We start from the raw sequence: 144,179 nt of genomic DNA, 5'->3' as shown, positions 1-144,179 counted from the left end.
GACAGAGGGTCATATTCAGGGGGTGGGATTGGACCACGTGTCTGCCTGGAGGTTGCCAACTGAGATCCCAAGCTGTTTCATCCTGTGGTGGGTGCAGCAACGCTGTATATCAGTGCATGCTACCCAACCATGACACTCTTTAACAACCACACACCATTTCAAGACCATTTAAGGAAATAACATTCTTCATCTGTCAGAATGGTGTTGCTTGGAAGTGACATCAGATGGAAGAAGATCATGAAATGTCAGGATCTAAACTACATTGTTGCTGTATCGTTGGACCCCTCATTCTATAACTCAATGGGAAGTAGACATTTTGAAAAATCTAAATCTAGAAAAATATCTAAGTTTCTTGTCAAGAATGTTGAAAAGCTTTTTTAGTATTTGGCAACAATTTTTAATGTTTTAATGTACATGAGGTCATATCTTATAATGGGCTTTTTGTTCATACGGCTCTCCGAATGGGTAGTAGTGGAGGCTTCACTTTTGAGTTTGATTTAATGCATCTTTCTTTATTGGATGAATTTAAATACTTGGGATAAACAATTCAGAGTAACGTGGATTGTGGAGGAGAGGTGAAAAAGAGAGTGTAGGCAGGGTGGGGTGGGTGGAGAAGAGTGTCAGGAGTGATTTGTGACAGACGGGTATCAGCAAGAGGGAAAGGGAAGGTCTACAGGACGGTAGTGAGACCAGTTATGTTAATGCAGTTGGATACAGTGGCACTGGCCAGAAAGCAGGAGACAGAGCTGGAGGTGGAAGAGTTAAAGATGTTAAGATTTTCATTGGGTGTGACAAGGATGGACAGAATTAGAAATGAGTACATTAGAGGGTCAGCTCAAGTTGAACAGTTGGGAGACAAAGTCAGAGAGGCAAGATTGCGTTGGTTTGGACAAGTGCGGAGGAGAGATGCTGGATATATTGGGAAAACGATACTAAGGATGGAGCTGCCAGGCAAGAGAAAAAGGGGAAGGCGTAGGAGGAGGTTTATGGATGTGGTGAGAGAGGACATGCAGGTGATGAGTGTAACAGAACAAGATGCAGAAGACAGGAGGATATGGAACAAGATGATCTGCTGTGGCAACCCCTAACAGGAGCAATCGAAAGAAGAAGAAGAAGAAATATTGATTGTGTTTTTATTCATTTGATTTTAATTACTGCAATGTGGTTTTTAAGCCCAATAAAACTGAAAAATATACAAAAATGCTGCTTACTAGTAATTAAGCTCAATTCCATTGAATTTATCCTTATTAGGTTAACTTCCCCTTTGGCTGCTGTCCCACATTAGACAGCCCGTCACACTTAATGACTGCTGTTGTTGGGTCTTGTTGCTTTGAGGATGTCAGATTACAAAGCTAAGCTTTGCAGGGGATAACAAATCAAATGACCCCCTCACAATCTATCAGCACAATTTCATATTGCCTACTATGGTACAGAGGTATCACAAGGTAGACATATTTTGACAGCTAATCAATGTCTAGTGCTTTTTACTTTCTCAGTTCTGTCATGCTACAACAAAGATGAAAGGCTAAGTTGACATTTATGTTGGCTCCAGAGTTCCACAAACCTCTCCACTGTTTGTTCTTCTTTTTCTGGTAGCTTTGATTGGGTTCTTTTCTATTTGCGGGGACCATAGGTCTGGCTGAGTGCTGACTGGTTGTCCACTCTCGCTCACAAAAGGCCACCACTACAACCTGCAACAACCTGCTTGATTTGTTTGTGGCTAATCACAGACTGATATGACTGAGATGCTGGGAAGGTCACATTATATGACTGCTGATCACAGGTATGCACCCTAACTTCGCTTGACACACTAAGATTATGTAAATGAAGGCTATGACTGAAATTCACTGGACAAGTCAGGTAGTGTAATGGAGCTTTAATCATAGATAAACAGTATGAAAAAAAACACAACTCTGCATAATTAAATAATTTTAAAAAAATGACAAAATGTATAATGGAAGTGTAAACACCTGAGATATACCCTGAACCAGAGACAAGTACTGATAATAAATATAAAAACTTGCAAATCCTTGTAAGTAAATAAGATAGGGATAGGGACTTTGTATCTGCATTATTTTTTTCTGAGGGTGTTCTGGTAAGCCAAAGACGAATATTTTAGATGAAATGACTTCTGTAATTCTTACCTGTATGTGTTTCCTCTTCCAGGGGTATCTCCTGCTTTGCACCAATGTTTCCAGAATAGGCTTCATCCTCCTTAGTATCCTGGGGCTCTAAACCAGATGAAGTATGTTCAGTAATGGATGAAACCTTGATGTGTGGTAACAAACCACAGTATTGTTCATGTCCTTAAAGCAGGGGTCTTGATTGTTGCATGACCTTACAGTCATATCCTGTGAAAAACAAAAATTACTTTCTACAGTTAGGTCCATGAATATTTGAGCAGAGACAACTTTTTTCTAATTTTGGTTCTGTACATTACCACAATGAATTTTAAATGAAACAACTCAGATGCAGTTGAAGTGCAGACTTTCAGCTTTAATTCAGTGGTTTGAACAAAAAGCTTGCATAAAAACGTGAGTCAACTAAAGCATTTTGTAACACAATCCCTTCATTACAGGGCTCAAAAGTAATTGGACAAATTAAATAACTGGAAATAAAATGTTCATTTCTAATACTTGGTTGAAAACCCTTTGCTGGCAATGACAGCCTGAAGTCTTGAACTCATGGACATCACCAGATGCTGGGTTTCCTCCTTTTTAATGCTCTGCCAGGCCTTTACTGCAGCGGCTTTTAGTTGCTGTTTCTTTGTGGGCCTTTCTGTTCTAAGTTTAGTCTTCAACAAGTGAAATGCATGCTCAGTTGGGTTAAGATCAGGTGACTGACTTGGCCATTCAAGAATTTTCCACTTCTTTGCTTTAATAAACTCCTGGGTTGCTTTGGCTGTATGTTTTGGGTCATTGTCCATCTGTATCATGAAACGCCGCCCAATCAATTTGACTGCATTTAGCTGGATTTGAGCAGACAGTATGTCTCTGAACACCTCAGAATTCATTTGGCTGCTTCTGTCCTGTGTCACATCATCAATAAACACTAGTGTCCCAGTGCCACTGGCAGCCATGCATGCCCAAGCCATCACACTGCCTCCACCGTGTTTTACAGATGATGTGGTATGCTTTGGATAATGAGCTGTTCCATGCCTTCTCCATACTTTTTTCTTGCCATCATTCTGGTAGAGGTTGATCTTGGTTTCATCTGTCCAAAGAATGTTTTTCCAGAACTGTGCTGGCTTTTTAGATGTTCTTTAGCAAAGTCCAATCTAGCCTTTCTATTCTTGAGGCTTATGAGTGGCTTGCACCTTGCAGTGCACCCTCTGTATTTACTTTCATGCAGTCTTCTTTATGGTAGACTTTGATATCGATACGCCTACCTCCTGGAGAGTGTTGTTCACTTGGTTGGCTGTTGTGAAGGGGTTTTACTTCACCATGGAAATGATTCTGCAATCATCCACCACTGTTGTCTCCCGTGGACGTCCAGGTCTTTTTGCGTTGCTGAGTTCACCAGTGCTTGCTTTCTTTCTCAGGATGTACCAAACTGTAGATTTTGCCACTCGTAATATTGTAGCAATTTCTCAGATGGGTTTTTCTGTTTTTGCGGCTTAAGGATGGCTTCTTTCACATGCATGGAGAGCTCCTTTGACCGCATGTTGTCTGTTCACAGCAAAATCTTCCACATGCAAGCACCACACCTCAAATCAACTCCAGGCCTTTTATCTACTTAATTGATAATGACATAACGACAGACTTGGATACACCTGCCCATGAAATAGCCTTTAAGTCAATTGTCCAATTACTTTTAAGCCCCTGAAATGAAGGGATTGTGTTAAAAAAATGCTTTAATTGCCTCACATTTTTATGCAATTGTTTTGTTCACCCCACTGAATTAAAGCTGAAAGCCTGCACTTCAACTGCATCTAAGTTCTTTCATTTAAAATTCATTGTGGTAATGTACAGAACCAAAATTAGAAAAAAGTTGTCTCTGTCCAAATATTTATGAACCTAACTGTACGTTATCAACACTGATTTATGGCATATGTTTTACACTCTGCATCTATAAGAGTACAGCATGATGTCATTCTGGGTAAAAACTGTGTATTGCACACTTTCTTGACTAAGACTATCCAAAATATATCTGAAATAAAACTCAAATTGTGAGTAATGTTGCCAAGCACCAGCCTCACTAGGACATATGTTTTGGGACTATCCTACATTTGTATCATATTGACATTTTTTTCTTTTTTTGGTTTACTTATTTCTCAGTTTTAGATTCACAAGTAATCCAACTCCCCCGACAGTTTTACTTACACTAACTGCTGATGAGTCAACATTCTGTCATGAGAACTCTGTTTTGGTGTCTTAACTGCGTTAGTTTGGACATGTGCAGAGGAGATATGCTGAGTATATTGGGAGAAGGATGTTATTTTATTTATTTTACTTAAAAAAAATAAGTCCAAAAGCTTTTTCAGATGTTGGCAAAAATGTATTAATATTGTTCTCAAAAACAAGCTGGGTCTCTCCTAACATTTTTGATCCCTCAATTTGTGCATATTGGGCCTTCTGATGGCATAACTCTCCAAACTGTGTGGGGGATAAAAGGAGAGTTTAATGTAAACGCATCAGTTATTTGTGGAAACATCTGTATTTTAATACCAAAAACCTTCCTTGTTCATCATTTTCATTACATTTTTCAACAGTCACGAAGAGTCAACAAGTGTGTGTGCCACACTTTCCTGTCCTTATGGTGCAGCCAATTCTTTTAGCTGTAATGTGACTCCTGTGTTCTTGTGAAGTACTGCAGGTCCACAAGAAGAAATGCTGGGGCATCAACCCAGTCGTCCCTGTTTATTCAACAAAAACAATAAACAAACCTCATGCTTGATGGCACTAGAAACGATCAGAAAAAAAGGTTTCCTCAACTTTCTTTGGCTTGTAATGCTTCCTTAGTCACTGCGATGCACTCTTTTATCAAATGATGCCTCATTCTGTGACAAGGGGATATATAGTTGGGGAACTGGAAGGGGCAGAGTCAAATGCCCTCACTGGACATCTTTTCAGCACTGTGGAGGGAATAGACGAGGGTATGGTTAGCACTAGTGCCCTCTCTCAACCTGGGCTTGTAGTACATACTTCAGACGAGCCCAGAGGGTGATCCACTGATGGCACGTGTGATACTCTTTAGTAGGACTGTCCCATTCGCAAATGAAAGAACAGGACTTGGCGTATCCGAGTTGCAGTGCAACTACTTTTAGATCACCACAGATGTTCCTGTTGTAGTTGTTGTACTGTATATATGAAAACAAATCATGAAAATAGGTGATTGCAATAAAACGGTACGTGACAAGAGGCCAAAATCTATAAGATGCAGGCAAAAGTGTTCATTGTCCAGTTTAATCCAAAGCAGCAAATAGCTACTGACCCATGATTCTGCAAGTGAGTGTCAAGTTGTTAAATAACCTCTGAATAATATGTTTCTGTGTGTAACATCTCCTAATGGTAATCTGAAATGTGTCAGGGAAGGAAAACAGATGTTTTGAGGTAAAGCTGTTATGCTTGTGCACAAGTACTCTGAGTCTGCACTCAGTGAAACATCCATACATCCATTTTCCAGCCTGCTGAATCCAAACACTGGGTCAGGGGGGGTCTGCTGGAGCCAATCCCAGCCAACACAGGGCAGGAACCAATCCTGGGCAGGGTGCCAACCCACCGCAGGACACACACAAAGACACCCACACGGGCCAATTTAGAATCGCCAATCTAGATAACCTGCTTGTCTTTGGACTGTGGGAGGAAACCCATGCAGACACGGAGAGAACATGCAAACTCCACGCAGGGAGGACCCAGGAAGCGAACCCAGGTCTCCTAACTGCGAGGCAGCAGCGCTACCACTGCACCATCGTGCCACCCTCAGTGAAAGATGAAATACAAAAATAATAATTTAATTAAGTTTTGTAGAAGGAAAATTTTTTATATTAGCATAGAGAATAGCAAATTAACATAACGAGCCATAAAAAGTAATTAAAAGCTTCTAAGATATTAAAAAAAGCATAAATTAAAATGTTAAGCAAATAAGATAGGTCAAGCAAATAGTTAACTAAAAAATCAGTTATATTGCATTATTTTTAAGCTTACAGGAAAATTTCCAGAGTAAGAACAGAACAGAAAATTGACGCACAGAAACCAGCTTAGAACACGATAAGAGGTTGAGAACACCTGTGTTCAAGGCTAGGAAGCTAGGAAGCGATAACACAGAGAAGATGGCTCTGGAAGGCATGTAGCGAAACCAGCTCAGGAATCAGGAGAAAGGCAACAAAATGTTTCCCCTTGGGATTAATAAAGTATCTATCTATCTATCTATCTATCTATCTATCTATCTATCTATCTATCTATCTATCTATCTATCTATCTGTCTATCTAAAAAAGGCTATTGCTGTAAGCAAGATCACACTGTAATGCAGGAAGAGAAAATCTTAGTAAATTCAGGCTTTAGAAAAAATATTAGAAGAATGTATTAGAAATTAGCTTTAGTGTAGAAATTAAGACAAATCAAGTATGCCAAGCAATGATTAAATGAAAGCATATGCAATATTTCTTTTTAATAAAAGTTTAGCTTTAGGCCAATATTATAGTATAGCTTGAAAGGCTAGAGGAGGAAGTGACATCATGAAAGACCAAATATGGAATAGAGGACATCTTCCCAGTTGAAGAACCAATCAAGAATAAGAAAAACAGAAACTGGAATAAACAACAGACAGTATGGCCAGGTGCAGAATGAGCTCATTGAACAAGGTTAAAATGATAAGAAATTGTTACAAAAACTTTGATTATGGCAATGTTCAGGGCTCAGCTCAATTTGGCCGTATTGGGTTAAGTCCTTGTTGTTTTTTGTGTTGTTTTATTGCAATAAAGCTTTAAAACTCTGTCTGTCTATCTCAAGTCCTAATAGCCTTTATTTTTAGGTAAAAAGCCTTCTGATGATGAATTTTTCCCCACGACAGTTTGAGTACTCACTACTCATGCTTGGTGTTTTACTGGTATACTGGTAACAGAATAATTTTGAAAATGTTTGATATCTCTTGCTTTACAGTACCCTCATGTTTGCCGTAGTTCTTTCTTCGGTATTCTAATGTGTCTTAACTGCTCTTGCCTGGCATTTCCTCTGTCAGTTGTCTTCCCATATAGCATACTTCTCAGACTCTCTCATTTCAAGACGTGTTGCTGACCTCCAGTCCACTTTTTGACTACCACCAGTGCCTACTGTGAAAACATCATTCGCAATCTTGCATTCATCATGGCATTGCTTCAATGACTTTCCTTGTTATTCTCATGTGTGTCAACTGCCCATAAATTGGAGCCTCCATGATTGTAAAAAGGGTGTGAGACCTTCAAAAGGCTTTGCAGGCCAAGACAGACCAGAACTCCCCACTCCAATGTCCTACATGAGGCTTTGAGGCTGTCCATCTCATTGTGAACCATTCCTAGCTATCCACATATTGAATTTCTCAATTTTATTAAAAAAAAGCTTCCTGTCGTGTCCGTGTTATTCTGCCTTGACCACTCCCCTCCACACCAGTCACCCAATCATTACTCCTACTGTGCACATCCTCTCTCTGTACCACCCCGTGACACTCTCAGTCCTGTTAACTCGCCCTTCAATGCAGTCAGTTATAATGGCAAGGCAGAAAAGCAAATTATCTATTCAAGAACGTTGAATTTTAGATCGCAATAGAAAAATAGAAAAAAGAGCTGATAATGAATGTTGAAAAAAAGAAAAATGAACAAAAAAGATATTTAAATAATAAAAATCAAGAACAAAGAGAATTGTCCAATGAACGAGAAAGAGAAAAATATCCCGAACAATATGCGAACAGTAATGCAAGAAAGCAATGTTTGTAGAATGAAAGTTAGAGGAGAAAGTAATTCATAATATTGTTTAATGTAAATTAATTTTTCATTTACTATTTTCCTTTTTTACTTTTACTTTTTACTATAATTAGTCATTGGTATTTAAAATAGACAGTTTTAGTGAAATACTCAAGTAACTGATTTTCTATCTGTAATAACTAAGGACCAAACCATCATACTCCTGCACCCCGCATACTGTTCTATATACCAAATCATTAAATACAATCGCTTTCTCTAATGGAGGGGCACCCCGACACTCTCAGTGAGATAGTGGGTGCCCAGTGCCCACCCTTGGGGGCTGGCGAGCAAAGTCAGCAGGTGGTGGGGCCCAGTAGTAATAATTGTAATAATAATATTTCTTTACATTTACAGTACATAGCGCTTTTCTCTCTACTCAGGGCGCTTTACATAGTGAGTATGGATCGACTTCAACCTCCACTTATGTGCAGCATCCACCTGTATGATTTTTGCACCAGTACGCTCACCAGACATTAGCTTTTAGGTGGTAAAGGGGTGAGAGATAGTTGGCCAATTAGATAGAGGGGATCATTAGTGGGCCAGAATGATGAGGCCATGATGGGCCATGATATCAGGATACACCCTACTCTTTATGAAGGATGCCCAGAGATCTTTTACGACCACAGAGAGTCAGGACCTCTGTTTTACATTTCATCCGAAGGACAGGGACGTTTTTACAGCACAGTGTCCACGTTATTACACTGGGGCATTGGGATCGACATTCAGACCACAGGGTAAAGTGCCCCCTACTGGCCTCGTCAACACCTCTTCCACCAGCAACCCAACTTTTTCTTGGTTGGTCTCCCATCCAAGTACTGGCTGGGCCCGAACGTGCTTAACTTCAGGAGGATGACCTGTTCTGAAGTGCATGTGGTATGGCTGCTATCTGAAGCCCACGGAAAACAGCAACTTAACACAAATCCTGAATTTGGTCTGTGAAACGTTTTATTATTTCAAGCTATCTGAGAGAATACGGTGACTGGCTGAAGTTCAGTGCAAGAGTCCATTTTATTGGAGCAGTAGAGTTGAAGGCGTATGATCTCTACACTCAGGTAATTGTGAATGTGATGATGATTTTTCAACATCAAGATTAAATTAATGGAATTTTTACATCCATCAATTTATTTGCCTATAGCCAGCATCTGCAGCACACTAGTTATTCCAAGCACATTTATAATACTTTCACAGCAATTAGCCATCATTTGTCATAATGTCAGAGAAACACGCAATCACAGGCCAGGTTTTCCTCTACATTTATGTTTAGCCCTGTAATTGCCCACCCTGGACTGCATCTTTTAGAAGGACTGCACTGTTTTTTTCCCTTTTTTATACATGCAAAAACTGGCACAGAGCTGAAATAAAACTCAAATGTTAGAGACGTCTAAATATCCATATACCAAGAGAGTTATTGACACTGCAGTCCCTAAATGAGTGTAACCAAAAAAAAAAAAAAAGACTCTGTAAAACCAAACTCCTGCTAAAATGTTACTCTTACATTTGTAGAGCTGCTTATTTGGAACATTAAAACAAATTGCTTGGCCTTCTTTAAAAATGTTACCCAGCGCTGATTTATAGTTAGATGTCTCTAGGCCTAATTTGCACTGACAAAAACAAGGCACTTTTGGTTGTTTCTAAGCAAAATGAGTTGTTGCACATTATTCGTATTTTTCTCCAGATCTTATAAAAAAAAAAGAGCCTTCACATTTCAATATCATGATAAAGCAACACAATGCAGCTCACTGTTGACAATAATGATTTTTTCAACCATTTCAACAACACAAGTTACTTGTAAGAGGATAATAATGGCTATTTCAGACGGCAGCCGTTTTAAATGTGGTAAACATTCGCTTTTTAAATGTAACATGAAGCTAACTGCTGAAGGAATCTAAAAGTGAGTGACAGAATCAATTTGCAGCATATTACATGCACAGCAACAGCTGACCTTAAACCAGTCTCCTTTTTGGTAAAAGTTACAAGAATCCCATTAACTGGCACAAAAAATGAGAGTTTAAGGTGATTCCTGACATTCAGCAATTGATTTTGTTGACATGAAATAAATACTAATTTATCGTTAAATACTTGCACATAAACAAAAAAAATAACTTGGAAGGACTAAATACATGCTTGAATGTATAATTTATAACAAGAAATGGAAGTTAGTTACATGATTGACTTCAAGTTTTAACACCAGTATTCTGGTTTTCCTCTCAGATTCCAAAGATGTGTACTGTCACACACGGGCAAATCAGCGACTCAAATAAAGGTAATTGCTCGCCAGACCAGGGGTTGGCGCTGTACTTTAACTCTCTCTCCTCTCTTAAACACAGAACAACTGAAGAATCACCACAACAATAATCACTTCCGTCTTATGACGTCACTTCCAATTCCAACCCTCCAAGTCCCACCTCCATTTCCCAGAATGCCACCTGCTTACATCATTTCCTACTGTTTCACCATATAAATGTCCGCCATTATTATTCTGATCTGTTCTGTTTGGACTCAAATCTGTAAAGAACAATCCAATATTTCGGCAACCTTCACTAAGCAAGGACGATAAACCAAAACTTTAACTTTGTTTTTTCTCTTTTGTTACAGTACATTACGTTAACTGGTGAATCTAAAAATTCCCGGTGTGAATGAGCATGGGCTACGTGATACTTTGTAACCTGCCATGGACTGCTGGTCAGCGGGGTTGGGAATGTCTCTGCCATCCATGGCTCTAACCTGGACTTTGTTAAGAGTGTTCTCTACCTTCAGAGTCAAGAAGAAAATTGTTAAGCTGAGTTACCACTGGATGCAGCCATTCACCACAGATGCATTTCCACTTGTAAAAGGTGAGTATGGTGCAGTAGTGAAGCTTTGTGAGGTCAATTTGTAGCGAATGCCACATACTGTATGTACTATTGGCCTTTTGTTAGTTTGCTTTCTCTATAAATGTATACCTGGGAAAATGGGTTGATGTGGGGATCTGCACCTTTATGGTGGAGACACTGTGCGGACAGGACAGTTTACCTAAAGAGGATATAACCCAGAAAATGATGGGGTGGGGTAGAGAGATAGAGGGAGACATCTGGAGTTGAAGCAAGGAGCAACAGCAAGCTAGCACACAAAATTCACAGCTGGATCAACTTACTGGAAGTTGGATTTTTGTCAAGAGTTAAAAGTGAGACGCATCACAGAACACAAATCTTTTTGCTTGTACTTTTTCCGGAGCACCCAACTACCTTTCTGATAGGACAGAACATTAATATTTTGGCTTGAGTCAGCTTAATGGGGATTCCTTCCTGCTTCCTGCTTCCATCAGCTTCTGACTGAACAGTAAGGACAGTAAAAGCAGACTTATTTTTTGGTGAAAAGGTTAATAATAGCAATTGCATCACCCACCTTAATTTGTTAATTTCTAGCTTTGTTCTTGCAATGTATCTGTTGCTTGGGGGGTTAATGTTGAAAAGTGTTTGTCTTGTCTTTAAAGTTTAAACGCTCATTTACTTTTCTTTACTGCTGTTTACTGAGGGCTGGTTTGGGATTTGTGGTGAGAGGACTAATTAAACAAGGATGAGTTTTGGTCACTGAACTCCGGAAAGAGTTTTCTTAAGTATTGCTGTTGGTATGATAGCGGTATTCTGATTGTGTGGATGCACCGGGACACCCGGGGTAACGGTACAAATTAAATCTCATAAAGCGCTAGTATTTTTTTCCCCCTTCATTCTGTATGCTATTCTAAATGTCTCTCAGTCGAATGGCTTAGCTTGGTGTTGGCTTTAAACCGCTAATTAAATGTCTTCTAACAAAAGAGAGAGAACAGCAACAAATCAACACTAACCCAAATAAATGTAATTTTATTGTATAGACGAGTTTGCATTATTTCAAAACTGTGTTTTTTGAATTTTAGAACAATTTTTACAAGGAAAGCTCATTTAGCCCCAAATGACTCATCAATCCTATTCACCTCATTTCTCCCAAATAACACTGAGTGAAGGTCCCCAGAGTACTACAGCCTACCACACTACTTGGTACCCTTATTCCATGTGCCTGTGGTTCTCTGTGAGAAGAGAAAATTGTGTGGAAATAATCCTTAATGAGTTTCCATTTGTGTCCCTTTGTTCTTGTTTAAAATAACTACTGGGGTTCGCTGTACTGGTTTCCTTCATAATCCTGAACAATTCAATCATGTCCTCTCCTAATCTCTGCTGAAACTGAAAAGGCACATATGTCTCAGTCCTGGAATTATGGTGCATTCCATTTACTTCAGAAGCTGAAGCTAGGAATGACCTCACACACGTCACAGTAAAACATTAAGAAAATCAATATGGATACCTACAAGAAAACCTTTGCTGTACTTGCTTTTTCAAAAGAAGATCCAGTTGATAACAACACATTCCACAGTATTTTGCACATCCAAATACTGTAGCAACATGTCGAGAAATAGAAATTGGACAGTACTGTACATACGACTGATTTAACACTAGAATCCCTGCAGCCTAAGAAAAAAGTCATAATCCCGGGTCACCTTAAATTCCTTCACACCTCTTCCTCAGAGTCTTTTGTTTTGTAAATATGTTGATCAGCACAAGCAGCAAGCAGCCTGCTATTCCACTTGAAAAAAAATGACACAGCTGAAGTCGGTGGCAAAATTCTCTGAGCTTAAATGTGTTTATCTAGGTGTGCTTTCTTTTGATTGATATTTGAGCTTGACTTATTGTCAAGCAACATGTCTTCTTCTTCTTTTGGATGCTCCCATTAGGGGTTGCCACAGCGGATCATCTTTTTCCATATCGTCCTGTCTTCTGCATCTTGCTCTGCTACACCCATCACCTGCATGTCCTCTCTCACCCCATTCATAAATCTTTTCTTAGGTCTTCCTCTTTTCCCTTTTCCTGGCAGCTCTATCTTTATCATCTTTTTCCCAATATACCTGGCATCTCTCCTGTGCACATATGCACATGTCCAAATTAAACTAGATTATTGACAACAACATGTAAATTGAATACATTTTTTTTTCTTTGGTTATATTCTTGAATAAAAGCACACATTTATTTGATATTTGGACTAAAGTCTTTACACATTATACACTTCACGTCATTATTACTATAACATGGAAAAAGTTTCTGTTTTAGGCATGTGTTCAGCATTTCATACCTCACATTTCCTGTCATCCTACATTTACCCAGATTGTTGTAGAAACAGAACACACATGAAATGCATGTGTTCCAAATAACAATATATTATTTAACCTATACAACTCCTAGCACCTCACACCCAGATAAAGAGACTTGAGCTGGGAGAACTTCAGCAGTGTCGAGTTGGGATAGCAGGCTGTTTGCTGTTTGTGCTGATCGACACATTTACAACACAAAAGACGCTGATGGAGAGGTGCGACAGAATTTAAGGTGGGTCGGGATTACAACTTTTTTTGTAGGTTTCAAAGATTCTAGTGTTAATGAAGCAGTTAATGAATAGATGAAATAAATAGTATAATACTACAGCTTTCACTAAAGTTTGCAGTGTACATCACCATTTTCCATTAATGTCATAATCTGATGTTGAACAAATTTGGACTTGACAGACCAGGGCATAGTTTCCGAGTAGGAATCTGACTTATGGGTTAGGGTCAGTAGAAAATTCCAACTAGGAACTCAAAAATTCTGTCTTCCCAGTTCAAATGGAATGCAGTATAAATCTAGTCCAGTTCCTGTCCCAGAGCACTACGGTAGCTGCAGGTTTTCATTCTAAACCTTTTTTTAATTATTGATGCTGATTAACTTCTCCTTCATTTTACATGACTTGCTTTGTAAGATTCAGCCCTCTGAATTGCTTCATCTTAAATTGCCCCCAAACAGAAATGAGATGTGAAGTGACATCACCAACTAAGTCAGGGCACCAAACTCCAACCAATTTTTTAATTAGAAGGCAAATCTTGTTGTTAATTAAACCTGTTTTTTTAACTCCATTGGTTGTTGCTGCTTCCATTCTGCCACAGCAGATACAGTATTTCCAAAATGGTTGATTTTCTTTTTTCTAAGGACACTGTCAAAATGTTTTGATTAGATTAGATTAGATGATTAGATCAACATTAAAGAGACCTTCACCTTTCATTATGTTCAGATACTGTATGATGGACACAGGTTGCTGGTCATGTGTTAGCCTGTTTTGTACCTCATTTTTGTTTGCCTGCTTATCAAGAAAAAAAGAAACAATTAAGGGATCTGTGTCTTAAATAGCAAGTCAATTGAAGCTGAGGCAAAAGAGTTAATTAGCAGCAAAAACTGGTCACTAAATAAAAAAAGTATTAGAATGAAAACCTGCAGAAACAGAAGCACTCAAGGACCGGAGTTGGAGTCTAATCTTTCTCCTCTGGACTTACTTCAGTGCTGCTATGTCTTTTAATATGTCCTTGATATGGAGACCATAATAGTAAACAGTACTCCTGATGAGCCCTCAGTAGTGTGTTAACCTCCATTGACTTGTGCTACACACATCATAATATTAACCTAATATTCTTTTAGCTTTTTTGATGCTTCCCTAAACTTTCTGGATGACAATAGTGACGAGTTCACAGCAATTCCTAATTCCTTCTCATAATGTGTACTTTCAAGTTTCAGACCTTCCATTGTGTATTTAAATCTTAGCATTTTTGCTTTCTATGTATAATACTCACACAAATTTGTTCAAGTCTGAGTTCTGTCCATGTCCTCTTTAACGATTTGGCTAATTTTACATTATCTGCTGCAATTTTCTAGCCTTCTGTTAAAAAGAGTTGCGAACCCCAGCCCTGATCACTGAAGGACACTGTTGTACTGCTAACAGAGGTCACACAGTGAGGGCAAGAGAAAGAAGACTGAGAGATAAGCGGGAGTTGGAAATGAAAGGAAAAGGTTGTTACCTATAAATCAATTACACCTAATGCCCAAGTCATAATGTGTTCATAACTCAAAGTTGAAAAAACAAAAACATGCTTGATGAACTCTTAACACACACGACTTGTTATCCTTTCGAGAATCTACAAACCCGGACAACCTGAAAGTCCAAGGGGTTGACTTTTATACCCCTTGACCTGCAATGTCACGTAGCACACCACCCCAGACATCATCCCATTGCAGCCACATGCCTGCACAAAATGGAGACGCGTATGCAGAGGAATAAATATTTGAAAAACAATAACTTTTATTCTACAGAAAATGTCAATCATAAAAGGACCTCTACTTCTATCACCACTTCTAATTCAGAAAAAGTTCCTTGTACCATAACCTTTTGCTTCCTGTGTTTAGACCAATTTTGCATTCGTCTACAAACTGCTCCATGAATCCCCACTTCATTTAGTTTGATCACAAGCATATGATGTCGAACCCTTATTAAAGGCTTTCTGAAAATCAGATAAACAATATCATATGAACCCCTCTAGCCATATATTTTGTTCGCTTCTTCATAGAATTCTAGCAAACGCAGAGAAACATGATATCTGAACTCATGCTTCCTGTTTACTAATTCTTCTATTCCAGACAATGTGCTGGTTAAGCTTTTCCCTAATAAATCCTTCCACTAATTTACTTATGATGCATATTAAACTTTTTATCCTACACTTAGCTGTGTCAACCTGATCATCTGATTGATATAATGGAATAACACTTACCATCTTCTAGTCTGTTTTTGTATATACTCACTAATATTAAGGATAAATCTTTCAGCCTATTTAATTCAAGTATTACTTCTCCCTCTAGAATTTCCAAATCACTCAGTACCACCTTAGCAGTCCCTGTCACTTCTTTACACGTCAAAACTTCAGGAAACATTCAAGTGTAGACTGTTTGCTATTTCCTTATCTGCATATGTTAGTGTGTCCTTGACATTTTCTGCACACTTCACCTTCTCCTTGACTGTTCTTTTACTATTAGACTTGGAGAGAATCAGTTTGGGTCATCCTTCACATTTTCTCCAATACGGTATGTCTCTCTTTCTCTAACTTTTAGCTTTCTGAATGTCTCTTTTTAAACATTATTCTCATGCACTCATAAACCCTATGGTTATTTGACTTCTTCCATATGTCCAATACAGCTCTTGTTTTTTTTTTTCTTTCCAACTTTTTTATTTCCAAGTCCTAATCTACGCACTGTGGAGTTCATTTCTAGTGTCTCTAAATTTCAGGCTGGACTGGTTCTGCATTGCTTGCAAAATGCTTTTAAGCTTGATCCACTGCTCCTTCACGGTTTGTCCAAGGTCACTTTTTTTAGACTTTGTCGCATGTGGCCTACTAAAAATAAATGTAACATATTTTTAGTTTTTTTTTTTTCCTATGCACTCTGTCAAAACATTGAAATGAATTATATTTTGGTTGCTAGATCCTAATGGCTTGGTCACCTCTACCCCTTGAATTCTGTCCTGATTATAACAGCCTCTCTTTGCTGCTGTACCATACATACTGCGTTAAAGAACAGTCACTGATTGCTTCTCTTTTCTGGGACTTATGGAGATTATTCCTGATTTACACTTTGTATAGTTCCTCACATTACTAATATGAACATTAATATTTATAGCACTGCTAAAACAGTGGCACATTTTTGTCTGCCAACCCTTTTCAAATATGTCCATTATAAAAGAGCATGGTATAACCTGACATGAACTGCATGTTAACCAATCACGTTACATAATATTGTGCTGTTTTCAGATTTTAGTCCAGAATGGTGCTGATTCTGTTCCTCTTTTAACTCTGGGATTTGGTCGCAGTTTCTTCATCCCAAGAGCCAGCACCCCTGTAGCATACAGTGCCATCTTGTGGCAACTGGTTTTAGTGCAGTCTTGAACACTTCATAGGACCAACATTCATGACTTACCCCAGATCTACCTGTAGCTGCCAGGAGGTTTCTCCTGGGTGAATGAATGGGATATGGCTACTATTATATATTTTATTAGGTACAACAGCTTATTAACGCAAACTGCTCCTCCAAACAGCTAGACATGTGGCTGCAATTCAAAATTATATAACATTTCTTGGGTTTTTTCCTCAGGATTTTTCTTCAAGGTTTCATGCAATGAGATCACAGAAACAGGAATAAGGAGTACATTGGGTAATTAAACTTTTGTTTTATATTAATTAAAATGAAGTTATGGATTTTAATATATTCTTCTCTTTATCCATGTGGGTGCGCATACTCTCCCAATAACTGCATGGATGTTTCTCTGAGAGTCTCACTACCCTCTCCCATCTCAAAGATGTGCATGTTATGCTAGAGGGAAGCTCTATATTGACCTGTTATGAATGTGCGGTTGTCTGGATAATACCCTGAGATAGACTGGCATGCTGTCCAGGGTTAGTTCTTAACTTGAGGTTAGTGTGTTAAAAATGGCGGATGTTTTGAGGCTTTTCTTGGTATTGCACCTATTTAATCCATGCCTCTAATTGGCACTTCTCCCATGAAACTCCCAAGGGTCCATATTTGTGAGGGGTATTGACTATACCAATGGATACTGTAGCTGCCAAGGTAAGTCAGGTATTAAATGGAAGTTCCTATGAATATTGCTTGAAGCTTTACAGAAAACACACCGACTCTGACACTTGTTAACTTAAATATGTACTATGAGAATGTGTAAGAAATGCAGCAACAGAGCTAATCACCACGTCACCATGACATTCATTCATTAAATAAGAATAATGCAGAAAGAGTCCATGACATTTGTGAGAGATGGAGAGATGCTATCTAAGGCAAGGCTGTTTGAGAGCATATCTGTCTATCAAGACAATAAATCCCTGACAGAAAAGCCTTTCAAAGTGTAACAAATACACACATTAGGGGAAAGGTGCTGTTCAGAAAGAGTGATGATATGATATGAAATATTTGTCTATCCTGTACATATTACATCGTAACAACTTCATTAACCTTAATCCATCTCAGGGCCCTTGAACTGGATCCTATCCCAGCAGCAGTAGGTTCAAGTTGGGACTGTCTAAATAAATTCAAATCAATTGATGTTTATTTCATATTGTAACGTTAATAGCATGTATCATCACAATGCTCCAGATAGTCAGGATCACCTCCAATCAGCATACCATCCCAACTGTTCCATAGAGGATGGATAACAAAAGACTATGCGCCTGAGCTCAGCATTTAACACTGTTGTATTGGCAAAGCTAACCACCACACTCCTCAATATGGGACTTAGTCCCACCTTCTGCAACTGGACTTTGGACTTAACCAACAAACTTCAGAAGGTGTATTTTAACAGAATCACATCTTCCATGTTGACCCTCAGCACAAACCCTCAGGGTAGTGTCCGTGCCCTCATTTATACTCCTTGTTCACCTATGACTTTATGACCAAACACATCTCCAGCTCCATCATTAAATTTGCTCATTTCACCACCATCATAGCCCTGCTTGATCATCATTAATGATGGAACGGCATTTAGAGAATGGGCCTACTTGCTGACTCAGTGGTACCAGTACAACAGTCTCACTCTTAATGCCAGCTGGTCATAGATTCCAGATAGAAGAAGGCAGACACTAACACTGACATCTACATTGAAGGGGATGCTGATGAGATGATGAGCAGCTTTAAATTGCTTTGAGTGACCAGATGTGGTGAACAGAAGTGGGAAAAACACATTTCCTTATTTGTCAAAAAGGTTCACCAGCGCTTCAACTTCATCAAATGTCTGAGGGCAGCTTGCATTTCTCTATATGTTCTGCACAGTGTAATCCATCCTCACCGGCTCCGCAATATCTAGGTATGGCACCTATAAAGAGGGTGGTGAAGGCAGCACGGAATATTACTGGCATTGAGTTGCCTTCTATTCTTCTCTTTATCCATGGTTTTGCATACTCTCCCAATAACTGCATGGGTTTTTCTCACTATCCAACTGTCTCACTGTACAACACTTGCTGCCATAGAAAGGCAAGCAGGATTATTAAAGACCTCAGCCATGCTGCACAGTCACTTTTTCTCACTTCTCCTTCTGGCCAGTTGGACAGTTTCTACACACAAGTCATAAGGCTGCTGAACAGTCAATCATTAGAGCAAGTATTGTATATGGATATGTCACATGCTATGTACACCTTTGATTGGCTTATTATATTGAACTCTGCCATCTGTTCTGAGCAGGCATGCAAGTAAGTATTTCTTCAAACTGTATACACATGACAACAGGCTTGACCCAATGCAGGTCTAACAGTCTGCTGACTGAACGGGATAGTATTAGGATTCTTCTTTTTCTTTTTCCTCCTCATTTCCTACTTCTATGTGGGTTTTGACGTGCCTGATCAACCTTCTCCAAACAGCTCTGTCCTGCACCCTCTTAACAATCAAGCCCTTTTCCGTTAAAACTTCTTTTACTTTATCCATCCACCTCTGCTTTAGCCTCTTTTGCTTTCTTTTCCTGTGTATTTCCATTTCCATCACTCTTCATTGTCTCTTCTCATCACATGTTCATACCACTTCAGTCTATGTTTCTGTACTCTCATAGATAACTCATCCACTTTTGTTGTACCTCCGATGGTCTAATTTCTTATTCTGTCCTTTTTTGTAACTCCACTCCTCCATCTCACCACTCCTCCATCTCAACATTCTCATTTCTGCCAGATCTAACTTCTCCTGAGCTCCCTTTACTGCCTATGTCTCAGCTCCATGTGTTATTGTTGGTCTTACCACTGTCTTAAAAAACTTACCTTTAACCTTCACCTTAATTCTTCAATTGCACAACCTTCCTGACACCTTCTTCAATGTGTTTCAAGTACACTGCACTCTATGAGTTATCTCTGCATCTAGTTGTCCTTCTTCGGCTATCACTGATACTAGATATTTAACTTTATCCTCTCCTTTCAATAGTTCTCCCTGAAGGCTAACCTCTGAATCCTGATTATCATTGAACCTCATATCACCCTATTTATATTCAACCCTCTATCTTCCAAAGCCCTTCTCCATTCTTCCAATTTCCTCTCCACCTCTTCTTTCCAGGTGCTACACAACATAATATCATGCACCAGGGAGATTGCTCTTTTATCCCATGACTCAGTAACATCCATAAACAAATCAAAGAGGTAAGGACTTTAAAGAAAATCTCCGGTGCAGACCTACTCAAACTGGGGTCTTGCCTATTACACCAACACTGCTTCTAACCCAAGGCCTCACTCAATCATACATACCCTGAACATACTTCTCTGGTCCTCCTTTCTCTCTCATGCACCTCCAGACCTCTTGACGTTGTACTCTATATCATAAGCCTTCTCCAAATTAATAAACACCATATGCAGACCTTTCTGTTTTTCTCAATGCTGTTCTATGAGCTGTCTCAATGCAAAGACTGTATCAGTTGTTCCTCTCCCAGGCATAAAACCACACAGCTCCTTACCTATGGTGGACTCTTCTCAAAGCCTTCTTTCTATAACCCTTTCCCAAATTTTCATTGTGTGACATCAGCTTTATCCATCTACTGTATATTTATCATAATCCTGACTATCACCCACCTACATATATTTACAATCACACTGTTCCTCCACTCCTCTGGTATTCTCTTTTGTTCATCAATCTTCTGCTTTAGATACCACAACATATCTACACCCTCTTCTCTTTAACTCCTCCACACTTCTGCTGGTATTTCATCTAGTCCTGTTGCCTTTACATTTTTTATTGTTTTCAGTCCCTCTTTCACTACCTTCCTCCTTATTTTTCGTAATAGCTGTTTATTTGGGACTCCATCCCCAAATGCTACCTATGGATTGTTTTACCTCTTCCATCTATTCTTGATTATATCACCCTTACTCAGGACCACACCTCTCTATTCCTTCATCTGCTTTATCTGACTAAAATCCTTTCTAGCATTGTTCCTATCTTTCACTATTCAAAAATCATTCACTCTCCCTCTTTTGTCTCCAGTTTTCATACACTTCCTACCTTGGCTATTCCCACTGTCTTCTTTGCCTCCTTGTTTGTCTTGTCACACACGTGCGCATGGGAGACAGCTAAAGGGCTTGAGTAAGGGCAGTTCCGAGTCATACCGGGATGTGGTAGAGTGTACTGATTCTTTTTCTCCCTTTCCTGTAGACCATTCACGGGAGATTCCACCTGGCCCTCTTGATGTCACTTCCGGGACCAAGCCTATGAAAGGAGACCCTGCAGGCTCTGGCCCCTGTCATGTCACGTTCGGGCTTGAACCAATGGCTGAAGACCTTCATGAGCCCGACCCCTTTGATCTCACTTACTGTCTTCCCCTTTAAAAGCCTCCACCTTTTCCCTATTCCCTCAGTTCTGTTTTGGACTCGGTTTTGTGCACAGCAGTGCTATCACTTAAACTACAATTTGCAGCCAGCTAAACCAAATATACAGGTGGCTGCCCCAAACCTTGCTATGGCTCTTTGTGGCTTTTGTGACAGTCTGCATATACATTTCTCTGTCTTCATCACTCCCTGATTGGTACCATGTCTTCTTTTTCTTCTTTTTAGCCTTCTTGCCCCTCTCTGTTCTACCTCCATGTCTCTTTGTCCTCAATTGGGCTACTATCTGTCATCCTACCCAAAACCTCTTTATTTACTCTTAATATAACTTTGTTATTCTTCTCCCACCATTCCTCCACAATCTTAAATGACTGAACTTCATTTAAAACTTTCACCCTAAACCTGGTCTTAAGCCCTTCCTCTTTTAATCTCTACCACTTTACCCTTGGTGGACAATATTAAGAATAAACACACATTTTCAAGAAGTGCCTCGTTGACAGACACCAGGGTGACTTGGGAAAATGAAAGATTTTACACAGCAAGTGTCAAGCGGAGATCTAAATATCCAAGATAACTATATATACTAAATGTGAACATATATATCTATGGTATGTAGAATATGTCAAAACCTTCAGCTATTAGTGAGGTCTAAAGATCTGTATTGTAGGTATGTCTTTCATCGTTGCCCAAGTACTCATGACATGATCCAAGGGTGCCACCCTGTGGACACAATCAGTCATTGTGGACTTTGTTTTTATCTACAATACCACCATTTAGCACAAGCAGCTCATAAAACCAACCACTCTTCAAACTAAAAAACAAAATGTTTACCTGAGATCAAGATGTTACTCCTTAGCAATAATAAGGTTGAATATTGGGATGTCAGGCCTGTTTAGGGCGCGGTCATAGACATGCTTAGACTCGATAAATAACCTAACAGCTAAGTCTTTCTGAGTATGACATTAATCTGCATCCAGCTCTGCAAGCAGGTCCTCCAATTTACAGGGAAAACACAGGGGCTGGTGGCAGGATTGGTACTCCACCAACTGAAAAAAAAACTCACACTGTGCAGTGTGGTGCTCAGGTGTCACCCTCAATTCGGGTGGTTCGCCGTGTGGTGGGTGCAGCAACGTGCTGCAATCGGCACATGCTTCCAACCTCTAAGTTTTTAGGGTATGGGAAAGAAATAAAATGACCCAAGGAAATCCATGCAAATGTGGGGAAATCAGACATCCTAAGTACAAACAGTGAATAGGGCTGGGGATGGGAATAAGGCAGCAGTGCCTACTGTTACACCACCATGGCATCTTCTAAAGGTTCTTGTAGCCCACGTATGGCTGAATAAAGTGTCAACATCTCTCATGTAATAAAAGCTCACCTCCAGTATCAACAAGGATGTGGTCAGAAGGTTCTCCGCCAGAATCAAGCCATAAAGTCTCAGACATGAAATTACAAGTTTCTCTTATAGTAAGAATTTCATTGTACTACATACACATGACAAATAAATGTGACTTGACAGAAGGTCACAATAACATACTGTATATTTTAATTTAACAGACATTATAGCCCTACATCTTCAGCTGAAATACACAAATACAAAGCAGCCTTCATCATACAGTATATGGCATAATAAAGAACACCATATCTGGCAATGATACTCAACACACATCAGACGAGTCTGAGACTTTGCTAATGAATTTGTATTAGATGACATCAAGTCAATATTAACCCAAAGTAACTGTCATCTTGTTTGCCAAATATAATCAAAATATTAATCATTTAATTAAGAACTTACTAATGTATAATTTCATAAATTGCTTTGTTGAATGTAACTTTATGTTTCTGATTTTAAAATATCGTTCTACATGCTGGTTTATCATTTGCTATTTTAAAACTGGAAAGAGACCTTCACAATGAACTTCATCTTCTATGACATGTTGCCTTTTGAATGAATTAAGTTTTTTTTTTTTTAGTTTTTGTCACTGAGGAAAGAAGAGTGATATTTATATATATATATATATATATATATATATATATATATATATATATATATATATATATATATATATATATATATATATATATATATATATATATATATATATATTAAAATTAAAGGAACACTTTTAATCAGAGTATAGCATAAAGTCAATGAAACTTATGGGATATTAATCTGGTCAGTTAAGTAGCAGAGGGGTTGTTAATCAGTTTCAGCTGCTGTGGTGTTAATGAAATTAACAACAGATGCACTAGAGGGGCAACAATGAGATGACCCCCAAAACAGGAATGGTTTAACAGGTGGAGGCCACTGACATTTTTCCCTCCTCATCTTTTCTGACTGTTTCTTCACTAGTTTTGCATTTGGCTACAGTCAGTGTCACTACTGGTAGCATGAGGCGATACCTGGACCCTACAGAGGTTGCACAGGTAGTCCAACTTCTCCAGGATGGCACATCAATACGTGTCATTGCCAGAAGGTTTGCTGTGTCTCCCTGCACAGTCTCAAGGGCATGGAGGAGATTCTAGGAGACAAGCAGTTACTCTAGGAGAGCTGGAGAGGCCATAGAAGGTCCATAACCCATCAGCAGGACCAGTATCTGCTCCTTTGGGCAAGGAGGAACAGGATGAGCACTGCCAGAGCCCTACAAAATGACCTCCAGCAGGCCACTGGTGTGAATGTCTCTGACCAAACAACCAGAAAGACTTCATGAGGGTGACCCAAGGGCCCCATGTCCTCTAATGGGCCCTGAGCTCACTGCCCAGCAGCATGCAGCTCATTGGCATTCGCCATAGAATACCAGAATTGGCAGATGCACCACTGGTGCCCTGTGCTTTTACAGATGAGAGCAGGTTCACCCTGAGCACGTGACAGAAGTGAAAGGGTCTGGAGAAGCCATGGAGAACATTATGCTGCCTGTAACATCATTCAGCATGAGCAGTTTGGTGGTGGGTTAATGATTGTCTGGGGAGGCATATCCATGGAGGGTCACACAGACCGCTACAGGCTTGACAAAGGCACCTTGGCTGCCATTAGGTATCAGGATGAAATCCTTGGACCCATTGTCAGACCCTATGCTGGTACAGTGGCTCCTGGTGCACGACAATTCCTGGCCTCATGTGGTGAGAGTATGCAGGCAGTTCCTGGAGGATGAAGGAATTGATACCATTGACTGGCCACCACACTTTCCTGACCTAAATCCAATAGAACACCTCTGGGACATTATGTTTTGGTCCATCCAATGCCACCAGGTTGCACCTCAGACTGTCCAGGAGCTCAGTGATGCCCTGGTCCAGATCTGGGAGGAGATCCCCACAACACCATCTGTCATCTCATTAGAAGCATGCACCGATGTTGTCAGGCATGTATACAAGAACACAGGGGCCATACAAAGTGCTGCGTAAATTTTGAGTTGCTGGCAAAATGGACTAGCCTGCCACATAATTTTTTCACTCTGATTTTGGGCGTCTTTGAATTCAGGGCTCTGTAGGTTGATCATTTTCATTTCCATCAAACGATGTGGCATCCTTTCATTCCTAACACATTACCCAGTCTATATCAGTATAGATATCCAGGAGGATTTCTTTTTCCCATTGAGATCTGATGTGTTTTCAAAGTGTTCCTTTAATTTTTTGAGCAGTTTATATATATATATATATATATATATATATATATATATATATATATATATATATATATATATATATATATATAAAGAGTTATGACAGCCACACATGGAGGTCATGGGCACATCAAAAGGTGGTTAGGAATGCAAGGTCTTTTTTTTTGCACTGAAAACGTTTCAATCACAGTACACGGAAGATATAACAAGTCTTAAAAATATACCATGAATTAGAAGGAATAAAGAAAGTCTTCCTCCAAACATGCAGTCCATCCTAAAAACTCACTGACAAATGTTCAATGTAGGGTGGTCCAGATCTAATTATGCAATTTTCATTACGCTATAACTTATTAAGTTTATTACATAGAAAATCACCTGAAAAATCCCAGACCATTGAGAAGTGTGCGAACTGACAACATGAAAAATTGTCTTTGCGCCGAACTAGAATTGTCCCCGCATAAATCAAAGTCATCCAGACGATCTGGATCTGCATAATTAGATCTGGACCACCCTGTTGAGAGAACGTGCATGGACTAAGTCAGAATTAAGACTCCTAGGAAGCTTGTTCCAGCAAGACTTTGTATGCTTTCCTAGAATTTGTTGCTGTAGGTCTACTTATGTGTGAACCAAATTGTAAAAAAAAAAAATTAAAAATCGTGAGTCAAACAAGTAAAAAGACATGACAGCTTCACAAAAGATGTGTCAAAGTTATAGCAAGTGAACCAATAGTAAGAAGCTAGATGATGGTGTCTAGAAGCCTTACACATTTACAGGTTACCCTGCAAATGTACAGATAACTAGTCAGATCATTTTACACAATCTTATTTCTTGGATCTTTAAGGTTACTGCTTTGAGGAGTGCTTTGACTCTGAAAGAAGCAAGGCATTTTGGCTTTGCTAAATTATAGAATATGCACTTTGTGCTGATGTTTTTTGTTTGCTGTGGTGTGTTTTGTTATTTCTTTGTAAACATTTTTATTTTATCATAGTATTTGTGTTTAACATTGATGCCATTAAGGGATTTTGTAATGCAGCTTATAATATTTTTTATGAATTTATTTTTTATATTCAAAGTGTGTGCATGGGATTTATATCGAATACAGAAGTAACAAAACTTTTAGAATAACAAAATACTTTTTATTGGCCATACATCATGTTTAAAAGATTTTGTTTTAACAAAATGTACATTTCTGTATAACTAATGTTTTTTCAACCAAAAATGGCCACCACGAAGAATAAAGCGATGAAAAAAATACTTAATGCCATGCCTATATTTTCGCTGAGCCTTGGGAAACTTGTAACAGGCTGTCTCGTTCTTGTTAGCCCAAAAGAAAGTGACAGTCTGTTGTGAAATTTCCAGGCTCGGGCAGTCACAGTGAGAGTAAAGGCATGACATCATACACAGAGCAGAAGACTGAGTCAGTGCTCCACTGAGCATCCACGTGGCTACTTCTGTCGTGTGTGGATACTGTACTGTTCAAATTTCACAGCACTTTTCAAAGTCTTCTTTGTGATGAACAAAAAAGTGATAAACAGAATCGGTTTATGCTGAGAAAAAAAGTTACATCTAATGTCTCATTTTCAAACAAAATATTTTTGCAGTTTAAAAAGTGCTGTTTTTTTATACATGTATTGAGAAGCTTGGATCACAGACTTTCATGAAAGACAGGAAGGTGAGTCCAGGTTTCCAAGGAAAATAGAGGTATGTTATAACTTTATAGAGAAGGCAGGCACAGTCTCAAGATTTCATTCAGAATAGAGGTATTGTTACTTCAGCACTCAAGCACAAGAGATAGAAGCTGCGACACGGGACCAATTAGCCTGCTTTAGCTTCCATCTTCAGATTAGAAGAAGACCAGTGGCTTGGAATCACCACTGTGGCAGACTATGCGAGTGCAAAGAAGAGCAGGTCAAAGCCCAGCATTAAATGATCTAAACATCACGCAACAAGCACGTCACACAGTAACCCAATCCTGCAGAGGACAACCAATTACTTTGTGCTTGGTTTATTGTTTACCAGATGCAGCAGAACAGTTGCGCCGCTGCTGTTAGAGATGGTGAATCACCGGTACAGTATACTTTACATATTTTCTCCATATTCATTATAATAAAATTTCTGTTACAACAAAATATTTTTATGGTCCCATAAATTTCAATGGACGGCACTGTGGCTCAGTGGTAGCGCTGCTGCCTCGCAGTTAGGAGACCCGGGTTCGCTTCCTGGGTCCTCCCTGTGTGGAGTTTGCATGTTGTCTGCTTGGGTTTCCTCAGGGTGCTCTGGTTTCCTCCAATAGTCCAAAGACATGCAGGTTAGGTGGATTGGCAATCCTAAATTGTCCCTAGTGTGTGCCTTGCAGTGGGTGTCATTGAGAATATTGTCGGTGCAAAGACGCACCAAAGGTTTTCACCCAGAATGAAGGCTCTCAGGATTCAAGAGGATGGGCAAACAGAGTTCACTGTAATAAAAAAACAACATGTACTCAATCCAATTTGGCTAAATCAGTCTGTGCCCCAAACAGATCAAAAATCACAGTTTATATCTCATTTCTTATCATTCTCACCTCGCTCAAACCAGCTCATTCGCTGCTTATTCTGACTCCCCTTTCCTGTAGCTGGCCTGTCAAACTCTTTTATGATGACCACAGTATTTTTATTTTCTGTCAATTATCTTTATTTTTCTGCTTCACTCATTTTTAGGTTGGCTAAGAGGCAACAGGTGTTTTCCCTTCTTCCATCCTTTGGCTGTCATTACCTCATTTTCCTCCCTTCCTGGGTCCTCTCGCTAGATTATATTGGCAGCTAAAGCCAAGCTGCAATTAAAAAAGAAATATCGCATGGGCCTTTATTTAACCATTCGCAGGCCTAGCTTGCATTAATATTTGCACTAAGGTTAATGCTTATATATTTTCCTAGATTTATTTACGCTAATACATGAATATACTAATTTTATTTTCCATATGGGCTGGCGCCCTGCCCGGGGTTTGTTTCCTGCCTTGCGCCCTGTGTTGGCTGGGATTGGCCCCAGCAGACCCCTGTGACCCTGTAGTTAGGATGTAGTGGGTTGGATAATGGATGGATGGATTAATTTCAATACAATGGGGATTCCACCTGTACAATGCAACAAAAATACTGTATAACATAATAAATAAGATATTAATTGTAGAAATAAAGAGAGAGGGAGTGAGAAAAAAAATACCTACGTTAGGGTTATACTAGTTCAAGTTCATTAACTGCCATTTTTCTTGATGGAAGTCCTCATGAAAGGCAATAAAGAATGTTTTAACTTTCATAAACCTAGCCTTATGTAAAAAGTATTTTTCTGAAAAAAATGATTGCATTCATAACTAATTCAAGTGTATTGCCCTACCAAAAAATATATTCTCTGTACTGAATTCTTTTAGTTCAAATATTTTTGGAAATAGCTACTAATGTAGGCAGATAGATAGAGGGCGGCACGGTGGCACAGTGGTAGCGCTGCTGCCATGCAGTTAGGAGACCCGGGTTCGCCTCACAGGTCCACCCTGCGTGGAGTTTGCATGTTCGCCCCGTGTCTGCATGGGTTTCCTCCGGGCGCTCCAGTTTCCTCCCACAGTCCAAAGACATGTGGATTGGTGATTCTAAATTGGCCCTAGTGTGTGCTTGGTGTGTTTGTGTGGGTTGGACCCTGCCCGGGATTGGATTCCTGCCTTGGGCCCTGTGTTGGCTGGGATTGGCTCCAACAGACCCCCATGACCCTGTGTTCGGATTCAGTGGGTTGGAAAATGGATAGATAGATAGATACATTACTAATCTTAAAGGAAACAGTTGACAAAAAAGACACAAATACTCGTATAAACAAACCAAGAATTATCATAATCTCAGGTATGCTGACAAGACACAAAGACTGATAGCAAGAATTTCCTATAAGTAAATTAAAAAAGTGTTGATGCTTTTTAAGTGTAAAGTGATTAGAACGGTACATACTTATTAGTTATTGTCTCACAGTTGAGGATGTCACTCATTGACACAGTGTATTAGCATAGTATATACTGTAGTTATTATCATTATGTTATAGTAATGTTTATCATTTTAGAAGATTGTAGCAAATTCACATACAAAAAATGTATAATCTTGTTTCAACATTTTTATAGCAGACAGTGAAATCAACAACAAAGTTCATTCAAAATTGCCAACTGTTTTCAATGTAAAGTTGCCAATGCATGCTCAAAAACTCGTCAGAAGTCACAAGCTGACATCATTTGCAAATCCACATTAAAAGGGAACTAAAAACATTTTATTGAAATATCAATAAATCGTAGTGCAAACATAATTCCATGAAATTAACTAAATAGAGAAATAAAAAAAATAAAATCCAAAATTAAAGTTATAATATATATCTAAAATGATACATTCTAAAGTAGACACAAGAAAAATAAACAGCAGACATACAACACATAAGTTAATCGTTCCTATAATTATATCTGGCAAATAGTTACATTTACCATGTATATTACAAACTACAGGTACTAATTTAATAAAAAACAGATAAAACACATGCACATTGTTTTTTTGTCGAATGTTAAAAAAGTCAGTTTCACAGAGTCAGTCAGTCATTTTCTAACCTACTTAGTACTAAATATGGGTCGTGAGGGTCTACAGGAGCTTTTCACCTGCCAGCATAGGGTGAAAGGCAGGAATAAACCCTGGACAGGGTGCAAGTTCATTGCAGGACACACACAAACATACTCGGGTCTTGTTCAGAATGAGGACACCATCTCCTTCTTGTTTGTTTTGGGCTGGCTTACCCCTACTACAAATCCTGAATTTAAGGTTTGTGGGGGTAAGGCCAGATACACCAGGGTCCCTAATCTTAAAAATTTAGAGTAGGTGCCTAATCTTAAAATAGTGTAAGAGTATACCTAATCTTAAAAAAAAAAAGTGCTGTTTTTGGCATCCGCTTTCTGAACAAGCGCCACAGACTCACACACAGGCCAATTTAGGATCACTAATTCACCTGACAAAATTCACAACTGGACAAAACCCACACACATGGGAGAACATGCAGACTTCACACAGGGAAAAATCAGGATCCGAACCATGGGCTCCTTGATGAAAGTCAGCGATACTACCACTGCTCCACCCGCAACTGGAAGGTATATTTTGTTAGAAATCAATTAAACAACTTATAACTTATATGATGTGTAAAAACAGCACACGTTACTCAAACTGGGCTAAACCAACTGCAGTCTATTCTGTGTAAATGGCATGCAGTGTCAATATGCACAATACTGCTGTGTAGAGTACAACTATGTATGTTGTCTACAATATGACCATGAATTACATTGTATGAATTGTTTAAATCGGACTATCACGTTGCATCAAGAGACACAACCCACTGCTTTGTTTCCCGTTCTTTCCAATAATTTTGCAAATGTAACACGGCCCCAGTGACCAACATTGACCTTTCCTTAAATGGGTCGGTTTTGTGTACTGTACTGTGTAAGAACATGTCGTCTGTATTTAAAAACGCACGTTATTGACTTGACGCAGAATAAGCATGTTTGGCCGAAACGGAAAACAAGTAAATCGCACTCTTTTTAACTACATGGAAAATACATAGCCCAGCTATCCGATAAATCGTTTCAAGTTTCAAACAAATAAAGCGCACGTTCTCGGGCGGAGCAACAGTAGCGCTTAATGATTCCTTGTTAGCCACTCTCTGTCTCGCGCAAGCGCATCTCATTTTTGTGATTGAGAATAAACACTGCGGGTAGTACGCTCTATTGAATTACAGAGTAATCCGTTGCTTCACGAATTGTTATCAGCGAGCTGAAAAAAGGACTGATGTCAACCAAAAATATCGCTAGGCACTTTTTTAAAAATAAAGTCACCAAAGGAGTCTAAAAACACTACGGGTACGCGGAAGTTGAACGGTCTTGGTTAGTCACGTGATTCCGTCGGTGCTCTCCCATAGTGCTTTACGTGTCCTAAATCCTGTTGGTCGAGTTATGCCTGCTTATTCATAGATATATACACAGCTTCTTTACCTGTTATAGTTAGGTGGGCTGAAGTCTTTACATTGCGTGGAACTACAAATTCGTCTAGAATGTTAGCGTGAACATACTTATTGCCATCTTATTACATCATCGTTTTGTGTAAATGATCCTTTATTAGGAGTTGCGTATTTCACTTATCACCTATTCCGAAGCGGCCAGCAGTCCCTGATTTAATGGGTAACAGTGACCTCTAGTGTTCAGTTTTTGATGCGCACGTTGAACGTTTCTGACTTGTTTTGCTTGCCGTACGCACAAGCGGCACACGCCAGTTCGGTTATTTCAAAGAATCCCCTGACTCGGTGACGCAGCAAACAAGTGGTCTGATGTGACTGGCGCAAAGTGCAGTAGCTGCCCTGACAGCTTTGAGAAACAAGTCATATGAGGATCGCCTCTAAAATCCTGCCGTGTGAGTGCAGTGTGGCTCAGTAGGTGTGTTTGTTTCTCCAGTGCTGATGAGGTTTAGCGGCTGGATAAGTTAAGTCAGCATTTTAATTTTTTTTACTTACTCATGGTAAAAAGACAGGCGTATTCAACAGAGGGGAGATAACGTAAACAGGTAAGAAATACACTTTTGTTTTTGTTGTGTGCATTTTTGGAATTTGATCTTTACAGGCCAGTCAACCCTCACCGCCCTGGAACTTTCTGTGGGCTGCGTTGCGGCATTAAGATAGTACGTGCACTTTCTAAAAATTGCCTGTAGTCGACACTTGTCCTCTGATGCCCGTAAACAGTTTTTTCACCTAATACATCTACACTTTTATTCGTCTATACAATTAAATAAGAAGGGGAATAGTCAGTTCTACGAAAGGTGGCGACACCTAGGGCGCACTAAGCGAGATAGTGACAGTGAGCCACGTTTGAATAGTTGTCAGCGTGACCAGCACGCTTTTATCTTCGCAGTCCAGCGAGCTGTCAACGATCTGGTAGTCTGAGGTTTGATTCTCGGCTATTTAACTACATGGAGCTCATCAGCCCGCCATTCGAGTAGGCAGGGCTCTTCCTTCATATCGTGTGAGTGAGTGTGACCCTAGGTTATGTCTGAAGTGGCTTTGGCTCCCATTAAAATAATTGGGTTGAGAAAGTATGTGGATATGTGAAAGGGACTTAAGGATGGTATGCTTTTAACATTGCAGTGTCCTCTGGTTTTCATTGCAATATAGTTACGTAGTATTCAAAGCTAAGTGACCTGCTGTTTAAAAGAAAATTTGAAAGGAAAAAAAAAACCAGTTTTTGGCCTCACTCACCCATCTCTGTCAGTTACTAAAATCACGGAAATGTTAGAGAACAGTGAAATCAAGAACTACTAGGCACTCGATGGGTTTCTTTCCTATTGCAGACACAATAACTAAATGTATAACTTAAACACAATATCTGATTCTTGTCCATTTTTCTCATAAAATCATTTTAATATATAAGGGTTTACATGATCAATTACTGTGCACGAGTGCAGTTCTCAATTATTGGTGTTTTTGTGGAATAAAATATTCTGTACTACTGTATAAAATGTTGGGGTTGTGGTGTCCAATATTACATATTGTGTTGTTAATTGTATTTATTTTGGTTATGCGTATGGATGTATAACCAAAAAGTATTCCTAGAAAATTTTTTCTGACATTTAAGTTCAATTCAGTCGTTACCCATTACCACTATTACAGACCCACAAACTTTTGAAATTAAGTTATAATGTAATTTCCCTTGTGTCAGTTAAGGGGTTTTCCATTTTTCATTTTGTAATTTTTTTTGTTCCCTGTTTGTAGAGCACTTTGAGCTGCACTCCTTGTATGAAATAAATGTGTTTGTTGTGCCCTGGAGTCAAAGCCTATGCCTGTTAAATGCTTGTTTGGACTTTCGTGACTTGTCTTTATTTGTTATTCTGTAAAAGCTCTGGCTTTCACTCCCCAAAACATGCATTTTAGGCCAGCACACAACTCCAAATTGGCCCTGTGTGTGTGATGTGATTTACTGTCTATAGTTGGTTCCTGCCTTGAACCCACTCCTGCTAGGAAAGGCTGTAGCCATCCAAGACACTGAACTAGATTAAAGGATAATTTCATTATAGAAAAAGTAACTTGAAAACTTGTGATGTACATTCATTTCTCATTGGATATTGTGTTCTAAAAAGTATTTTTTAAATTTAAAAATGGCAGTGCTTGTATTTTCACTTTAAAGTGGGGTTAGAGTGATTGGGGAAAAAATAAAATAACTTGGAAAATACTGAGCTTAACTTTCAAGTGGGCTATTAAGCACACACATCTTTAACCAAAAGAGAAGACAATAATGTGCATGTTGCTATTTTTTAGTTGGTTCCTCGTCTACCCATTAAATAAAAATTCAGGACCACAGGTAGTCTAAACACAGAATTCAATGAAAAACCAAAACTAACGTTTAAATTAACAAACTTTTAGTGGCACTGACAGGGCTGGCTATGAGGATTGTCTCAGTCCCCATGGGTCTGGTGACCGTGGTGAAAGTGGCTCTATGTTCCTTGTCTTTGCAAAAGGTCAGGGGCTGTGAATCGCTGGATTCTGGTTCCAGCGCCCAGAACCGCATCGTTGGACTTGGTACTCCAATACTGGTGGTGTGGTGAAGATTGATCAATCACATCCTCGTGGGCAGACGCTGGAGGCTCTTGCAAAAGTGCAGGGTCTACAGAAGTGCCCAGTTTGTGAATTCTGACCACAGACTTGTTGTTGTTACTCTTAGGATCCAGCTTAGGTCCAGTAGGTTACCACCTACTGCAAACTGCATGCAGTTTGTGTGAGGAACTTGCAGATTTGGGTGCAACTGCTGATCCTAATGTGATGTGAGAAACCTTCTGTGACAAGACCCTGAAGGTTGCTGAGGGTTGTGTTGGTGTTACCTGTGTTCCCAGAAGGAGATGTTTCATCTCGCATGGCACCCTGGATATCGAGAGGAGTCACAGCACACAGCTCAATGGCAATTCTGCTCTATACCGGGAACTGAGAAGGATGGCTGCGAGGGCTCTGATGGCAGATAAGGATGCTTTTGTTAGAGGAATCTGTGAGCAAGTGACACACCATCTCTGGTCTAGCAACCCACGTCCTGCTTACAGAGGAATCGAAGCATTACGCACATCCGAATCTGTTCCTCGGATAGTCGCAGTCAGGGCGGATGATGGAACAGTCCTTACGGATGACACTGAAGTTGTGACCCGCTGGGCTAGCTACTTTGAGCAATTGTTCAAAGCTGATCCTATGGCTAGGACGTTGGATATCTCTGGGTCCATGGTTCTTGTGGCTTATCTTTCAATTAGCTGTGAACCACCCAATCTCGCTGAGATTACACAGGTGGTGAACCAGCTGAGGGGAGGAAAGGCTGCAGGGATCTGTGGTATCCAGGGTGAACTTCCCCAGGCTGGTGGTAAGACTGTCCCTGGCATTGCAAGCAATTTTTGCTTCCATTTGGGAGACTGGCATCATCCCAACTGACTGGAAAACGGGACTTGTCATCCATATCTGGAAAGGAAAGGGTGATCGCCTGGTTTGCGGCAACTACAGGGGGATAACACTGCTCTTGGTTCCGGGTAAGGTCCATGCTAGGGCCGTCCTCAATAGGATCTGTGCTCACTTGCTCACCTAACAGCGACCGGAACAGTCTGGTTTTATGTCTAAGAAGTCTACCATCAACTGCATCCTAGCATTGAGGGTTCTCATGGAGCGCAAACATAAATATCGGCAGAGTTTCTTTGCAGCCTTTGTCGATTTACGTAAAGCGTTCGACTCAGTTGATCGAGCTGCCCTGTGGAACATCCTGAGGGTTCGTGGGATCCGCTCAAGGTAGCTGGATATCATGGCTGGCCTGTACACTGGTACTGTGAGTACTGTGCAGAGTGGAGGCAGAACGTCTGTATTTTTCCCATTTGATTCTGGGGTTCGTCAGGGGTGTGTTCTTGCTTCTACTCTGTTCAATGCTTGTATGGACTGGGTGTTGGGCAAGGTCGTGGGGTCCAGCGGCTGTGGGGCATCTGTTGGTGAAATAAGATTCACCGATTTTGACTTTGCTGACAATGCTGTGATGTTCGCAGAGTCAATGGAGGCTCTGATCAGAGCGCTTGAGACTAAGAAAGGAGTCTGAGTGTCTGGGCTTGCAAGTGTCCTGAATGAAAAAAAAGATACAGGCCTTTAATGACCTCTTGGGCACAGCCATCAGCAGTTTGTCTATCTGCAGAGAGAGCGTCGACCTTATTGAGAGGTTTACTTAACTTGGCAGTGACATTCATGTCTCTGGTGACTTTTCCTATGAAGTCAGTAGATGGATTGGGAGAGCATGGGGGATCATAAAGTCACTGGAAAGGGGTGTGTGGCACTCCTGATATCTATGCAAAAGGACAAAGGTCCAAGACTTTAGAGTCCTGGTGCTGCCTGTCTTGCTATATGGTTGCGAGGCATGGTCGCTATCCAGTGACCTGAGATGAAGACTGGACTCCTTTGGTACTGTGTATCTCCGGAAAATCCTTGGGTATCGTTGGTTTAACTTTGTGTTGAATGAGCGATTGCTCATGGAGTCCCGAATGAGGCACATTACCTTCATTATGAAGGAGCGTCAGTTACAGCACTATGGCCATGTGGCACGTTTCCCTGAGGGTGATCCAACTTGTAGGATCCTCATTGTTGGGGACCCAAGTGGCTGGACCAGGCCAAGAGGTCGCCCATGTAACACCTGGCTGCGGCAGATAGAAGGTCACTTGTTGTTTCGTTATGTGGTGGGTGGGGCAACGCACTGTAGCAGTGCATGCTCCCCAACTTGACTTCATCATTATAGAAATAAATATATGCAGCTATCTATGGCCCTCCTGGGCTGAGATTGAGTGGCTGACCAGGTTTGGCTCTGTGACTAACTAGTGTGTGTATTTCTTGTGTATTTCTTGAACTAGCTCTTAATTTAACAGAACAGCCAAACTATTCTTTTAAATACATTTTCTAGATTTAGTTTGTTTTATAAATATTTCCAAATACATATTATATTCGGTCATTGTGTTTTGGAAAGTCTTTCTTGGCATTATAACATGATTCAACTTTAATCACAAAACTTTTGTCAAATTTTCACAGTTTTTAATTGATAGTAAAAATGAAAATATTTATTTTTGCTTTACTTTTCTTGCCTTTGTAATTCAAGGAGCAGACTTTTGATGCAGTTATTGAAGCAACTGTTGCTTTTTTCTTCTTTTTTTATAGTTGCAAACTTGAGATGAGAAATTTGAAAGTCTAGGTGTTTCTTTATATAAAGTCTTAAAAAATATTTAAAGTTCCCAAAGAACAATTATCCACCACACAACTTGATAACTTTTTTATTTATGGTTCTCTGTGTGAAGGAAAAACTTTGCATTTATGCTTCTGTAAAGTTTCAGTTCTCTTTAAAGGTGCATAAGAAAATTAAAGAAATGTTTGATTAAGTTGTGATTTTTCACATACATTTGGTCAAATAGAAAATTATAGTTTTTTTTTTTTTTTACTTTTAGGAGTACAGATATTCAGAAATGAATATTTTTAAGTATAAGAGAGATGTCTTGTCCTGAAACCCATAGTCCTGTATATTCATATTCCACGTATAGTCTGTAATTGACCCCATTCTGTAGCCTAGTGTTTGTTACACTGTGAGGACAATCTTGAATTATTTGCTTGGCAAGATTGTTTTATAACTTAGAGTTGACAGGCAGTATTTGCATTTAAATATTTCATAAAAGTCCGAATAAAATTAAGTTCCTTCCATGATATCATTTTACAATGTTAACTGACAAGAAAAACTGTCAGCTTTTTTGGACTACTGGTTAGATGTGCTCCAGTTCTCATTAGGTCTGTATAAGCCTGTGCTCGGCACTTGGATCATCCCTGGTAGTAAAGTCTGCACTGAGGGACTACTGAATAACTTCAGTGTTACTAAATACTGTTTTTTGTGTAAAATGCTTATTATGAAACTTGCTATACGCATTGTGTTTGTTTACTAAGGGCAAGTGCTAAAAAAAGTATTTGTGATATTTGATAATAAAGCAACTAACAACAAATTGAAAAATATGTGCCTAATTATGGTCGGCTCCAGCAATAAACAAAAGATAATCCTGACCCATGCTTTTGTTTTCTGTCTGATAGGACATATCATAAAGGTTACAATTGAATTTTTAAATTACAAATATTTTAACACCTATATACTAGTACAAAAATTTAAATTAACCTGTACCCATATTTTTATATGTGTATTTTTGTTTTGCTAGAGTAACCCAAAAAGATTAAGAAAAACAGTGACTTGAGAATCTTGTGACTTACCATAGCTACTTATCATGTGAATGGAGGTTTAATTTGATTAGTAAAGGAAGTTCCTGAAAACATGATTTCTTAACAAAAATCCATTCTTTTAAGGATTAAATTAATTAGATAAGCATTCATCTAATCTGAAATGTTTGTTTTGACAGTTACTATATGAGAAAGGCACATAAGGTGAAGTTGATGAAAAAATATTTGGGAGTTCAAGAAAAAGGTTTAAAAAAAAAACTCATTTTAGTTTTTTTGTTTGTGGTGCTGTAGGGATGGAGGAAGGAAGTGAACCTTTCCCAGAAGTAAATCTCCAAGCCATCCAAAATGAGTACAAGAAAGCATTTGCATTAATCAGTAAAGGGCTAACAGAAGATGAAGCTGGACGGAAAATGGAGGCAATAGAGATATATAGGGAGGGAAGACAGCACTTACTCAGGGGAATCGGCATTGCAACTCAAAGACCTGAATGCATAGGACCTGCCTGGGAGTCTGCTGTGCAGATGCAACAGAAGATGAAGGAGACTTTAAACAATATTTCCACAAGGCTTAATATACTGGAACAAGAGACATCTGTGGCTGGTCCTATACCTACAAATGGAGTTTCAGATTCCCCTTCAGGTGGAGGATTATATCCTACTCTGCCTTCAAATGAACAAAAACCCAGCAGACCACCTCCTCCAAAAGTTCTACCAAATACAGAAAATCGACCCATTGGTACCACCAACTCTCCTTTCTGCTCCCTCAGTCCAAGTCACCAGGCGATGCCTACTGAACTGCCTCCTGCTTACTCGCCTCAGGCTGCTGATGGTCACTTTACATTGTCTTATGGGACAGACTCAGGTGAGCTATCTGTAGTGGGAGATGAATTTTACAACCAGAGCCGTAGTGTTCCACCTGCTGAAAGTCTTGGAGCAGATGGTGAAGAGCTTTTGGTTATCCCACATGGGGTTCAGATCTTCTATGTAACTCCAGAAGGGCAAGTGAGTGCTCCATCGTATCCTGGATACCTTCGCATTATCAAGTTTACCAACACAGACTTGAACAGAATGCCCCATCAGCCACCAGCGTTTCTGCAGGTAAGAAAACTGAACGTAACTGCTACAGTTTTAACCTTTTTAACCATCTAATCTGTTAACTTCTGTTTTCTCACCTCCCTGCTCTATGCTTAATGTTAGAAGCATTGCTTTGCAAATTGTCGTATAAACATCCCTTTCTGCAAAAGTGCTGGGCATTTTTTTTTTGTTTCTAGAAAGTCTATAGACGTGTCATCAAGTGAAACCTATCATCAAATGTTTTCTGGAAATTTAAACAAGGACTTCCACTACCCATTAGTAAATTAAAGAAACCATTGCTTTACCTAGCTGCCTCCCCTCGGAGACTTATTGGCCTCTGTCTTACAGTAATTGTATATTTTAGATTTTGTCAAAGGCAACAGAGAAAGCTCATCTTGCTGAAAATAAGTCTTTACAAGGGAACACCTTAAAACAGTTGAATGTACTTATTCATCAGTTCAGTCCTTACACTCATGCATATAACCATATACATGAACATTTTTTAGAGAAGTTAGTCCTAGCTCAAATGGACAATCCAACTCCTATTAATTTTGCTTTAAAGTTACAATATGCATCTACTGATGGTCCGCAGTGTTTCAGTGATTCCTCAATGTCTCAAAATGGTCCCGCTTTTGAGACTGCTTATGATATGCTGACTCCCTCTAACAATGGATTATCATTTTCTTTTAAAAGACTGCAGTTCCCTGTTAAACCTGCCATTTGTGTGACTATAAATAAAGCCCAAGGCCAAACTTTGCAAAATGTTGGCCTCTATTTGCAAGAGCCTGTTTTTAGCCAAGGATAGCTTTAGTTTGGTATGTCACAGGTTGTTTCTACTGTGTATGATTAATCATGGCCTACAACAGAATGACCCTGAATCTAAGGTTGTTCCTGCCAGCCCTGTGCAGATTTGAATATGCAACTTCAGAAGAAGAATCAATGTAAAAATGTAAACTCTGCAATAAATTTTAATTTTTAGCATATTGGTAAATTAATGGAGTCTCCATAAAATTTAAAATGTAGAACTGAAGGACCTGCTGCATACTTTTTTTTTTAACTGCAATGATTTTGCAATTAATGACAAGCATTTATTGCCTTTTGAAAAGTGCCTGCTATGCTCCTTTTTAAATGCCGCCAAATGATCTGCTTTGTGTTACATTAGACTTTAAATTATGAACTTGCTGGTTGTGGACACTATCAGTGTATTGATTGCTAATGTTCATCTTATCTTTAATATATGTACACAATAGTGAAACAGTCCCTTGATCATTTAACTAGAAAATTCTTAAAATGAATAACAGTTTTTTATTCTTTCGTTTTAACTGTAAAACTGGTACCAGTAAATTCAATTTAATGAATGGTGACGTCAATTTTGTTGTTACTTTTAATCAGTTTTGAATTTCACTATGGTAATAATAACATTTTGTTCTATCAAACAGGTCTGTGACTGGCTTTTTCCATTGATGTCTGCAGATTCTCCAGTTCTGTTGTGTCGCACAGGAGTATACATGTTCCCTGACATGATGAGTCAAGTTTCAGGGTCTTACGTAGGAGTGGTCCTCTCTTCTGAGCTCCCAGAAGTGGAAAGAGAACTCTTTCAGGATTTAATGTCACAGCTGACAGACCTTAGAATTCAGGTCTGTTCTGTTTTTTGATGTAAAACTTGTCATTGAGTGAGTGTGGCAGTTGTAGTTCAGCTACTAGCTTAATTTCTACTGAAAGTCCACTACTTCTGAAATTTACTCTGTTGTCACTTTGCATTATGTTCTGTATAGGTATTATCGGGGCTGGTGCATGCAGTTCCGTTTCTCTAGGCAAAATACAACTGTGCCTCTGCTTTGGATTAGTAGCATCACAACCAATAGGCAACAGTATATAAAGAGTATATTGTATTTTAGAGCTGTGGCATTTCTGGACATCTTGAACTGTGAAAGAGTTCTCTAGCTTTAATAATAGTTCTATACACACACTGTCTCTCTCTCATGCATGTCAAGAGGCACAAGCTGGTAAAATATGGGGAAAATATTCCATATAAACAGGACTTTTAGTGTACTTACTGTAACTGAAAAAGGATTATTACCTTTTTACATTCCCTATAAAAAGTGTGCCCCACCTTTTCACATTTTACTGTTATACAACTTAGAAGCACAGTGAATGTAATTTAGCTCTTTAACATTAAAGCGAAACCATATATATGCAAAGTGGTCTAAATTAATTACAAATATAAAACAAAATAATTGATAGGCAATTGATTTTATAAGTCATATAATTAGTTACACCTGTCTGCAGTCAGCAGGTTTCAATTGATTGTAGTCTAAATGCCCCTGTATGTGAAAGGTATGACTTGGGGTGACTGCTTAACCTACAAAATTGAAGACCAAATAACTACGTCAACTCTGTGAAAAGGAGACTGAAAGGCACAAGTCAGGGGATGGAGACAAGAAAATAACCAAGTCACTGAATATCCCTTGGAGTCCTGTTATATCAGTCATTAAGAAAAGGGATGGAATTGCACAGCTGTAAATGTGGCTAGAACAAGCTATTCACAGAAAGTAGGTGATCATGCAAAAAGAAGACTTGTGTGTGGGAGACCTCCAAGAACTTTGACCGTGAGAACTTTGAAAGAATTACAAACTACAATATATAAAACTGGAGAGACTTTGCAAAAAACAACTGCTGTCCAGATGCTCCATCAGTCACAGCTTTATGGGAGAGTGGCAAATATAAAGTAACTGTTAAAAAAAAAAAATGTCTATGACATCTCAGCTAGGGAGGCAGAAGGAAGACTTTGAAGGTTTCATGGTCTTATGAGATACTGCACCTCGTCAAAAACACACAATCTACACCTTGAAACATGGTGGTGGTGGCATCATGCAGTGGCCATGCTTCTTTGCAGTAGGGCCTGAAAGGCTTGTGAGGGTGGAGGATAAAATTAATGCAACAAAGTACATGGAAATCTAAAGGAAAACATGATACAATTTGTAAGAAACCTGTGCCTTGGGAGATTTGTTTTCCAGCCAGACAACGACCACAAGCATAAATCCAAAGCTACAAAGGTATGGCTTAAAACAATAGTGTTTAATATCCTGGAATGGCCGGGTCTAATCCAGATCTTGGTCCAACTGAAAATTTGGGGCTGGACTTCAAGAAGGCTGTTAAGTCAAAATCACAATGTAATCTGACATAGTTTAAACAGTTTTATAAAGAATGGGGAAAAATGGAACTGTCCAGATGTTCAAAACTAATAGAAAGAGACATGCACACCGACTCCAGGCTGCCATGGCTGACAAAGGTACATCTAGTAAGTACTGACTTGTGGGTGAAGACCTATGAGATCCATTATTTTGTGTTTTATATTTGTTTTTATAAATAATTAAGTCCACTTGATGGAGATCTGTTTTCAGTTTGAGACTTTTTTAGTTAATAAGCATTAAAAAATACAAATTAAATTCACTGACATTCAGTGTGGCATAACAATAAAGTGTGAACATTTTCAAGTAAATACTTTATAGGCACTGTAAGAGTGATTTTTTCAGAAATATATGGGCTGTGTTTTCATGACTACAAATATCTTAACTGCATCCTCTATTAAAGTTTTCTCCTCCAGTTCTTGATTCATGGAAATTGCTGCCAGTCCATTAATACTGTCTAGTGCCACAATGTACTGTAGAGTCAGGATTTTGATTTATTTTATTATAATAATCATTTATGGCTGCTCTTTTAACAAAAGTGACCTTTTTGTATTCCTAGCAAGACAGTTTATTCATTTCAACATGCTGCACTTCTCTGTTGATCAGCAATCTTTAATAGTGCTGAACAGTACCATAAATTTAGAGGTTGTGAGCCCAAACTGAGAAGGACATTCTTCTCACTCACTCAGTATAATTACAGAGAAAGCTTAGTAGGATTTTATGCTTTACCATTAAATTTCCAATACATCATATAATAGTTTAGAGTACATCTGGGCGTTGCCAGCCTTGCCCAAATACTGGTGCAGTGGGCAGTTACTTACTTCACCTATATTGATGAATTAGCCCTGTGTAGTATCGGCTGATCTCCTTCTTAATTAATATTTAGGGATACGGAAGGCAAGTATGGCCTACAGGAGAAAGGAAAGTTAACTGATTCAGGTTGTTATTGTTATTGAAGAAAGTATATTAATTTAATTCATACATACATTTTTTTTTAAACTTGTCTGTTTAAAAACAGAAAGTTACCCTAAAACATTAAAGCACATGTTGAAAAAAGCAGGAATAAAAACTTGATACTCCAGTAACCTACTCCTTATGAGTCTGAATTGCTTTTATATAAACAAAAATAGCCAAATTGACTTTTCACGACTCTGTAGTAGATCGAGTTGTGTGATCGTGGTTGAATGGATACATGAAGCTTTTTTTTTAAATATGATATACTATGTTCATTAGAAATTGAGTGAAATCAATTCATGGTAAGAGAAATTAGAGGTCTGTGTATTCATTAAAAAAATAACATACCAGATGTTTTCCTCTTTTACTCTGATTTAAAAATTTAAGGCCCCAGAAGATCCTGAAGACACTGTTAACCTAAGCCAGAGTGTACATATAGACAGGACTGAAGGGGAGGTTGAAGAATCTAAAAACTTGCCAGAGTGGAGTGAAAAAGTAGCTCACGGTATTTTGACAGGTAAAAGGCAAATCTCTTTCTGAGCAGCTTCTTGCAGAAGATTATGTTAACTTTTCATTGCAGCACTTCTCAAACTCTTATTATGGAGTACAAACCATGCCTGTTATTTTTTGTTGCAACCAAATTATTAATTAAGAGTTAATTCCTTGCTGAGTTTGGAATCTCTGTTTATTTGAATGTGTTATTTTATTACTAGTGCCAGACAAAAATTCCACATTTGAATGTTTTGGTTTTTATCAGAATAAAGCAAAGATGTTTGTGTTGTATTTAAAATTGATCTCACTTTTTTTCCACAAGATTGCTTTCTGTTACATTTGTGATTTGATACTCATAGGTGGGCCCTGTTACTTTGCACTTTAGCCTTTTGTCTGTTAAGTCTCATTTGTTATTTAAATGTAATTCTATGAGTGAGTTTAGAAAACACTGCCACAACATACAGACTTTATGCCCTTTTGCCTCTTTCCCAGCTTCACTGATTATTTCACCATGATGATAAAGCAATGTAACATTCCGAGCATGCCTCAAACTTGGCCCTTACCCTGTGTAGTCATCTAAGCATTGAAAATGCCATCAGTAGTGATTTGTAGGGTCCCTTTTAGTGGGTCTTATGTCAGATTGATCAATGAGTATATCCTGGTACTTTCCAAGCAGGTACTGAATGACACCGAACCTAAACATTTCTTAAGACTTAAATACTTCTTCTACTTACTTTTTTTGTCACAGAGATCTGAAGTTCAGTTTTTTTAACTAGTGGTTTGGAATTTTTAAAACATAATAAGTATGTCTGATTGATATTTACATACTGAGTGAAATTGTAATAATGTAAATGCAATGAACTGTTTTAATTATTCACAGTTGGTACTGATTGGTAAGGATAGTGAGGATTTGGGCTTTTTGTACCATTAGAGATATTTTCTGTTATGAGTTATGCTTAAATAAAATACTATTTTTCATTGATACTTTTTTGTAGGTGCTTCATGGTTGAGCTGGGGTCTTGTGAAAGGAGCAGAATACACTGGAAAAGCAATCCACATGGGAGCCTCAAAATTGAGACAACATATAAACCCTGAAGAGAAGCCCATTCAAGTCAACCCGACTGTGGCCAAAGGGTTGCATGTTGCAAAGCAGGCCAGTGGAGGGGCTGTAAAAGTCAGCCATTTTCTAGGTAAGACATTTCTTTGGAGAATACAAAAAATTTAGAACTAAGACCTTATCGAGTCTTTTTATTTAGTTTGTTTTAATATGTTTTATAAGGTCTCTCACACTGGTTAACTGACTCATGTAGTGTAGGAGGAAAAACAGTTGGTTGCCAAATGAGTTACAGTTTGCTTTTCATTTTCAGAATGAAAAATTAAAGTGTAGGCAACCTCTAGTTAAATCGAACCCCTGCTTTTTTTTTTTCTAAAATGAATTTGCATTTTATAGCAGATTCTACTATTTATTTTTTTTTTTGATGCATGCTTAACCAACTCTTCATATTTGGAAGCATTCTTTACTGTCCAGGGCAATAACGTGTGTGTATGAAGAAAATTTAAGGAAATAAACACAAAGTCATTATCTGTTACAAATTTTACAATACAGATACTTTTGTAATTTACTTTTTATTTATTTATTTATTTTTTTTTTAAATTTTTATTAATTTTATTACAATCCATACAAAGCAATCAAGATTTTACAAAAAGAAAAATTGAGTTACGAACAGATCGATCCCCACCCCTGAGAGAGAGAAGCCAAATAGCGTTAAATTTAAGGCTTGTAAACATACCTAATTTAAAAAAAAATTCTCTGTGCTTTATGAACTTATTTTAAAATATTACTGATTAGATCCTGCCATGTTTTGAAAAAAGTCTGTACAGATCCTCTAACTGAGTATTTGATTTTTTCCAATTTCAAATGATATAACACATCGGTTTCCCACTGACTTAAAAGAGGAGAGTTTGGGTTCTTCCAGTTTATCAGAATCAGTCTGCGTGCCAACAGTGTAGTGAATGCAATCACAATTTGTTTGTCCTTCTCCACTTTAAGACCCTCTGGAAGAACCCCAAACACAGCTGTTAATGGGTTAGGAGGGATTGTGAGTCCAAGGCTGTTTGAAAGGTAATTAAAAATGTTTGTCCAGAATAATGTTAATTTGGTGCAGGCCCAGAACATGTGACCTAGTGAGGCTGGGGCTTGGTTGCAACGTTCGCAGGTTGGATCATGCCCTGGAAACATTTTGGAGAGTTTTAGTCGATACGTTTTATTTTAATCAAACTGCAGTCTTGTTTTCAAATGTTAATCCTCTTGCTTCGTTCATGTAAGTGCACATTTTACATTAAATTGATTCACCTTTGTCTTTCAGCACTGAGTTGTTGAAATTAAACATGACACCCAGTAAATCAAGGGGGAGCAAACTATGTCCCCTGGGCAGCATGTGGCCCACAATGTCATTTTGTGTGGCCCGCACATAAATGTAAAACCTTTGTGATTTTGTTAACAAAAGTGACAGTGACGTCAGTTCGAGGATCCCACAAACAAGTTTAAAACTTTCATGATTTTATTAACAGATTAAATGCATAATCAAGCTGATTTATGTGTTCGAGCAGAAGCTTGTGTTTATTGAAGTGCACCCTGTACTGTGTGTAACCGTATGCATACACCAACGTAGTTGGAAGACCGGTTGCTGTATAAGTACATGCAGACTCGCACGTTTATTCAGATCGCAGATTAATTCGGCCATCGTTATCTCGGCACTGTATTATATTTCAAATTTTGTTATCCTGAATAATGAGTGCTATAGTAAAAACATCATATAATTGAAGATGAATGCCATGTAAAGCAGTGTGCCTAATATGCCATGACAGCCTTGCTGTTTTTAGGGGATTCAGTTTGAAGAGACAATTTTCAAACTAAGAACAGTAAGCACAGTCATTTATCAGAAAGTGAATTACAGCAAAAAGCTAATTTTGTTGGCTGCTTTCTTTGTGTACCAGTTCTATAGTTATATGCAGAAGTGGGTAGTAACGAGTTACATTTACTCTGTTACATTTACTTGAGTAACTTTTTAAAAAAAATTACTTCTAAGTGTAGTTTTACTGCACCATACTTTTTACTTTTACTTGAGTACATTTGTGAAGAAGAAACACTACTCTTACTCCGCTACATTGGGCAACACTCGACTCATTACTTTTTTCCATTTATACATTAAACTATATTTAGACTGGGCAGTCTAATGGTCTGGAATCCCTACAGATTTTATTTTTTTCTCCAGCCGTCTGGAGTTTTTTTGTTTTTTCTGTCCACCCTGGCCATTGGACCTTACTCTTATTCTATGTTAATTAATGTTGACTTATTTTATTTTCTTACTGTGTCTTTTATTTTTCTATTCTTCATTATGTAAAGCATTTTGAGCTACTTTTTGTATGAAAATGTGCTATATAAATAAATGTTTTTGCAAGAGAGAAGTTGCCAGTGGATCTCGTGCATGACTGTTTCACCAATCAGACGTAGCCATGCAGTCACATGACCACACACAAACTTCCTGCGTCTTGCAGCCTGTGAGAGAATTTTTAGTCATGGGGAGCTCCTGCTCACTGCAAGAACCAGATCGTTGTTCCCAAGCCTGCCTTTCATGTCTTTTAACCTCATGTCTTTTCTCCTTTTCTTTGATTCCCCCTTCTTTTTTTGTGCTGACCCATATATATACACTCCTGTCTCCACGGGCCTTAATCACACGCCGCAGGAAGCCAATAAATCAATTGAGAACGATCTGACCCGCATTTGCAGGTGCGACTTGCTCCAACTACCTCATTAACTCCCCGCGGTCGTGCAGTTGCGCCCACAGAAAGTGACACGGCTTTATGAATTTAAAACTGGCCTTTTTTTTTGCTGCCAAACTGAGATTTGGAGCTTTGTGTTATTTGTGCATCATTATTTTGAGTACTTTGAGTTGCCTCCTGTTATTCATTTGCCTTTGTTCACATAACCTTGACACAGTTGTGCAGTGGCAGCATTTATCACTAAATATATGAGCAGTTTTAAAAACTAACTCCAAAAAAGGTGGAAGCTATTGAAAGGTACATTTTGTTGTAACAAGAGTCCACTGTGCTAACTGGTGTTAGAGGCAAGTCTTCACTCCATGCGAGGGTGGTGAAGACCATGGTTGTCTTGTGTATCCCGAACACAATCTGATGTGCAGAAGGACCTCATTAATGGTTTCTTAATTAGGTGATTGATAAATTAATTTTTTTATCACATGTAATTCAAGGACTAATGGTTTTAGGTGTTTAAGATAGTTTTAGTGATATGTGAGGTAATTAGTTGGAATTTTTCTGATAGGCTGAGAATGCATTATTTTTCTAACTTAAAATTACGGGAAATAGTTTTTCAATGTCTAATTTTTTTTTGCAACCCTTTTCAGGATCTGATTAGAATTGGATAAAAGAGGGTTGACTGCATCTGGAGTCCTGCGTTTAACTTGTTAGGTGATAGATGATGATATGTGATAGCAACCTGGCTTTATTGAAGTAAGATAACATTTTGCCATATACTTTAAATAGTATTTTATATTTCTTGCTGCTATGCAGGTAGAGTCATAAACGGGCATGAGCTGCCTTATCATCAGCATTTAGGCCTCTTCAAGACTGGGGCATTCAGTCAAAGAAAATGTTCAGATATTTTGTATTATTAATTGCTTATACCCTTTGTTCATTTTTTTTGTGTTTTATGCAAAGAGACAAGTACATTTTAATGTTGGATTTTAACGGTAGACACAAAAGGCTGCAATCCACCATTCACAGCTCACTTGTATTCAGCCAAGGAAGGACACCTAACCATTAAAAGACTCAAAATCAAAATACTTATGGAGTGATGGAAGACAAAGTGATGGCATTCTGAATATTAAACTGTACGTCCAAATTGTTTTGTATACAGCAAAATGTGTCCAATCCAAATTAATTTTTGCATATGGTAAAAATAAACGTTTTGACATGACTGTCTCATTTCAACAGAAGGGAATGTATAGAGTGTACTACATATACATTTTTTTCCACACTCACTTCTCACAAACTTTGTAAAAAAAATTTAATACATAGAATTTGTAAACCCATTTAGTGAGTGACTATGCTATGTCAATTTATTGTTATTGCTATATTTTGGTTATGTGTGTAGTAATCTGATTGGAGAACAGGAATGATTTTTATAGAAACTGTATCAACTATAACAAGATATACTGTATTGGCCTAAAAGTACATTTCTACATTGAAAATTGTGTTTTCTTGGTTTTCTCTTTTTTTCTGTAATCAGTTTTATTTTGTCCATCGGATGTTCTTAACAGCAAGGTAATCAAGTGTATCACCAACTTTAGTGTGTTTGTTTTTCATTTTTAGGCCATGTTTTATTAGGGTTTGTTATGCTGATGGAGATAGGTTAAAGAAAAAATGTTGTCTGTTCTGTTTATTCCCCAACCCTCTATTATTCCTCCTTTCTACTGTAATTTACCTATTAAAATCCTAAAACTGAAAAGTCGAATTGTTATTTTATGTATGAATTTGTGTGCCTTTATGAATCCTTTCTGAGGTTATTTTGAGTATCCCTCTTCGAGCACATTTCAACTTATCTCACCCACTTTATACATTGTTTTCTGATTCAACTAACTAGCTAGACCTAGTTAATTACTTGTGTTTTAGACTGCAGTTATTTGCCTTCCATCCCATAGAATTCTAATTCTAAAAGACTATCTCTAGTTCTCCAAAATATTTGCATATCCAATTAAAATTGAAGCACTATGTAGATCACACCTCATAAGTGCTATACCAAAGGTATAAATGCCAGTCCCAATTGTCATTTTTGTTTTATAAATATCCTTGGTATGTTTCTTCACATATTCTGGAACTGCTATTCAGTTTCTACTTTCTGGCCTACAGTCTCTGAATTTTCTGTCGTTTATTCATTCTCTGTTAATAATATTTCCTTCCTGCAGTTTGCTGTTTGGCATTGGATTACTGCCACTCAGAATTGCAATTTTAATTTGAATTTCTAATCTGCTCACTTTTGTCTGCTTCTGTTGGTTACATCTCTCACTTCGGAGTGTAGAGGCTGTGTTGATCCAAGACCCTCTGATGACCTGCTTGAAGTACTCATTTTGGAAAACCAAAAACTACTGATACTAATACTAATACTAATTATTATTGTTCTTGCTGCTGGTTTTTGATTTTAGTAAAATCTAACCGCAAAGTGAAACTTTATTATGTAAAATATGCAAAAAGACGTCAAGCTATAAAACATTTGACTAGTCATTTGGTGCATGTCTCTAAAACGTAGTGAGAATTATAAATTACTGGGATGTTTACATTTTGCTTTTATGTATGTAATGTCTTAAGTAATTACAGTAAGTATTATTGGCAAGTGTTCTCAAAAACAAACCCAATCTACTATGATAAATCAAGAATATGTTTAGCCTGCTTACAAATTTAGCTAAGGGAAGGCGTTGCTAAATGTTAGAGGAACTATTCTAAAGACCTGCAGCCACAATATCCTTCCAGAACTGGGTTATGCATTCCTGGACTTGAAGGCAGTTTAAATTAATAAAATATTCATAGTGTATGTAATCAAAGAAGTTAACAGTTTAATTGCCTAATAGACACATAGCTGATAGAATGAATGAGCCCCTTACCTCCTAATAAGAATGCATTATTATAAAACGTCTTGTACATTGTTGTTTCTGTTCTTTTCTAGTTGATGGAGTCTGTAAAATTGCTAGCACTGTTGGTCGGGAGCTAGCCCCTCACGTGAAAAAGCATGGCAGCAAACTCATTCCTGAGTCACTGAAAAAAGACAAAGAGGCAAAGTCAAATTTAGATGGAGCCATGGTGGTGGCAGCCAGCGGTGTGCAGGGTAATGTATTCCTTGCTCCGTCAGTCTCTTCCTGGAAAACAAATGATGCTGTCTTAATAATAAAAGGCCTTTTGTTAAAGAGCACAAACTGTCCAAATACTAATCATGTATTCAATTGCAGGCTTTGCTGCTATTTGGACTGGCTTGGAAGTGGCCGCCAAGAGCATTTCCAAAAGTGTTGCATCAGAGACTGTCCGTACTGTGAAATATAAGTAAGTACAACATGATTTCAGATTTTCTAACTTAATGTTTTTTGTTTTTTTTTGAGTCCAGCAGGTAATTTTAAGCTTTTGCTTCATATGAATATGGTAGACAACACTCTTTTTGTCCTCAGGGTGAAATTTAGTAATAGCAAAAACCTCAGTTTCATTTATGTTAAAAAACTGTGTAATTGAGCTGTTTTTTCAATTAAACTGAAAAATATATTTTGCTGGTTAGAGTAGCTATCAATCACATGTCTTCCTCACTTCTAGCTTTATTATTGAGTAACTTTAATATATGTAGTTACCTCAATAGTCAATAATATAGAGCACCACTACATACAGTAACTACTTTGTGAAGTGTGACCCAATTCATTAGACTGTAATCCACTGTGCATAGTTTCAATAAAACAGAAGATTTTGTCATTTAATATGTTGCAGTATGCTCTGCATGTCATCTTGATGTACTCAAACGTATTTACAGCAACAGGATTTGTCTCCACCATATACTGTAGTCCAGTCTGCATTTTTATAACGAGTATTTTATATTCATCCCTAGAGTGCCCTCAAAAACAACATTTATTTATATAGTACATTTTCTTAAAAACAATGTAGCTCAAACTGCTTTACATGATGAAGAAAGAGAAAAAAGACAAAATAAATAATTAAAGTTAGGGAACACTAATTAACATAGAATAAAAGTAAGGTCCGATGGCCAGGGAGGACAGATAAAACAAAAAAACTCCAGGCGGCTGGAGAAAACAATAAAATCTGCAGGGGTTCCGAGGCCACAAGACCACCCAGCCCCCTCTAGGCATTCTACCTAACATCAATGACCTCAATCAGTCCTCATTGTATTCAGGGTGCACATGGAAGAATTTGATGATGATGGTCATGTGGACTTCTTCCCTTTAATCCATCAATGTAGGGACATCATGGTGCTTTGATTAGGTGGTGGTGGCACAGATGGCCACCACAGAAAACCAGAAAAAGAACAGAAGATAAAGTAGGGGTTAGTATAGATTTTGGAGCCACCATGAATAATAATGATAAGTAATTGAATATAAGCCTCAAGTGTTAGTCCAGGCTAATTCTTGCTTTTAAATGGGACTTATTTTTTAATTAAACTTGCTGTTTTCCAATGTTGGAACCAAAGCAAAATGTTTTACTTACATGTGAAAGGAATGTGCTTGGAACAAATATAACAAGATTTTCATGAATATGTTTTAAGATTTGGCATTTAACTGTGGTTTTTTGCTTTCTAATGATAATAGAATTGTCAGCATTTATTGCTATGTAGAGCTATGGCTGGCCTTTATAAACTGTGACATTTTAAATACATTTAATGAAGACTGCTTCTAATTTAATGCCTCCTAAAATTAACCGACTTTTGTGTGTCCTGATTTTGTCATCTGATAAATGAAGCACTGTCTTGCTGCAATCATGTGTTATGAAAGATACAAACTTTCCATTGGGAAGCTCATTTTGGACGGCCTTCTTGCTAGCTGGAGAATAATGCCAGCAACTTTGTTTATACTTCTGTAATGACCTTTTACATCATTCCAATTTACCAAAAAAATAAAAAGCTTAGCCACCTTGGATACGTTTTAATCGTTTCCACATTAACTCCATGATTCAATGCTTTATTCCAGCTTCCTAAAACTCTTCTGTTGTTTAATTTCAAAGAGCAGTACATCTCTGTTAATGCATGCCATCTTGAAGGCCAAGTCACTTTTTTTGACATTTGCGATTTCCAGTTGTGGACTTCATTTTTGTATAATCTTAGCATGTCAGGCCATTGCAGTTTACTCCTGTGACCACCAGTCAAGTGCTTTGACACTGCAACTCACCCCAACTAAATCAAACAGATTTGGATTGGCCTTAAGTCATAGATGCTGACTCTATGTTCATGAGGGCTGAAAACCAATGAGTGTTAAGCCTAAGGAACGATGCATAGAATGCTGTGAGTGTTTTGGACTTAGCAAATAGATGAGAGGCTTATTTGTCTGATGTTGTGTTTTACGGACTTTGATGGAATGGAAAAAGTGCCAAGATTGCAACCTGATTTGCCATAACTGTAAAGCTTTTGCGCAGCCAACAACTCTGTTCAGGCAGCACATTACTGGCTGTCAGAAAAAGGAACGGGCTTGTGATAATTTGGAAATGTGAAACTGTGCTTGAAACTCTTTGTGGAGTCATCTAATTGTACAATGTAATATGATACGAAGAGGCAACAAGATCAGCAGTTGCAGTCATCAAGTTTGGTATCCCTTCTGACTAGAAGTTTTGTAATGCGGCATTAGCCTTAGACATTTTTTGCTTATAATGCTACCATTTGCATTCAGTGTTAAATATAAGCATTCAGGGGCTGCACAGAAGCATAGTGGGTAGTGTGTTCCTTTCTGTTTTAAGCAAGGTTTATTGTTTTAGTATATGTTGAGCATAGGCAGGTCTTACAGTATATAAGTATTATTGCTCCAGTAGCTATAATGTTTTAATTGCAAGGGCCCAACAATATTCATATTGGTTAGTTCTTAATTATTTGATGGCTCTTGGTTAGTGCTGCTTCTTTCAAATCAAGCATGTTGGGTTTGAATCCTACACCTGGTTGCACAATCTTTATTCCATCATACTAAACAACTTCTGAGCCTGTGTGAGTGACCAAATAACTTGGCAGCAATGGCAACACCATATGGTGGCCAGTCTTACTGACGACATCTTTGTACAGTCAGCATGTCACCCTGACAAGGTGCTGGTTAGTTTAACGTAGTCCTCTTTGAGTTTTGCTGCTGGCATGGGTGGCACCTAAATTTTGCTATATGTTAGAATTTCATACACGTTTTCACTGTGGCATTAAATTTGCTTATCTAGTAGAGTTAACATTACTCATAATTCTTAATTTTAATTATGCAACTTGCTACAGCAATTCAGATTTATAGTTGAGTGGACACTTGTTCTTTTTTATAAGTTCAGTATTTTTCCAACTCGGTCATTTCTTCACAATCATCTTGTATATTAATTTGCCACATAGAACTGTTCTGAAGTAGAGCTTTTAGTATGTATGTGTGTATATATATATATATATATATATGTATATATATATGTGTATATGTATATATATATATATATATATATATGTGTATATATGTGTATATATATATATATATATATATATATATATATATATATATATATATATATATATATATATATATATATATATATATATATATATATATATATGTATTTGTGTGTGTATATGTGTGTGTATATATATATATATATATATATATATATATATATATATATATATATATATATATATATATATATATATATATATTGTGACGGACAGCGGGTCCCATGCCCGGCGGGGCGCTCTGATGCATACGTCCCGGGGAGCCATCATGGACTTTGCAATACCTCCCGGCGCTTGGGGCAGTCTCCCTGGCACTGGATTCCTCCATCTCCCCCGTGGCTCCATGGGACATGGAGCCCACCACACAACCGGTTGGGAGATGGGGTGGCCGCTAGGGGTGCTGCAGAGTTCCAGCCACCACACTGGGCGGTTTATCAGCCCCACCGGAGGTGCAATTAAGACCAGCTGGTCAGGCACCTGGATCACTTCCGGATGGGGCATAAAGGGCCTGCCTCCCAGCAATCGAGGCCAGAATCGGGAGGAAGAGGACGAGGTTGCCTGGGAGGAGTGGTGGAGCAGGAAAGTGTGGGTTTGTGTTTGGCTTCTTTGTGTTTGTGTTTGGACTGTGTTTGGGCTGTGTGGCACGGGGAAGACGTGTCACACAGCTGAAGAAAAATAAATATTTGTGAGTGTGAACACGTGCCTCTGCCTATTCTATGCGGGTGGGCGCTATAAAGCGCCTTGTTTACTAGGCGTAGTCGGCAGGATCCCGGCCCGTCCATTTGGGTGGAACCTGCGTTTTACTCTTGCTGACCCGGCATAGCGGCGCAGCAGCGAGAGGCGGTTCTCGGCTCAGCGGCGTGGAGAGCGCGCTCGGCGCAGCTACAGGCAACAGTCGGGCAGGACTGCACAGCACAGCGCACTGAAGCGCGCACGCGGCAGGAGCCGCCAAGCCAGCACTGCAGCGCGCGCGCGCAGGGGCGCAAGCAGGCCGCGCAAGCCAGCGGGGACTACCCAACGAAGCCGCCGAGGAGCTGCAGCAGCGCCTTTTGTCATGGGGAAGAAAAAGCGGGCGGACACAGAGGCCAACTGGCAGGCGCCGCCCGCTAGTCCGCCGCCGCGGGTTGCAACGGAGGTAGGTGGCGAGTTGCGGGTATGTTTTCGCCTGCGGGTCATCCTACCTCCTGGGCCCGAGGCGAAGCACCGGTGCGGGCAGGGGCAGTGTCCATGGCGTGGCAGCGGAGCCAGCTCGGGGTGGCGAGGCGGAGCTGTGTCTTCCCTCGGCAGGCCAGCGGCTGGCGGAGGAGAGCCGGACGAGCTTCCCAGCGCGGCGCCCTGCAAATGGGGCAGGGCGGCTCCAGCGAAACAGGTAAGCGGGGGCGTGTGTCAATCACCCGCCGAGGAGGATCGGCAGGCGGGGATGGCGGGCGCCCTTCCCTCTCCTCCAGACTACCGAAGGGCCTGTGGGGATCCACAGGGTCTTCTTAACCTTGATCGGCGGAGGCGACACGGAGAGCCCAAATCCACCGCCGGCCGCCACTATTAATGTTTCTTGGGCTGTAGGGGAGGTGAAGTCCGTTGTCCTCGCCCTACAGTCCCTTTACAAGTTTTCAGGTCCTGTCGGAGGTGAAGGAGGGGCTGGAGAAGAAGCTCGGTATCCCGTGCGGGGCCCTGGCTGAATGGCCGTGGCGGCGGGTGGCCAGCCTCCCACCGGCAGGACAGAGCGGTGCAGGTAAGTGAAGCCGGCACCGCAGAGAAAGGGCGGGGCAGCGGCGGCAGCAGTGTTGCTTAGTACTGCCTGTCAGGCGGACCCGCCCACCACGAGAGGCTGCTGTGATGACTGACAGCAAGGCGGACGGCGTCGGGGAGGCAGCAGGTGGAAACGGCTGCCAAACAACCCGCCCGACCGCTAAGCGCCAGTCTTGCGGCAGTCAAAGGGCGCGGCGGTGCGGGGTCCCTCCTTTTCTCATAGGGGACTCAGACCGCCAGTGCGACCCAAAGGAAAGGGGAACGGAAGAGAAGCGGAAACCCGTACATAGAGCAGTGTATGCCTGGCGGCTTGGAGCGAAGGAGGGCTGCACTGCAGAGAGCGGAACCGTCACAAGCCCTCCTCGGAGGCGAAGGGGCAGATGTTCCCTGCCTGCTTCCGCATGCAGAGGGCCGTACTGGAGGTCGGCGGTGTTATGACTGTGGCGCCCGGTGGCCATGTCTGGCGGGCTTGTCGAGGGACATCGAGGGCAGCGCCCCAGACCTGTTTATTCTGTTTTACAGGCGCAGCAGCGGAACCAGGAATGCCGACTCCCCATCCTGGAAGACCGGCCCTCAGGGCAGGCGATGAGCCCCACAAGCCTCATCTGAGGGAGGGGCCATGTGGCGGACAGCGGGTCCCATGCCCGGCGGGGCGCCTCTGATGCATACGTCCGGGGAGCCATCATGGACTTTGCAATACCTCCCGAGGCAGGGGCAGTCTCCCTGGCACTGGATTCCTCCATCTCCCCGTGGCTCCATGGGACATGGAGCCCACCACAACAACCCGGTTGGGAGATGGGGTGGCGCTAGGGGTGCTGCAGAGTTCCAGCCACCACACTGGGCGGTTTATCAGCCCCACCGGAGGTGCAATTAAGACCAGCTGGTCAGGCACCTGGATCACTTCGGGTGGGGCATAAAAGGGCCTGCCTCCCAGCAATCGAGGCCAGAATCGGGAGGAAGAGGGCGAGGTTGCCTGGGAGGAGTGGTGGAGCAGGAAAGTGTGGGTTTGTGTTTGGCTTCTTTGTGTTTGTGTTTGGACTGTGTTTGGGCTGTGTGGCACGGGGGAGACGTGTCACACAGCTGAAAAAAAAATAAATATTTGTGAGTGTGAACACGTGCCTCTGCCTATTCTATGCCGGGTCGGGCTATAAAGCGCCTTGTTTACAATATATATATATATATATATATATATATATATATATATATATATATATATATATATATATATATATATATATATATATATATATATATATATATATATATATATATATATATATATATATATATATATATATATATATATATATACACATATATATATATATATATATATATATATATATATATATATATATATATATATATATATGTAAACAAGCGCTTTATATAGCAAGTTTCGCATAGAATAGGCAGAGGCACGTGTTCACACTCACAAATATTTATTTTTCTTCAGCTGTGTGACACGCCTTCCCCGGCACACAGCCCAAACACAGTCCAAAGCACAAACACAAAGAAGCCAAACACAAACCCACACTTTCCTGCTCCACCACTCCTCCCAGGCAACCTCGCCCTCTTCCTCCCGATTCTGGCCTCATTGCTGGGAGGCAGGCCTTTATGCCCCACCCGAAGTGATCCAGGTGCCTGACCAGCTGGTCTTAATTGCACCTCCGGTGGGGCTGATAAACCGCCCAGTGTGGTGGCTGGATCTCTGCAGCACCCCCTAGCGCCACCCCATCTCCCAACCGGTTGTTGTGGTGGACTCCATGTCCCATGGAGCCACGGGGAGATTGAGGAGGAATCCAGTGCCAGGGAGACTGCCCCTGCCCGGGAGGTATTGCAAAGTCCATGATGGCTCCCCGGACGATGCATCAGAGGCGCCCCGCCGGGCATGGGACCCGGCTGTCCGTCACATGGCCCCTCCCTCAGATGAGGCTTGTGGGCTCATCGCCTGCCCCGCGAGGGCCGGTCTTCCAGGATGGGGAGTCGGCATTCCTGGTTCCGCTGCGCGCCTGTAAAACAGAATAAATAGGTCTGGGGCGCTGCCTCGATGTCCTCGACAAGCCTCGCCAGACATGGCCACCGCGCCACAGTCATAACACCGCCGACTCTCCAGTACGCCCCTCTGCATGCGGAAGCAGGCGGGAACATCTGCCCTTCGCCTCCGAGGAGGGCTTGTGACGGTTCCGCTTCTCTGCAGTGCAGCCCTCCTTCGCTCCAAGCCGCCAGGCATACACTGCTCTATGTACGGGTTTCCGCTTCTCTTCCGTTCCCCTTTTCCTTTGGGTCGCACTGGCGTCTGAGTCCCCTATGAGAAAGGAGGGACCCCGCACCGCCGCGCCCTTTGGACTGCCGCAAGACTGGCGCTTAGCGGTCGGGCGGGTTGTTCCCGCACGCCGTCCGCCTTGCTGTCAGTCATCACAGCAGCCTCGTGGTGGGCGGGTCCGCCTGACAGGCAGTACTAAGCAACACTGCTGCCGCCGCCCCGCCTTCTCTGCGGTGCCGGCTTCACTTACCTGCACCGCCTGTCCTGCCGGTGGGAGGCTGGCCACCCGCCACGGCCATTCAGCCAGGGCCCCGACGGGATACCGAGCTTCTTCTCCAGCCCCTCCTTCGCCCCGACAGGACCTGAAAACTTGTAAAGGGACTGTAGGGCGAGGACAACGGACTTCACCTCCCCACAGCCCAGGAAATATTAATAGTGGCGGCCGGCGGTGGATTTGGTCTCTCCGTCGCCCACGCCGATCATCAAGTTAAGAAGACCCTGTGGATCCCCACAGGCCCCTTCGGTAGTCTGGAGGAGAGGGAAGGGCGTCCGCCATCCCCGCCTGCCGATCCTCCTCGGCGGGTGATTGACACACGCCCCCTGCTTACCTGTTTCGCTGGAGCCGCTCCTGCCCCACTTGCAGGGCGCCGCTGGGAAGCTCGTCCGGCTCTCTCCGCCAGCCGCTGGCTCAAGCCGAGGGAAGACACAGCCCGCCCGCCACCCCGAGCTGGCTCCGCTGCCATGCCATGGACACTGCCCCTGCCCGCACCGGTGCTTCGCCGGCGGCCCAGGAGGTAGGATGACCCGCAGGCGAAAACATACCCGCAACTCGCCACCTACCTCCGTTGCAACCCGGCGGCGGACTAGCGGGCGCGCGCCTGCCAGTTGGCCTCTGTGTCCGCCCGGCTTCTTCCCCATGACAAAGCGCCTGCAGCAGCTCCTCGGCGGCTTCGTTGGGTAGTCCCCGCTGACTTGCGTGTGCCTGCTTGCGCCCCTGCCGCTGCGCGCGCTGCGCTGTACCGCTGCGGTGCTGGCTTGCGGCTCCTGCCGCTGCGCGCTTCAGTGCGCTGTGCTGTGCAGTCCTGCCCGACTGTTGCCTGTAGCTGCGCGCGGAGCGCCGCCCGACGCCGCTGAGCCGAGAACCGCGTCTCAAGCTGTTGCGCCGCTATGCCGGGTCAGCAAGAGTAAAACGCAGGTTCCACCCAAATGGACGGGCCGATCCGCACGACTACGCCTAGTAAACAAGGCGCTTTATAGCCTCCACCCGCATAGAATAGGCAGAGGCACGGTTCACACTCACAAATATTTATTTTTTCAGCTGTGTGACACGCCTTCCCCGTGCACACAGCCCAAACACAGTCCAAAGCACAAACACAAAGAAGCCAAACACAAACCCACACTTTCCTGCTCCACCACTCCTCCCAGGCAACCTCGCCCTCTTTCTCCCGATTCTGGCCTCGATTGCTGGGAGGCAGGCCCTTTATGCCCCACCCGAAGTGATCCAGGTGCCTGACCAGCTGGTCTTAATTGCACCTCCGGTGGGGCTGATAAACCGCCCAGTGTGGTGGCTGGATCTCTGCAGCACCCCTAGCGCCACCCCATCTCCCAACCTGGTTGTTGTGGTGGACTCCATGTCCCATGGAGCCACGGGGAGATTGAGGAGGAATCCAGTGCCAGGGAGACTGCCCCAAGCCCGGGAGGTATTGCAAAGTCCATGATGGCTCCCCGGACGATGCATCAGAGGCGCCCCGCCGGGCATGGGACCCGCTGTCCGTCATATATATATATATATATATATATATATATATATATATATATATATATATATATATATGTATATATATATACATATATATATATACACTCACCTAAAGGATTATTAGGAACGCCTCTTCAATTTCTCATTAATGCAATTATCTAATCAACCAATCACATGGCAGTTGCTTCAATGCATTTAGGGGTGTGGTCCTGGTCAAGACAATCTCCTGAACTCCAAACTGAATGTCAGAATGGGAAAGAAAGGTGATTTAAGCAATTTGGAACGTGGCATGGTTGTTGGTGCCAGACGGGCTGGTCTGAGTATTTCACAATCTGCTCAGTTACTGGGATTTTCACGCACAACCATTTCTAGGGTTTACAAAGAATGGTGTGAAAAGGGAAAAACATCCAGTATGCGGCAGTCCTGTGGGCGAAAATGCCTTGTTGATGCTAGAGGTCAGAGGAGAATGGGCCGACTGATTCAAGCTGATAGAAGAGCAACTTTGACTGAAATAACGACTCGTTACAACCGAGGTATGCAGCAAAGCATTTGTGAAGCCACAACACGCACAACCTTGAGGCGGATGGGCTACAACAGCAGAAGACCCCACCGGGTACCACTCATCTCCACTACAAATAGTAAAAAGAGGCTACAATTTACACGAGCTCACCAAAATTGGACAGTTGAAGACTGGAAAAATGTTGCCTGGTCTGATGAGTCTCAATTTCTGTTGAGACATTCAAATGGTAGAGTCAGAATTTGGCGTAAACAGAATGAGAACATGGATCCATCATGCCTTGTTACCACTGTGCAGGCTGGTGGTGTTGTAATGGTGTGGGGGATGTTTTCTTGGCACACTTTAGGCCCCTTAGTGCCAATTGGGCATCGTTTAAATGCCACGGGCTACCTGAGCATTGTTTCTGACCATGTCCATCCCTTCATGACCACCATGTACCCATCCTCTGATGGCTACTTCCAGCAGGATAATGCACCATGTCACAAAGCTCAAATCATTTCAAATTGGTTTCTTGAACATGATAATGAGTTCACTGTACTAAAATGGCCCCCACAGTCACCAGATCTCAACCCAATAGAGCATCTTTGGGATGTGGTGGAACGGAGCTTCGTGCCCTGGATGTGCATCCCACAAATCTCCATCAACTGCAAGATGCTATCCTATCAATATGGGCTAACATTTCTAAAGAATGCTTTCAGCACCTTGTTGAATCAATGCCACATAGAATTAAGGCAGTTCTGAAGGAGAAAGGGGGTCAAAGACCGTATTAGTATGGTGTTCCTAATAATCCTTTAGGTGAGTGTATATATCCTCTTCAATAAAACCCCTGTGTGCGTCCAGGTGTCCGTGTGTGTGTGTCTTCTGGTGAAGTGCGCATGCGTGGGGCCACACGGCACGTGTTCAGTCTCTTCCTGTGCATTCCCTGTGTGTGCAGAGAGAGAGAGACACACACACACACACACACACACATGTGCGTGCGTGAGAGACAGACAGACAGACACACGCACACGCACGAGACACACACTCACACACAGGCAGGCCCGCATGGGGGACAGACACGCACGCACGCACGCCCGCACACACACACACACGCATGCAGGCCCGCGATGGAGACATGCATGCATGCGCGCACACACACACACACACGCAACAGAGACAGACAGACAGACACACAGGCGCACACGTGCATTGTTGCAATGTTACTTTTCTTGGTTGTTTATTAGATCACGGATTTTTCAAATGTTAATTTTTTTTCCCTGTACTTAAAACTCATTAAAAAAGGTGTTTTTAGCGAGCGGTCGTAAGGCTATAGCGCCAACTCTTGCAGTGTTAGTTTTCTCTGTTGTTCAAGGTTTTCTTAGTGTTATTCAATGTTTTTACATTTAGTTTACTATTACGCTGCGCATTCAATGGTATAATTAACTATATTTGTGCTTAAAATCTTAAAAAATATATATTTACATACAGTTCATACGGTCTGGAATGGATTAATTGTATTTACATACAATCCTATGGGGGAAATTACTTCGGTTCCACTGTATTACTGTCTGACAAAATTACAGGCATTTTACAGAAATACAAACCAGTATTACTGAGAGAGAAAATTTAAAGGCACACAATACAGTGACGCATATTACAGCAACATACAAGTTCCCTTGCCATTTAATATAGACTGTTCCTACTTATGTTTATGCACTACTGTTCTAGCACCCGTTATTGTAACGGAGATATATATATATATATATATATATATACTGCTCAAAAGAATTAAAGGAACACTTTTTAATCAGAGTATAGCATAAAGTCAATGAAACTTATGGGATATTAATCTGGTCAGTTAAGTAGCAGAGGGGGTTGTTAATCAGTTTCAGCTGCTGTGGTGTTAATGAAATTAACAACAGATGCACTAGAGGGGCAACAATGAGATGACCCCCAAAACAGGAATGGTTTAACAGGTGGAGGCCACTGACATTTTTCCCTCCTCATCTTTTCTGACTGTTTCTTCACTAGTTTTGCATTTGGCTACAGTCAGTGTCACTACTGGTAGCATGAGGCGATACCTGGACCCTACAGAGGTTGCACAGGTAGTCCAACTTCTCCAGGATGGCACATCAATACGTGTCATTGCCAGAAGGTTTGCTGTGTCTCCCTGCACAGTCTCAAGGGCATGGAGGAGATTCTAGGAGACAAGCAGTTACTCTAGGAGAGCTGGAGAGGGCCATAGAAGGTCCATAACCCATCAGCAGGACCAGTATCTGCTCCTTTGGGCAAGGAGGAACAGGATGAGCACTGCCAGAGCCCTACAAAATGACCTCCAGCAGGCCACTGGTGTGAATGTCTCTGACCAAACAACCAGAAAGACTTCATGAGGGTGACCCAAGGGCCCCATGTCCTCTAATGGGCCCTGAGCTCACTGCCCAGCAGCATGCAGCTCGATTGGCATTCGCCATAGAATACCAGAATTGGCAGATGCACCACTGGTGCCCTGTGCTTTTACAGATGAGAGCAGGTTCACCCTGAGCACGTGACAGAAGTGAAAGGGTCTGGAGAAGCCATGGAGAACATTATGCTGCCTGTAACATCATTCAGCATGAGCAGTTTGGTGGTGGGTTAATGATTGTCTGGGGAGGCATATCCATGGAGGGTCACACAGACCGCTACAGGCTTGACAAAGGCACCTTGGCTGCCATTAGGTATCAGGATGAAATCCTTGGACCCATTGTCAGACCCTATGCTGGTACAGTGGCTCCTGGTGCACGACAATTCCTGGCCTCATGTGGTGAGAGTATGCAGGCAGTTCCTGGAGGATGAAGGAATTGATACCATTGACTGGCCACCACACTTTCCTGACCTAAATCCAATAGAACACCTCTGGGACATTATGTTTTGGTCCATCCAATGCCACCAGGTTGCACCTCAGACTGTCCAGGAGCTCAGTGATGCCCTGGTCCAGATCTGGGAGGAGATCCCCACAACACCATCTGTCATCTCATTAGAAGCATGCACCGATGTTGTCAGGCATGTATACAAGAACACAGGGGCCATACAAAGTGCTGCATAATTTTGAGTTGCGGCAAAATGGACTAGCCTGCCACATAATTTTTTCACTTTGATTTTTGGGGCGTCTTTGAATTCAGGGCTCTGTAGGTTGATCATTTTCATTTCCATCAAACAATGTGGCATCCTTTCGTTCCTAACACATTACCCAGTCTATATCAGTATAGATATCCAGGAGGATTTCTTTTTCCCATTGAGATCTGATGTGTTTTCAAAGTGTTCCTTTAATTTTTTGAGCAGTTTATATATATTTATATTTATATATATATATATATATATATATATATATATATATATATAAATTCTTTGTTCTTCCAGTTTATAATGGGCTCTATAGAACCCTGCATCTAAATTTGATAGAAAAGCCTCAATACTTACCAAATGCGTACAATTTTCAAGCCAAAATTGCCAACATTGTAAGATTACACACACATTGTAAAACAGCATATCCATGTAATTTTAAGAAGGAAAGAAGCAAAAGCAAACTATTGTTGTGAGATTCAGCCATTTGAAAAGGAGACCAGCTGTGATTTTCATGTTTCCGCCAACTTCCCCATTTGTCTTACTCCACAGTACACTCTCTCCACTCTGTAGACAGACACTAACAGTGGAGGGATAAAATCACACTTTTGACTGCATGTAATCTTTTTTGTTTATATATATTTATTGAGTTTATTTGAAGCAAATAATATTCCATTTAGACAAGTCAAACTTAGCAAACCAAAATTCAACCCCAAACCAAGAGAAAGAGAGAAGAGCCAACAACCAGAACAAATCTTTAATCATTAAAAGCAGCAAGGAAGAAACAGTATCCTTTTCCGCAATATAGCTGCTTATTTTAAAATGTATGCACTGATAGGATGTTGCCGCACCAGCCACACAATGAACCACATGGATTGGGACACAAGTGCAGCGGGTGACACCTCAGCACCACACTAGAACAGTGTGTATTTTTTTTTTTTTTTTACAGTGGGTGGAGTGCCCATCCTGCCACCAACCCTCAGGTTTTCCCTGCAAGCAGGCGGGCCTTGCTCAAGGGCCCAACACAGAACTGTAGAGCCACTTTTGGCATTTACAGGATTGGAACTGGCTATAGATCCTTAGCCTCAGAGCCACCACTCCTCCCACAAAAAAATGAGTCAATGAGCGAATCTAATTTATTTTAAATTATTTGTTAATGTATATAGGATGCTTTGTAATAGAAAAATAAGCTTGAGAAGGATGTTCATCTTGACTGTGTTGATTCTCCCTGCTAATGTGAGATAGTCTACCTTCTATCTATTCACACCTTGTTTAATTTTTGCAGAATTTGTGCAGAAAGCAACATTTTGTTGACAAAGAGCTTTATATTTACTTGTGATATTTACCCCTAGGTATTTAAACTGATCAGCTAAGATAAGTAGTAAGGTGTCTAGTGTAATATTGTGTGCTAGAGAATTCAGTGGAATAAACACTTTTTATTCAAACTGGTTTGAGTCCAGTCTTTTGAAAATCAGATAGTGCTTTTAGGACTGCTACCATGAAATTTTGTGGCTCTGATATATACAGTACCAAATTGTCAGCATATCTCTGATGCATTTTGAAAGTAAACAGCCAATGGCTCAATGGCAATTGCAAAGAGTAGTGATGATTGGGGGAATCCTTATCGATTACCACGCTCTAGTCTGAAGTAGTCCAGAAGAATGTTGTTAATACGAACCGAGGCTTCCTCAATAGTATAGAGTAGTTTGATCCATACAGATATGTTCGGGCTGAACCCAAATTTGTGCAACATGGTGAATAGGTAGTCCCAATCAGCTATATCAAATGCTTTTTCTGAGTCCAAAGATAATGATGTCTGAGGTGTTAGCTTCTAATCTTCAGTGCTTTTTTACTGTAATAAATTCACTCTTTAAATGTAAGTGTCTGTCTTTAATAAATCCGTTTTGGTCTTGTGATGTTACCAATCCTACTAGCTAGAACTTTGGAGAGTATCTGAACATCATATTCAGACGTAAGATTGGACTGTATGATGCACACTGTAGTAAGTCCTTATTTTTCTTAGGCAAAACAGAAACTTTTCGCCAAACATTAATTAGAGGTAGAATTCTACTGAATATAATCTTTCACTAAAGACAAGATACTGTGTGGTCCAGCTAGTTTGATAAAGCATGTGTGTGCTTCAGTGAGAGAGAATATTGAAGAGACAACGACTGCACAAACATTATAGGTATACATGCAGTGCTTAAACAGAATAAAGCTTGTACAGCGTATTGGAGCATACTCCCCAGCATCAAGCCATGCATACATCCTTCCATCCATTCCTCCTCCTAGCCTGCTTACCCATGGCAGGGTCACAGTTCAGCTGAAGCCTATGCCAGCATCCAGATACAAGGCAGGAACAATCCGAGGCAAGGGCGCCAATCCATTGCAGAGTGAATGAACACACACACATACACGAGTGCCAATTCTCCAAAGTTTAACAAGACCTAAACTTAGGGAAGATCAGTACAGATTGACAGTCATTACTGCCCCCTAAAACACTTCAGTCTTCCCTATCGTGCATTAGCTTTTTCAGTTTTGTTTTTTTATTTTGATCATGTGCATGCAAGAACCAACATGGCAAAAGTAGTTTGGCTCTTGATAAATGTCTGTGGCTTTTATTAAACATACAATGTGATCACTTCAGTTCAGATATATATTGTTAGGAGTTTTACTGTACTTTATACACCTATCTGTTCTTTTCACTCTGCTGCCACTCGTTGTGCATTTCGCCTTTTGGTCTATGTAAAACAACCACTAATTGTAAAGGGGTAGGTTTGAGCATTGCATCGCAATACCTTCATGGCTGCTATAAGTACAAAAATGAGACATATCCTTACCACAAGAGAATCGAACTATGAATCTGTGACAGAATGACTTTCTAGTTTACTTTTGCTATCACAGAGATGCCTCATAAACCTAGAAGGCACGTCTTCTTAAGTCAAACCCTTAGCTGCTTCAAAGTGGACGTATTTGGCAAGTTTTAAGGCTTTTTCTATCACTTTGGATGCTAGGTTCCATAGAGCCCCATTGAAAGCTGCTAGAACAAAGTGAAAGAAGCTGCAGTGTTAAAGTAGTATTAATGTTTTAGCCTATATAAGGGACTACATACAGTTATACAAATGTGTCTCATTCAGATGTCCTGTGCTCTTTGCTTTAAGGTATGGAGCTGCTGCAGGTGTCGCAACTGACAATGCTGTCAATTCTGCAATCAACGTTGGTGTTACAGCTTTTAATATCGACAACCTCGGGATTAAAGCTGTAGTTAAAAAAACTGGAAAAGAGACTGCCAAAGTCATTCTCGAAGACTACAAAGTTCAGGAAAAGAAAGAAGAAAAATGAATATTTTATTAGAATAAATGTGGGAATTATTGATGGATCGATAGCATGACCCGAATACTAATATTGGTGTATACAAGGTTATAAAAGTAATATACTTACATTATGGATTTAAAAGGATTGGTCTTGGGTATAAAAGATGAAATTCTTGTTTGCTAAATATCTGAAAACCAAACAAGCTAAATGTCCAAAGCTTAAAGTATTTTGGTAAATTATTAATAATGTATATTTTTAATATATATAATTTGATTTTTTTTTTCTTGTTATAGATGACCTGTTATCAAAGTTGAACCAGCAGAATGTGTTTTTCTTAACTAATCAGAAACATGATTTACCGTTGTAAGCTGTGCAGGATTAACAACAAAGCAAAAACAACAATCAAATAAAATATTTGTTCCACCATACTGTTTAATGACTTCACATGAATGATTGCCACAACCTGGGATTTTATCCTTTGCTGCCCCAAAAAAGTGGTTGAAATTCCTCTCACATCCGTTACAGCAAGTAGTCTTTTTGGGCAAGTCACATTTAATTTTGTATTACGTGATGAGTAAAGGTTTGCTTAGGCTATTAGCAAAGGACATCCATTGTTAAGGCAGGCAGTGTGTGGCATAGTGGTTAAGTCTCTGGACTTTAAATCCTAAGGTTCTAGGTTAAAATCATGTTGAGGACACTGCCTGTGCTCCAATTGGATAAACAAAAGAAATGTAACCAATTGTATCCCAAATTCGGTAAGTCGCCTTGGTTAAAGGTGTCGGCTTAAGTACATGTAAAAATTAAGTCTCACCAGTCATGTTTGGGGTTAAGGACACTCAAGGACATCGGTTTTCTTCATTTTAAGCCACATTCAACTGTTCCTTTGTGTTTTAGGTTGTTGTCCTGCTAAAACGGCAAACTTCCTCTCCATGTTTAAGCTTTCTGACAGAGAGGAGAAGGTTTTCCTTCAGGGCTTGTATGTACTGTCCAGCATTCTTCTTGCCATTGCCAGTCCCTGCTCATGAAAAGCTTCCCCACAAAATGTTTACACCAACACATTTAGATCGGGGATGATATTGCCATTTTACTGTATATACACCACACAAACTGCTTAGTGTTCAAGCCAAAAAGTTCCACTTTAGTCCTATCAAACCATAAGAGTAATCAGCAGGGCTTATTCCTTGCCACTCATCCATAAAGGTCCTCTTTGACTGAATGGCAGATGTCAGTGACTGCGATTAGAGAGGCAGTTCACAACTCAACAAGACACAAGACATTAAACAGAGTAATAAGTGGCATTACAGTAGCCTCTCTGACAAGTGGCATGGAGCCTGGGGGTCTGTTCAATGCTCTTGAGTTGGTCTTGTATCTTTCCTGTAGCTGTGCTGCTGTATAATTACAACCCTGACTTGTTTTGAATGCTCTTTTGACTTGCCTTGTCTTTACCATATCGCTACCATACTGTTCAACCAAAGGGAAGGGGGTTTATTGACAAATTTCCTTCTGTTCAGACAGACTAAATTCATTTTCATCTAATCCAACAGTAGGTTTATCCTCATATATCCAAATTCAGTGATTTGACAAGGTAATAGACTGCACCAGACCAAAGTTACCCTTGCATTTAAGGGAAGGAGTACTTTTAGATTTTACATTTTTAGCAAATTATTTAAAGAATCTCATCTGGATTCTTTCAATTTGGCATGTTGTACACTGTTTTGCAGATCAGAATTTCTAACTTTTATCGATTAGAATCGTATAAAATGAAATGAAAGATAGTTTTGGGGCAGAGTACTGTTTCAAACACACTATAAATAGGAACACTACACTAACAAAATATATTTGACTTTAAAATTTGAAGTACTGTACTAATCAGGTAAAGAGGTAACTGTAGCCTTGGATTGATGATTACAGTAAAAGATGCCGTACAAATTTAAGCGGATATGAAAAGCAGCAGTTTCATTATGGAGTGCACCTTTTTACCACAACGCTAAAACTATACAGTTGTGGCCAAAAGATTTGAGAATGGCACAAATATTGGTTTTCACAAATTTTGCTGCTTCATTGTTTTTAGATCTTTTTGTCAGATGTTTCTATGGTATACTGAAGTATAATTACAAGAATTTCACAAGTTTCAAAGGGTTTTATTGACAAATTTCCTTCTGCTGTGTTTAGACAGACTAAATTCATTTTCATCTAATCCTACAGTAGGTTTCTCATCTGTATCAAAGAGGTAAGACTGACAAATTTAATTCAGTTACAGACTGTGCAGGCGCCTTCTCTACACTTTTATTTGAAATACGGCCCATTAGTCTAGTGCTTAAGCGCAGAAGCACTAATTCAGATTAATTTAACAATGTAGTCTGCAATACATATCCCATCACTCACAACATGCTCATTCAACTGTGTCACTTTCAACATGTTCATCCTAAAGCCTTTTTGGCAAGTGCTGTTAAAATACAGTGCATTTTTCATTCCAACAGATGGTGTATACACAGAACACTGGAAGCTTAAAAAAAGAAATGATAAAAGAGACTTATTGAGGAAGTACCAATCCCATTGAAGCCCAGTGACTGTCACAAAGGGGAGTACCCAATGGTAGCACAGCAGAGATCTCAAATGAATAGGTCTTAATGGAATTTGTTATTTATGTATAACATTTATTCCTGATCTCATTTTGCTACATTAAGTAGGGCAGATCATCATAATGTTTAATGGACTCAAATGAGATAAAAAGAATGTGTACTTATTTTCGTTTCCTATTTTAGTTTCCCTTTATTGAGTTAACATTCTTAATTACATGCCATTTGGTATAGGATTCTCAACAGCAGTGTCACTGTTTGCAATGTATCATCTGCATTGCATTTTTCATTCCAACAATTTGTTAATAAATACATTAGAAACTATATTCTAACAGATGGCACATCCCAAATGTTAACACTGAATATAAAGTGTAACCACCAGACTGACAGAATTCATATTATACAAATAAGTGAGTAAATTCACCTCTTTCCACCCTTATTTTTCATTTAAATTTAGAATCAGTGTCATTTCCTTGTTAGAAAGAATTCAATTCATTTTATCCGATAAGTCCATCTGTGCTAGTCAATGGACATCTTGAGAAGGTGACAGAGTAAGACCAGTTGTGCATTGCCAACTATATGTTCAGTTTTATTTTGGTTTTGTTTTTTTAGCACAGGCTGTCGAGACCAGAATTCAGAGGTCAAGACTTTGACTTGGAATTTGGAGCTCAGTATTATTGGACACAAAATGAAGTATTTATGATTTCCTATACTTCCTGACTCACACATATGAAGTAAGGTCACTATCAGAAATAACTGTTTTTTGACAGTGATCTTACTCCATATATCATTGTCATAAATAATAATTTAAGTCAAATTTATATGTGTTAATTATGCTTGCGCTTCTGAAAATTATGAGTACAGTTCGCTTAAGTGTGAAGAAACTGTGCCACAAAGGTGTAAACCTGGAGTTATTTCTGACAGAGATCCTACTCTATACATACACGTTAAAGCTTTGGTCGTCTGTTCAATTGCCGCCTTGATGTTGCGCGTTTGTGATCTAACTGGAGGTCTCTAGGATCAGAGTTTTCCCTACCAACATTTAGTGAATGTCCGTGGGCTATCACTCCTGGCTGTGGCGCTAATGCATCACAGGGGGGCGCACCATTGGACCCTCAATTTACTTCACATGCGAGTCTTTGGGAGGTCTGGCGTAAAGCCCACAGATATATGGGCAAAGATATTTTCTGTCCACCCTGGCCATCGGACCTTACTCCTTTTCTATGTTAACTAATGTTGTCTTATTTTAATTTCTTATTTTGTCTTTTATTTTTCTTTTCTTCATTATGTAAAGCACTTTGAGCTACTTATTGTATGAAAATGTGCTATATAAATAAATGATGTTGTTGGGGAGAACGTGATCATCACGTGAGCCCGAAGTTATTCGCTTCCAGCCAGTTTCTTATTCACACAACTTGTGCAAAGCAGTTACTTATTCAATGTTAAGAGCCAGTCAAAATATTCTGCAGCATACAAAATATTAACGTGCATCACTACAAGTAAAATAGGCACTTTATTTGAAGAAAAGAAATCAGTTTTCCACATTTTCTACTTGATCAGATACAAAGGAGTTATATCAAGTCCAACTTAAATTTTTGAAGTTTCACGACAAGGCAGGTTAAATGTCAGTTCGGTTTTGCCCAGCTCAATGACAAACTTGGCACACTGTTGTATCTCATGAGTAAGATGTACTCTGATGTTTAATGGGCACAGTAAAGCATTAGGTGATTTTGGACAGTGGAATTTTGCTGTCCCAGTGCGGTTACATGGGTCAGACTGACTGGCAAACTTGACAATGAAGGAAATTAACTGATTTTTAATGGGAACTGTAAAAGATTAAATGGAGTTGCACCACCCAAGTTGTCACAATTTTGAGAAAATGCAGATGCCTTTGTTAAGTTGCAGTTATGTTTTGCACAGACCAATGAGAGTACCTAGTTTAAACTGACTAGCAAATTTGTCACATTCCCATTTTTAATGACTAGGATTAACTTTGATGTTTAACAGGAACTGTAGAGAGTTGTGCAGCATTTTGCTGCCTTTATTTGCATAGCTTTTTGACAAGATTCCTTTTTTATGTTGCATTTGAGATTTGCCTGGTCCAATGTGAATTCAGGGGGCAAATTGGCTGGCAAACTTGGCATATCCAATGAATAGGTTTCACCGTGATGCTCAATTGCCACTGTAAAGGGTTAAGTGGCACTTGACCACCCTAATTTTAATATCTTTGAGACAAGATGGATGCCTTTTTAAAATTTCAGTTGCGTTTCTCTTGGCCTAACATGGTTATATGGGTCAAAGTTGGCACACTGTAATCTGATGAATAAGATTTATGTGATATTTAATTGGCACATATAAAAAGAAATGAAAAAAGAAAGAGCTTTATGCTTCAGCTTCCCTGTGAGTCTGCCTCTGCTCGGGATAAAGTGGATTTAGAAATTGGATGAATGAATGGATAAATCTGCAAACAAAATGAAAACAAAGGTATTGGGAAATATTATTTATTTAGTCTCAACAACAAGAAATACAAGTATAAATAATTAAATGGGTCATGAAATATGCCTTTTGTTCCTTATTCCTTTATGTCATTTTCGAACCCCCTTAGTCCTGAACAGGGTTCTGCTGGAGCCTATTGCAGCCAACATAGGGCACCAGTCCATCGCAGGGCGAACACACACACAAAATTTAATACCACCAAAGCACGTAACCTGCATGTCTCTGGACTGCGGGAGGACACGTGAAAAACATGCTGACTCCTATATTTAAAGTTATTATGTATTTATTGTCATATTTCACAGTTCTTTGATTTATTTTGTTTATTTATTTTTGACCTAAATATTCCTGCATTATAAGGAGGTAACATCATCCACACTCGGCCGTTAATCTAACTCGGTACTTTTACAGCAAAATCTCTTAAAAGCAGTGCCATCACGAGGGGGCTGTTTCAGAAGTTTGTATTGCGCAAAGCCCCCTATTTTTACGTCTGTGGTGTAGTTTTGTATATATTCATATCCTCCATGGGGGGGTCATATTTCCACTGCTCCCACCCCAACACTAAATCTGTGACCAAGTGTTCTGAAATCTGAAGGTTAAGATGGGAGCTTTCCACAACATCTTGCTCTCTTATACATGTATGACAAATATCTGGACACTAGGCTAAGACGTTAAGTAAAGTTTAGAATGCACTGCTATTAATTTGTTAATTTCATGCTCACATTTTAATGTTAACTGCATGTTGTCATTATTTAATTCATTTCATTGTGTCGAATTTATTTTGTTTTTTGCGTTTTGGAGCCACTTTAAGGGGGCTAGGTGTGAAGTATGATCGCTGTCAAAAATAACTCCAGCTTTCCACCTTTGTGGCACATGCGTAGTAACAAAAAGCGATTGTGTTTTCCTCGACAGCAAATGCCTTGTACCTCCAATGATATATTTTTGTCAGTTTGTTCACGCTTGAGAATTGTTCTCGTAATTTTCCGAAGCAAGTGCAACTTTCAGAAGTGGAAGCGTAACTGACGTTTGAAATGTAAATTTCACTTAAAATTACTACAAGTTATTTTTGACGGCAACCTTACTCCATACACAATCTTAGTAAGTGAATATGTACAGACTAGAGTTGAGGCATCAGAGAAGAACCAATTATGCATGAAAATTGCCCACAGATTCTCTTGTAAATTCACACCACAATTGTTGTTACCATTACAACGGTGTGACCACTAACATTAGTGCATTTATCAAGCTACACTGAAAAAGATTCAGCCAGTTGATATATATATTTTTTTTTTAACAAATCGCTGAACACTCTACTGCTACCACAGCATGAAGAAGCAAAACTTCATGTATTGTTGATGGTTTTATCACTTAAGCCATGGAGCAGGGAAACAGTTGAAGTTCCCCAAGCTTTGTGGGTGATGTTACAGATGCTTTTATTATTTTTGCTAAACAGTGAGCTGAACTCTAACTAACATGACATGTTTACTGCTTAGATTCTGATAGAGCTCAGCCCCAAGGTACTTTTGGCCAACAGTTTCTGAAGGTAAATCCAAAAAGCACACATTTCCCTACATCTGTTATTTTATTCCAGTAGCATATACACTTGGTGGGTGTGTCTTAGCTACTACTCCATCTTAAAACAAAAAAACAAAAAAAAACCTGTGGCACTGACCACAGTGCTAACCCACACTATTTACTTCTAGCATTCTGTGAGGTTGACGATAGATTACTGGGCAGAGAAAACAATCATTTATTAGTAAATAGTTGTCATGTTTTTGTAAACGTGCTAATTCCTTGTTTGACTATTGTGTCTTTATTCATGCTCCAACACTTCACAGACCCCTCTTTGAGATCCACTAATCTGAAAGTTCATTGGCAACAACCCCTCTCTCACACTGACAAATGCAGGAAACATGCCTGAGCTAATGAACATAAGCACTGGAGAAATGCTAACACCGCAGTTCACAGGGAGATGTTCATCCCAATGGTCCAGAATGAGTTTGGTCATCAGATTACGGAATAGGGAGACTTGACTGCATTCAGATAGAAAGCAGCTGCTCAAGAAATAAATACGTTCGCACATTTAATCCTGCTCAAGGCAGTATAACCTTAAGGAGCCATTATTTTTTCAATTTACAGGGCATTGAGTATTATGCACAAGATTCATAAACTTTAAACCTTGGTATCTGGTCTCTTAAGTTCCCTTTTTGTTTTTGTCTTGTTCATCTGTCCACATGGAATATCTCAAACCTCAGTGGACAAATTATACTGGTCTCTGGTACACAATTTGTAGAGAAAGTTCATTTTTTGTTAAGGCATCTCAAATAAAGAATACCATGCACATTTTTGATGTTTTAAAAACACATTTAAAAGCACTGTACTGCGGAGAGAAAAAACGGAAATACTAGCACCATAGCACTGCCGGGAAAGGCCTTGAGAAGAGATGTGAAAATTAAAGGGAAGGGACAAGGCAGAAAACCAAGAAGTCCTATTATAACACCAGAAAACTGAGAGGAGAGAACACTGGGGCATCTTATTTAGAAAGTAGAATTTAATTTTGATCAGAGTGCTTGAGAAATATATGTTGACATGAAAATATAATTAATTGTTTACATGCCAAGTTTCGAGTTGAAAAAAAGATTTTTTGTGAACATTTATTTATAAAGATTAGCAGATAAATGACACATTAACAGATATGCTCAATCCAGCTGAGGGAGAGAGGACCAGAGCCTATCCTGGAAGCCTCTGGGGCAAAGCAGGAGGTCTCTTTAGCTGGGGCGGAAGTCGATCACAGTGTCCATTAAAGCACACACGCACACTTGCGCATTTATAAACAATCAATGACCTAAACATATGCATATTTGGAACAAGAGGAGGGGAAAAAATGCAGAGTTACTGATAAACGAGTAGTTCAGTGCTTTCCTCAATTGGTTTTGAACTTTAATACTTTAGCAGCACTTTGAAATGAACCTTATCTAATAAACAGTTTGGCTGATATTAACTTAAAATTCAAATTAGTATGAAAAATGAACAAATTGTAATGTTCTTGAATGAAAGACATTTAATATAAATATTGATACAGAATTAAGCATGTCATTGTACAACTGCACAACGTTTGCTATTTATAGGCATGACTCAAAACAAATGCGACTTCTTGGAAGCCTACATGTTTAACAGCTCACCGCCACATTTTGCAGCTGCCACTCGTTCCAGCTTCGATTGAGCCTGCCAACAAAACAAAGAGTACAATTAACATTACTGCTAGATATCACAGTTTACAGGGTACAAATACTAGATTATACTGGACTGAAGGCTTCAAGCAGAAGGACCTTAATAAAACTGTGTGTGATACTAAGAGAAAAAGTGTACTAAACGCTTAAACAATTTCAACAAGCCAGTCATAATGACTAAGCAGTTTGCAACTACTGTACACTTTAGAATCACAATTATAATTCGGCATAAACAAGATGCACAGTCCAAAGTAATAGCAAAACTGGTGTAAGTAACAGTAATGAGGGCACACATCAGTCTGACTGGGGCCTCTTTCTACTCCACATTACCAAGCTTTTTAAATTAAGAAAACATATTAATTAGAAAGTAATATGTTGATGTCCATGAGACACAATGACCTTTTTTCATTCTCTACCAATTTTGAAGTTTTGCTTTTAGTCTTTGTTTTTAATTTGGGAAAACAATTCTATACAGAGTGTTTATTGACATCACCCTACCTAACAGACCCAACCAGTATAGAAAGATGTTTTTTATTCAAATGTTATATGCTAGATTGTTTCTTATACATAAACACAAGAAATGTAATAAGTCCTTGTATTCATTGATGTTTCTTGTCTGTTATTGGTATCACACTGCTTTCACCACTCTGTGGGAGACGTGTAAATAAAAATTTCATTTTACAAATGACAATGAACATATGAAAGAACCAATGGATAATCGTACCTCCAGGGACAAGTCTACTTCAATGAATGAACATAACATCTACACGTGGACAGATCAACTACAATCTGCTATTGGTGTATAAAAATCAAGCATCAAAGAGGGAAGAAAACTGTGCAAATATGGTTTTTGGGTTTCCAATTGTTTGAGTAGTTCTAATGCAAATGCTTCACATTGTCTTGACAGAATGGAATCTTTTCTCAGGAATTCTAAAGTTTGGAAAGATTTATGAATTTTATGGAAGTAGAGAGCATGGATGACAACAACATTTTACAATTAATCATATCAACATAAAATAGTAACTCTCATAAAAGTCCTCAATTTGTCACATTACAGAGTGTTTATTTGAACATATAGTGTAGCATTTTTAAAAGTTTTCTTTTGTTTCTGCTCTTCATGTAAATGTGCATAGCTCAGCATAACCGAGTATCTAGAAAAGTGTTGGTTATTCTCCATAATTTATGAGAGGTTCAAGATAGAGAAAAAATAACTTCAAGTGATATAATAATACATGAACTCATAAAGAGCAGAATAGTATGCAAGTAAATTATAAAATGCTTTAGATGTAACAAAAGAATATGAACAAAACTGAATACAAATGTCACTTTTGTCTTTCCATAAAAGTTTAAAGAAAATAAACATTTAAACTGGCTTAACACAGTACTACATAATTTTGATACTTCTCAATAAAGTATTGTACAACTACAGGACACTCTTTAATGCTCAATGTTAGCACCTGTAATGCTGAATGTTCCAAATCAGAAGTTGCTTTAATACATAAATGAACTAAAGCTGCATAATTCTTATAGTTTTACTGATAATTCTAATAGGAGCCACCCTACTGAGCAACCAGTGACAAATTATACTAAACTAGTGTGAAAAGTGAACTTGGCAATTATTTTCTGGTCGCAACAGTTTCTACAATATCACAATACCTGTAGTCAAGTTTCACTTAACAATGCCAAAAACACGGCCAGAGAAGGCAACTGACAATGAGACGAAGGAAAGTAATTGATGCTGGTTATGCCAGTTAGGAAGTCATTCAATAAAGGAAATAAAAATACAAATGAACTTGCAATAAATTATTGAAAAAGCAAACGAAAAGCAAAAACTATCAGTACTGCCTTGCACATGGCTTATTACAGTACAACTTTATGGTGCCGTGAGGAACGAGGTTTCATTCACTGTTACATGATGCTTAAGCATACTTTTCATGAATCATAAATAGATCCTGTAATAATGCATTAGCCCGCTGATAAAAATCCAGTTCGCCCTGTCTTGGTGCCAACCTTATTTCAAGGTTGAGTTACTTAAGTATTGTAATTTTCATAGCTTGATGGGTAGATATCAAAAGTGCCCTGTTAACAGTGATATTTTATTTATTAACATAGCCATATTTTAGCATACTTCAAATTAATACTTTTTTTTTTTTTCAAATAATACATTATCTGTATCTTTTATAGAGTGAAAGGAGGCAAACTCAGCACTGAAGTTAGGCCTCTTTAGCATTTTAGTACTTAGATAACCAAACCCAAACGGAATCTTAGAGAAGAAATACAATGCCAAATGTAACAAAGTGTCTATAACTAGCACCAGATGCTTTGCTTTATTTGACATGATAATCAAAAATCACTTTGTACTAACTCAGTCTGAGGAGAAGCAATGATCTACAAGAGAATGGGAAGACAGTTGTGCTACTGCTAATAAAGTAAAGAAGGTGTTATTTAATTTAACAATCAATGCTAATGTCTCATAATAGTGTTTCATTATCAGTGCAGACTAAGAGATTTCTTAAATTACCATTGTTCCTTCTTCAGGTCCTTCCTACCCCTAATTTGTTACACTTCTATTAGTATATTTTACATATTGTGGATACTCAGGAAAGGGCAGAGTGGACAATGTATTATGTGCTTTTACAAATGTTGGCAATTTGCCTATTTAGGGTTTTACATTTAAATAAACAAGAATGTGTATATTCTTGAAAATAAATGTTAGTCCTCCAGTTTAAATGAAAAATGTGCATTAGTATGTGACTTATCTTGTTACAGGATGACAGCTTTTAGCTGAAAGGACCTAATGTGACATATCAAGCACAAAATTCTAGTACCACTGTTGAAACAATATTATAAAACTTTTTGTTCATTGGAACAAATTATTACCTTATTGAAAGATTTGTTAAGATGACTTATGGTCATATTGTGCTGAACCAGGCATTTCTGGTATTCTGCAAGCTTATTGGATTCCTTTGTAAGCTGTTCTGAAAGACATTTAAACAAAATAAAACAAGCTTAGAAAGACATGCATTTGATTATTTTGTACATTTCAAAGTTAAAACTGAAAATTATTAATTCACAGATACAACATTAAAGCCCTTCTACATTTAACTTTGAGCAGATTACTTTAAACTAAAACTGCAATTGTTAACAAAACATCTGGCACTTTACATCTTACTTCTTTATTAAACTATGGTTGATATTTCTGAAAACAGACAGCCAATCAGAAAGTGAAGACATGTTATCAGTTTACATATTATATGCAGACTTCTCAGATACACTTTCCAAACATACTGCTCTTTTAATTCCATACAACTTTGTTCACAAGTAACAGATACCTCTATCCATTTTCAGACATGATTATTTAGTTCAGGGTTGTACGGTGGTAGTGATTTAACACAGACAGGATTAGACACAAAGTTCCATCCAAATCTGGAGAAGCGCAACTCTACTGCAACACTGCTCAAATATGCTGTGGCACTCAACCTGGTCTTAAGAGGCCAAAAGCTTGCCAAGAAAACATTCCCCACCACACACACTACCACTCTGTAACATTGACACAATGCAAGTTGGATTGGTGGATTTATGCAGTTTATACCAAATTCAGACTTTTAGCATTTTGCATGTTAACACAGAAATTTAGATTCATCAGGCCAGGAGAGATTCTGTGTCCCCAAACCTTTGATGATTTTACCCACAGAGGGAGCCTTATCTAAATGTTCTTTGCTGACAGTTGAAACCAGTGATGGCCTTCTGCACACTACTGTTTTAAGAGTTGTTATTTGAGTTCTTGTAGGTTTTCATTTAGCTAGAGCAAATGTGCTTTTGACTGCTCTTATTAACATTGTGAGGTTTCTCCACAGACCAGCCACTCAGTGTTCTGTTGAGTGCACTATCCTCTATGACTTCATTTCAAGAAAATTCCAGACGGGCAACTGTTTGATATGCTGGAGCCAACATGTCTGACAACAGTAACAACTCAGTCAAAGTTGCTTCAATCATGTGTCTTGCTTATTCTAATTCCTATGTGAACAACTAATACTCCTGACTATGTACAAATCCTACCCAGACTGGTGTTCTGCCAAATGACTAGCTGTTTTGGATATATGTATTTATGTTCATTAACAGATGTACCTAAAAAATGTGTCTGCACAATGTATATGGCACTAATGTGAGGATCTGAATAAAATCTGCATTGTTTATAGTGTCACTCTTAATCTTGCTGTAGTTAAGGGTTGTACAGTTTATCAAGTCAAAATATTCTGTAGCTAGAGAGACTATTAAAACTTCATTTATAATTATCTTTCATTGCATCTCTGATCTGATATTAAATTTTATGTAAAATATACCGATACAATACCTTCATAAACTAATCCACTTTACCAATTATGGATAACTGTGGCCTTAACAGAAACTATTTTTATTTATCATTTCATTAATTTTCTAAAGCTGCTTTTGTCAACCCCATGATCATGGATAGTTGGAGTTTCGCCAGGAAGAAATATTTCCAAGGCTGCCCATCGCGAGAAACACTCAAAAACAGGTTTACATCAAGCCAATTTAGAGTCACAAACAAACCAACACCATACTGTATATAGTATTTATTTATACTGTAGGAGGAACATAGTGACAACAGAGGAATGTTTTATATCAGTAAGAGAAGCTTATAAATTCCATAAAGGCACCTGGCAAGAAAATTAACTGTGCTTTGAGGGCAGGTACAGGAGTCCAAAATATCAATCTATAAAGTTTGAGTAAACACAAAAATTAGCCACTGACTAAAAGATTCTGGCTTTTAATGGAAAGCAAACAAAAGTACGTTTTAAAGACCAGAAACGCCCCTCTTCAGTACCTCTCTTATTGTATGATTGCTATACCACTGCTGCCATCTACTGGTAGTTTAAAAAACCTGAGCTTAGAATATTTTTATTGATTCTTTTAACTGGGTACAGTTGTTATTTCTCACTTTCAAACCTTGAAGCATAAACCATTAGTAATATTCACCCATCCATTACAAAATCTCAGTAAAAATCAGATCAGTACCACAGGAATGTGATTCTCCTAATTATGTAAAAAGTAAAACAGTCAGATTTCATTAGTCATTACAACTCAAAATTGTCAAAAAATGGACCATCATTAAGGCCAATGAGAGTCACAGTATTAATAGCTGTACCCCAGATTTTGGTTTGCCTAGAAAATTGGTGTGTTTTCAGGCAGTCATAAAAGTATCTTTCAGTCACTGTTTTCAAGATCCCCCGGGGCACTTTATGTAACTGGTTCACTTTAACTACAATGGGATTAAATAGCATTCTCTCCCTATTGGTCCACTCTGTTTAGTGCAGCAGGGACGATAATGGAGTGTCATCTTAAATTACAGCACTCCCCACAAAGCTAACCAAGAAAGAAATCTCTCTTTTTTCTGATTCTGCTAAACTCCTATTCCATTATACTTCCTGGCTTACCATTATTAGCTGGTAGGAGACAAAAAACAAGTTAAAACTATCACTACTGTATAGTTTATAAATTATTCCTTGCAGCTACCTACTAATATATCTTCATTAAGCATCCTTCTTATTCTGCAAAAATCAACATAAAGACATGTTTACATACTGTAGGTTGGTTTAAGCTAAGGTGGTCAGTTCCAGTCCTGAACCCAGACTTTGGGATGACCAACCAGATCAGAAGCTTGTTTCACTCTTTTATTGAGCTCGTCTTATTTTGTCACTTTCTTACTCGGGGTACTTGACAAAATAGCTTAGAGCTAGAAAAGTTTGTTAGATATAGTATTTATTCATAATTATAACCACACAGTTACAATTTCCTGAGAGAATTAGTTTACTAATGTATGTGCTTCCAAATCACGTCATGGCCCATGATGAGTTTGCCAATTGCATATTCTTGTCTGCAGTTTACTTCACAGAGGACACGGACATTTCTCACCAGGCACTTTGAACTGTAATTTGGAGCCAGTGTGTCAAAATATGCCACTAAAAATACCATTGTATTTGGCTCATCTAATAAATTCAATATTAAACAACGGGCTTCTTGCCAATCTAATAATTTTATTTACTGCATTTCTTGTACAAAGTGTCCAGTCACCTACAGAGGCAAAACAGTGTCTAGCAGACCAATTCAGGGAACATTTTGGGCTTTGTAAGGTCTTTAATTTTAACAGCTCTATTGTAGAACACTTCACATCCTTTAATGATAGCCACACTGGTCTGTTTGTGTTCCTTCATGGGGCTTCAAAGACAGTTTTGAAAGAAAAACCAGAAGAAGCTAAGCTCATTTTCAGCCTGAGATCACATATATCTGCAGAGCTTAACAGCTGTACAACCTTTTAATCTCTCCCTTCACCTTCTCTAAAGAGAGCTTTTACTCTCCTTCTCTCAACTTTTCATTTGCCTTGGCTTTGTTTCCTCCTATTTATTTTACCTTTATTTATTCTTTCCTTTTCAGTTGTACACCTGATGAATACAGCCAAAACATGGTGTCTTCATTCCCCCTTGTAGATACATGTTTACATGGGTCTACAATAACTGTACTCATTTCATAATGCCTGTGTAACAAGAAATGTGCTGCTTTTAGGTTTTCCTTTAACATAATACATTCTCAGATCCCCTAAATCCAATTCTGAGAGGTTCAGGTTGGTACCCACACCCTATCCCAACAGCATTAGGCGCAAGGAAAAAAAAAAGCCTTGGACAGGCTGGACAGTCCACCCCAAGGCTCAACACATTCACACTGGGATATTGTGAGAGGAACAGAGAAATGGGAACAACATGTAAACTCCATACAGACAACCACCATCCATGAAATTTAAACTCAGAATGCTAGAACAGTGAGGCAGCTTGTTAAAATGTGTTTCACAATATAAAAATTATACCAAAAAGGAATACTACAGACATACATTTAGTAGAACTTAATGAACAAACACCAAACATAGATTTATAAACAGAACTTAATTGTTGGTAGGTTCTACATGCATGCACCTACAGTCTTCTAATTAGGGGAGTATATGCTACAACTACATCTTGCAACCTTTGGCTTCATTTTGTTTAATTTTGTAAGATACGGCTAATGTAATGGGCATCCCTTAAAAAAAAAAACTGCAACACACTCAACAGAAAATTTGTGTCAGAAGAAATAGCTACTTTATAAAAGATACCGTAAAAAGTATTTTTTCTTGCAAGGTTAAAATTTACCCAATGCATCACATTACATTCGATTAACAGTTCAGAGAGGGAGGAGGACCAATAGACCAAAAGCAGACAGGTGTTGGTTTTCTTTTTTCCAGCTAAGTTAACTTTAATAAAGGTAAAATAATATCTTTTGCCCAGCTTCAGTATTTTTAAGACCATTTAATGGTTTAAATGGCCTCAGAAAATTTTGGAAGAGCCATATTTAGGCTTAAGTATTTAGGCCAAGTCTAGTTTTTACACATCTCAAAGTGTGCGTGGAAACGGGCGTACACAATATTTTTGTGTGTATGCACCATTTACACATGAATCCCCAAATTATTAAATGTTAACATTAAATGAAAACAAGTGGAAAAAAATCAGTACAAAGTGCAAATCATTGATAAATGAGTAACAAACTTTTTTTTTTGGTTTTGCTATATTTAATTACAATCATGTATATTTTCACTTACATATTTTTAAGTATTTTTACCCACATTTTCTTAATTTATGCTGTATTTTATGCTTTGTGTAAACTAATCGACCTTTATGTTCGGTAATTTTTTAATTGTTATTATTTAGTATACTGTATATGCATCTTTTAACGGATCCTGGTTTTCCTTATATAGGTTTCTACATATTTTCAAGATTACCTCACAGTTATACCCCAGTAATTTTTATATTGTATGCCAAAGCAGGTTTATTTCTGAAACACTCATGGTTTGTTTGTTTGTCTAAGAACAAAATACTTCATAATACAAAGAACAAAAACACTGCCTCACAGCGTAATGGTTCTGGGTTTTAACTCTAGTTTGGTCAACATAAGCATGAAATTTGCATTTTCCTTCCATTACCTCTTCCCACAAACAGTGCATTAGGTAAATGGGTTATGTTCAGTATAACATTTTATATATCGGGTGGTCCAGATCTAATTATGCAATTTTCTTTACGCTATAATTTATTAAGTCTATTACATAGAAAATCACCCGAAAAATCCCAGACCATCAAGGAGCGTGCAAACTGGCGACATAAAAAATCTTCTTTGTGCCGAACTGGAATCGTCCCCACATAAATCAAAGTCATTCAAATGATCTGGATCTGTATAATTAAATTTGGACCACCCTGTAGGTGAGAATGTAAACGGATAAATGGATGACACATTGGCTGTAACATTTCACTATGGTTTATGGGCAGCAAATCAAATATCCATATTGGCTTCTAAAATTAATTGTGAAAAGCACAACAGTTTTCTTCAAGTTTAAAAGAAAAAATATATACTGTATATTGATACTTTTTTAAAAATAGAAGATTGTATAAAACATGTTTATATGTGGGTGACAAAGTAGGTAGTGCCTTCATCCAAAATTCAAATTCCACATCTTGGAAATGTCCATGTGGCATTTGCATGGGTTTTCCACCAGATAGTCCAATTTCTGTACAACATCCGTAAATATGTGCAGGTTAGTTTAACTGGTGATTCTAAACTGGTCCTTGTGAGAGTGTCAGCATATGCTGGATGGGGATTAGGTAACGCAATTATAGAAATAAATTATATTGTTATACAGTATATTAATGTTCAATTCTTCATAATAATTATTCACAGTGGCTCCAAAATCCATACTGACCCCTACTCTCTCTTCTGTTTCTTTTTCCGGTTTCTTTGTGGTGGCGGCCTGCGCCACCACCACCTACTCAAAGCATCATGATGCACCAACATTGATGGACTGAAAGCCAGAAGTCTATGTGACCATCATCATCAGGTCCTTCCATGAAAACCCTAAATACAAAGAGGACTGTTTGACTTATGTTAGGTAGATTGCCCAGAGGGACTGGGCGGTCTCTTGGTCTGGAACCCCTACAGATTTTATTTTTTCTCCAGCCTTTGGAGTTTTTTTTTTGTTTTTTCTGTCCACCCTGGCCATCGGACCTTACTCTTATTCTATGTTAATTAATGTTGACTTATGTTTATCTTTTATTGTGTCTTCTATTTCTCTATTCATTTTGTAAAGCACTTTGAGCTACATTTTTTTGTATGAATATGTGCTATATAAATAAATGTTGATTGATCGATTGATTAAACATGAGATAGCTAATGAATTGGACTTAAAACTAATCACCAATTCCCCCATTGTGAGAGCCTAAGTAAGTAACTTACCTTGCTAGTGCTCCAAAGTTAAAAAAAAATCTAAAAATTTATAAAATGATGAATGATATTGTGACACAGGTTTCCTGGTAAAAGTCAGAAAAATATTCAACAATACACAGCTGTTCAACAATCGTATTATACATCCCCACTAACAATAAAAAGTCTTAATTGGCTAATTTGAGGTGTTCATAAGAAATAAGTGTAATGACTTAATTCATACGGCAGAAACACAAACAAGAAAGGTTGTGTCAAAAATTTGAAATATTAAAATGTGTGCTTCAATTTAAAAGTCTAAATATTCTTGATTATAATAGAAATTTGTAATTTTTCACCCTTTCGTAGAGCTCTATAGAAGGCTAGATCCTTAGTAAAGGATCAAAAATCAAACATCAAATTACTGGACTTGAAATAGTCTACAGCAATCTCCCTCATGCTCAAGTTTCAAACTGGTCATTTTTAACCTTTCTGGGAGTAGCTTTTAAAGGGTTAGGACCATCGGTAAAGAATTAAATATCAAAAATATCATAGTCATGATCAGCAACCTGGAGACAACATAAAATGACATTACATACGCCTATATTACACTCATTATCTTCATTTTTCCCAAAATTGTAAAAATAGGAGAAATTTTGACCCCTTATAACCCATTATGGGCTGAACCCCTGCACTGGATTTGGTCAAAGCATGACCTAAATATTAGGGTTTGAAAGGGTTTGGTTGTTGAATGTAGAGGGTCAAAAATTGGGGGTAACCCGAAAAAGCTTTTGTAAAACCGCACCCTTAGTTGATCTGAATAGTATATGTGGGGGTGCTATGAAGATGTCTGTACCCAACAGAATTCAGTGACCTTTCTGATTTGGCACAGGTGCACGAAGGTGTGATTGTAATGGATTGCATTGGGCATAGATAAGTTTATAAAAGGGATTCTATCATCTCTGTAACACTGCCCGCCTCCGCCCATTTCTGTCCTTTAATGATGCTCAAACTCTGGTTCGTTGTTTCATAATGTCTCATTTTGAGTACTGTAATTTCCTGTTCATTGGCCTCCCTGAAAAATCTATACAGAAGCTACAGTATATTCAGAGCTCCGCAGCTAGAGTCCTCACCCACAGAAAGTGTTTTGCTCACATCTCCCCTGTTCTCTCCTAGTTTCACTGGTTACCTGTTCCATGAAGAATTAAATTCAAGATTCTGCTTCTCACCTTCAAAGCCCTACATAACCTTGCTCCCCTCTACCTCACTCAGTTACTAGCTCCTTATTCACATACATTGTGTAAAAGTTGTTACAAAGGCACTTATGATAAATAACAGTTGAGTTTTGCCCAGCCTAACGTGGGTACTTGGGTCAAAATGACAGGCAAAGCTGACACACTCCCATTATCTGCTGAATGACATTTACTTACTGTGATGTTAAAAAGGTACTATAAAAGGGTTTAATGTCATTAGGCCAGTCCAGTTTTCAGGAAAATACAGATGCCTTTGTTAAGTTTTGCATAACTGGAGATAACTGGGTCAAAACGGCTGGCAAAGTTGATACACTGTCATATGTAATAAATTGGCACCATAAGAGGTTAAAGAGCTTTAGGCCACCCCCATTTCCAAGCAAACAATGAGGCCTCTTTTAAACTTCAGCTGAGTTTTATCGGCCCAAAGTGGGTAACTGGGTCAAATGAACTGGCAAATTTGGCACACTCCCATATCTAATTAATGAGAATTGCTGTGATATTTGGCATCTTTTCCGTTCTTGAAACTACGAAATCCGCGGTGGCCCAACGCTTTTAAATCCTTTACAGTTCAATTTAAACATCACTGTAAACCTCATTCCATTAGTTATAGGAGTGTGCCAACTTTGCCAGTCCTTTTGACCAAGTTACCCACATTGGGCCAGGACAGCAACTGTTAATTATCAAAGGCATCTGTCGGTCTTTCTGTAAACGTTGAATAAGTAACTTCTTTGCACAAGGTATGAATAAGTAGCTGGCTGGAAGCTAAGAAGTAGCCAACTTAAGCCTCGTCCAATAAACTCACATCTCAAGGTTTTACAGATTTTAGCGAGTAACAACACGCAAAGTTAAAAAGGATACAAAAGTAAGACTGTCGCTAGACCGTGAATGCAACGCAGATAAACATTTACGTTAACTGTGTTAAAGACAACAGCTTACCCTGTGTAAAATATACATACACGTATAGCCAATGAAGCGCAATGAGAGTAATATTCAGCATTAAATGTACTGTTTGCAGTCGCGAAGTTCGGGTTCAAGTCCTGGGCCGGTGTTGACTTGTGTTTTCTCTTGATGCCCACGTTTCCCAAGCCAAGCATTTAATTTACTTATCTATTTTTATTTTAAAAAGATATTCTTCGTACTGCTGATGTTCAATGGCGCGTTTCATTAAACAAGATGCTTAACTTCTGTTAAATGCACAAAGATATAAAATCAATGTGCAAACTATAAAAGCTGTACGGTGACTACATCATTCTCGAAAAGAAATGATCACGACGGATTACCAAGCAACTGAGTGATCTCCGAGTAAGACTTCACAGCATCCGGACACAGAGTCTCCATCCTGTGGGACGCAGGTAAAACCCCGGCTTCTCCAGTCTTGTTGATTTACTTTTCGCGCCTATTGGCAATCAAAAAGAGAGGAACCCGAAACGGAAACGGACGATGACGTCACCTTGTGAAGGGCTTCTATGATTGGTTGTTCTTAAACAAGGCGGTATGTCTTACGGGCTGGGTCTCCTGAACATTTGGATTTTGCTTGTACTTGTTATATTGAAAGTTATTAAAATAAAAAAGGATATTTGAGCTGGTTGCTCTCGAGTATAAATACTTTAAAAACAGAACATATCGCCGTTTCGCGAACTCGCTTTTGACGCGTGTCGTTGAGGAATATTTAAACAGTATCCATTGTTTCTCCCCACGTTATTTTCGGCTTGCCATTTAGTACGGACATGCGCACATAGACCCAGTAGCGTTCGGCGTCAGTGGGTTGTTGCTATGGAAGCGATTCTAACAAACCTGGAGTGATGGACGATCCGGATTTCTTAAACTACGATGCCTCGAGACTGAGGATTGAGCTGGAGCAGGAGAAGCAAATGATGTAAGTGTTCTGTGCGTAGACAACAAAAGAGACTGCGCATAGCGTACACATACAAAATAAAAAAAAACAGTGCAAACAACAACTTTAAAAGTAGCATGATAACTGTAAAAAAACAATATACAACTGAGATACCTAGCCAGACACTACTGATTATTCCTCGAATACTACTATCAACACTTTGGTGTTTTGGAGAAGACTTAATAGAAACTGTTGAAATGGTTTAGAATCAAAATAAAAACGTAGCGTATCTTTTCGTGATGTGTTGTTGTAGCCGTTGTTTCAATAATGCTTTAGGAGAGAGTAGATGCAGATTATTCTTACATGGCAGTTGTGTTTTGTCTCAGTTCTGCGATCCAAGCTCCTCTGAAGTTCTGCCTGTGCCACACGCCAGTCCAGGTAAGACTGAGGAGATTTGAAGGCTTAACGTGTGGCACAAATCTTGGTGCAGGATAGAAGGGTACAAGTTAATGGTGCATTGAGACTCCTTTTGGGACAGATGGGACATGTTCCGCCGCGACACGTTACATCTGGACTGGAGGGGCACCAATGTATTGGGGAGGCATATGAGTAGGCTAGTCGAGGATTGTTTAAACTATGGAATGGGAGGGAGGGGGTAAGGGAAGGAAGTTTAGGAAGAACATGTACGTGGAGGAACAAACAACCGTGTAGAAATAGAAATGAGTAGTAATATAAGTTCAACTCAACATTTAAATATAGGAGTAACATCTTAAAAATAGCTTGCGTTAATGCTAAAAGTATCAAAAATAAGGCAAGTGAGGTGTATGTAACAGAGCATAATTATGATACAGTATAGCAATAATGGAAACCTAGCTAAATAACAAAGATGGGGATGAGTGTAACATAGTGGGATACACATTTTTAAGTAAGGATAGACAGAACAGAAAAGGAGGTGAAGTTTCTGTTTATATCAAACAGAATTTAAATGTAAGTCTTCTTCAGCTGGACAATGAGCCCCATCTTAGTGAGGACACATGGCTTCCCCTGGAAAGCATTAGGGAAAGAGGCCTTAGTTTAGGAGCATGTTATAGACCACCCAATACAGAGAGTATAATTTCAAAACACATCTTTTTAGTAATATTAAAAAGGCACGTTTATACAGGGGGGTATTATAGTCATGTGGGACTTTAATTACCGGAATATTAACTGGGATAACCTTGCAAATGGAGGAGCACAAGAGTTTTTTATAAGCAATCGGTGACTGTTTTTTAACACAGTATGTTAAAGCAGCAACACAGGAAGAAGCCTGTCTGGATTTAGTATTTTGTAATAATCAGGATAGAACTGAGGGGTAGAGGTGATTGAACCACTAGGGTCAAGTGACCATAATATAATAGAGTTCTCAAGAATTTTGTAAGAGTATGGATGCCAAGACTAAAATTGTGAAGTTTAACTTTGATAGGTCAGATTTTGAGCAGATGCGGCAAAGTCTAAGGAGGATAAACTGGGATAAGCTTTTAAGTGTGGAGACAGTCGAGAAGCAGTGGAACACGTTTAAAAATGTTTTACATGTAATGCAAGACAGGTGCGTGCCTAAATTTGGAATAAATGGGATACTTTAAAAAATGCCACAGTGGGTTAATAAAGAGTTAAAAAAAAAGAAGCTGCAAAGGAAAAAAACAGCTGTATAAGGCATACAAGACTAATAACTCCAAAGTTATTAGAACACAAAATCAACTATTAAGAAGAATATTAGAGAGGCTAAAAGATAGTTGGAGAGGAATATAGCAGATAAGGCGAAAGATGACCCAAAGAGATTCATTCAGTATTTTAGTTGTAAAAAAACAGCCAAGGAGAAGGTGAAGTGCATCAGAAATAGTAAAGGGAAATTAAAAGTCACGGACAGTGAAATAGCAGAACTGGACAAAATACTATGGCTCATCGAATACAAGATGCTAAAATTTCTTTACAAAGCTGAAAAGTCTCAGGATCAGATGGCTGTCCGGCAGAATTTATGTAAATACTCTCTGTTAAATTAGCCCTGTTAGAGCTACTTATTGTACTGCCTGTGAATTGAACAGTGAAAAAACACGACGGACAAGTAAATGAATCGTAGTAAAGGAGCAGACTAAGGGTTGATACCGAGAGTTTAATTCTTTCTATTATACCGAAACAACAATGTAAACCCGAGACCAGAGTCGAAAGCAGAAGCAAGGATTTGAAACTGAGAAACATTAGAAAGAATAGGGGGCCCCGGCAAACTAAAACGGCATCTAGGCAATGAAGCCCACGAAATGACAGCATCCGTGATAACAGAATTAGTGTCATGCAAAAAATGAAAAGTTTTCTCAGAATTTTGCTGCATTTTATTTACATTGTTCTAAAAAAAATCTTTTTGTAGTGGGCCATTTGTTTACCTACAGTAACTCTCTGAACTGGGTAGTGATGGGGTTTTCAGTGCTGATTATGATTTAATTTTCTCTTTTGGAAGCGTTCAGTTGATTGTATTTTTGAGTGGATTATGTTTTACGTACTGCAACATGATCTTTAAGCTCAAAAAAAAAAAAAAGCGTTCCTGTTGAAACAAGAAGGCAATAACTGGACCTCTGGATTCATGATAGCAGCACTGACCATTGTGACACTATGTCATCCTACCGAATTCAAAAGAGAGAAATACATATAGTACATATAATTCTTTATCACTTTATATTTTTTCCTTGTTTATTCATTGATGTCAAAGTAATCCCTGATCATTACCAGAGTTTAACTGTTTTACTTGGCTTACTTGGTCCTCAAGAGCCAGACATTTTAATACTTCTCTTTCATGTTATTATTTCAAACATTTCTGCCCAAATAAAAACAGCCAACCAAAAAATATCTTTTGATTTTTATCACTAAGCTTACTAGAATACTCCACATGTCATTTTTTTTTATAAGAATGAATTACTGAACTACTTATCATGAAAATAACTGGGAGGATGTTCTGATCCACAATGCCAGCTTTCCCCAATCTAAAGCATTTTTCACTGCTTTTCATCTTCTCCCTCACTGTATCATGTCAACTCTGTATGTAAATGATCAGCCTAAATGAATGTTTCTTTCTCTAGATAGCTATTACTCATAGCACAGAACACTTAGGCTTCCACCTTGAACAATCTGCTTTCATGCTGCATAATATGCACAATAAAGCATATAACTATTATTAATGTTATAATCTGTCAGCTTAAAGTGATGTTGACATGTTATTTTAGGCAGTCTAATAGAATTATTTAAGATATTCTGTACACACAGTAATTCACAATAGAAAGGCAGACAGAATAAAGAATGTATTCAAAAATATATGCCACTATCCATTGGGAGATTCAATAAGAAACAGCTGGATGTTTATGTTCTACCTTTTTTATACTAATTTAACAACAGAGAAATCTTTAAATAAATATAAAGCTGTGCCTAGATTTAAGTTGCCAGTCTCTCTGGCCTGTCAAATTACAAAATCTGCTACACTTTGTCAACATGCTACCTGGATAATGTGGTCCATTCAAGCAGCTGTATGTAAATTTGTAAAAACAGCCATTTTCATTGCAACATTACAGATTGTTTTCCACTATTTGCAGTTTATATTTTGTATGTTTTGGTATCAAGTAGCTTTAAGTAAATTTATAAAAACAGCCATTTTCATAACAGCTTTACAGATCAATTTCCACTATTTGCAGTGTATATTTTGTATCCTTTGGTATTATTTCCCAAACACCAGGGCTAGTTAATGCCATTCTGCCACCCCTTTGAAATATCAACATTACCACCAATAGGCAGTAACACATAAAAAGTAAATATTTCCCCATTAAGCTTGAACCCTTCAATGACGGCTTGACATAGACATCCTGCACTAATGAAAATCTATCAATAATGCACTGTCTCTCTGTTTCTCTTAAGAAGATGCTTCAGAAGACAAATCCTGGAAGTCTAGGGAAAAAAACAATTTGCACAAACCAGACTGACAACTAAAAAAGGAATATTACACTAATGATAATATTATTAAGTAAATTATCTACGTGTGCTTTTTGAAGTGTGGCCACCAGGCTGTCAAGGCTACAAATTTATGCTCTATGGAAATGATAGCCAGTTCCGTTAAGAATGTCTTGTGTTTCTTTTGTTCTGCAGAGTTTTTTTTTGTTTTTAACATATTTAACTTTAAGAATCTGCATCCTCCTGTCACCTTTGTGTTATTTCAGCGTCTGCTTATAGTTTTCATCATTTTAATATTCTGCACATTTCTGTTGATCAACAACTCAGATCCTGAATTGGCACCGTTACCATAAAGTTAGAGGTGGGTGGCCCAAGGTGAGACTGACCCATTTCTCAGCAATTCAGCATAATTATTGAGAGATCTTGTTAGGATTGCATGCTTGGTCAACAAGTTCCTAGTAGGTTGCATAATAGTATAAAGTGATATATTTGACCACTGCTGCCATTGTTCACAAGCTCCTATTGGCAATCACCTACGGTACCCTCCATAAAGTTTGGGACAAAGACATTTTTCCTTGATTTACCCCTTTGTTCCAGAGGATAAAACTACAAATCAAACAATTCAGACGTGATTATAGGGCACATTACAGACTTAAGGGTATTGCATACATTTCACTCACACCATGTAGAAGTGACAACACCTTTTATACATGCCACCCCCCCAGTCCCCCCATTTTAGGGCACATAATATTTGGGACAATGGGCGCTACAGCTGTTTGTGATTCCTCAGGTGTTTCATAAGATACCTCGGCCTGTTTTCACCCAGTGGGGTCTGTAGTTGCCATTGTTCAACATGAAGACAAGAGCTGTGCCAATGTAAGTCAAAGAAGCCATTAGGAGACTGAAAAACAAGAATAAAACCACATACCCTTAAAGCACATCTGAACTGTTTGATTTATAATTTTGAACTGTGGAGCAGAGAGGTAAATTAAGGAAAAATGTGTGTTTGTCCCAAACCTTATGGAGGGCACTTTATATGGATGGGCCAGCCTAGCCTAACATTGATTAACAGCAGAAAGTAAGAGTAGCTTTTTATGAACCATCTTAAAATAGATGTTTCAGTGTTAATCAGAAAGTGCTTTTGATAGACTTTGACTGATTTTTCTATTTTACCATACATATAAATGAACTGCTATGGATTGTGAAAAAAATCCGTTTGAACCGGGCTCAGAGTTCCTCAAAGACAAATACCTGACAGTGTTCCTTCATTCTGACAGAGTAATTGTCTTGGTTTGGGTAAGATCTTAATCTTGTGCTCAGTGCAATTGAATGGAGGAGGCATTGCAGGAGCAACTACCACCACTTGCTGATTTTTCAGATTTGAAAATGGCAAAACAAAGAAAAGATAAAATACAACTATGGTCTTCGCTACTTTATTTTTTTTTTGCAATTGTCAAATAACATAACCTAAATTTAAAATAAAAAAGAAAAACATTTATAATTTAAATCCAACTTTGCTTGAGTGTGTCTGGCCATAGTCATTTTCATGAAATGGGACCTGCAAAGCTATTCAGTTATGAAAAATGTTCTGGAATAACAAAAGTGAAAGACAAACTTTATTACAGCAATTGATCATTATGGTTACCTGGTGAATGTGGCACTATGTCAGTATATTACAGGGTGACCAGATTTTCAAAGTCCTAAACCTGGCATAAAGCCCATCCTCATTCATTTAGTGACTACTTTTTACCACAGATCACAAAATTGGTTGTATTACAGTTAGTTCCAAGGCTACTGTAAATACAGTGCCTATAAAATTATTCACCCCCTGGGAGGTTTTCACATTTTATTCTTATACATCATTGAATCACAGTAGATTTAATTTAGCTTTTTCGACTTTGATCAATAGAAAAAAGACTTTTTAATGTCAAAGTAAAAACTGATCTCTGCAAAGTGGTTTAAATTAATTACAAATATTAAACACAAAATAGTTGATCACATAAGTATTCACCCCCTTCAAATCAGTATTTAGTATATGCACCTTTAGACAGCCATGACAGCCGTAAGTCTGTGTTCACAGTCTGAGATCACAGTCTGTGTTCTCTATCAGTTTTACACATCTGGACACTGACATTTTCCCCATTTGTCTTTGTAAAACTACTAAAGTTCTGTCAGGTTGCATGGGGATTGTGAGTGCACAGCCTTTTATCAAGTCCAGCTACAAATTCTCAGTTGGATTGAAATCTGGACCTTGACTTTGGTTTTTGAGACATTCTTGTGTAGCTTTGGCTTTATAATTGGGGTCACTATCTGGGTGTAAAACAAATGTTGCTTCAAAGTCCCAAACCTGGACACTTATGCAGCATGTATGCCTCACATAAAGCCCATCCTCATTTGTTTAGTGTCTACTTTATGTCATCATCAGAGAAGGATCAGGACACAGGGAAAAAACACTTTCACAAATGAGAACATATGATTCCATAGCATTGCCTGAACACAAGTTCTTAACCAAGCTTATCTTGTCAGAGTTTGTACATGTACATCAAACTGAGAGATGGAGTAAGAGATGGTCTACCATGAAGTTATCTACACGCTGTTTTAAACATATTATGAGGATGTTTGTTTCGGCAGAGCAATGTTTTATCAGAAGGGTAACCCGTAAGAACTGGACCATTTTTATTCTTCAGTTATTTATCGGGACACATAACCTGAAATTGAGACTGTCCTTGTCACCTGAACATCTAGCCACCCTAGTAAATTATAGTGACAGAGAAAGAGCAAACCATTATAATCTTCAGAAAATGGAGCTGTGATCTTGGTTTAGTGTAAGGTAAATAGTACTAGCTAAATGTTTATTTTTTCTGTGCACAACAGCTTACACACCACAGGATACTTCATTCATATCTAGATAACCCCTTGTTGTCCTTGATTGCATTTTATAACTTTATGGTTAATAAAATAAGTTGACTTACCCATTACAACTTAAATCATCAGGGGGAAGGAGATTCGTACAGAGGTTTAAGCTCCAAACTGGACGTGCCAATAGAGGGTTGCTGTCCCATGTGTGTGGAATCAGTCAGTGATAGTGACTTCCTACCCCACGAATGAAGTCTGCTAGTGTTTCATTAACTTGTACTGGGGATATGTTTGCTGTCTGTAGCATCTATCAGAGATAAAAATGAGGATCATCTACAAAATGTGCAAGTTGGTATAGCTGCTGTCAAGGTAGAATTGAAACAGTAAACTAATTTGTAGTTGAAGCTGCATAGACTCACCATTTTAAGACAGACAAGTAAGCAAATTTGCCAAAGCTTTTCAATGTGAGATTTTGGAATTTAAAACTGTACAGTGTGATTTGGTTAAGATATCTCAACAAAACTTTTACTATCTCTGCAAATTTCCTTGAAGAATAAGGGCCGATTTATACTTCACGCTCAGAACGCGTACGCGCCCGCATCATGGCTGCCACACGTTCCCAGCGTTCATTTCACGCGTCCTCTGAGCAGGTCCTCAGAAATTAACGCGACGCGTGCGCGAGTTGCAGTACCAGCAAAAAGTCGGGGGGCGCAGTGTGCTAAAAGTCGTAACGTGACGTCAGTGTCTCTGTTTACTATCTACATGTGACAGAAAGCCTCTATGCAGATCCTACGGGATGAATGCTTCGATGTGGTGAAGCAAAATGCCGACATACAGATGCATTCGTGGTGCTTTTATATTCAGGCGTCGCATATTCCCGAACGTAATGATACGATACATTTTAAAAGTCTCATATACCATCTTTTGTGCCGTCTTTTTATTTTTGCAACTTAACAACAGCAACATAATGTATAGCGTTATATTTGAGCCACTGAGAAAAAAATAAAGGACATGGTGAAAACATGTATTTTGTGATTAAAGTGGAAATTTCAGCTTTAATCTCGAAATGTCCACTTTAACCTCGTAGTTTACTTTATCATTAATGCAGACCATCGTAAACGTCATCCCAGTTTTTAATCGCTACGAGCTTCTTGGACCTGACAGCAGCCGCAAGCAGCAATAGATCGCCACACAGAACAAATTAAATGTATGATATTCCAACTCTCTGCACATTTAGAATCTTTACATTTATACTTGATATCACTTTCATGATGAAATGCATTAAAGTGTGTATGTTACATTTTACATATAATTTCGTTTAAATAATGAATACTGTTAATAATTACACACATGGGGGTGTCACAGTGTTGAAGCGATAGCACTGCTGTCTCGCAGGGAGTTATGTTGCTGGTATTTCCTGCTTGTATTCCACACTGTGCTCCAGTTTCCTTCCAAAGATATGCAGATTTGGGGATTTGGTGCCGCTAAAATGACGTTAGTGTATGCAAGTGCTTGTATTCACCTTGCAATGGGCTGAGGCCTCTGCAGATTTGGGGATTTGGTGCCTCTAAAATGACGCTAGTGTATGCGAGTGCTTGTATTCACCTTGCGATGAGCTGAGGCCTCATCAAAGAACTGTTTCTCACTCATGCCCAATGCTTGCTGGAATGGGCACATCCCTGGATTGATGGATTTAATCAATAAACATCCTTTTCAAAAAATGCGGTAAGGTGTCATCGGAATTTAATAGGTATTCTAGACAATTCACAACACAGAGAAGCCGAACATGTTCTCACCGTGATAATATCTCGCACTGCCACCTGGTGGATTCCTCCAGATTTACGTAAAATACGTGCGCAAGTATGAACACTACAATGCTTGCGTAGCAGGAGCGTCCGCTGCAGCATGCGTCGCGTTGCGTGAAGTATAACTCCGGCCTAAGTGTGCCACATTTCAACAAAATTGGTCCATGGGGGACTGAGTTGTTTCAAGTCGAAAAACAGATAGACAGACAGATGTGACTACCGCAATAGGTGCTTCATGCAATGTATACAATAATCAAAATAGATACAATATATCTAAGTGATTAGCAAAAAAATAGAAAGTTAGCAAGTAATGGAGAGCACAATTGGTAGTATTATAGTTAGTTCCAAAGCTACTGTAAATACAGTACCTATAAAATTATTCACCCCCTGGAAGGTTTTCACATTTTATTTGTATACATCATTGAATGATAGTGAATTTAAGTTAGCGTTTTTGACTTTGATCAACTTTGATCAATAGAAAAAAGACTCTTTAATGTCAAAGTAAAAATAGATCTCTGGAAAGTGGTTTAAATTAATTACAAATATTAAACACAAAATAGTTGATCATATAAGTATTCACCCCCTTCAAATCAGTATTTAGTATATGCAACTTTAGACAGCCATGACAGCCGTGAGTATGTTTTGACAGTCTGAGAACACAGTCTGTGTTCACTCTCTATCAGTTTTGCACATCTGGATGCTGACATTTTTCCCCATTTGTCTTTATAAAACTACTAAAGCTTTGTCAGGCTGCATGGTGATTGTGAGTGCACAGCCTTTATCAAGTCAGCCACAAATTCTCATTTAGATTGAAATCTGGACCTTGACTATGATTGGGGTCACTATCTGGTAGTAAAGCAAATCTTGCTTCAAGGTACTGGTTTCTTGCAGACTGCATCAGGTCTTCCTCCAGGATTTCCCTTTAATTTGCTGCATTCACGTTACATTCACAAGCCTTTCCAGAGTCTGCTTTTTGAGAAGTGATATCCATTTAACTAACTGTATGACTCCTAAAACCAAATGGCTGCACCAGTGGTGATTTAGGTTTGTCATATTAAGAGGGGTGAATGCTTAAGCAGTCAAATATGTTGTGTTTTATATTTGTGATTAATTTAGACCACACATGTTTTCACTTTGACATTAAAGGGTATGTTTCTATTGATCTGTGTCGAAAAAACCAAAATAAACCTACTATGATTGTATAAAAATAAATGTGAAAATGTATAGGAGTGATTACTTTTTATAGGTATTATATATATGTGGTTCTCAATGTAAAGAAATAAATCAATGTCTTGTGTGATAGTTTAGCCTTAATCGGCTTCCATCTCTTTCTCTGTGTTCTAGTTTGGGATCCCTAGTAACAGCTGGCTGGTATCCACCATATGAATTCCCTAGGTCACTCTGAATAATTCTCTTATGTCTTCTTTTAACCACCACTTGCTAAAACTGAAAAGATTTAAGCCTTCAGTCTTTCCTTACAGCTCATACCCTGAAGTCTTGACACTCCACCCTGAACTTTCTTTAGTATTGCTGGATCTTTCTTTTGATATCAGGATCAGTTACACAAAGTATTTAATGTAAGACTTCACAAGTGTGTTGCATAGCTTATGGTTAAACTTCCTTAATTTGTTTTTGAAACGGTGTACCATCTTACCCAGCACCATATTTGCTTTCTTAATTGATTCTGTATGCTCTTTGAATGACTCATTACATTCTTCTCCTAAGATGTACTGTACTTTTAAGATTCAGTCTTCTGTACCCACATAAACCTACGCACTTCTGGAAGAGATTTATACTGCACACTGTGTTGCAGGTAGCAGAGAACACCATATGAATATCTCAGTGTGGGAGTTTTGACAATGCCAGTAATTAAGTAGTTATTTCCATAAGGCTCCGACTTTATTTTCCTTCCCTTTCTTGTAGATGAGGATTCCTGGCTGTTTTGAACTGTAGCTCCCAAACCCTCCAACACACCAACACCAACAATACTCCTGTGCTCAAATAACAAAAACACAGCACAGACACAATTCTTTGTATTTTCTCATCCTTTTTCTCTTTCTTCCTCTCCTTTCACTCCTCCAGGCAAGTGTTCTCCAGCTCCTCTCCTGACTTTGACTTGCCTGAATGATGTTGAGCAGCTTCCTTTATGCCAAACCTGGGAGTATTTCCTGTGTTACCCCATTGCAGGTTGGAAGCACTTCTAGGTCAAGCAGAAGCTCCTTAAAGGGGGGTTTACAGTCTGTCCCTGCTGCTCCTCCTGGCGGCACCCATGGAACCTGCCTAAAGGGACTGCAATTCCCAGCCTGCCCTGACGGTATCCATGCAGGCACTGTAGCCCAGGGATACTGCCCCACCTGTTGTATCGTAGGAACAAATAGTCCATGAGATTAGTCTTCCCCTGTCCTTCCGTTAAACTGGCCTCTCAACTGGGTAAGGCACCTCGAACCATTCCGACCAGAACGTCAGACTATGCCTAGTGTCTATGACATTATTAAAACCTATATCGGATAACTGAAACACACTCATTTTAAGAAACAGAACAATAGAATTTATTGATAAGTGAAGGGTTATAGAAATACGGTAACTGTTTGTATATTGCCATAACAGTTAATGCAAGGCAGATGAGACAGAAAAACATAACACGGGAGAGACTGGCCGTTTTTTGTTCCCTCACAGGTTTTCTGGATCTTCTTGATTTTAGAAGCATTTTCATCTAATGTTTAACTTTTTTGGAAGTTTAGTGTAATGTCAGATTGCCCTTGCTTGAATGCAGAGCTACGTTGCAACTCAAGAGTTTTGTCTTGATAGAATTTAAAAGCTTGCAAAAGCTAAAACTGCACATGACACAGTTACTCACGAGCTTGTTAACCGACTATTGTCAACTGGACATAGTTCAAGAATTTAATTAACAGACGGCTATTGGTAGGCTCCATTGATGTTAATCAGCTTTAAACTACTTTTTTCCTTTAAACAACTCTGTGTATTTATGTGTATTCAATATGCAATTAGTAATCTATAAATTTTGTAATTAAATTAACCTGTGGAATTGTTACTGCACTCTTAAACTTCACTGAATTGTTACAATCATAAAAAAGCAGGTTGTTTTAAAACTAAATAGAGTTATAATTGTGACAAAGATAAATAGTTTTATGATTCCATGTTATTAACAATAATATCAGATGCCAATTAGATTTGCACATCACTGCTTTAGGTATGAATGAAGATCTCTGCATGTATTATTACTTTGCCAAGTAATCCTTTGTCTGTGGTGTGGTCTGATGTCGACTTCCTCAACTCTCCATTAGACTCTTTGTCGTGTCTTCTGCAGCTTCACAAAGAAAAGTATAAATCTTTCTGGTCTGAGAGTATAAATGCTAAAGTTCCCTTTGTGAAGTAATGCTGCTTGTCAGACTTGCCAGACTGGATAATATACGATCTGTCAGGTAGACTGTAGTTTGTGAGAGTAAAGGAATGAGTTTATGACATGGAAGTTAACAACACTGGAGCACCACAAGTAACAGGCCTGTATCCTTTTCCCTTCACTCTATATGCCTCTGACTATAAGTATAACATAAAGTCACATCACTTGTAGAAATTCTCAGGTGAATTGGCATTTATGGGGTGTATTTATAACGGGGATGAGACGGATGACAGGAGTCAGGTGGAGAACTTTGTTTCTTGGTGCAAAGAGAATTGTCTGCATCTTAACATCAGCAAAACCAAGGAACTGGTTATTGACTTGAATATGCTTTTTGATGTGGTTTAAGGAGTGCATGTAGAGGTGGTCTACTGCCACTACCTGGGGTCCACACTAATGGCAGGTTGGACTGGTCTCAGAACACAGAGGAACTATATTAGAACTATATTTCTTAGGAGACGGTGTTCCTTTAATGTGGAAAGTGACAATCTTCACATCTTCTATAACATTCTATAACAGTGCGATTTTCTACTCTGTGGTGTGCTGGGCTGGTAGCTTCACTTCAAGAGAAGCCCACCAAATCAACAAGCTAATTAAAAGGGCCAGCTCAGTTATAGGATGCACTCTGGACCCTGTGGAGTTTATAGTGGAGGAGAGAATTATAACAAATCTGAGTGCCATTATGAATAAAGCTGCACATCCTTTCTCTGGCACACTAACACTGAAGACTTTCAGCCAACAAATTATTCAGCAGGAGTGTATGAAGAAACGCTACAGGGGCTCCTTTATACCAACAGCAATACACAAAAATAATGCCTCACTGGAACTTTGACTGTCAAGTCAGACGTTATAGTCATTTTGGTGTGTGTTCATATAGAGTGTGTGCATCCATCTCTCTATCTATCTGTGTATTTAAAGAGCCAAATTTTCTATCTAAAGACTAGGCTGAGTCACTGCAGGATTGTTAATTTTGGAATGTAGGTGAAGGTATCTCTTTTAGCTCTGTTCTTTATTATAGAGATTACCTTGTGTGCCACTAAATGCCTATCAAAATGGGTTAATGTCCCGTTTGTCCTAAACCACTCTGATTTTAAGTTCCACCCTGCTAACATTCAAAAAAGAACTGACAATGAAAAGAGTCAGAGGTATTAAAAAATTAAAGCTTGCCAAATTCTTAATTTCTGAAAGTATTTTCTTTTGGTTATATAGTTTTTCTCCATCATCCATTAAATATGTTATGTAAACGATCAACTCTTAATTCTGTGTGTATTGCTGAGTGTGTGAGCAGAGTGTCTCGTCTTTCAGGGTTTGCACCAGGCTCCGGATTCTCACAACATAGGAATAGATAAGTGAATTTTGAGGTATGAGTTTTTGATTGTCTATATTGTATCTCTCTCTGCACACACATATATATATATATATATATATATATAAATAATCCAATGTGTGTCTGTCTGAATATCTGTCTACCATAAATACTTACGTTTAAGTTCTCCCGTGGATAAGTCGGGGCTTGAATTTTATCGTATAATTTCTGGTCTCTTATAATGTCGGTTGTATAAGTCAAATGCGGAAAACTCATGCTATTGGTCCAAGAGATTATGATATGCTAATACCCACCTGAGAGAGTAACCACGGAGCACACTGCCTTTTTTTTCCTATGTATTGTGCCTACGTGACCACGCGGTAATGCCCAAACTATTCCGAAGTGATGATTGCACTATTGTGTATTTTTTGTATCTCACACCCTCATACACCGTTATCATAAGAGCATCCCTTATCTGCGATGGAGCGTTCGATCAGGAGAAAATATGAAGCTGGTTTTAAATTAAAAGTCGCTGAAGTGGCAAAAGAAATTGGTAACTATGCTGCGGCAACAAAATTTGACGTGTCTGAGAAACTGGTGTGAGATTGGAGGAGGCAAGAAGATGTAAAAAAAAAAAAAAATGTGGCACATTTTTTAACATAAGTCGGGGTCTCATTTTATGATTGATTTTTCGGGTTTCAAGACCTGACTTATACATGAGTATATGTGGTACTTAACAGATTTAGATCAGGTTTTTTCCTATAATTTGCTTGAACATTCCGGTTGATTTTGCGACTTCACTCATCACGCTAAATATCATAGTTCGCTTGCAGGAGCAATTTATTCACGCTAATCTGAGACAGAGGCTACTGGCTGAGGAGAGGAGGAAGTGTGATGTCAGGAGTGGGGAGCCAGGTAGGACCATCCTCACTCACGCGCCAGCCTCTATGCCAGTCGGTTTACCTGTAGCCACATTTTGGAGTGTACCTTGCCTCCAGTTAGCTAGCAATACCTGTTTGTTTATTGATTTTTAAAGTTTGTCCTGTTTCATTACTACATGGATGGAACCGTGGGAGACAGCTAGTTTTTTATATGTATAAAAAGTTTATATTTCTCAAAACTATAATGATGCAATGGTTCTTCAAATAATGAAAATATCTCTGTAAAACTAACCAGAGTCAAACATTTTACAAATTACTATACATTTTGAAACATTACATCATTATGTCTTTTAGGGAAATGCTGGTGCAGTCATCTTTTGAATTGAGGAATACTGTTGCTGATCTTGAGAAAAAACTGGACACAGTTGAAAATGAAGGTAAGTTGGCTTACTTCTCAGCTAATATCCAGAGTTGCATAAAAGCTACACACCTGTAAGTGCAACACACATACAAAACACGGGACATTTAGTTCAGTTTGATGCCCAAACTCTCATGTGGCTCCTTATCAAATGATTTCTGAAAGTCAAGGTAAAAGTATGACCCTAGCTGGAAAGGTATACAATGAAATATTCCCACTAAAATTTTCATGAGCTTTTAAATGGAAGATAAGAGCAGTAAACTGCCAGCCTACCTCCTTACACTGAGTCACCACTTTATAAAGTACACCTATGTAAAAGCCATTTTTTTCCTGAGAGGAGCCTGAACATGTCAGGGTATAGTGTTGACAAGGTATTGAAAATACAGTACAAAGATGATGACCCATTGCAGCTCCTCTCTGTGCTATAACTGATGCAGTAGTTGGTGGTTGGTGCTCTACTCTGAATAAGTCATTCTGTTGCATCCCATTTATGCACAAGTGAATTGAGTATGGACAACTAGGGAGGCCATTACAGTAAGCTAAATTCAATCATGTTACTTAAATGGTTATAAGCATAGTGCATGATTAACATGATGTATTGATTAACTTGAAAGACCCCCCTTTGCAGATTTGTACATTTCTGCCATAAAGAGGGACACATGATTAGCAAAGACATTTACACTGTGGCATTTCAACTTTGCCACAAATGCATACCCCATTTCACACTGCACTTCTTCCCCCGGTCTCCATTGGTAACATCTGGCAGAACTGATACATGGAGTCATGGGCTTTTATCATGTAGCAGTCCTTCCATAAGAGGGCATCTGCTCACTGCATTCTTGATCTTATAATTATAGGTAAGTGCTCAAAAATCTACAATGTTATTGGAATTATGATTTGTAGAGTAAAACAGAAAAATAATAATACAATGTCATTGTCGAGGACTAATTTTAACTTCATTTGTTAGAAGACCTCACTCACATGCAGTACATGTGTAAAACCAAGTTTTTTGTCTTCCATTAAATAAAAATATTCATGTTAATTATGATGCTGGAGAGTGGTGACATGTTGCATGTTGGTTTGACCTTTCTCTGTAATCGTGAATGTACTATTACTACTACTATTACATAATGATAGTCTATATGTCTCTGTGCTTTCAGTGTTTTGTCTTACCTAGCTACAACTATTTGTACTATATCGTTAATGGAAATAGAATGTATTTTAAATGTCTACTGCCATGCCTCATCTTTGACAAAGTAAAATAAATGATGCTTTCTCCTCTCTTTCTGCACCACTATTTAACTGACTTATTGTTAATTTTAGTTACTTTCTTTTCTCATTATTAGAAGCCTCCTTTGACTGGATTTTTTTTTTTGGTATGACGGTATTTTCTTATATCTCAGTTAATACTGTTGCTGGAAGAACCCCAGCAGTGTTACCATTCTATGTTGTATCCGATGCTCTACCATAAATAGTACACATTCGCAGTATCTGGCAGACCAGATTAAATTCCACTGTCTGGGCATATGGTGGGCAAATGAATGTAACATTGTATTCTCTCAAGTATTACTAATAACAGTAAATTGAATGAATATCATATCTAGCCATCCATTTTCTGGCTCACGTATCCTATCATCTTTTGGTATAAGGAGGGAACAAACACTGGATTAGTCAGTAGACCAGCTCATGTGTGTATATATATATATATATATATATATATATATATATATATATATATACAGTGGTGTGAAAAACTATTTGCCCCCTTCCTGATTTCTTATTTTTTTGCATGTTTGTCACACAAAATGTTTCTGATCATCAAACACATTTAACCATTAGTCAAATATAACACAAGTAAACACAAAATGCAGTTTTTAAATGATGGTTTTATTATTTAGGGAGAAAAAAAAATCCAAACCTACATGGCCCTGTGTGAAAAAGTAATTGCCCCCGAACTTAATAACTGGTTGGGCCACCCTTAGCAGAAATAACTGCAATCAAGCGTTTGCGATAACTTGCAATAAGTCTTTTACAGCGCTCTGGAGGAATTTTGGCCCACTCATCTTTGCAGAATTGTTGTAATTCAGCTTTATTTGAGGGTTTTCTAGCATGAACCGCCTTTTTAAGGTCATGCTATAGCATCTTAATTGGATTCAGGTCAGGACTTTGACTAGGCCACTCCAAAGTCTTCATTTTGTTTTTCTTCAGCCATTCAGAGGTGGATTTGCTGGTGTGTTTTGGGTCATTGTCCTGTTGCAGCACCCAAGATCGCTTCAGTTTGAGTTGACGAACAGATGGCTGGACATTCTCCTTCAGGATTTTTTGGTAGACAGTAGAATTCATGGTTCCATCTATCACAGCAAGCCTTCCAGGTCCTGAAGCAGCAAAACAACCCCAGACCATCACACTACCACCACCATATTTTTACTGTTGGTATGATGTTCTTTTCTGAAATGCTGTGTTCCTTTTACGCCAGATGTAGCGGGACATTTGCCTTCCAAAAAGTTCAACTTTTGTCTCATCAGTCCACAAGGTATTTTCCCAAAAGTCTTGGCAATAATTGAGATGTTTCTTAGCAAAATTGAGACGAGCCCCAATGTTCTTTTTGTTTAACAGTGGTTTGTGTCTTGGAAATCTGCCATGCAGGCCGTTTTTGCCCAGTCTCTTTCTTATGGTGGAGTCGTGAACACTGACCTTAATTGAGGCAAGTGAGGCCTGCAGTTCTTTAGACGTTGTCCTGGGGTCTTTTGTGACCTCTCGGATGAGTCGTCTCTGCGCTCTTGGGGTAATTTTGGTGGGCGCCACTCCTGGGAAGGTTCACCACTGTTCCATGTTTTTGCCATTTGTGGATAATGGCTCTCACTGTGGTTCGCTGGAGTCCCAAAGCTTTAGAAATGGCTTTATAACCTTTACCAGACTGATAGATCTCAATTACTTTTGTTCTCATTTGTTCCTGAATTTCTTTGGATCTTGGCATGATGTCTAGCTTTTGAGGTGCTTTTGGTCTACTTCTCTGTGTCAGGCAGCTCCTATTTAAGTGATTTCTTGATTGAAACAGGTGTGGCAGTAATCAGGCCTGGGGGTGGCTACTGAAATTGAACTCAGGTGTGATACACCACAGTTAGGTTATTTTTTAACAAGGGGCAATTACTTTTTCACACATGTAGGTTTGGATTTTTTCTCCTAAATAATAAAAACATCATTTAAAAACTGCATTTTGTGTTTACTTGTGTTATATTTGACTAATGGTTAAATGTGTTTGATGATCAGAAACATTTTGTGTGACAAACATGCAAAAGAATAAGAAATCAGGAAGGGGGCAAATAGTTTTTCACACCACTGTACACTCATTTAAATGGTGCTAATTATCTTAACTTGCATCTCTTTGGAACAATGAGGGAAGCTCTATGTGAGAACATGCAAACTGGACCTGCCTGGGTCAGAATTCAAATTTAGAATTTGAACAGTGCTAACAACTTCACCACCATGGTATAATATTTTTGTAATGTTTAGTAGTGAAGGATAGGACCTAATCTTTTAATATAATCATCATCATCATCATCGGTCAGCTGCACAAGTGGAAGACTTTGTGCGGCTGAGAACAAGTTTACGCCACTTCTCCCAGTCTTACTTGCATTTTTTGATTTTGCTTGGGGACAGTTAAATTGCAAAGTTGATGGTGTTGGTGATGTGTTGCCAATATAATTTTATGACCTTGTTTAGGTACTTTCAGTCTTCTTGATGGGTCATACAGTGCAGTTTTTTTTTTTTTTTTTTTTTTTTTTTTATTTATTTATTAATTTTATTACAATCAATACATAGCAATCAAGTTTTTACAAAAAAAAAGAATTATGCTAAGAACAGATCGATCCCCACCCTTGAGAGAGAGCAAGCCAAACGGTGTAAAATTTAAGGCTTTTAAAAATACCTAAATCAACAAATTCTCTGTGCTTTATAAAATCATTTCAAAATATTACTGATTAGATCCTGCCATGTTTTGAAAAAAGTCTGCACAGATCCTCTAACTGAGTATTTGATTTTTTCCAATTTTAAATAATATAACACATCAGTTTCCCACTGACTTAAAAGAGGAGAGTTTGGGTTCTTCCAGTTTATCAGAATAAGTCTGCGTGCCAACAGTGTAGTGAATGCAATCACAGTTTGTTTGTCTTTCTCCACTTTAAGACCCTCTGGAAGAACCCCAAACACAGCTGTTAATGGGTTAGGAGTGATTGTGAGTCCAAGACTGTCTGAGAGGTAATTAAAAATTTTTGTCCAGAATAATGTTAATTTGGAGCAGGCCCAGAACATGTGACCTAGTGAGGCTGGGGCTTGGTTGCAACGTTCGCAGGTTGGATCATGCCCTGGAAACATTTTGGAGAGTTTTAGTCGAGACAGATGTGCTTGATATATAATTTTGAGTTGTATAATTGTATGCTTTAGCATATGGAGCTTGAGTGAATTCTCTGCATTGCTACTTTCCACTCCTTTTCTGATATATTAATTGAGAGGTCATTTTCCCAGTGTCCTCTTGGATCTTTGAAAGGAAGGGATTGTAAAAGGATTTTATATATTGTAGAGATGGAGTCTAACTCCTTGAAATTGAGCAATAATTTTTCCAGCGTGGATGAGGGTGCAAGATGAGGAAAATCTGGAAGGTTCTGTTTAACAAAGTTCCTGATTTGAAGATAGTGAAAGAAATTTGTAGCTGGAATGTTAAATTTGGAACGTAATTGTTCATAGGATGCAAAGGCGTTGTCTATATAAAGGTCTCTAAGCAAGTTAATTCCAAATTTTTTCCAGATATTAAAACTGCATATGTTTGTGAGGGTTGAAAGAGGTGGTTCTTTTGCAGGGTGCCACAGAAAGAAGCTTCTCCGTCTTAAAATGCTTTCTACATTGGTTCCAGATTCTAAGTGAGTGGAGCACAATTGGGTTATTAGTGTATTGCCGATAACGTGTGTTTATTGGAGCACAAAGCAAGGAATACAAAGAAGTACTGCAGGATTTTACTTCTATTGCGGTCCATGCCTGTGTATTTGGTCTCGTCCGATGCGAGAGATGGACGTCTGAAGTGGAGCTCCGCTAGCAGTGGTGCTATTTTTCATATTATTTGCTTATTATTCTGAGATATCCTGTATTTATTCAACCCGAGAGGGACCGCTACAGTATATGTAAACACATATAAACATGGCCAACAAGAAGGGGGGTCCGAAAGAATCAAGACTAAAGCTACATCCAAGCTGCGATCAGCAAGCCCTAGTTCGAGATACGGCCTCTCAGAGACAGACCTGGATCAGATGGGCGAAAGTACAGACTCCTCGGGACCACGGTCCGCTACATCGCCGCCTGCTGAGAGCGAAAAGGGAGCGAAGGTGCGATCGTGAGTGCAGATGTGGATAGCTCGCCGATTGGAGAGGATTACCTGAAACTGGAAAAGGCCGGGAGGTCCGCGGCTTCAGTTACGCAATCACGCGGGACTGGAGCAGCGGGACACCGCTTCAGCAGAGTCTGCTGCTTCATCTACGGTACAAGAAGGCACATTTGAGCTATCTGAACTGAAAGTGTTGCTCGCTGACCTCAGGCAAGATATAAAGAAAAGCGAGAAGGCTAATGAGAAAGCAACGGCAAAGGCACATGAGAGACTGAAACAGGAATGGAAACAGGAGATGAAACAGGCCAATGAATGTCTGCGACAGGAAATCCAACAGGCAAATGAAAGGCTTCGTCAAGAGGTACAGCTTGAACTTCGACAGGTGCTGGGTAAAATTGAAGAGCGCATTGAGAAAAACTCGCTAAACTGAGCACGCTTGCTGATCGATTGGAGCATCTTAGTGAGACATTCACGAATCGGATCGAAATAGCCGAACATCTAGCTGCCAGTGCCGAGGAAAGAGCAGTAAATGTCAGTTGAATGTAAAAACTCGGAGAAAAACTTGGAGACAGACTGGCTGCTTTAGAAGATGGGAATAGAAGGTATAATGTCAGAATTGAAGGCTTGCCGGAGAATCGAGAAAGTTTAAACCCGTGAAATTCGCAACTGAACTTTTTCTAAAATAATCGGGGCGACTTTAAAGCAGAATCTGAGATAGCAGCGGCTTACGCGTCACGCGATCAAACACCGTCAGACCCGACCAAGATCTTTTATAGTCCGTTTTGAACGATTATCATTTAAGTTAGAGGTGATGGAACTCCTCAGGAAAAAAAGGAAGATATTATATATGAAGATTGCCACATTCGCGTCTTCCCTGACTTCTCTCCAGCAACAGCTATCAAACGCGCGCCTTCTATAATATTAAACAGCGGCTACGGCAAGCCAATGTCAAATACGGCCTCCTGTATCCGCAAAACTGAAAGTGGAATGGCAGGGCATTTCTATGTTTTCGCTAGCAAGGAGGAGGCAGAAAATGAGTTAAGAAAGCTGATCCCGGACTATTCTGATACATAATTGTGAGTCATGGCGGTAAATGATAAAGCTAGGATTAATAATCTACTGTCTGATCTATTTGTTTTAAAATACGGGTTTTTATCAGCATATATTCTCATATTCTTATATTATTATTACTTACTTATTACTTATCATTACTTAGTATTACTAGGGCTAAATGTTTGTGTTTTATTGTGCTTAATTACGTTTTCCTCCTTTTTTTTTCTTTTCTAATTATTTCATGTGTACCCTAAATGAGACTGTTCAATATCATACCCTTGGTTTGCTGTTATTGCTATTACTGCATTAAGACTTGTTATGCTTGTTTTGGACACATCTTTAACACCATCACCTGGGTTTATTATCTGGGGATATCATCTTAATGCACTAAAATTGATGAAGATTATATGTATGTATGTATGTATATATATATATATATATGTATATGTGTATATGTATATATATATATATATATATATTAAGTGCAAAATTCTTTTCTTTCTTTTTCCTCTTTTAAAGACTATATTGGTAACAGATATCTCTATCTTTTAACCTTAAAGCGCCACTGCATGGGGGCTTGATGTGCTTTGGACGTGCTCTGTCTCTGGGTATGTCAGAGGACTGGGACTGCATGAAGTGGGTTTTAGCCTCACCTGGGGAGGCAAAAAGGGAGGGTGGGGGTTAAGGGGAAGAGAAAGAGAGCAGGCTTGATCTATATCTAATCTATCATCTCAATCTTTATAATTATAACTATCAACGTAATAATAAGCTGCATGGCAACAACTCTTGGGGGAATAGGAAATTAAGACCTAAACTATTTCACTTCCAGTTAAGACTATAATATGACACCAAAAACTCAGAATCAGTGTCTCCATGATGGGACAGTTAACTTCGTAAGCTGGAATGTTAAAGGCCTGAATCACGAATTAAAGAGAAAGAAAGTACTTTCTCACCTAACAGGTCTAAATGCTAAAATAGTATTTTTACAGGAAACCCACTTACTAAGTAAGGATCAGTTCCGCTGCAAAAGACTGGACTGGCCAAATGTTCCATTCTAGTTTTACAAAGAAAACTAGAGGGGTGGGAATTCTCATACATAGAACAGTACCATTTGTAGCATCAGATGTAGTATTGGATCCTGAAGGGAGATATGTGATGGTCATGGGAGACTTATCTAACTGTAAAATGATTTTGATAAATGTTTATGCACCTAATGTTGATGATAAGGAATTTATACAAAATTTATTTGCATCCATTCCCAATCTGAACACTCATAAACTTATAATGGCTGGGGACTTTAATTGTGTTCTAAATCCACTTTTAGATAAGACTTCCTCCACAGGTGGAACGCAACTAACACCGCAAAGATAATTACAAAGTTTATAACTGATCACAACTTATCAGATCCCTGGAGGTTTTAAACCCAAATTCAAGAACATATTCTTTCTACTCACCAGTACATCATTGCTACTCAAGGATTGATTACTTCTTTATAGATAATAACTTCTTGCCTAAGATTAAATCTTGTAAATACGATGCTATTGTTATTTCAGACCATGCTCCGATGATCTTGGAGCTGAAATTACTAAGCCCCATACACTCACCCCAGATGGCGTCTCAATCCGCTTCTATTAGCTGACGAGAATTGTACTGAATTTATATCCAAACAAATTGAATTCTTTCTAGAGACAAATACATCCCCTGAGATCTCTGCAGGAACACTCTGGGAAACTCTTAAGGCCTTCTTAAGAGGACAGATTATCTCATATCTTTCCCACAGAAATAAATCCGCGAAGAAAGTAGCAGAGATAAAAAGCGAAATTACTAAAATAGATGAAGAACATGCCAGACTACCAAGCGAGACTCTACATAAGAGGAGGCAGGCTCTACATTCAGAATTAAACCTCTTGACAACTAAAGAAACCGAACAACTAATTTACAAATCCAGACATCATTATTATGAACATGGAGAGAAAGCTAATAAGCTTTTAGCGCAACAAATTCACAAGCAAGAAGTGCAACGCAATCTCGTAATTACTAACACGAATGGAGATAAAATCATCGAACACAAAAATATAATGTGCACTTTTAGAGACTACTATAAATCCCTATATACTACTGAGTTTAAAGAAGACAATATACAATCTAATGCATTTCTGGATAAATTACAGATACCACAAATTGACGCTATTAGTGTGGAGGAGCTCGATAAACCTCTGTCATTATCAGAATTACTGGATGCTATAAAGTCACTCCAAGGTGGAAAAGCAGCAGGCCCTGATGGCTACCCTGCAGAGTTTTACAAGAAATTCTCCGCTCAGCTAGCTCCCTCCTATTAGCAACATTTACAGAAGCCAGAGATAACCAATCTCTTCCACAAACCTTTCGCCAAGCACTAATCACTGTCTTTCCAAAACAAAATAAGGACTTATTACAATGTGCATCATACAGACCAATTTCACTTCTGAATAACGACGTTAAAATACTCTCTAAAATCATAGCTAGAAGGATGGAGAAAGTGCTCCCTCAATAATATCACAAGACCAAACTGGATTTATTAGGGGCCGACACTTATCTTCAAATCTTCGACGCCTGTTTAATGTAATATACTCACCAACTAAATCAAACACCCCAGAAATATTATTATCATTGGATGCAGAAAAGCATTCGACATGATTGAATGGAAATACCTTTTACTATTTTGGAGAAGTTTGGGTTTGGCCCAACATTTGTGCATGGATTAAATTACTGTATACTAACCCAGAAGCTTCAGTTTGCATCAATAACATTTGCTCAGACTACTTTAAACTAGAACGTGGCACAAGACAAGGATGCCCTTTGTCACCACTGCTGTTTGCAATTGCCATTGAACCACTGGCAATACATTGTCGAAATACTGATCAGATAAAGGGGATTAGCAGAGAAGGACTGGAACAGAAAATCTCATTATATGCAGATGACATGGTACTGTATATATCGGACCCAGAAAATTCTGTGCCTGCAGTCTTAGCAGCACTCACAGAATTTCAAAAGCTCTCTGGTCTCAGAATTAATCTGAATAAAAGTGTACTCTTTCCGGTGAATTCGCAAGCATATAATATTAGATTAGACACCCTTCCTTTTATCATTGCAGAACAGTTTAAATACCTCGGGGTAAACATCACAAGTAAACATAAAGCTCTTTATCAAAAAAATTTCGTCGTCTGTATGGAAAAAATTAAACAAGACTTGCATAGATGGTCAACCCTTCATCTCACACTAGCTGGAAGAATTAACACTGTTAAGATGAATATTCTTCCTAAGCTCCTTTTTTTATTTCAAAACATACCAATATACATTAATAAATCGTTCTTTAAGCAATTAGATTCAACAATAACCTCATTTATTTGGAATTCTAAACATCCACGCATCAAAAGAGCGACCCTACAAAGACAAAAGGCAGAAGGCGGCATGGCTCTACCTAACTTCCAGTTTTATTACTGGGCGGCAAATATACAGTCGATAAGAACCTGGACACAAACAGTGCAGATTTTCTATTAAGTTCTTTTGGGGTGCCTTTATAACATGTGTCCTACCCATGTAAATTGTCTTTTGATGATGGTTTTCAAGACTGGCTCCTGCTTGACCTGCTTTTATATTGTTTTGTTTGAAATATAGTTGCTATGTTTTATCCTCAGCTTGATTCTATTGTAGTTTGTTTTATAGTTATCTAGCTTTTTTAGGTTTGTTTGTTGAGGGTTCATGTTTCACTGCTGTATAAGAGAATGCTCAAGCATGAGGTGTTGAAGATTCACATCTTGAGTTCAGTAGAAATATGGTTGCTTTGCCAAATACTCTTTAGCTTCCAGAAGGCTATCCAAGCTTTTGTTTTACAAAAACGTTACATTGTTAAGGGTATTTGCAACCAATGATCCCAAATACTTGAAATCATTTACTATTTTGATCTGCCCTCTATTTATTTGTAGGGGAAGATGTGGGTTGTACTCAGGGCTGATTATCATTTGCTTGGTCCTACTTACGTTTACTTCTAGGCAAACTCATTCTGCTTCTTGGCTTACTTCCTCTGTTTCATTTACTAGTAGAGCTGTGTTATTGGTGTAGTCTTAAGTTGTTAAGTCGTTATTCTGGTATTTACCTGCTTTCGTTGAGGTGGGAAATGAAGCCAACTTGTTCTGCAGAGCTGCACAGGATATAGCCGATTATGATGATGAACAAGAATGAAGCCAGCATTTCACTTTGAAGAACTCCTGTTCTAGTTGTAAAATCATGTGACAACTTTCCCTCTGTGAGGACTCTGCTTTTCAAATTCTCATAGAGAGCTTTTATTGCTTGTACTATTTTCCATAGAGACACAGAATTGCAAACAGAATGTCACAGTTGATTGAATCGAAAGCCTTTCTGAAATCTATGAACGTTGCATATAGAGGTATGTGTGCTCTGATTGCTCCTTCAAATACTCACCGCAGGATATGAATCTGTTGGATGCAACTTTTACCTTTCCAGAAGCCTGCTTGAGTTGTAAGGAGTAACTTGTCGATGATTGGATACATGCGATTTAGAATCACGGTATTTTATTTTAATATAACTGAACTTAAAAAAATATAGAGAAAGAGCAGAATGTATACCCAATAAATTTTTTGTTTTGTTTGTTTCGATATTTTTTGAAGGTAATGAATGGAAAACCAGGTTTGAAACACAACAGGAGCTTAACAGGCAACTTGAAAGACAGATTACTGTCCTCCAAGAAAAACTTGAAGATGTCGGTAATCCCATTGGTAAAGTATGGATTGTTTATTCTTTCTTCTCTGTTCATTGTTATAATTTCTGTATTTTTCAAGTCAAAGTTATCTCTTCACATTTATGATATATATGAATGTGTCACATTAAATTGCATTCTAGAGTAAAGCATTTTTTCTGTATTTAAAAAAAAAACAAAAACGCCTAGACTGTCCTTGTATTTTAAAAATCAAGGAAATGGTGTTAGGTATCAAGGAGATATAAAAATGAAAATAAAATAAGTAAATCTTACCAATGCATCCACTTTGAAGCAGAAAATGTTTTGATCTAAGGAAATGTGCCTTCCATGTGAGGTATGCTTGTGACAACATATGTAAACTGGGAGTAATACATTTTATCACAAGTTCTTGGTACTATTTACATTTCTGCTCACAGCAGCCATTGTGGGTTTATATGACAAATTTAGGTTGTCATGCATGTGTGTCAGAGGATCACCCTCCAAGTTCTTCCTAGATATATATTACCACCCCGGGCCAAGAGGGGGCGCTGCCACTGTCTTGTATATTTCTTCTTCCACAGTACAGAGAAACTGCTCTGTGTGGACAACTGACTCCACTCCTTCCAGTACCTGGGCTATAAAAAAACGAGCACCTGGAAGGAGGTGTCACTTCTATCAGAGCCACCAGAGCTAAGGAGCTCCATAACCTTCAGATGGCAGACAAGAAAGCCTAACTAATACCAGCCATGTTATTCTAGTTTTTGTTTCCTTTTACACCATTGAGTATTGTTTTGGTTGGGAATTATAAGTAAACGGGAACGGCCAGGTTGGCATACCAATAATTTATTTTCGTTTTAGCCCTTTCTCTCAGATGACCACAGTTATACTATGATTGTAAAGAAATATCTTTTTGAAAACCAGTAAATTTATCCTTTAAGTGTTTAGCTGCTTTTAATTCTTATTGTTTTACAGATAGACTTTCTTCCATACGCTCATATGAAGAAATGCCAGTGGTGAGTATTGATGCAACCTTTCTAGAAGACATTAACATCATGCTGGTATGTCTTTAGGCATTTCCCATCATATGCAGTCCAGTGGACATTCACAACACAACATGCTGCTGTAGCAAAATTATACTGTGTCTACAGAATGTATTCACTAATATTTAATTCCCATTAATGTCCATTCATGGACTGGCACAACCTAATCATGGCACATGGTGGTACAATTTTTGGAAAAGCCACCCCACAATTCCAGGGGCCTGGTTGAGTTCCCTGCTTGGTCACTTTTCATACTGAGTTTGAGCATTCTTACTGTGTTCACTTGATCATTCTCCTCCAATACCTATTTCCTCTCAGCATACACATTAACACACATGTATTTGTTTATTTTTTCCCTCTAGGTCAAATAATTAATGATGTTTAACCAAAATGTTTAGTGTATTGCACTTTTTACTATAGTAAATTTTAAAAGTTATTTGAACCTTTTCCCCCAGTGGACATGCAGCACATTCCAAACATCCTTCCTTGTGAGTTTTATTAATGGATGCTTTAACAATGAAAATTAAGATTTACAGGTATCTATACTTGGCATATTTCAATGCAATTATTAATAGATGACCAAGCATCTAATTTTGTCAATTTTTGCAAAGTACTGTTTTGTTTGACACAGAAATCAGAAGGAACACAGCACAATTCAAAAAGTCATAGTCTATACCAGCGTTTTTCAACCAGTATGCCATGGCACATTGGTGCATTGTGAGAGCTATCCAGGTGTGCAGTGGAAATACTTTTGTAGCGCACCTCAAAGGGCTGGTGGATAGTGGGCACGCAAATTGCCCCTGAGGGGTGGGCAAAAAAATGAGCAAATGGGCGATGCCACTGAAGTGCTTTCTAAGTGCAGTGTCTGTGAATGCTGATCGTGGAGTTGCTTTTTTACTGGCTTCTCTAGTAGTCTCGCCACTTCAGACAGTTGCAAACGTATAGGAGATGTAATATTTTTGTAGTTTTTTAGAATAATGGTTTTGGTTACAGAAAGTGTGCCAACCCAGAAACACAGTTGGAAAACACTGGTCTGAACTATTAGGACCCTGACTACTCACATTCATGATCACTGTTTACCATGCATTAGTCCATAGCAAAAGTAATTATACTCTGTAATGACAAAAATATTTATATATATATATAATAACTAAAACACAAAATATCATTCAATAAAGGCATATAACATCACAAAATAAAACATTTATCATTATATATATATTAATATAAAGTATCTGCTCTGCACTTATTTCCTGAAACCACTTTTGCTCACACAAATGTATTCGTCAGGACAGTTTAACATTATCAATTGTTTCAATATAATTAATTTCAGTTTAATTTTAATTAATCCCATTCATGAGCCTAGGGAACTTACTATAATTACTTATATACTATGGTAAAAAGGAATGCAGCACAAGTAGAAAATATAATACTGAAACACAAGGAAGCATCATGTAATATAGACACAGATATATAAAAAAATATACTCCTGCATATATTCGGGTTGGTTTCAAGTCCAAATCTGTCCTAAGGCAGCAGCATTCTGGAAAGGAATAATCCACAAGCAAACAGTGACAAATTCATTTGGACAGAAAACCTCTAAAAATTAGGGCCATAACATGTAGTGATGCATCTACTCCAAAGCACACCAAAGTTCCACCATAGACCCAGAATAAAAAGAGGATAGAAATAGCAATGGTAAAAACAATTTTATTGCTAAAATAAATATATAATTATATAGAAATGAAAGAGTCATATGATACAGAAACACCTCTAGCTATGAGGTGCTAAGCTAAAATAATACATCTCCGGGCTGAATTTAAATTTATAAGACCTCACAATCATCACTGGAATGTGAAAGAAAACTGGAGAAATCTGGAGTGAAAATGGGAGAACATACAAAACACCAGGCTAGGAACTAAACCCACATGCCTAGAGTTATGAAGCAGCAGTGCTAACTGTTGCAATTATGTTGCTGTACTTTTTTAATTATTTTTTTTTTTTATTTGTCCACTATGTAACATTGAGGTGGTCTGGCGTCCCACCCTACATGGTTGTGTCCTGCCTTGCAACTAATACTGCTGGAACAGCCATCCTAAAATTACATTAAACAGGTTCAACAAATACATTGACTTCATATCATAATAACTGACACTTTGGCATTGTGAATAATGAGCAATGCTTTAAGGATCTAGGGACAAATCAAACCACACATTTCTATGATTTTCAATAAGACCCTGAATCTTTTTTATTAAGAAAAACAGAGACAGAGAATAAATGCAGCCCTTAAGTCTGTAGGAGGCCTTTAAGTGTTCTGTTTGCTCCTTATTTCTGAAACTTGTAGAGCCCTTTAATTTTTCTCAGCTAGGAGTAAGAACTCAAGGTCCAGCCAATTTTGACGTACATGTAACTAGCTTTTCTACCTGGCTGTGCCCGGAAAAGTGGTTAAATCTATGTGACATCTGTAAAAGAAATTAAAAGTAGTTTTTGACGCTTTTGACCTCCTCTTTGCAGCAAACTTTTATTTTTTGTATTATTTAGCATTTACTGCATCTGAGCTTAAGAAAGCCCTTCTATAATTTTACTGTGTAGAACAGTAATAATAATTTCTCAGTTCAGTTATACTTTTAAAATGTTACAGATAATGTACAATTCACCACAGTCAGAAAGTACAACTCGATTGCAGAGACATAAATGAGGGTGAGCACAGGGATAACAGATTTGACAGGCACTTTACAGCCCAATTACAGTCAATATCCTGCCCAATCGTATAAAATCTAGCTCATGTTAGTTATTCCATTTCAGTCCAGCAAACTGCCACCCAAATACCCTCCACCACCCCTAAGCTGCAAACATTTGTGAACGCCCCTCTTATAATGGGCAAACTGGTGTTTAATTTGTATGAATAAGCAGAGCTAGGTAGTTACATTTCAGGAGTTATTTTCCTAAATGGCGGAGGTCCATCAGAGGCTGCAACCTAAAGTGCAAAGCTTATAAATGGATTTCCTTAAATAAATATGATGAGTAATAGAAAAAAAATATGACAACAGCCCTTTTTGCTATATATGTTGTATATTTTTCTTTCATGTGAAACTACATAAAAGAAAGTTAGTGAAGTGCTTTGTCAGCATGCATCTGCAATGGAAAAAAGTTTAAAGTTATTTCCATGCTGAAGCAGAACCTTTTAATGATTTTCTTTAAGAGAGATGTATGACACTCCTAAAGCCAAGGAAAACAGTTACAAACATCGTGGTGAAATACAGTAGAATAGACTTTGTTCACACAAACACCCATTTAAAAATATGTTGTGATAGTTTGTTTTATTATAAATGTGGCATTCAAATAAGAAAGAATTACTTACTATGCTACAGTCTGTGTAATCTTTATATTGTCTCATGGAACAAAAAGCAATCAATTGTTTTCAACCAGGATTATCTTCCCATACCTTCCAATACATTTGTTTCATTTTTTAAAAATGTTTTTATATTTTTCCCTGCATATTTAAACAGATGTGTGATAGTGGTAGAGTTACTGCAAACGTATTTCTGTACTGTGAATATTCCATTTCTACATTTCTATTTTGAACATTCATTTGTGCTTTTCTTTTTAGACAGACTGTTTTGTCAGCTATAATCGGTTGATACCTACTGCAGTGCTCAGTTTTTTTTAATAGTTGAGTAGAAGTAGCGGTGACTGCAAAGGTGACTTATTGAATGAACTGTAACAACCAGTGAAACTGACAAGTTTTGAATGAACTAGGTAGTATGACATTATACTGTCATAGGGTGGAAAGAAAAACAGCCTGTTTCATAAGCCAAAGGAGGTTGGACATGCAAATAGACATTTTTCTCTTTACAAAAATCACATACATTTTCTATACTGAAAATAATGACTGCAAGGTTTTTTTAGAAATAGTTGTGGTGGTTTTTGGATGATGCTCAAACAGACTGACAGAAATTTATATATACTTATATAACTGTATTTTAGGGCTATATATATTATAAGAGAAAGACAATGGAATGAAAAACAAGAAAAACATCCAATAATTGTGGCAATGTCTTTTCAGACTTGAGTTCAGGGCAGAACTACCCTAAGATAGCAGATCTTCCGGCTTTGAGTCCTTTCGACAGGAAGAGGAGGGTTCAGGTGGATAGACGGCAGAAGTAATGTCAGTGGTGTTAAAGCCGACCATCTTCCGGTCTGCAGAGGGAGGATGAGAAAAGGTATTAGGACAAAGAGGCAACCCCTGGAGCAGCGGAAAATTACAATCACCAAAGTGCTTAAGCAGTCCCCTCTGTACACATGCATGACTATATATATATATATATATATATATAGGGCTGCTGATTAAGTACCGTTAACACTTGTGATTAATGCATTAAACATTTCTGTGGTTACATTTTTTAACACAACACCTAAATGCGTTAATTAAATGCAGTTAATTTGATTGCACTTCACAACCTATAAATGAAGCTGCACCAGATGAATCCAAGTATATTAATATAGTAGTAATATAGTAGTGGCAGGTTCTCGGTAATCATCAACACACTGCTATGAAAACAGTTGCTGAGCTACATTTGAGCAAGAAATTGACATTGACTTCTATCCATTACAGTCCTGGAAACTACCGGAGTAGTCCTCACTGTCCTGAGCAGTGTTTGGAATAATGATTTAAAAGTTACATGCATTATGTAATTCATTTTTTTTGTTCTGTTATACCCAATGCTTGAACTGACATCCTAAGAAATAATAAAGGTTTAAAATATGGAGCACTAAAAGCTGCATAATAAAGTAGTAATGAATGTTGCAATGTTCTTTTTCCTTGTTGTTCAAGGAAATAGATTTATTTTGATTACAAGTATGGGATTCATATCTCTGTTAGAAGGAAAAGCTACAAAAAAGTAAAGCACTATTTGTAATGAATTAAATTTTATAATAAATGGCTACATTACATATTTAGTTAGTTTTTTAAAGTAATATGTAATTTAACTAGCATAACTTAAAAGTAATGTTTCCCATCACTGGTCCCTTGTGGAAATTTGCTTCTGTATATGGATATGTTGTTAATAATAAAAGACCATCCCTTGAAAGACCAGTGTAAATAAACGGACGTGCTTAAGCAATTGGCTGAATAAGCAGTCTGAAAATTAGTAAGGCCTTATTAAAGATAGCATTATTAACAGAACCTTTTGAAGAGCTAAACTAATATGCATGATGTGGCTCAAAATAAATAAAATGTACTTTGTGCTGTTGACTGATTAGTGTTGCAGTATTTTTTCAGTTGTATCTGTTACAGAAAACTTTCAATAAACTAACTTGAATAATTTAAAAGCGCATAGGCAAGTTAAAAGTGTTTTTTTATTTAAAAATAATCACCAAGTTATTTCTGCTTTATAGAAAAATATTATTGTGTTTGAAGGAAATACCTACAATTTTGATTAAAAAATGTATATAAAAAATACATAAGAAGTACCATTCCTTGCAAGCAATTTCAATGAGGCACACTATTGACCTGTTGCTACCATCTGGTGGATATGTATCACTATTAATGTGGTATTATGTATTATATCACCTGATTATGACAACTTTTAGCGAGGTTGTCCTTTTTTTTTTTTGTTTTTTGTACATATTTATATATAGACAATCTAAAACAATATTAACCTGTATTTTAAATATTGTTGTGGTGGCTTTTGCATGATGCACTAACAGACAGACAAAAATGCAATTTTATGTATGTGAACTAAGCTGTGGTACTCCCCAGAAGCACACTGTGGATCTAGTTTTTAGTCCGTTGGAGTCATTCAAGAAGGTATGTTGTTCCTAAGTGTCCTTTTTTCAGTGTTTCAACGTTGTTGGTGGAAGTGAACATTGAGAAAAAAACATATCCTAGGGTTATCAGCATGTCCAGACTGTTCCTTTCTCATCTGGTAAGCACTGTACTCATAGCTCTGACAGGGAAAACTGTAATCTATAGCAGGAATCCAAATGTAGTATCTACGTTTGCGTTTTGTTTGTAAAAATTTGTCACATTATATAGTAAATGTGATATATCACATATATATCACATTACTGTATATAGTAAATATAGATTTCTTTTTACAGGGAGCTCAGAAACAGTTGCTTAAGCAATTAGAAACAGAAAAGAAGCGTTTACAGAGCCAGCTTAAAGATTACTCAATAAGAATAGAGCAAGAATCCAAGGTATGATATGATTCAATGATAATAGTGATTATATTAAGCTACAATATACTAATTGTTAAATGTTAACATTTAATTTTTTCTTTATAGGCTTATCACAAAGCAAATGAGGAGCGTCGGGCCTATCTTCATGAAATTTCACAAGTAAGAATATCTCAATCCATCTTTATTTTTTGCTAAAGTGAACACTAGTGAAAGGAGCTTTAGAGCACCATTGTGAATAGTAAAAGACAAATAAAGTTGTATCTACATGTTTATCCTACTCTCTGTTAAACAGAAAAATCCTTAGAATTGTATTCAATTATTCTACAAATTCCTCGATGCAAGCTCAATAATCCAGGTAAGGAAATTCTAGAAAACTGATTCTGTTCATCTGGCCATAGTTTTATTTCTGATACATTTCATCACTCATCCAAGTGACAGTGAGACTGAGGAAGTCACTTGGATGAGTGATGAAATGTATCAGAAATAAAACTATGGCCAGATGAACAGAATCAACTTTCTAGAATATTCTGCAAATCCTCTTTCTGCTTATTCCCTTCTCTGGCCATTTTAGTAGTCTCAAGTCACTTCACTTAGTCCAGCCTTGCAAACATTTCATACGGTTGACAAGCACTCCTGGATTTCGGATTACAGAGCACAGGCAATGAACTTAATTTGGTTGAGCTTCCACAAACCCTCATTGATCATGTCTACGTAACATTATCCTTGTCAATGTATGATTCCTGGCAAACAAAATGGATGAGCGTCGACTTTAGATTACCTCTTAGTAGTGCTGGGCGGTATACCGGTTCATACCGAAAACCGTTTTTTATTCATGTTATGATATGGATTTGTTTATACCGCAACACAGGTTTAAATTGCCTAAACAACGTTCAGAATGTGACGCAGTGGAAAACTGTTTAAGGGGGGACCTTTTTCACTGCTACACCGCTACAAACGCATGCAATGGAGTACATGCGTTAGTGGAGGTATTGCGCAGGGGCCGTTTTTCACTGCTACACTACTAAACAAGTATGCAACGGAGTACATGCGGTAGCGGAGGTATTGCGTGGTGAAAATGGACAGAGAACAATCCGGAACTGAAGCTGTAGCAGACGATAAAGTTGAACATGATGACACAGAAGAAGTTTTGCCGAAAAAAGGAGTCAAGTCCGTTGCCTGGAGATACTTTGGTTGGAAAAGGTCGGATGTGGACCATTATGTTCAAATCTGTGAATACTGTTTCTATACTACTTGATAATACTGCAAGCCAAGTTGTTCTTGTTTTATTTTTTTTCAATACAGTGTAATGTACCTGGGTACTGTGTAATAGTGTGACAACATGTTGACTATATTCGACATTTCTACATTATTCTTGCCGTTTATGTTGAGATTTAAGTCAACATGTCGACTTTATTCTCGTAATTTGTCATTAAAGTAGAACATTGTAAACTAAACTTCATCTTAAAATGAATATTTAATTTATGATGGGGTTTGAGAAAATGTAGTAAGTTATGTAGCACATTAAATGCTTTGTGTTAAGTGTTCTCCAAGCCTTGTTAATCACTACGTGCTTCTTAAACTGACTTCCTCTTGCACTACAAGGAGGCGCAGGCAGCACACAGAATACATTCATTTCATGATATTCCTGCTACCTGAAGATTTAGAATGCTAAGATAAATACTTGATATAATTTTCATGATGAAATGCATTAAAGCATGGAGGTTGCACTGCTGCCTTGCAGCAAGGGGGTCCATACCTTGAATTTGCATGTTTTTCTGGTGGGTTTACTCAGCATGCTTCAGTTTCCTTTCAAAGTCATGTAAGATGGGGGTTTTGTTATGCTATATTGACCCTGCTAGTATATGTATTGCTCGTACCAGCACTACCGCCACACTACTGTGCATGTTTAATACCTGAAATTTTATTAAATTTATCTATCCTGAAAATGTCATCAAGTATTTATCTTAGCATTCTAAATTTTCAGAGAGCAGGAATATCATGAAGTGAATGGATTCTCTGTGGTGATCGCTGCCTGCGCCACCTCTTAGTGCAGAGGAAGTCAGTTTAAGAAGCACGTAGTGATTAACAACTGGGTCGGGGAACACTTAACACAAAGCATTTCATGTGCTACATTAATTTATGAGGGGGTTTGAGAAAAGTTAGTAAATTAAACATTGATTTTAGGATGAAGTTTAGTTTACGACATTCTACTTTAATTATAAAATAAACAACGAGAATAAAATGGAAAGGTCGACTTTAATCTTCACATAAATGGCATGAATAAAGTGGAAATGTTGACAATAAAGTCAACATGTCGACCTTATTCTTGACATATATTTTTTTTCTTTCACCGTGGCCCTAATACGATTCCGTAGGGCTATACCACAAGTAGCATTATAAATGCAAGTTGCAGTTTTATTATTTATGTATATTAGCTTAGCTTGAAGCAAGGTCCATATTAATGCAATCAAGTTAATGATGGTTCAGTTGGTAAAGATGTCATCACCAAGTTGCACTTGTTTTATTTTGTTTTATTTTTATTTGGTGAATGCTGTGTAATGTACCTGGGCTTGAAGTCTTGAAGTAATAGTACTGTATTATTACTGGAAGTTGAACTATTATTTATTTTATTGTTATTATTTATTAGTTTAAATATTATGCAGTATAATGATGGGAAACTTGTTTAAAAAGTCACTTTAACGTGTCAGTGGACAAAGATTGTTAACATTAACAGAAAGTGTAGTTGGTTTACACAAAATATTTACAATTTATTCCTCTTTTAAGACCTGTTCAGTGCAATACAACTTTTGACAAGCACCTCTGGATATTATACTAAGTCTAAATATGCCTCTTTGGATGGTTGAAAATATGTTGTCAAAATTTTAGTTTAAGTTTTTTGCAAAAGGTTCTATATTTTGACCGCAACTGTCATGCAGTGTGCAATGTGATTCCTCCTCTTCATTAGTGCCACCCCCTTGAAAAACTATCACTTTATTGGGCCTTGCAAACCTGTATTAATACTTATGTGCACATTAAAATGTTTTTTTTATACAATGTATAATTCTCATGACAGTGGAATAGGTTATTCTTAGCCAGTCTACTGTAGTAATTGTAGTGGAAAATGTGGTTAACATCCACTCATGCTTGGGAAAACAATACAGTCGAATATCGTGAAACCAGTATAATTTTGAAAAATACCGTGATATAAGAATTTTGGTCATACGGCCCAGCACTACCTCTCAGAAACAAATTATGGGTTGCAGTGTCATGATTTTCACAGAAACATGGCTTATCACCAGTTTTTCAGACAGTGTAACCTCGCTAGAGTGCCTATGCATCTGATGGGCTGTGCATCTACGTAAGAAAAACCTAGTGCACTCAATTCAACTTGAGAGCCATTGTTCTTCTGATCTGCAGTATCTGAGGATTAGATGTAGGTCTTTCTGTCTCGCAAAATAGAGCTCACTCCACTATCATAACTGCAGCTTAACTCCCCAATTACGTTATTGCTAAGTCAACAAGGCAAGAACTTCATGCTGCCATTAGTAAGCAACAGTCTACACACCCAGAGGGTGTTTTTATTGTTGCAGGGTACTTTAGTCAGGCTAACCTGAATAATGTTTTACCCGGCTTTCATCAGAATGTTTCTTGTCCCATTAGAGGAGGCAGTACTTTGGACTACAATTTTATTATTGTAGTTGAGGCTAACAAAGTCATTCTCTACCCAGCCAGGGGCAGTCTGCCCATCTGTCTTTGCACCTGCTCCCTAAGTACTTGTCACTCATTAAATGTATTATTCTAAGGGTTCTGTCTCCACACCAAAGGATCATTTCAAACATCCACATTGGAGTACATTTGCCACTCAGGCCATCCTGAACTCTAAAATGGTCTTGGACACCTATGCATCATCACCGATAGATATATTAACTCTTGTGTAGATTGTGTCACCTCTCTGAAATAAATAAGAACCCACCCTAATCAGAAGCTGTGAATGAATGGCAATATTAAATATTAAAGGAAAGGGATGCCACTTAAATCTGGTAGTATAAAGAGAGCTAATCTAAGGAGGGTCATCAGGAAAGCCAAACACAACCACATATTGTGAGTCAAGGAGTATGTTCATAACAACTCAGTTCCTCATCACATTTGGCAGGACATCCAGGTTTTTTACAGACTACAAACCCAGTAACACAACCCTACTTCCTGCTACGCATCCCGGCCTGATGAGCTTAACAACTCCTATGCTCATTTTGACAAGAACAATAAGGAAATGCCCATAAAAATAGTGTTAGCCCCAATGAGCACCCTCTGCTGTCCCCCACCTATACATGTGCTACACTGAGAAGGGTCCATGTGCGTGATGGCATCCCTGACTGAGAAGAGCTGCTGGCAGGTGTCTTTACTGACATTTTCAATCTGTTCATGGCCCTGGCAGTTCCTGCTTTCCTCAAGACATTAGCCGTTATGCTAGTGCCTCCACTGGAGTGAGCTTTAATGACTTAACAGGTTGCTCTCACTTTCATTATTACGAACTACTTTGAGAAGTTGGTCCCACATAATGCAAATTAATCTATGGTTCTGCCAATAATTCTGTCTTTAAAATGATATGACGATGAAAAATAAGGCCTTATTGATTTTCAGACTGTTATTTAGTCAATTGTTTAAGCACACCAGTTTATTTACACTGGCCATTCAAAGGATGCTCTTTTTTATTAACAACATATTCAGATACAGAGGCAAATGTCCACAAGGAAACATTGCTTTAAATTACCTTAGTTAAATTACTTATTAATTATAAAAAAATAATTAATACATTATGTAATATAGCTACTTAATACTTTGTACTACCTTTTTCTCTAAGCCTTTAGCACCTCCCTATGTAACTGAATTCTAAATTTCCTCACCAACAGACCACAAGTCCGTTAAGTTAGACAACCACACCTTTGACTGACCCTGACCCTGTCATGGCAGGAACATGCTGCTCAAAGAAGACATTCAGAGACTTTGAGGATGTGCAGGCAGAACAGTACTTTTATTACAAAAAGCAGAGAACCATCTCAGTTTGAGTGAAGTGAGTCCTAACTCTCTGTGGACCCCCGTTTTTATTACATTTCTTAACATTCTGTCCTTGTCTCTAATCAATCTTCTTTATCCTTCTGACTCCAAGGTCTCATCCTCCTGCTGCCTAGATTTCGGACACCAATATTTTCCATAGGGTTCAAGTACAGCCATTTCTACACAACCAATATATCTAATCCAATGCCGAGCCGTTATCGGACACCCAGAACAGATTATCACCCTATGACACCTCATATTCCTTAACCTTGCTCTAAAGAAAATATTGGTGGTTTCTATATTTAGCTAGAGAAAAATAAAAATCCAGATTCAGGCTGTTATTGATTAACTCTTTCATAGTCTAAGACCAACATCTACATCAAGTGCTTTCCTAATCTAGTAGCAACTACGTCATTGCATAGATTTTTATCTTCCATAACCCTAAACACTGGTTGGTGTCCAAAAGGGCTATATACAGAATCCCCTACTCTACTCCCCGTTTACAGATGACTGCTTCCCCATACATAGATCTAACACAGTCATTAAGTTTGCACATGACACCGTGATAGTAAGCCACATCAACAAAAAATGATGAGTCAGCCCACAAAGAAAAGCTACAGTACTTAACAACATGGTGTTTCAACAATAACCTGGCCTTAGACATCATGAAGACCTAGCAGCTCGCTGTAAATTGCAGGAAGTCAGAAGGCTGCAGGCACACCCTCGTCTTCATCAACAGGACCGTGGCTGATCATGTCTCCAGCTTTAAGATCCTGGGCATTCATAATTCTGAGGATCTTTTATTGTCCCTCAACACCTTCAGAATGGTCAAGAAGGCACAGAAGCATGTTTCTGAAGACACTGAGGAAATTCTAACAGTCTTCTCAGATTCTAGTGAACTATAACCACTGCACTACTGAGAATATTCTATCCAACGATCGATAGATCGATAGATACTTTATTAATCCCCAAGGAGAAATTCACATACTGTATCAAAGTATGGTATGGTAACTTCAGATTCTCAGACTGGAACACTCTGTAGTGAGTGGTGAAAACTGGTCAGCACATTACTGGTGCCTCGTTACCTACTACTGAGGACCTCTAGTGCAAGCAGTGCCTTGCATGTAGTGTTACTGGTGACACCTCTCATCACAGAAGTGAACTATTTACTTTACCTTCTGGGAGGCAGTAGAGAAGCCAATGTGCTCGCATGGTAGGCTTGACTGCTTCTACCCTGTAGCTGTTACCCTGCTAACCTGATAAATCCAAAAAACCAGCCACAACTCAGTTTCTTCTTGACTTCTCTTTTCAAAAAGCTCTTATTTTCCTTTTAATCTTGTTCACTTTGCTCTCTTGCAGCTGTCCTCTTGTACCGTGTGGGATTCAGAATGATGTGTGCATGGTATAACACATGGCTAAATTAATTTTTTATGAAGATATAAAACAAAAACCTCTCTGTAGTTTTTCTGAACTGTCATTATACCTAACGGTGTATATTATATAACAATGAGTGTAAAGTTTCCACAATGAGCTCCATCCTTAGTTTTGCTCATGAACGATTAGAAGTTATCTGTTGGGCACTGTATAAGTACAGAACAAAACAAAAACGAGAAACATTATTAAGCTACTAAAAAATACAATGTGTCTGATTTAAAACTTTTGCTTTTTACCTAGGCTACAGCCATAATAGAAGCAAACAGGAAGCATCATGTGACTGAAGCAAGTGAAATGCATGAAAATCAAAAAAGGTATGTGATTATATACCCTATGTTTAAATTTTGACTTGCTTAATGTACCTTTCAGTTTTAACATTATTTTAAAAATCAATGAAATTTAAAAGTGGTTTAGCTAATAGCTAAGCTGTCACAATAATGTTGCTTATTATAACAGCAATAGATGCTACCACATGACCACTGGAATCATGACATGTGATGCCATTGCTAGTGATGGGCAATCCAATTCAATTTACTGGTTCAATTCTTTCAAACTACCCGCTACGTGAATCGATTCATTTGATTCGTCAGCCAGATTCAGGGCAGACAGAGAGTAAAACAATAAAAAAAAGAAAAAGAAAAAAAAAAAGGAGGAGAGGATTTCCACTCTGAATGCATGCATCATACAGGGTGGTCCAGATCTAATTATGCAGATCCAGACCGTCTGGATGACTTTGATTCCAGTTTATAAATAAAATGAATGAGAATCGCGTGACTTATTCTCTGGTCATGATTCTGTTTGAGAATTAAATGAATGATAATTGTGCATGTTGTTCTCAGATGATGGTTTATTTTGCAAAACAACTGAACAAGAAATAGTTGACTCATTTACGGGGTAATTATTCAGTATGAAATAGAAAGAATGAGTGAATCATACATTTCTATTCCAGACAATTTAAATGAAGAAAGTGTGCATTAAAGTTGAAAAGAAAATTGTTAGAAAATAGATTAATATTTATATAAGGTACAGTTTTGTTTGATTCATTTGTTGAATGTACAAAGGGACATAAATGTATATTTAAAACAATTCTAATAAAATGTATAAAAACAAACAAGTGAACAAGATTAATAAATTAGATGGGCAGTACTTGCACATGTGCTTATGAAATGAAAGATGCTGGTGATGTCACATGTGTTAATGCACACCTATTGAACTTCACTGAATCAATTCGTATGACTCAAACTATCATATTAAAATTCTGTAAAGCTAAATCTCACATCAAGACAATAAAAGCTCTATCTTTAAATTAATATTCATGTCCACTCTTAATGTCATAAAAAGGTGAAATATAATTTTAAGAAAAGGATGATTCTTTACATAATACTAATGTATCATATATGCAAAAATTTAGAATTATAATGTGCAAACGCTACATTTGTAAATATGCTTAGAAGTTATTTTATATAATGTTCAAAAATTAAGAGGATATATATTTGCTCACAAAATGCAGGCTAACTTTACTTACTGATAAGCACTCTCTTCTTTCTATAAGTATCTAGTATGAAATTTAAAGAACAGAAAAATAAAATTTTACTTCAAAAAACAAACTGAACTGCTTTATTTATGCGTTTGTTTGCCAATTTTTATGCAGGTCCAACTACAGTGTGCCAGCTAATAAGAGAACTTATAATGCCAAACAGCAAGCACTTAAGAAGCAATCTACAGTATTACCACTGCCAAAGTTAAAGCACTGATGGGGAATATGCTTGTCATTTTATCGTAATGCTGACGAAAACATTTCATGAGATTGTGTAATTTTTTTTCTACTTTGATGTCAAATTTTTATTGTAATTGGTTTCCTAACACAAATAAACAAAATAAAAGATTTTGGAATTTATGGTTTCCTATGCAAGTTTATTATATATATATGTTATAATAAAAAAATCCTGGGATGAGACAAGACTTTTTCAGAGACACTTTCACATCCCAAAAGACGAGTCTTTGTGCCAAGAGATTTAACCACACCCAGGGCCAGAAATAAAAGACAAAGAGAAGATGACAAAGTAGAACGTTGTGAAGAATTCAAAAACGGTGGTCCAATACACATGCAGAGCAGTTTAGAGATAATGAAAGTACTAAAATTCGAAAGTCTCAAAAAACAATAATAAAGATTGCATTAGCACAAACAAATGGAAATTATTACTCTGTGAAATAACAGAACAGCGAAAAGAGGTTGAATATATTGTTCGGATTTAAACTTTAAGTCGGAGGCTTGTAGATTGTCTAATTCATGTTGCCATTAGGGAAAAGTAGTGTTTCTTCCCAAAGAAGAGGCGTATCCACGAGAATTAAAAGATTTGTTGTTTGATGAAAGTGAAATCCACATAGCATGCCACGACCCTCCCTGATTGGTGTGTCTGTGTTTAGGAGAATGGTAGACCCCACTTCAATAATTAAGCGTGCTGTTACTGTTTCAAGCTGAATAAAGTTGGCATTGCAAAAGTACTGAGACTTAGCTTCATGTTTTGGGGTAAAAGACAGGGACTCGCACGTCACTATATATATTATAAAAATAAAATATCCTGGGAGAGAAAGACGGGAGACGAGACGTGATCTTCACGTTAAGATGACGGAAGACAGTTAAAAGACCCGCGAGACAACAACATTTATTTATATAGCACATTTTCATACAAACAGTAGCTCAAAGTGCTTTACATATTAAAGAATAGAAAAATGAAAGACACAATTATAAAACAAAATAAATCAACATTAACATCGAATAAGAGTAAGGTTCAATGGCCAGGGGACAGAAAAACAAAAACTCCAGACGGCTGGAGAAAAATAAAATCTGTAGGGATTCCAGACCATGAGACCGCCCAGTCCCCTCTGGGCATTCTACCCAACATAAATGAAACAGTCCTCTTTGGATTTAGGGTTCTCACGGAAGGGCTTGATGATGATGATGATGGTCACGTAGACTTCTGCCTTTTAATCCATCCATCATTGTTGGAGCATCATGAAGCTTTGAGTAGGTGGTGGTGGCGCAGAAAAAGAAAAAAAAACGGAAAAAGAAACAGAAAAGAGAGTAGGGGTCAGTACCGATTTTAGAGCCACCATGAATAGTTATTATGATGAATTGAACATACAGAGTATCAGGATTAAGTTAAATTAAGATTAAAATGAAGTTATAAAAGGCCATGTTAAAGTAATGTGTTTTCAGCAGTGTTTTAAAGTGCTCTACTGTATCAGCCTGGCGAATTCCTATTGGCAGGCTATTCCAGATTTTAGGTGCATAGCAGCAGAAGGCCGCCTCACCACTTCTTTTAAGTTTTGTTCTTGGAATTCTAAGGAGACACTCATTTGAGGATCTGAGGTTACGATTTGGAATATAAGGTGTCAGACATTCCGATATATAAGATGGGGCGAGATTATTTAAGGCTTTATAAACCATAAGCAGAATTTTAAAGTCAATTCTGAATGACACAGTGACAGTGACATAAAACTGGAGAAATGTGTTCGGATTTTCTTTTCCTAGTTAGGATTCTAGCAGCTGCATTCTGCACTAGTTGCAAACGATTTATATCTTTTTTGGGTAGTCCTGAGAGGAGTGCATTACAGTAATCTAGTCGACTGAAAACAAACGCGTGAACTAATTTCTCAGCATCTTTCAGTGATATAAGAGGTCTAACTTTACTTATGTTTCTTAAGTGAAAAAATGCTGTCCTAATGATCTGATTAATATGTGATTTAAAATTCAGATTACAGTCAACAATCACCCCTAAGCTTTTTACCTCCGTCTTGACTTTTAATCCTAATGTATCCAGTTTATTTCTAATAGCCTCATTGTATCCATTATTGCTGATCACTAAAATTTCAGTTTTCTCTTTATTTAACTTGAGAAAATTACTATTCATCCATTCTGAGATACTAGTCAGACATTGTGTTAGTGAATCAATAGAATCAGGGTCATCAGGTGCTATTGATAAGTACAGCTGTGTGTCATCAGCATAGCTGTGGTAGCTCACGTTGTGCCCTGAGATAATCTGACCTAACGGAAGCATGTAGATTGAGAATAACAGCGGACCCAGGATAGAGCCTTGTGGAACACCATATTGGATATCATGTGTCTTCGAGTTGTAATTCCCACAACTAACAAAAATTTTCTCCCTGTCAGGTAGGATTCAAACCAATTTAAGACCCTGCCAGAGAGGCCCACCCATTGACTAAGGCGATTTCTAAGAATGTTGTGATCAATGGTGTCAAATGCAGCACTCAGATCTAAGAGGATGAGAACAGATAAATGGCCTCTGTCTGCATTTACCCAAAGTCATTTACTACTTTAACGAGTGCAGTTTCTGTGCTGTGATTTGTTCTAAAACCTGACTGAAATTTATCAAGAATAGCATGTTTATTTAGGTGGTCATTTAACTGCATAATGACTGCCTTCTCCAGAACTTTACTTAAGAAGGCAGGTTAGAGATGGGTCTAAAATTTTCAAGAGCTGAGGGTCAAGATTATGTTTCTTAAGTAGGGGTTTAACTACAGCAGTCTTAAGACAGTCTGGGAAGACCCCAGTATCTAGTGACGAATTTACTATGTCAAGAACATTATCAATTAGCACGCCTGATACTTCTTTGAAAAACCTTGTTGGTATCGGGTCAAGGACGAGGTGGAGGGTTTTAATTGAGAGATTATTTTTTTAAATCAGGTAAATCTATCCTAGTGAAAGAGTTTAATTTGTTTATAACAGGATGCTGGGGTTTAGGAGGATCCTTAGTGTTGGGGAGATATACTATGTTATTTCTAATATCATTAATTTTTGATTGAAAATACAGCGACAGCCTCACAGGTTTCACTGGAAGCACTTAGGAGGCATTCCTTTGAGCTACCTGGGTTTAGTAGGCGATCAATTGTAGAAAATAAGACTCTGGGATTACTAGCATTGTTATTTATAATCTTAGAGAAATAGCAGCGTCTCTCAAGACGGACAGTGTTATTGTATTCTGTTATTTTGACTTTTAATATTTCATGGTGGATAGTAAGTTTAGTCTTCCTCCATTGACACTCAGCTCTACGGCATGTTCTCTTTAAATCAGACACTCTTTGGGTCTTCCATGGTATAACAATGCTAGAAGATTTTTTCACTGTCTTTTCAGGTGCAACTATGTCAACAGCAGCTCTCACTTTAGAATTAAATCTTTCCACCTTACTATTTACATTATCCTCGCTATTATAGCTGGCACTATAAACGGACTGATTGCTTAAAATTTTTGTAAGTTTTAAAGCTGCTGCGAATCAAAGAAGCGTTTTTAACAATATGCTTCTCATGAGTGTTTTTATCATTATTTCTATATTAAAAGTAGAAGAAAATGGTCTGATAGACCAATATCAATGATCTGTTTTATATCAACTTTCAGTCCTTTAGTAATCACTAAGTCTAATGTATGACCTGCTTTATGTGTAGGCTGATTTATGAGTTGTCTCAAATCAAAAGAATCCAGGAGGTTCATAAATTCTTTTACTTTTAGATCACACTGATTATCTATATGAAAATTAAAGTCGCCAACTATTAGGAGTGTGTCATAGTTAGTAATTAAAATTGACATTAAGTCAGAGAATTCCTCAAAAACGCGCTTATATTTAGGAGGTCTATACTCGGATAGTACTAGAACTTGAGAATCTCCATGAATAACAACGGCGAGATACTCAAAGGACTTGAACTTACCAAAACTGACATCTTTACATTTTAATCGGCTCGAGTAAATGTTAGCCAATCCGCCCCCCCTTTTTCCCTGGCGGTTTGCATGAGTAAAACTGTAATCCGGAGGCAGATTCGATTAAAACTGCGCGCATCTGAATTAAGCCATGTTTCATTTAGTGCAATAAGATCTATTTTTATCACTAATAAGATCGTTGATAAAAACGTTTTGTTAGTTAAAGCTCTAACATTTAATAGTGCCATATTTAATGTTTCGGAGGTGCAGAGATGAGTACTATGTGCTATTGTTATTTGGAATAGGAACTAAATTATTATTATTAGCGCCGCTCTGTGTGTATTTTTTGTTTAATCTGTGATCTGTTTTTATAATTTTAATACATTGTTCCTCTAAAATAGTGATTTTAATTAGATTATTGGAGTTTATGCCGTATTTCCTAGGTTTTCTACGTGCATTGAGATTGCTTATTACAGTATTAATGGTGTGCACTTTAACGGAAGACTCTATTAAACATTCATCATGTCCTGGCACAACAGTATTATTTCGGAAGGGGTTAAGAGCAGAGATAGATAGTCAAGAAAAACGAATTACCTTCGATATGTTTTCGGAGAGGACCGGGCGCGAAACTGTTCGGATGCAGGCCATCACGCTTGAAGAGACGCGGCCTTTCCAAAAAGAGATTCCAATTGTTGATGAGACAAAAGAGATTGACCCAGGACCGTCTCGCAATGATGTAGAACATGAGATTTTTGCAAGACATGCCCTACTTACAACCAATATCAAATAAGACCACAGGCAGCAAAACACTCAGTCGTGTGTGTGTAAGGATTTGAGCACACACAGATCCAGGGCTCTCCGCACATATAAAGCGTATAAGGACAATACGTTATAAATGAAACGTCGACGACTAAACGAAGAACAAAGCAGCGTGAAGAAAAGTGACTCAAAAGCATTGGAGAGAAAAAAAGAGCAAGAAAGAAAAAGAATAATCTACTGTAGGTGCAAATTCAGAAAACAAGGAAAGTAATTATCAGCCCGGAACAAGTGGAATTTAAAAAAAGCACATCCAATCAGGCTCAGAATTAAAAGAGAGAGACTAAAAGACAAAGTAGAACTTCATAAAGACGTTCACAAATGTTAGTGCGATACACATGTGGAGAAAGTTAAAGAATATGAAAGTAGGAAAATTATAAAGTATAAAAAAAAAGAAAGATCACAGCAGCGCAAACAAACGGAAATTATTACTCGAAAAAGGGAAAATAATCACCACGGACCAGGTGTCATTGGAAAAAAAAGCAGGACAAAGCAAGGTCAGAAATAAAAGACAGAGTAGAAAACAAAGTAAAACCTCATAAAGAGGTTAAAAAACAAGGGCGCCAAACACATGCAGAGCAGGTTAGAGATAATGAAAACTGGAATTCAAAATACTCAAAAAAAAAAAAAAAACAGGCACGAAACACAAGCAGAGCAAGATACAGAATATGAAGGCAGAAATAAACGACAGTGTCAAAACAAAGAAAGTAAACATCACATTAGCACAAAAAAAAAGAGAAATTATTACTCGGATAAATAACTAAAAGGCAAATAGAGATCGAATATATGGACATACTGTAGGTGATATGTCAGAAGTATGTAAATATTGTAAGGCTTTGAAGTTTAAGTCAAGAGAATTTCAAAAACGTAGTTTACCTTTTACCATTTATTGGTTACTTTGCAAAACAAATTAACTGCTGATGATGTACAGTAAATCGTTTTGTCTGTTCTAAAATTCCAAACAGAGAAACCTATCCTGAATTATGGTACAAAGCCATTAAACACATATCCCACTAACCTCATTTAAAAGATTCAGCATATTGGGACTCCAAATATTGTTTTTACAGAAGTTCTGAAATAAAAGTGAAACTAATGAAATAGCAACAATTCAAAGAAAAAGATCAGTAAAAGTGTGTATCTGGAAAACCAAACACAGCGGTTGGCGAGCAAGGGGCAAAGTCCCTTAGCGTGTGTGTGTATATATATATATATATATATATATATATATATATATATATATATATATATATATATATATATATATATATATATATATTATACACATATACATACATACATACACACAGTGGCTTGCAAAAGTATTCGGCCCCCTTGAACTTTTCCACATTTTGTCACATTACAGCCACAAACATGAATCAATTTCATTGGAATTCCACGTGAAAGACCAATACAAAGTGGTGGAACGAAAATCATACATGATTCCAAATATTTTTTACAAATAAATAACTGCAAAGTGGGGTGTGCGTAATTATTCAGCCCCCTTTGGTCTGAGTGCAGTCAGTTGCCCATAGACATTGCCTGATGAGTGCTAATGACTAAATAGAGTGCACCTGTTTGTAATCTAATGTCAGTACAAATACAGCTGCTCTGTGACGGCCTCAGAGGTTGTCTAAGAGAATATTGGGAGCAACAACACCATGAAGTCCAAAGAACACACCAGACAGGTCAGGGATAAAGTTATTGAGAAATTTAAAGCAGGCTTAGGCTACAAAAGATTTCCAAAGCCTTGAACATCCCACGGAGCACTGTTCAAGCGATCATTCAGAAATGGGAGTATGGCACAGCTGTAAACCTAACAAGACAAGGCCGTCCACCTAAACTCACAGGCTGAACAAGGAGAGCACTGATCAGAAATGCAGCCAAGAGGCCCATAGTGACTCTGGACGAGCTGCAGAGATCTACAGCTCAGGTGGGAGAATCTATCCATAGGACAACTATTAGTTGCGCACTGCACAAAGTTGGCCTTTATGGAAGAGTGGCAAGAAGAAAGCCATTGTTAACAGAAAACCATAAGAAGTCCCGTTTGCAGTTTGCCACAAGCCATGTGGGGGACACAGCAAACATGTGGAAGAAGGTGCTCTGGTCAGATGAGACTAAAATGGAACTTTTTGGCCAAAATGCAAAACGCTATGTGTGGCGGAAAACTAACACTGCACATCACTCTGAACACACCAATCCCCACTGTCAAATATGGTGGTGGCAGCATCATGCTCTGGGGGTGCTTCTCTTCAGCAGGGACTGGGAAGCTGGTCAGAGTTGATAGGAAGATGGATAGAGCCAAATACAGGGCAATCTTGGAAGAAAACCTCTTGGAGTCTGCAAAAGACTTGAGACTGGGGCGGAGGTTCACCTTCCAGCAGGACAACGACCCTAAACATAACACACAAGGGCAACAATGGAATGGTTTAAAACAAAACATATCCATGTGTTAGAATGGCCCAGTCAAAGTCCAGATCTAAATCCAATCGAGAATCTGTGGCAAGATCTGAAAACTGCTGTTTACAAATGCTGTCCATCTAATCTGACTGAGCTGGAGCTGTTTTGCAAAGAAGAATGGGCAAGGATTCCAGTCTCTAGATGTGCAAAGCTGGTAGAGACATACCCTAAAAGACTGGCAGCTGTAATTGCAGCAAAAGGTGGTTCTACAAAGTATTGACTCAGGGGGCTGAATAATTACGCACACCCCACTTTTCAGTTATTTATTTGTAAAAGGTGGGGCAGTGTCCCTGGACATCTGTCACACTGCCTCTCCCCCAGCTGAAGCCCGTAGGGCAAAGCGGCCCGTCCCTCGAGAGCTGTTACATCCCAGGATGGGGCCAACATACTGCAGTCTATGGTCACGTTCTGTAAAATAACAGAAAAAAGGTGCGGAGATGCTGTGGCGACACCTTCTCTAGGCACCTTCTGCAGTGCCATACGGACAGTGTCTCCACATGTGGCCAATGACGTGGCACTTGTAACACTGTCACTGTGTCCTTGCCCTAGAGAAATGAAAACAAGTGGGGTATCTCTGCTCCGCCTCGTTCCCAGCCAGATTTGGGGCTTCTCTCCATCCCTGTGGAGAGCGCTCTTCTACCGTACGTGAGCTCTCAGGCTCACATTTCATCCTGTTGGGAGACCCTCCCTTCTTTCTTCGGGACCTCCCTTTATTTTGGGATGCTAAAACAACTTGAATCCCCTTATGGGACAAAGAGGGCCCCCATGCTGTTTGCACTCCTCTCGAGCTGGATGCGACCGCTGCAGCTTCTTGAAGCAGGGCGGTCTGTGTGCAGACACATACAAGCTGGCCCCTCCCCCATGCCTCAGCCACTACTGCGTGATCGGTATTTGTTCCCCGGTCAACTGTAGGATGCCCTGCTACTCGAATCCGGTCACCAGTGTCTCAGCTCTATTTGCTAGGGCTTCCACTTTGATTTACGGTACCAGTAGTACTTACCTGTACTTACCTCATCGCTCTGGCTGGAGAATCCCATGTCGTGCCTCCCCCACCACTCCTTGATGGCCATCAGGGGAGCCTCCGCTTTCTTCTCCAGCCCTTCAATTACCTCCCGCAACATTCGCAGGGCCCCAAATAAGGATTGTATGGGCTGAATGGCTTCCTCCAGCTCACGTACAGCCACAAGCAAAGTATTAAAGTTAGCCAGCGGTGGATTCATGTTTCGCTCGTACTCATTAGCCGGATGCAAGCCATAGGGCCCCTGCGGCACTTGCGCCGACTCCGACGGGTCTTCCTCATGCTTTGGATGGACGTTAGACAGCCCTGTCCTCAACCAATCATCGTCGGGCGCTCAACACACCCCATCCAATCCCTCGCCTGCTTCGGGGAGGGCTTTCCGGTCCTCCACCTCTTCCATCCGGCTTTGAACAGAGTCAGATGGGGAGTCATTTTACTAGGCATACCTCACCCAGACGTTCTCCAATCGGTGGCGACCCCTCCTTTTCTTTTGACGTTGCTCCACTGTCTCCCCACGGGTCAGCGTGTTTTGTCCACAGACATGGATCTGGGCACTTACCAGCCAAAAAACAATGCCAGGCCACAGTGCAGAATTCCCCGCTGAGCTGATAGCTCTCACACACGAGATTTACCTCCCAGACTCCATCTTCCAGGGCGTACTTACTCCGGGTGGTCTCTTCAGCTCCTGTGCTGACCCAGACTTCCACGATGGCAACACGGGCTTGACAGGTCGCTTCCCTTTAGGGCTTGCCTATTCTTCAGCAGAAACTGAGCTTTTGTGGACCTCTGCCAGTGTGTAGGGCGAGGTGCTGGTTGCACTGTGCAGCTATATATAATCTTCATCCATTATCCAACCTGCTGTATCCCAACTACAGGGTCACGGGGGTCCGCTGGAGCCAATCCCAGCCAACACAGGGCACAAGGCAGGAAACGAACTCCGGACAGGACGCCAGCCCACCGCAACACACACACACACACACACACCCCAAGCACACACTAGGGACAATTTAGAATCTCCAATGTACCTAACCTGCATGTCTTTGGACTGTGGGAGGAAACCGGAGCACCCGCAGGAAACCCTGTATATAACACAACCCCAAAACTCCCCCAAAAGTCCAGGCCTCAACACAATGCCTCACTCTCCTCAGGGTTCCTCCTTTCTTCTCCTCTTGAGCTCTGTCCTTCTCCTCTCCCAACTCCAGCCCTCGAATGCAGAGAGGCGGCCCCTTTTATACACACCCGGATGTGCTCCAGGTGCCTCCTGATTAGCTTCCGCCAGCACTCCCCAGTGTGGCGGAAGTACCGGCTGCGCACCTGGAAGCACTCCGGGTGTCCCTGGTCTTCTTTCCCCCAGCACTTCAGGCATTTGGGCACCCCTGATGGTGACCACGGGCCCCTATAGGGTTGAGCTTCCAAGCTCAGTTCCCATAGTCCCCAAAGCCACCAGGACAGTCGCCCCCTCGTGGTCTGGAGGAGGCATAAGCCCACCTATCACGGAAGTTACATTCCAGACCCATCAGCAATAGGTGAAAATCCGCGATATAGAAAGACCATATAAATAAACATTTTCTTTGAAGGTTTAAACCTTAAAATACCCCTCCCACATGCTTTAAACACATGTAAACTTACTAAAAGACACTTTGTAAACACATATGATATGTGGATGTCGGGCTAAGGATATGAGTAACATCTCTCTATTATAAAAGAAAAAATCTTGGCACAGAGACCAGGGAGATGAGACGAGACAATCTGACATCCTGTGAGAGACATTTTAACATCACGCGAAACAAGGTGGTGAAACAGAAGGACAGCTGCTGTACAGGCTTTTAAATTATCGACATGCAGAGCGACAAGCAGAACACACACCTTGGCAGAAGCAGCACAAAGCCAGTAGCTGATCCGTCCACTTCTCCTGAGCATGTGTTCAGTTCCCCCCCTTCACAACGCGAGTGGAACAGATACAAAGTGGCAGGAGCGTAGCACACCTCCGAGGGGAGTTGAGCGAAGCGATCGAGATCATCTCGGAGAGACACTTTTGCACATCATCCCCTACTTACAAACAATTTAAAACAAGTTCATGGACATCTAACCTAGCAGTTGTTGGAATGCTTTTGGCAGACACACTTCAGGTGCTCCCAGCTCTTAAAACAACAACAAGCAGATCTTTAAGCTCACCAGCAGCAGGAAGCCAGCAGATGATCCAAGCACATCTCCTTAGTTTGCGTTCAGCCCTCACCCCGTACCCCCAACTTCACAGCGCTAGAAGCAGAGATGCGAAGTGGCAAAAGGACAGCTGCTGTACAGGCTTTTAAATGATTCACGCAAAGCGCAACAAACAGAACACACACCTTGCCAGCAGCAGCAGCAAGACAGCAACTGAATCAATCGCATCTCTTTTGCGTGCGTTCACAACACCCCGCTTCACAACGTGAGCAGCATTACAAGTCCCACGAGAAAGAGATTTAACCACCCCCGGGGCAGGAAATAACGGACAAATATTGTTTTTACAAAAGTTTTAAAGTAAAAATGAAAATGATGCATATGCAACAATTCCCATGAAAATAACAATCTCTTTAAATTGTTTATCTGGTAAACCAAACCCGGGGATGGGCGAGTGAAGAGAGCAGGGGGTGGAACCCCCTAGTAATAATAATAATAAATCCATGATATAGCGGGGGCACAATAGCTGAACCGCGTCATAGTGGGGATCACTATAGTGGCATAGCAGTGCTGTTGCATCACAGCTCCAGAGTCATAAGGTTGAATCCTTGCCCGAGCACTGTGTACATGTTTATACCGGGTCTGCAAAGATTCTTCTCTAGGTACTCAGGTACATTTTTGCTTCCACATCTCAAATATATGTGTGTTACACTAAGTAGCTGCTGTAAATTGGTCTGGCACGAATAGGTGTATGAATATATGGCGTGATGGAGAGATGTCCCAACCAGAGGTTCTCCTAGAGCTGACCCTGTTGCAACTGGAACAGGCTGTGGTGCTAATGTCCCTGAACTTAATTAAGCATCTTTGATAACGTGTATATGTGTGTGTTAAAGTACCTTTAGGGTTTCCTAAGTGTATCTGAAGCACCTTGAGCATGGGAAAGGTGCTATATAAAAATCCATCCATCCATCCATTATCCAACCCGCTATATCCTAACTACAAGGTCACGGGGGTCTGCTGGAGCCAGTCCCAGCCAACATAGGGCGTAAGGCAGGAAACAAACCCCGGGCAGGGTGCCAGCCCACCCCAAGGCGCTCACACACACACAAACACACCAAGCACACACTAAGGACAATTTAGGATCGCCAATGCACCTAACCTCCATGTCTTTAAACTGTGGGAGGAAACCGGAGTACCTGGATGAAACCCACGCAGACATGAGGAGAACGTGCAAACTCCACTCAGGGAGGACCTGGGAAGTGAACCCATTGCCAAAGTTTATTTAAATTAGTAGTTGCAGCCCTTCAACTTAAATGAAGCTTCTGTTGGTGTGTGATGTAGGTGGAGAATAACTAATTCTTAAACTTGAAGAGGATCTAAATTTTTAAAGAATACAACAGGGCTACTCTTTATCGTCCACCACTGCATTTGCAAATTTATATTCTCTTCAAACCTTTTGAATTTCTGTTAGATTGATGGATTTATACTAATTCTTCATTTTGGTCAGTGATCTTCACCCTTTCCATCCAGCTAACTTTCATTTTCCTTCTGTAGCACCACTTTTCAAATCTTTTCAGCTTCTTAATAGTTGTTTTCTCATATGTCTGTGCATCACTACCATAACCTAACACTGGGAAGATTTACTGTACAGTATGTTCTCTGTAATTTATTTTTAAATTCAATGTTCAGATTTTTTCTCAGGAATTCAGTGCAGTCCAAGAAACTCTCCTTTCCTTGTTTTTACCTCCATCAAGCAATCCCCTGTGCAATCCAGCTTCCAATGTAATTAAAGTATATTCCTTCACCTGCTCCAATTATTGAAATTACACTTTTATATTTATTTGTGATACCATCAGCAAAACTAAGGAAATAGGAGCTTTTTGGTACGTTCAAAGTCAATCACTATGTCCAGGTTCTATTCAGAAAGAGGATATTGAGGTGGTACACACCCATAAGTCCGTGTGGAACACAGAAGAATTGTATAAGACGTCTTCCTTAGGAGACTGTATTCATTGAATGTGAGAAGTGACAGCCTTACACATTTTCTATAACTCTGTGATGACCAGTGCAGTTTTCTACCCTTCGGTGTGCTGGGCTGGTAACATCTCTTCAACAGAGGTCCACCAAATCAACAAGCTAATTAAAAGGGCATGCTTAGTTATATGATGCACACTGGACCTAGAGAGGATTAAAACAAAACTGACTGCCATTATGAACAATGCTTCACATCCTCTCTCTGACGCACTAACACTGAGGACTTTCAGCCCACGAATCATTCAGCAGAAGTGTGTCAAGAAACGCTATGGAGGCTTCTTTATTCCAAGAGCAATACACCTGTTTTACTGTATGCCTCACTACGACAAGTCAGAAGTTTTCTTTTCCTTCTTTTTAAATTTGTCTTCCTTTTTAATCATTCTGACGTGTGTTCATACCATAGTGTGTATGTTGTGGAGGATGGCCGGCTGTTTATCCCGGCCAATACCCCCAAGCCGCCAGGTGGAGCCCTCCTTTCAGCATGGAGGTCCTCAGAAGACCAGCAGGGCATCATGGACAATGGAGTTTTTATGCACCGCCCTGCTGGATGCCATGGGGGCCACGAGAGAGAGCTGCAGGGAGGACCGAAGAGTTTTGTGCCCTTTGACCCGGAAGTTCGTCATAGGAAGAGCGACGGGCTTCCGGGGTGAGAAAAACATTGTTTACCCTGACCCGGAAGGAATAAGGACTTGTGGACTGTTGGATTGGGAACACTTCCGGGTCGGGAGATATAAAAGGACTGTGGGAGCTCACAGACGGCGAGCTGAGTTGGGAGGCAGGGTGGCTAAGCATCTGGGAGTGGAGGATTGTGATTGAGTATTGTTTATTTGGTTTATTGAAGAATAGTGGAGTGGTGGTGCTTTGTGCACATTATTGATATAATAAATATCATTATTTGACTTTTACCTGGTGTCTGACGTGGTGTCTGTGGGTGCAAGGGTGCGAGCAAGCACCTAATCTGTCACAATGTATATTTCTAATTATATATTTATTTATTTAAAGAGCCTCTGTAAAAAGCCAAATTTCCCGCCGGGGACAAATAAACTTCTGTCTATGGATCTATTCTTCTTGCTAATCGCCATTACTACAGTCTTACTCTACTTGCATTTATTTTATTCCATACTCCCTAGCTGCTTTGGAGATACCTTCTACCATCATCTGCAAATCCTCCATGCTTGATACCAGTATTATCCTGCCTTTTGCTTAGTTTCCAATACATATTAGCTATAATTATTTGCTCATAACTCGGTACTGTATACCTATTTTGCTCAGTATTTGTAACAATTCCACAATTTATCCTCTATTAAAAGCTTTAACATAATTGATGAAGCACATGCAAACCTTTCTTTTACATTACTAGAGGGCACAGCCCCCTGCTCCCTTTACTCACCAACGCCCAGAGGTGGGCAGCCTTGCAACTGAACGCACTCGAAGTGCATCGGGGCACTCCATTAGAGGAAGCAATTGTATTTAAAGAGTTTGTATAGAGAAAAGTACATGGGGCGCAAGAAGACAGCAGTTTGGTTCTTAGTTATTGTAGATAGAAAATCAGTTACTTGAGTATTTCACAACAACTGTTCATTTTAAATACCAATGAATAATAGAATGTAAAAAGTAAAACTAAAATGAAAAATTAAATTACGTGAATTACTTCCTCTAACTTACATTCTATAAATGTTGTTTTTTTGCATTTCCATTCACATAGTATTTAGGATATTTTTTTTCTCTCTTGTTTATTGGATGATTCTCTTTGTTCTTGATTTGTATTATTTGCAGCTCTTTTTTGTTCATTTTCTTTTTTTTCAACATTCATTATCAATTCATGCTACGGTTTTCCTATTGTGATCTAAAATTTGATGCAGTTGAATAGATAATTTGCTTTTTCTGCCTTGCCATGACAACCAACTGCATTTAAGGGCGAGTTACCAGCACTGAGATTTTCATGGAGTGGTATAGAGGGAGAATGTGTGAAGTAGGAGTAATGATTGGGCAAGCAATGTGGAGGGGAGTGGTCAAGGCTAAATAACGCAGACACAACAGAAAACTTTAATTGAGAGATTCTTTCCACTATATTTTTACCATATATATCCCATTCCATGTTTCCCTTTTCTGAAACCTAGTTGATTTTCTTCTTAGTGTTTTTCTTTTATTAGTGTTACTCTTGCTGTCACTACCTGCATATGGTGTCAATCTTTTTTTTCTATAATCTTCACATTGCAGTGCCCACCCCATCTTCAATATTGGCACAAATGTACTCTTTAAAATATCTTCTGTGATTGTTCTTTTTTTCATATATTTGTTTTATCAATCTCATCATACTTCTTACTCCGTGTTCCCTGTCATTTGAAGAAACTCTGCTGGGATTCCATCATCTTCTGATTAATTTCTTCACTTTCTCCTCATCTATTTTTCCTCCACAATAATATGGGCAGTTATTGTCTTTCATAGTTATGCAACTCCTTAATCCAGCCACACTGGGATGCACAATCCACTGTTTCTTCTTGTTAGTCCCAAGTCTGGATATATGGGGAGGGTTACATCAGAATGGCATCCAGTGTAAAATTTTGCCAGAGCAATATGCAGACAAAATACAAATTTCCATACTGGATCGATCAAAGCCTGGGTTAACAACAGCCACCAACAGTACTATTAGCCAACAAGGTGCTGGCAGCAATTGGGCTACTGTTGGCCGAAGAAGGAGAAGAAGAGGTGGCAGATGTGTCCAGAGGCAAGAGGAGAGGAGGAAAGGTAAAGAGATTGGAACTGAGGGTAGGAACTTTAAATGTTGGCAGTATGACTGGTAAGGGGAGAGAGTTACCTGATATGAATGAGAGAAGGAAGGCTGATATATTCTGCGTGCAAGAGACTAAAAGGGAGTAAGGCCAGGTGAATTCAGAGGTGGATTCAAATTGTTCTATCATGATGTGAATAGGAGGAGAAATGGGGTTGGGGTAATTCTGAAGAGACACTATGTCAAGAGTGTTCCGGAGGTGAGAAAGAGTGTCAGATAGAGAATTGATTAATTGAAATTGGAGGTGTGATGATGAATGTTTTGTATATGCCCCACCAGTTGGGTGTGCGATGACTGAGAAAGAAAATTTTTGGAGTGAGTTAGATGAAATGATGGACAGTGGAGCAGAGGAGACAAGGAGGTGATGGGTAGGTATGGTGTCAATGGCAGGAATGAAGAAAGTCAGATGATAGTGGATTTTGCAAAATGGATGAACATGGCTCTAATAAATACGTATTTTAAGAAGTGATAGGAACATAGGGTGATGTACAACAATGGAAGAAGATGCACACAGGTAGATTACATCCTTTGCAGAAGAGTTTATCTGAAGGAGATTGAAGACTGCAAAGTGGTGGCAGGGGAAAGTGCAGTTAGGCAGCATAGGATGGTGATCTATAGGATGAAGTTAGATATCAAGAAGAGGAGGAAAGTAAGGGCGGAGCCAAGGATCAAATCATGAAAGTTGAAAAAGGAAGACTGTAAGGTTGAGTTTAGGGAGGAGGCAAGACAGGTACCGGGTGGGAGTGAAGAATTACCAGACAGCTGGGCAACTACAGCAGAAGTAGTAAGGGTGACAGCAAGAAGGGTGCTTGGCGTGACATCTGGGCAGAGGAAGGAGGAAAAGGTAACCTGATGGTGCAATAGAGAAGTACAGGAGAGTATACAAAGCAAGAGGATGACGAAGAAAAAGCGAGGTAGCAAAGGCTAAAGAAAAGGTGTATGATGAGTGGTATGAGAGGTTGGACACTAAGAAGGGAGAAAAAGACCTGTACCGATTGGCTAGACAGATGGACCGAACTGGGAAAGATGTACAGCAGGTTAGGATGATAAAGGATAAAGATGGAAACATATAAGCGAGGGCATTGAGCCGATGGAAAGAGTACTTTGAGAGGCTGATGAATGAAGAGAATGAGACAGAGAGAAGGTTGGATGATGTAGAGATAGTTAATCAGGAAGTGCACTGGATTAGCAAGGACAAAGTAAGAACAGCTATAAAGAGGATGAAGAATGGTATGGCTGTTGGTCCAGATGACATACCTGAGGAAGCATGGACGCGTTTAGGAAAGATGGCAGTGGAGTTTTTAACCAGATCTT

The 144,179-nt window shown here is 38.9% G+C and overlaps 2 protein-coding genes across 2 annotated transcripts; both read left to right on the top strand.

The window, feature by feature from the left end:
* The first annotated feature begins 30,811 nt into the window (after positions 1-30,811).
* Positions 30,812-66,099, top strand: sparta (spartin a). Its single transcript, XM_039745802.1, has 8 exons — positions 30,812-31,348; positions 37,332-38,137; positions 39,553-39,750; positions 42,646-42,775; positions 43,746-43,940; positions 49,490-49,648; positions 49,770-49,860; positions 65,518-66,099. The coding sequence occupies exons 2-8, from the start codon at positions 37,334-37,336 to the stop codon at positions 65,696-65,698; spliced, it is 1,758 nt and encodes a 585-aa protein (XP_039601736.1). The 5' UTR covers positions 30,812-31,348; positions 37,332-37,333; the 3' UTR covers positions 65,699-66,099.
* A 20,152-nt stretch (positions 66,100-86,251) lies between these two features.
* On the top strand, positions 86,252-127,730 carry ccdc169 (coiled-coil domain containing 169). Its single transcript, XM_039745801.1, has 8 exons — positions 86,252-86,393; positions 100,938-101,020; positions 112,096-112,203; positions 113,136-113,176; positions 119,306-119,404; positions 119,492-119,545; positions 126,116-126,189; positions 127,527-127,730. The coding sequence occupies exons 1-8, from the start codon at positions 86,320-86,322 to the stop codon at positions 127,627-127,629; spliced, it is 636 nt and encodes a 211-aa protein (XP_039601735.1). The 5' UTR covers positions 86,252-86,319; the 3' UTR covers positions 127,630-127,730.
* Positions 127,731-144,179: the final 16,449 nt, after the last annotated feature.

The sequence above is a fragment of the Polypterus senegalus genome, chromosome 2 (assembly GCF_016835505.1).
Source record: "Polypterus senegalus isolate Bchr_013 chromosome 2, ASM1683550v1, whole genome shotgun sequence".
Lineage (NCBI taxonomy): Eukaryota > Metazoa > Chordata > Cladistia > Polypteriformes > Polypteridae > Polypterus > Polypterus senegalus.
The sequence above is the reverse complement of the archived record's forward strand: the minus strand, read 5'-3'. Positions and strand labels throughout refer to the sequence as shown.

Excerpts from the sequence above, each read along its gene's own strand:
- sparta (XM_039745802.1), top strand. The coding sequence starts at position 37,334 with ATGGAGGAAGGAAGTGAACCTTTCCCAGAAGTAAATCTCCAAGCCATC. Across the intron at positions 39,751-42,645 it reads TGACAGACCTTAGAATTCAG|GCCCCAGAAGATCCTGAAGA; the intron begins GTCTGTTCTGTT and ends TAAAAATTTAAG. Across the intron at positions 49,861-65,517 it reads GTCCGTACTGTGAAATATAA|GTATGGAGCTGCTGCAGGTG; the intron begins GTAAGTACAACA and ends CTTTGCTTTAAG.
- ccdc169 (XM_039745801.1), top strand. The coding sequence starts at position 86,320 with ATGGACGATCCGGATTTCTTAAACTACGATGCCTCGAGACTGAGGATT. Across the intron at positions 112,204-113,135 it reads AGATGTCGGTAATCCCATTG|ATAGACTTTCTTCCATACGC; the intron begins GTAAAGTATGGA and ends ATTGTTTTACAG. Across the intron at positions 119,405-119,491 it reads GAATAGAGCAAGAATCCAAG|GCTTATCACAAAGCAAATGA; the intron begins GTATGATATGAT and ends TTTTCTTTATAG.